The 144,179-nt window shown below is 45.1% G+C and overlaps 1 protein-coding gene across 1 annotated transcript; it reads right to left on the reverse strand.

Annotated features, from left to right (window-relative positions):
• Nucleotides 1-9,361: 9,361 nt before the first annotated feature.
• On the reverse strand, nt 9,362-114,043 carry PGAP6 (post-GPI attachment to proteins 6). Its single transcript, XM_082260007.1, has 13 exons — nt 113,892-114,043; nt 62,859-63,036; nt 62,576-62,783; nt 52,903-53,036; nt 47,950-48,218; nt 42,820-43,130; nt 40,118-40,211; nt 34,466-34,589; nt 28,454-28,590; nt 22,614-22,792; nt 19,705-19,851; nt 14,476-14,592; nt 9,362-9,765 (listed from the first exon to the last, which is right to left on the reverse strand). The coding sequence occupies exons 1-13, from the start codon at nt 113,962-113,964 to the stop codon at nt 9,469-9,471; spliced, it is 2,268 nt and encodes a 755-aa protein (XP_082116133.1). The 5' UTR covers nt 113,965-114,043; the 3' UTR covers nt 9,362-9,468.
• Between the last annotated feature and the right edge of the window lie 30,136 nt (nt 114,044-144,179).

Genomic DNA, 144,179 nt, shown 5'->3' on the forward strand with positions numbered 1-144,179 from the left:
AAAGGACAAGGCAGGCTTGCCAGGAAATGAGGCAGGCTCTAACCTGCAGCAGCTTCTAATGCACATTGTGAGACGCTCGCAGTGTGCATTGAAGTCAGAGTAAGCTATTTCAGTACAGTAGAGGAACCTGGAAACTGTGCAAGACTGAAGGAAAGGCTGGAGGTCATATTTAATGGGAACCCACTTCCATGCATTCAACGCACTCACAAGGTACAGAGGAGAACGGCCCTTTATAACGGATCCATGTGACAGCACAACACAACAAAGACTCCATGTAGTACTTTCAAATCTTTATTCTTTGGTTGAATTTGAAAAATCACTTGCAAAGTTTCAAGTAAAAAAAAAAAAAAAGACATCATAGAACTTGCTTTACGTATTACTCCCATACCGCTCATTAAAGGTCCATGGTTCAGAGTTGAAAAAGATGCAATCCACACCCATTGCAACCAGATTTTATTATTCCGACTACAATTTGCAGTAGAACTAAAGGCAAAACTTTTGCATGTTGTATAAAATAAGGGAAGGTTAGAACCCTGTCAGCTTTTCTGCCATCTATGTCTCATTGGGGAGATTTTCCTTTATTTCCTGTCCCATAGCCAAAAAAGGAAGTGGGGGGAAATCCCTTCAAAGTGAGGCAATCCCCAATTGTTCTGTAGAAAAAAAAAAAAAACAAAGGGGGTGCACCAACCTTGCGCATTACCCATGTGGTGTTAAAAGGTGTAAAAAAAATATATATATATATATATATATATATATATATATATATATATAAAATAAATAATTGTAATATATATATATATATTTACAAACAAGTTAATCCTAAAAAACGCAGCTCAAGTCCGCAATGGACACAAAACAACCAGGTCACCGGGCCCCTGTCCAGGGGGCTCTAAGGAAGAGGGGATCTCCCCTCGAAACGCGTCAGCCATCTGGAAGGTCCTCCGGCATGATGGACACGGTCCCAGTGACTTGGTCGCTTTGTGTCCATTGTGTACTTAAAATGCTTTTATGATCAACTTGTTTGTGAGTATATATATTTTTCTTTTTACACCAATAAACACCACTTGGGTAATGTACAAGGTTGTTACACCCGCTTTTCGTTTTTTTCTAGTGTGTTTCCATTGGGTATTCCCTAACCCTAGGAGGGCAAAAAGGACTGTGCATTTACCTGAAGCCATAGAGAGTCACCGCCGTCACATTACTTTTGCGCGCAAGAGAATTTGTTTGTTTTTATCCTTATCCCTGGTTGTTCCCAGAACTAGTGTCCCCACTGTAAGGTTTCCCCTCTTTTCCTGTTCTGGGGACAACCCAAAATTTGGGATTTTCTTTCACATTCACCAATAACAGTCACCAGAACAAATAGAGAGGATGAATCTCTCTAACTGATGCACAAGACAGTAATAAAAGCCTGACAGATCCAAAACCGATAAAAAAAAGTTTTGCCTTTAGTTTTACTTTAAATGTAACTTTTCTGACTGGCTGCTACCGGACATTTCAATGAGGAAACTCTGAATAAAACAACATTTAGAAGGGCTGTTCCAGCAAATAATGATATTTCAGTGGTTGGTAGTTTAGGCTCCAGTGTCTGCTCACTTGTGACCATTACGGTGTGGCTTTAGAGTATCTAAGCCCAGGAACAGAACTCATTTATTTGTAGCTTCCCAGTCTAGAGATGTGGTGGCTGCATTTGTTCTCTTTTTTTCAGACTAAGCACATTTTCAGCAAATACAGAATGCCGACTGTTGATCCTGCCTGAAATGTAGTGTTCTTGTCACTTCCTGTGAGCTTAAAGTATTGTAAAACCTCAGACATGAAACATGAACAAAGCATATCCCTCTATAGTGTTTACTTGTCTCAATCCAGAGCACCAAGTGTAATTTCTGTCTGGTGCTTCCTTCCTCTGCTATCAGCATAAATCACTTCTGACACTTGGAGAAAGATGGTGACAGGAGAGGGGCCTCCAGCTGATTACCAGCCTCAGCTCTGTTCCTAGGTAGGTGGATGTGTCCCTTCTGTCCAATCAGCTCTCAGAGCTCTCCCCACTGAGTTCTGCAGAGGGTAACTTCAGCTCTCCGCCCCCTTTTTTCTGCAGATTTAAACTTCTGCACTTCAAAGGGCTGTAGATAAACTGCAGATAAACAGGTACAACGTATGTAGGAGGATTTGTTTCATGTCTGTGTATCACCTGAGGATAATCCCTTTCACTGGGTATATGGAAGGATTTACAAGCATTTACAGAAAGTACATAGAATCTTTTATTTATTGTATAAACTACTAGTCCCATCAACCCACCATGACATGGAGATGAACCAAGGCAGACATGCTTGAAGTCTAAAGTAAAGAAGCCAATGGCATGTTTTGAAATTCTTCATAAGTAAAACTTTGGCCAAGTAACACAAGAGCGCCATTTAAGACCACCTTCTCCTCTAACGCGTTTCACCCAAAAACTGTTCAAGACTTTGATTAACCCCTGGCGTCCCTTTAAAAAGTTCTGAATGCCTGGGGTGACAGAAAGGATCAGCGGTGATGTGACCACTGTGAGTGGAGATCACATGATCGGGAGCCGGTTATCTAGTCCAGTGTTTCTCAACTCCGATCCTCAGGGCACACTAACAGGCCAGATTTTAATTATTACCTTGTGGAGATACAGACTAGAATACTGCAATCCCTGAGCAGCAAATGAGATCACCTGTGATGTATTTCAGTTTTCTTGCAAACCTGGCCTGTTAAGCTGGATACACACTATCCAACTTTTGTGGTTAGATTTCCTTCAGATTTACCTTTTCTATGTAGTGCAAGGGCCTGCCAGATTGCATACAAATTGAAAGTGTTTAGGTGTGACCTCATATTATATGGTTTTGGTAAGTCTAAAGGAAAAAGTCTTCAGAAAATCTTATAGTGTGTATGGCCCATTAGTGTGCTCTGGGGACCAGAGTTGAGAAACGCGGATCTAGTCCCTTTCACAGCTCAGTCTTCGTGCTGAAAGCACGCTCTCAATACAGAAACATTGGCCGCGCAGCATCACATATGTGCTGTGTGTGGACATTAAAATCCCCCTTTTGCTTCTACACATATGTGTCATGAGGGAAACAAGGAGGTGAAGCCCAGTTTTGGGTGAAAAGCATTAGAGGAGGTCCCAGGTGGGTAATCTTATGTTACTTGGCCAGAACAAAAATTCTTCACTTCATTTGGGACGAGGACAGACCACTGTCTGGCTTCTGCATCTAGCCAACCATTGGGTGACCCAATATGCGGGACTTATGTAGACAATTTTCCTGCATATTAGAAGTCCAGTCTGGGTCAGAATCTGGGCACCCTTCCTGGATACAGTGGAGAAATGAGCGTAGCCATGAAGTGAAAAGTGTGTTATTTGCAGGTTTGTTAGGTGAAAATAAGGCCAGGCTGGGGGGACCATAAGGATCTAGATGATCCAATGCGAAGCCCCAGCTGGCAACGTTGCTTGTAGATCACCAGGGAATTCTTCCCTGAACATCAGCTAGCAAGTGAGTAAAGAGAAATGAAATAAAATATTCTGAATAGAATACAAAAAATCTGAGACCGGAGTCCCAGCAGGAAACCTAGGCCCTACTCCTTCTCTAGGCAGAAACAAACTGAAGTGCTGGGCTGTGGCTGTGAGGGTTATGTCTGGAGGGACAGCCCCGTGGGCATGTATATGCTAAAACTTTGTACTAACGTACTGCCTAGACTACTCCTGCAGGTGGCAGCATAACCCCACACAGCTCATGAAGATGAAGCTGCGTCTGTCAATGGACGATAGAGAAAGTGTGTTATTTTCAGGTTTGTCAGGTGAAAATAAAGGCAAAAAAGCCTAAAAAAGAAAACAAATGCAGTTGCCACACATCTAAGGACTGGTAAGCCGCATTACATTACATTTTTGAGATCTAATACCCTTTAATTCACTTTGGATGAAAAAGAAAGCAGCAGGGTAGGGGAAGCTATTCTTCGTTCTACTAAACCGGCAAGAAAACTAAAAACTCCCCCTATGCAAACATTATGTGTAAACAACCGCAGTCAGATTTGCACCATGTACTAATCAATAGCCTGTCCTGCTTTAAGGATTGGGGTCCTAGATAATGGTTTGTGCCCGGGGCCGGTGATTCTGGCCACATACAGACTGGACGCAACCACGATCCGGTTCACACTGATGCGACAAATGGCTCTGACTTTGGAGCGCTTGTCCCATCAGAAATCGGACCCCATTCTGTGCAATGGAACCGCTCTTATTGGCACGACTTGAGCCGCTCCCACTTGGCAAAGGGTTCCTGCACTACTTTTGGTCTGACTTGCATTGACTTCTGTTAAAGAAGTCGCATGCAAGTTATGCCGAAGTTGCGCCTTTGAAGTCACGGGTAGTGTGAACCTCCAATTTGCATATGGCCATTGCAGCTGCATCAAGATGTCGAGTTTAGCCTTACCTGAATGCAGCAGCTTTACCATCTGTTTTAATGAAGCCTCACATAAAGAGCTCACTTCTGGAGCCCCCGAGAGAGACAAGGTGGCAGTGGTTGACCAAACTCCATAACTGAAATATAATTTGGAAGCCGATGGACCCTTTAAAGTGAACCTGTGTCTATACAAACCATGTAAAACAGGTGACCATTTGGCTAAACAGCTACCAACAGCGGTTTGCACATCATGTTCTGTGGAACGTGCAGAAAACAAGTAAACGATAATGGAATGCCGCACACCAACAGCTTAGAGTGAGTAAATGTAAAAACAGCCTCAGCTCACGCTCCTCCTGAAAACTAAGCCTTCGATGCGTTTCACCCTAGGCGAAACATGTTGGTGGAGTGGCTATCGGAAGAAAATGGAGCGGAGGCTGTTTTTACATCTCTTTACATCTTCTACACTCTGAGCTGTCAGTGTGCGGCATTCCTTTATTGGAATTACAGCACTTTCTGGATGAGCATACACACGCCAGCAGCCAATTTACCCGTGGATCACTTGATCAATGACATCAGCACTAGGAGTGGCGCTCCATGAAGCTTTTGTGAGTTTACAGTACAGAAAACTAGGGAGCTCATGCAAAGGGGCACAAGCTCCTGCAATCCCTGCCTGGAAACTTTCACCTTCCATCCATTGCTATTGGCTCACTGCTATGGATGGGAGGCCTCACTAAAAAGTGAGGGGGGGGGCAAGCATCATAGCTTGGTGTATAGGGAAATTAAAGTGCCCCGGTGATGACCCCTGAAAGCACCTACTCTGCAAAGGTAGCACCAGCTTTAGATCTTCAGCATAGCCACAAATTAGCTCCAGTGTAATTAAAATACAGGATGCTGCTAAATACCAGAAACATAACTGACCCACGGGTTCGCTCACCTTCTCTGCAATACTAGAGGAGCTCATAATATAATCCAAGGCCAAAATACACCAAGGGACTCTTGCACATGGATGCCACGTTTTTTTAGGCATTTAGGCTTTTTTTTTTTTTTTTTTACTGACCTAAATGTAGACCATTGTTCCTAAAAAATATATGTCACCCCAACAGTTCACAAATATTCCTGATATGTGCCTGCTGTACCATGTACTTGTATGAAAAACTATCCTGTTCTCTTTGTATTTCCTCCTTTGTGTGAAATATCAGATGATCCTGCCAGTCCCCCGGATCTCCTATTTTAAACTTACCATGCTAGGCATTAGAGCACATCCATCTTAGCGTGCTCATTTTTCTGGCTGTGCTGGGAGAATAGCCTGCCTGTCCTCCAATGATCAGACTTGTGCTGACGTGCCCTCCCTGCTCAGCCATTTACTGGAAAGATTAGTGCCCTGCGGTTTCTGCTCCCCCAGCTCTGTAAGATCTTTATGCAGCTGAGAACAGAGATTTTGTAAGTGCAGTTTGCAGTGTGATTATGCTAATTTATTTTGTATTGACGGAAATTGCACCGCAAAGTATCGGTACTCAGCACTAGTATACTGATGTGAATGTACGAGATATATATATATATATATATATATATATATATATATATATATATATATATATATATATATATATATATATATATATATATATATATATATATATATATATATATATATATATATATGTGTGTGTGTGTGTGTGTGTGTGTGTGTGTGTGTGTGTGTGTGTGTGTGTGTGTGTGTGTGTGTGTGTACAGCTCTGCATACATTGATGGCGCTATACAAGTACTTGCCATATACATGTGTAAAGTACTGTCCAGCAATTTTGATTTTTGTATTTTTTTAACCTGATCTATAGGCAGTGCAAGTTTACTCGCCTGTGTGTACAGGCCTATTAAAGACAATGGGCCGCTTTTGGATCAGTAAATAAAAGACACCTGCATGCCTAAAAACATGGCGTCTGCGTGCAACAGGTCATCATGGGACCTTCATTTTTTATTCTGGTTCAGACCAGTTCAGCTATGAAATGAGCGTCCAATGAAAAGCGAAGATTCAAATCTGCACTCCTGGAGCCCAAGGGCTTTTTCTTGAAGTCTCCATTTAGGATATTTTATTTAGATGTAAACAGTTCTCAGAGTTCTTCTTTAGTCTTCTCCCCCGTCACCCAACCTGAGTGTTTCCCGGATCTTATTGCATTGTTTCTGGATTTGAAAAAATAAAATTATTGCTTCCCACCTCCAATCATTTGGATCACCTGGATTTTGCTCATGCATATCGGTTTCGATTTCTGCACATTCAGTGGTCACTGAATCTAATTCATCTAATTAAGGCATCAAGACATGCAGCCAAAAATCTATTTTTTTTTTCTCCTAAAGCTGAACTCCAAGCCGGTGTAAAAACCACCAATGATTGTAGTTAAATATGAAATAAAAGAAATGAAACTTGCTGAAGTACTGGAATCTGTCCTTATAATACCTCCTTGTAACACCCTGACTCTCTGACTGGCGAAGAGGGGGGGCCCCTTGGTCCGCCTTGGTGCCGATCCGGTGATCATATGACAAGCGATATGCTTAAAGCACACATTCACTTTTTTAATTGTGCCAGCCTCCTTCCATAGTCCCCTCAGTACACAAAACAGAGTTGTCTCTTGCTCCCCCCCCCTTCCCTCTTAGAATTACCTCCTCCAACAACTGGCAGCCAGGGAATAGGCTGCAGACAATGCAGGGGGGATAGCAATGGGCTGGCATGGGGAAGGGGGAGGTCTGCGTATTGAGGGGGCTAGGGAGAAGTGCTGCGGGGGATATTTAATTACCAATTGGATTTGTACTTTAAAAGGAAGAGAAAGCAGAGAGATGGCCTCATCCATCTTCCGCTGTTCTTCCACTACCCAATCACAAGTGTCAAGCGGCATGTTGGTGAAGTACTGGATCCGATGATAGGTGCAGATTAGTTTGATGAATAAAACTGTGGGTGGAAGGGTGACCAGGCTACGTCACTAAACTGCGGCGGGGAAAGTTAGGTCACCAGCAAAGTCTGGATTGACTGAGTTAATCTCAATACTTGGGGGGTAAAAAATTCCCAGACGGGATTTCAAGCAGCCTAGAAGATTACAGTCTTCTTCATATAGCACCTGAGACCGGCAACTGGCGCGCATAGGTGACAGTGACAGCAAACTTACCGCGGCAGCAGCATGGAGTACCTGTACACCCCTTCTACGAGTGGTCTGGTATATGAGGGACTCCTAATTCCTCCCCCCATTTCCTATGAGCCTGGAGCAACATCTATGGTCATTATAAGGAGGATTGCTGGATTGTATCTTAAAGCCTGGCTGGTCTGTATGTCATATGACAGTACAGACCCACAGTATCTGGTGAGCGTCCATTTTATTTGTTCATCTGGTGACGGGATCCTGTGTTTCCTTTATTTATCCTTGAAATGGATCTTTTTCTTGAACTGGACCAATTTTATCAACTATTGGGACTTTTCCTTTATATGGGACTTTATTGTTGTCACTATCAGTTACATGTCACATATCTTATGGACACCAATTTATCACTTATTCTTTTTTGTGAATATGTTATATGGTCATATCACATTATGTAGCGCTGCACATATTATTTATTTAATCTCAATACTTGCTGAACAGAATCACAAAGTGTGGGCATAGAGGTGACCAGGCTACGTCACTAAATTGCAGCAGGAAAAATTTAGGTCACCAGCAATGTTTGGATTGGCTGAGTTAATCTCAATATTTGCTGGACAGAATCACCTAGAGGTGACCAGGCTATGTCACTAAATTGCAGCAGGGAAAAGTTAGGTCACCAGCAAAGTCTGGATTGACCGAGTTAATCTCAATACTTGCTGGACAGAATCACAAAGTGTGGGCATAGAGGTGACCAGGCTATGTCACTAAATTGCAGCAGAGAAAAGTTAGGTCACCAGCAATGTTTGGATTGGCTGAGTTAATCTCAATATTTGCTGGACAGAATCACATAGAGGTGACCAGGCTAAGTCACTAAATTGCAGCAGGAAAAAGTTAGGTCACCAGCAAAGTCACAGCCCCTGCTGCTCTATATGGGGAATCGGATGAGAGCGGACCGCCTGTCTGCTCTCATCCTATCCCATCCGATCCGATCCCCAGGACGGATGGAAAATAGGGTTTCCATCCGTCCGGATTTCACGGACAGGATCGGATGCGGGTGTCAGTGGACATGTCACCGCTGACATCCGCTGCTCCATAGGGCTGAATGGGGCATCCGATCAGATCCGCCTAAAAAACTGACAGGCGGATCTGATCGAACCGCCCGTGTGAAAGAGCCCTTAATCTCAATATTTGCTGGACAGAATCACATAGAGGTGACCAGGCTATGTCACTAAATTTCAGCAGAGAAAAGTTAGGTCACCCGCAATGTCTTGATTGACTGAGGGAATCTCAATATTTGCTGGACAGAATTACACAAAGTGTGGGCATAGAGGTGACCAGGCTACATCACTAAATTGCAGCAGAGAAAAGTTAGGTCACCAGCAATGCTGTCTGGCTTGGCTGAGATAATCTCAAGATTTGCTGGACAGAATCACAAATCCTTTGGCAGGAAAACCAGCTCCTATATAATAATTTAATGTTGAATTTAACGGTCTCACTGGAATTCAGCTTTAGGTCCTTAAAATATATAATTGCATGAAAGTACAAGAAAGACATAATGCAAAAATAAAAAAAAAAACAATGTAAAAATAAATAACAGTGTTCTGTTTGGAGGTGTATGCGATTCACAGAAGGTTCTCCAGCACCGATCTCCATAACCCAGAGAAGAAAATTCTCAGTTGATCTGGAAAATCAGAACTTTGCAGTCTCTATTCCCTCACGGAGGGTTAAGAATAAAACTGGATAGTGGCCTTCTTCCAACAGAGTTTGTATTAAATAGAAAGCACGTCAATTCCCTGTGTTGTTTTTTTTCCCCTTTAAATATTTTTGCACCGCTCTACTATAAAATACAAAAAGAAAAAAAAACAGTGATTAAAGTGCAAAAGCACTAGTTTAAAGTGACTGGCGTCAATGTTTGGAATTTAGCAGAAAGATAAAAAGGGTCATGTGACCACATACAACTCCTCCCGGTCATCTTTACAGATCTTGTATCGGCAGTCCAGCATTTGCGACCACTTCCATGATTTTGAGTTTCTCTCCCGGGGTGGCAGCAGGAAGGCCACACTAGCGGCCACCATGACATGCCACAGGCTGTGGGTGTAGTAGTAGTTGGCGTTGGTCTCGGCAAAGACGTAAACTGAAATGGCCGTCAAGGCCAGGGCTACTCCGGGTAATAGGAAGAAGACCCATCGCTGCCAGCTCGGAGGGTAACAGTGACGACGTTTGACTCCTCTCCAGGTCTGAAATGAAAAAAACAGAGAAAGGATTTCAGCGGAGAGTTGGCGGTAGGGGGGTCATTTTGTTATCTCTTTTGTTTTACACTATTATTGCTTAGAACAGTGATGATCACTGTTTTAACCACTTAAGCCCCGGAAGATTTTACCCCCCCTTTCTGACCAGGGGGTATTTTGCGAATTCGGCACTGCGTGACTTTAACGGACATTTGCGCGGTCGTGCGACGCTGTACCTAAACGAATTTGACGTCCTTTTTTTCTCACAAATAGAGCTTTCTTTTGGTGGTATTTGATCACCTGTGTGATTTTTTGATCATGCGCTATAAACAAAAAAGAGCGACAATTTTGCAAAAATAACAATATTTTTCACATTTTTTTATATGAAATTCCCAAAGAAAAAAAAATGTAAAAATCAACATTTTTTTACATTTTTGGCCAATTTGTTTACTGCTCCTATGTTTGGTAAAAAAAAAAAATCACAATAAGGGTATTTTGATTGGTTTGCGCAAAAGTTATTGCGTTTACTAACTAAGGGAGAGATTTCTGTAATTTTTGGTGTTTTTTTTTTTTAACGAGTAATGGCGGCGATCTGCGATTTTTTTTGCGGGACTGCAACATTGGGGCCGACAGATCGGACCCTTGACTGACATTAGTGACACTTTTGGGGGTACCAGTGACATTACTACAGTGATCAGTGCTATACATATGCACTGTTACTGTAAAAATGACACTGGCAGGGAAGGGGTTAACTTTATTAGAGATGCAGTGACTATGTGTGTCCCTAGGGGCGTGATTCTAACTGTGATTGGATGTGGCTGTGTGTGTGTAACAGCACAGATCAACGGTCCTACATAGCAGGACCGTTAGATCAATGCTTTTACACAGGGGAGAATGATAGGCGGCTTTGTTTACATTAGCCGCCTGCCTTTCTCCCTTCACAGCGGACGATCGCGAGTGACCGGGGGACATCAGGTCCGCCGGTCACACGCACGGAGGTGTCCGTGAACGAGCCGAGGCGGACGCGCGCTCGCCCGCTATTGGCTACCAGGCTAGTGACGTACCGGTACGTCACTTTGCCTGGCCGGGGCTGACCGCCGCAGTATATGTACTTGCGGCGGTCAGCAACCGGTTAAGCAATAGTTGGCTTTTATTCATGACAGCTTGCTTACTATTGTGATCTGTGATTGGCTACAGCAATCACGTCACAGGGTACTGTGATTGGCCCAGGTATCATCTGATAGCTGTGAGCCAATCACAGGATCACAATACCAAGCAAAACAGTCATGAATCGATGCCATTCATGCCTGTTTTGTTCGCATTGTAATCATGTGATTGCTATGACCAATCATAGTGATGACATGATACCCCGTCTACTGGTAGGTCGCGATACCTGCAACTGACGCCTTCTCGCAGTAACAGTACGGTGGGTGGGTGGCAAATGTTTACATAATACTAATGCCCGTTCCAAATTATGACACAGTAAGACCCCGTTCACACTGGGGCGACGCTACTTGCCGGGGCGACCTCACCGGTCGCGGTGCGCAGCTCGCACCGCGACCTCGGAGCGGCCGGCACGGACTTCATAACATTGAAGTCAATGCAGGTCGCCCCCAAAGAAGCTCCGGACCCTTTTTCTAAGTCGGAGCGACTTGTGTCGCTCCTATTAGAATGGGTCCACAGCTACTCTATGGCAGGCGACCTACGGCGACCTGTCAGGTGACCAGGTCGCCTGACAGGTCGCCCCAGTGTGAACGGGATCTTACTGTCTGATGGAAAGTGGAGTGGCCAAGGCAGAGTCACCACATACTGAACTGAAAAATTCCTAAATACAAGTTCCTTTTTTTTCCAGTTTGTTCATTAGGGAAAAGACTTGGACTGTCAGAGCAGATGGAAAATCAGACAGCCTGTACTTCCATATCCCTCTAATAGAGGTCACCTCCACACAGATGTTTATGGCAAAAGCTTCAGCTATAAGAGATAGTGAGGAACATAGTTTCTTGAATTGTATCGAGATAATAGGAGTGGAGAAGCGAACAATATACACTATCTCACAAAAGTGAGTACACCCCTCACATTTTTGTGAATATTTTATTATAACTTTTCATGTGACAACACTGAAGAAATGACACTTTGCTACAATGTAAAGTAGTGAGTGTACAGCTTGTATAACAGTGTAAATTTGCTGTCCCCTCAAAATAACTCAGAGAACTGAGCAATCAAAGACTGCTGATCGCTCAGTTCTCGGTCTTCAGTGAGTCAGGAGCCAGTGAATGTCAGTTACTGGCTACCAGCTCTATCCCTCCAGCACTTAATGGAGCGCAGGTCTGTGGAGGGGCAGGAACGGCTGGCTCAGGCTCCCAGCGGCTCGCTGAGAGGGTGAGCCTGCTGCTGGTCAGGCATTTGGGTAGATGTGGACAATAAAGTCAGAATCTTTCCAGAGCAAGGACTGGCTGAACGACGTCAACTGACAGCAGACTTTAGTCCACTGTTGACTGAATATGGGTCACAGGAGTGCAGAACAAAGTGCGCTCCTGTGATTCATAGGAAAAGTAGGCAGTAGCTTTGACCATACTTCTCTTTAAAAGGTGGAGTGTCTGAGGCTGTCAGCTCGGTCTTTATTTTATTAACTGAATGACTGGCCTGGAAAAGGCATGCAGCCAGCAAATCCTGAGACCAGATTTCCTTTTTGCATATGCACTATATTGTCAAAAGTATTGCCTGCCTTTACATGCACATGAACTTTAATGGCATCCCAGTCTTAGCCCTTAATGAGTTAGCCCACCCTTTGCAGCTAGAACAGCTTCAACTGTTCTGGGAAGGCTGTCCACAAGGTTTGGAGGTGTGTATGGGAATGTTTGACCATTCTACCAGAAGCACATTTGTGAGGTCAGGCACTGATGTTGGATGAGAAGACCTGGCTCGCAGTCTCCGCTCTTATTCACCCCAAAGCAAGGTCCATAAAGACATGGATGAGCGAGTTTGGGGTGGAGGAACTTGACTGGCCTGCACAGAGTCCTGACCTCTACACAATAGAACACCTTTGGGGTGAATTAGAGCAGAGACTGCGAGCCAGGCTTTCTCTTCAATATCAGTGCCTGACCTCCCAAATGCACTTTTGGAAGAATGGTCCAACATTCCCATAGATACACTCCTAAACCTTGTGGACAGCCTTCCCAGAAGAGTTGAAGTTGTTATAGCTGCAAAGGTTGGGCCAACTCAATATTGAACCCTACGGACTAAGACTGGGATGCCATTAAAGATTATGTGCGTGTAAAGGCAGGCGTCCCAATACTTTTGACAATATAGTGTATATTCAAGGTTGAGGATTATACAGGTAGTGAGACCAGGTGCTGGATAAGACCTACAAAGCCTATATCTGTTAAAAAAAAAAAAAGTCAGCTGCCATATTTCTTAAAAAAAGACAAACCCCCCCCCCCCCCCCCCAAAAAAAAGACACTGGACACAGATCTTCGATCAATGGAAGAAACGTCATTACTTTGGCATGATGCTTTGGATTTGGCAGCTCTTCTGCATTGTTTTGTTGCGCTTATTGGTTCTATTACACAGATGACAAATTTCTATCTATCCCTATGCAGATGAAAAAAAAAAAAACACCACACAAAAGCAAAAAGTTGAGGAATTCAAAAATCAATCTATGGCAAAGAAAAGAGAAAGGAAGAAAAGTCAACAAGAACAAAAAAGAAAAAAAAAAAAAGGAAAAAAAGGAAAAGAAAAAAAATAATAAATAAAATAGAAAAAATAAATAAATAAAAAGAAGCATGAAAGAGAAGTCTATAAGGCTGCATTCACATGTCAGCGTTTGGATCGCGGGCAGAACCGCCGCGGTTCCGCCCGCCATCCGGAGATTATTGCAAATCGCGGGACGCCTAGCGTTGCCCGTTGATTTGCAATAGCCCCCCAAACGCTGAGCGATGTTGCCGCGATTTCCGCCTGCCGAATCGCGGTAACATCGCGCAAACAAAATCGCGGGACGCAATACGCTCCAAAAAAGTACAAGAGCTTCTTTGGAGCGTATTGCATCCCGCGATTTTGTTTGCGCGATGTTACCGCGATTCGGCAGGTGGAAATCGCGGCAACATCGCTCAGCGTTTGGGGGGCTATTGCAAATCAACGGGCAACGCTAGGCGTCCCGCGATTTGCAATAATCTCCGGATCGCGGGCGGAACTGCGGCGGTTCTGCCCGCGATCTAAACGCTGACATGTAAATGCAGCCTAAAAGAAAGCTTACAGCCACTGCTGAACTTGGCTCATTACTGTTGCCAAAGACTTTTCTACTTTGGACAAGTTTCCTCTTACGTCGGAGAGCTGTTCCCCCACTGTGCCCTATGGTTCCTCCCTCTAACCCCCAACATCGTTCTTCTGTCCTGCAGCTATATAGTGGTCAGCAAGAGGAACCACAACATAGCATAGAAGGGGGCCAGGTATCCGACACACCCAGAAGTGTCGAATGCAGAAGCTTCTTTAGGCAGTGTTGGGTCTGCAATACTGATAGGATCAAAGATGCAGACAGGGAGAAAGTAAGTATTCATTTTTCTTTTACAGGCTTAAAGAAATCACAGAGGCACTTTAAAAAAGCAATACAAAAATAAATAAAAAAGGAGGAGAAACGAGAGAAAATACAAAAAAAAAAAACTAAAAGGAAAGCAAAAAAAAAAAAAAAAATACATATAAAACCCTTTCAGTTGGTTTAGTTACCCAAGCGATGATCAGGATTATCAGAGCAAACAGACACGGCCCCAGCATGTTCCAAATTCCTCGCCGATCAAGCTGCATAGACATTGCGATCACCAGGGATCCCAGCATGAAGAGCACCTGAAACAGGAAGAATGAAGAGCATTATTCAATACAGATGAATATTTCTGAAGACAAGCTACCATAAGCAAAATATTGGGGCTGACGCTGACTCCCTTGTGAAAATGCTTAGTGACCCATCCCTTGGGCCCCATTCACACCTCAGCGTTTTGTAGCTTGAAGCTCCAAAACGCTGGAGGAGAAAATCACTTCTTCTTTATGGAGATGGTTCACATCTCTACTTCAAGCCCCCTGAAGCTCAAATAAGTTCTGGAGCTCTTTTTGTATTAAATTGTATTTTGAATTGGATGTGAATGTGCAATGTATATGTAAAGCGCTGCGTAAATTGACAGCGCTATATAACCACTTCAATACCGGCCCATAGTAAATTGACGTCCTGAGTTTAAAGCTAAATACCGGTGTTATGGCAGCAGATAGCTGCCATAACCCTGGTATTTTTTTAAACTGCAGGCGATGGGCTTTCCGATAAGGGTGGTCCCAGCGGCGGATTCGCCGCGAGATCACCCTCCGGGATGGCGGAAGGGGTGCCCCCTCCCCTCCCGCCGCGTCCTGGTCCTTTTCCCCGCTTACCGGACCCGCCGGCAGCGGGGAAAACGATCGGGTCCCGGATCCTCACAGACAGGATGTCGAGTGAGGGCAAGCTTGCCCTCACTCGACTCTATTGTCTTGGAGGACCGGAGCGACGGCAAACATCGTTGCGGAGCAACCGGCTTAAAGGTCCCTTTTTTGTCATTTTTTTTTTTTTTTTCTCCTTTCCATCTTTATTAGTGTACTTGTGAGATCTGAGGACTTTTTGACCCCAGATCTCACAAAAAAGAGGTCCTGTCATGCCTATTTCTATTACAAGGAATGTTTACATTCCTTGTATTAGAAATAAAAATGATCAATTTTTTTTTTTTTAAAACGGTGTAAAAATAAAAAATAATAAATAAAATAAATAGTAAAAAAAAAAAAAAAAAAAGCATCCTGTCCCCGTTAGCTCGCGTGCAGAAGCGAACGCACACGGAAACCCCGCCCACATATGTAAACGGTGTTCAAACCACACATGTGAGGTATCGCCGCGATCGTTAGAGCGAGAGCAATAATTTGAGCCCTAGACCTCCTCTGTAACTCTAAGATGGCAACCTGTAGAAATTTTTAAAGTGTCGCCTATGGGGATTTTGAAGTACCAAAGTTCGTCGCCATTCCGTGAGCGTGCGCAATTTTGAAGCATGACATGTTGGGTATCTATTTACTCAGCGTAACATTATCTTTCACATTATGGAAAAAAATTGGGCTAACTTTACTGGATTCTTATTTTTTAATTCAAAAAAGTGATTTTTTTTCCAAAAAAATTGCGTTTGGAAGACCGCTGCGCAAATACGGTGTGATAAAAAATATTACAATAATCTCCATTTTATTCTCTAGGGTCTCTGCTAAAAAAAATATATAATGTTTGGGGAATCTAAGTAGTTTTCTAGCAAAAACAACTGATTTTAACTTATTAACACCAAATGTCAAAAATAGGCCTAGTAGGCAAGTGGATAAGAACCTGAAATAATAAAAATAAAATACATTTTGTATTAACTTGATTCAGGCAGTTCGGTGTGTTTTAGAAGCGTTTTTTTTTTCTTCCTTTCATAGGAATGAACGGAAACACTTGATTCAAGCATTTTTGAGCATTTTGAGGTGTGTTTTTAAACGTTTTTCTGTTCAAATGCACGAATTAAATGAAAATAAAGCAAAATTAAAAATAAATAAAAAACCCTAACCCTAATATTAACCACTAACTCTAATAATATACCCTAAGCCGACTAAATAAATAATCAATAAAGATATTTAGAAAAAAAATAAATAAATAATAATTTACCCAACCCTTAACCCCAACATTAACCCCTAACCCGAATCCTAACCTAACAAAATAAATAAAAACTAAGTTAACCAATAAGTATAACATAGGTGCGAAATTAACTCAATAGTCCAAATATACGAGCGAAAATCACACTAGCAGCGCTATGGATTAAATAAAATCAAATGAATAAATAGGTGAGTCCATGAATAGACACAGTCCTAAAGGAAAGGATGATAGTTCACCACGGAGTGTAGTCAGCTCATGCGCCTTCACCGCACCCTGTGCCCAAACCCTTAGGTATTGCTCACTCCCGGCATGCTCAGCGCCGCCAGTGCCATCTTAAGACCATTAAAGGGCCCCCGGGCAATGCAGTGCACTGGGGCCCCGCCTACACAATCACCCAGGAGAATAAAAATGCAAATTACCGATAAGGCGATATTTATTGGTACAGCAGTGCCAGGCTAATGACAGCTTCCAAGTTTGGCAGCTGGATCCGGTGACACACACAGACGGGAGTCAGACTCGACTGTCCTGTGTGTGCCTGTTCCCGTGGAGGTGGACAGGCATTCCTGCAGTTGTGGACTCCCCATCCATAGCCCAAGTGGCCTGACAGCAGCGCAGGGCCGACAGGCCCTTGCCACCTGCTAAGTTAAGTTCAGCGGTGGGATGCACACAGGAATCGGGACTGATGCTTGGCTGGGGCTGGGTAGGTGGGGCCCCCGGGGCAAGTGGGGCCCCTGGGCAACTGCCCAGCGTGCCCATTCGGTAAGATGGCCCTGAGCGCCGCTCTGCCCTCATCAGCTGCAGCCCTGCTTTGGCTTCCCCAGGTCAGCTGACTGGTGACTTGTGTGCTCTTCAGAGTGGTGTGCTCAGGGTGGTCCGGACACCAAGCCCTGGCGCATAAGCATCTGCATGGTCGCCTCTGCTTGGATAGCATGCTGCGCGTCTACAGCGTTCGCATGCGGGAAACTCCACATTTAAATATAGGCGTTTCTGGCTGATTCGGAGGATTTAGAGGCACAGTATTTTTTATATTTAGTGAGCGAGCAATACCTAAGGGTTTGGGCGCAGGGTGCGGTGAAGGCGCATGAGCTGACTACACTCCATGGTGAACTATCACCCTTTCCTTTAGGACTGTGTCTATTCATGGACTCACCTATTTATTCATTTGATTTTATTTAATTTATAGCGCTGCTAGTGTCAATTTTGGCTCTTATATTTGGACTATTGAGTTAATTTCGCACCTATGTGATATTTATACTTTGATTTCAAAGCAGAAGCTGGGTTTTCCCTCAGGGGAATTATTACATTTTATATGAATAATTTATTGTCTGTATATATATTGGTTATAGCGCTGGGTGAGCGGGAAGTAGTATTTATTTGCACCTACTCCCTTTTCCAAGTTAACCCATACCCTAATATTTAAACCCTAACCCTTTACAAAAAAAAAAAAAAAAAAAAAGAATAAATAACAAAATGAGACAAATGATGATGATGATTTTTTCCATTGGCTATAATAAAAAAAAAAAAAAAAAACGCAGAAACACGACTACAAACGCTCAAAAACTCCTGAAATTATGCTAAAAAATGCCACGCTTTGGTGTAAATGCTGCCTTGGTGACCCAGAACAAGCTTGCAGCAAGAAGGCGTGATCTGCATCCTTTGGTTGGGCCAATGACTCAGAAATCAGATGGATTAACTTTACAACCAAGCAAACGGCATTTTCAAAAGGAGAGGTCAGCATGGACACCAAAAAACGTACAGAAAGCCTTTCCCCAAAAGCAATTAAAGTAGACCTCTAATGATTTTTTTTTTTTATTAAGCCCCCCAATTTCCAGTGTATGAAAATGTAACACTGTCCTCGACTTCCTCCTTGAGTCCTCTGAGTAAAAAGGACAGACGTCATTCTTCCCGTTTCCTGTGAGCCCAGCCTGACGTTTACACAACCCCAAGGGGGCAGATAATCATGGAGACTGGCCTCACAGTACTCGGGGACTAAGCTGAGCTCACACCTCATTATGTGAGTGCCGCTCAGTCCTGGAAGAAGGTCCCTCTTAAGAGGAAACTGCCATGATGTCACTGGACTGGCCAAAGGACTTTAAAAAAAAAAAAAAAAAAAAAAAAAGATGTATATTATTTTTTTAAATTAAAAAAAAAAAAAAACACTGGGGAGGGAGCTTCAGGGGGTGGACAGAGACCGGTTGTGGGGTAAATGGTGGAGTTCTGCCTTAAAATGTAACTCCACTTTTGTTGAGAAAAAAAAAAACATTCCCCCCTCTGGGTGATCTCTGTACATTGCAAGTATTTTACCAAACTTTGTTGCAGATTCCTTCCTTTCGTTATTCTGAAGAAATCATTGTTTGCACCTCTGTGCTAAGTGGGTCTAATGGGAGTGGTTTCATAATTATATATCAGCTGTGCAGCTGCAGAGCTCCAATGAGGAAAGCTGCTGGGTCTGCATTCTTTTACACGTGTTCCTATTGGGAGTATCCCACCAAAAATGACATTTGTGCTGCAGGGGATGCCAAAAATCTGACTTGTATCTTAAGCTGGATACACACTATACAATTTTCTTTAGATTTTTTCCTTTAGCTTTACCAAAACTTTTTAATATGAGGTCAAATCTAAACACTTTCAATTTGTATGCAATCAGGCTGGCCCTTGCACTACATAGGTGAAGGTAAATCTAAAGGAAATCTAACAACAAAAGTTGTATAGTGTGTATCCAGCTTTAGGCAGACTTCTGGGAAAATTGGTGAGCCAATCGCACAAGCAGGAAATGATGTTTCTGGGGGTGTGGTTAGTATACATTCTGTGTACAGAACAGCTCCAGGCGGCCATATTGTATTGCATTTTCAGAAAGTGACAGCGGCTGCATATTGAAAAGGAAAGCTAATTTTTAATAACATTCAATTATAATATGATTTGTGTCGCAATTGTTTATTTTTTCTTCATTTGCAACTTTTTCCCCCCACAAAAGTGGAGTCACCCTTTAAGGCTTATTGATCGCTGCAGTGAGTGGGTTTGTGAATCGGAACTTTCAGTGCAGGTTCTGGTAAAGCTGAATTATGGATTGAGTCTCTTCAGACTGCTGCCAGCAGAGGGCAGCACAACACCATTAAAAACACTCAAACATCGAATACTGTATAGAACTGCATTGCAGGGATAAAAAAATGAAAGCTTTAATTGGGCTTCAAAAAGCAAAAAATAAAATGAAACCCAAAACGGTTATCTTACATCTCATGAGCCGTACACACAAAGACCATTCATTTACTACTTACATATTTAACTGGCTTTTTTAGCCTAGACATACACAGGATTGTCACCCAGATGGCGACCACAGAGCCAAAGAAGTCGCAGAACTGCAGCGTGTCGTAGTCCATGATACACATGACAGTCACTCCGGGCTGATCGCAGGCGTGATAGAACTGAAAGAGCAAAGCGGAACGTTGCATAACCACAGATGGAATTAGGTGAGGCGGGAAGGGCAGTTGCCTAGGGCGTACACAGGGCAGGGGCGCAATATCGCACAAGAACAAAATGTGAAAAATGTCTTGTGAGGTCATTATAGCATTGACAATTACATTTACAATATACAATGAACCATACGGTTGTATTGTGTAATTTTTTTTTTTAAATTAAGGAGAAAGAAAAACTAACTACAAGGAACTAAACGCAGGGATGTCCAAACTACGGCCCTCCAGCTGTTGCGGAACTACAAGTCCCATGAGGCATTGTAAAAGTCTGACATTCACAGACATGACTAGGCATGATGGGAATTGTAGTTCCTGAACAACTGGAGGGCCATACTTTGAAGACCCCTGCACTAAAGGAATGGTAACTGCTTACTGAAATATCAGTGTTGAATGGATTGGTCATTACTTAAAAAAATAGAATTTAGGCAAACATAAATACACAGATGAAATACATACAAGAGAACATTTTTACTAGAGAACATATTTGCTTTTCTGTTCATCCAGTCCTGAGATTTACACAGCTCTGTCACACAGCACATGTAGGTTTGTTGATTACACTTGCAGTGAAATGGTTCACAAAAAAATGAAAAGATGAACTCCAAGTATCTTGCCCACTCCTCCAGGACCCTGTTGCTAATGGTGGCCATGATGTCCTGTGCTGCTGGTACAGCACCACAATACGCAGCCTCAAAATGAGTATCCATCATAATGCTTGCACAGGAAAGTAGGGACCGACTGATTATCGGCAAAGCCAATATATCGAGGACCGATCTGCACTTTCCCCGATATATCGGAATCGGCCCCTGAGGTTACCGATATTTCGGGAAAGTGCTTGTACCGGAGGCATCACCCCGGTACCGGCGTCCATAGCCGATGGTCGGCTGTCTTGAAATGACAACCGATGCGGCTGAGCGGGAGGGGACGCCCCCCCGCCACCTTCCGCGGCTTGCCTGAGTCTCCCGTCCCACCTGGAGACCCGGGCAACCAGCCTGCGCGGCCGCCGAAGACCTGATCAAAGCCACATTCAGCTCTGATCAGGTCTCCATGCAAAAACCCGGAAGTGATGTCATGAGTGACATCACTTCCAAGTACTGTCTGGCGCCAGATTAAAAAAAATGACAGCATTCAAAATAGCCAAACTTGGTCGCCGCCACAACTAATAAAAACAAAAAAATAAAAAAAAAGTCCAAAAATCTATCCTGTAGTTTGTAAACGGTAAAACTTTTGCACAAACCAATTAAAATACGCTTTTTGGGATTTTTTTTTTTTTACCATAAATATGTAGCAGAATACAAATTGGCCTAAACTGATAAAAAAAATATATATTTTTTTAAATTTATTGGGAATATTTTATAGTAGAAAATAAAAATTATTGTGCTTTTTTTTTTCAAAAATTGTCGCCCTTTTTTGTTTATAGCGCAAAATCTAAAAACTGCAGACATGATCAAATGCCGCCAAAAGAAAGCTCTATTTGTGGGGAGAAAAAAGGACATCGATTGTATTTGGGTACAGCAACGCACGACCGCGTAATTGTTAAAGTAACGCAGTGCCGAATGGGCTGGTCATTAAGGGGGTAAAACCTTCCGGAGCTGAAGTGGTTAAAGTGGAGTTCCACCCATTTTAGTGACTTTAGATGTATGTAATCCCCTTTAGAACGACTTTTACCAATGGAAAGTTTTTTTTTTTTTTTTTTTGTTGCTAGTAAATACCTTATTTTCTGCTTTATTTATCCTCTTCTCACTTCCGGGTCCAGTCGGCGATTACGTCATTCAGGGATTCGCAGTGTGTGCTGGGATGTATATCAGGCCATGAAATCTCACATTATTACACAGGAGATGAGCTGTACTGCGTGCTCTGCCCCGCCTCCGCCCCGCCTCCTCTCAGTGAGCTGTATGTATGTAGTGTATTGAGGCCGTGCTCCGTGCCGCCTCCGCCCCGCCTCCTCTCAGTGAGCGAGGACTGAAAGCATTATATCCTCACTGAGAGGAGGCGGGGCGGAGCACGGCCTCAATACAATACATACTTAGAGCTCACTGAGAGGAGGCGGGGCGGAGGCGGGGCGGAGCACGGCCTCAATACAATACATACTTAGAGCTCACTGAGAGGAGGCGGGGCGGAGGCGGGGTGGAGCACGGCCTCAATACAATACATACTTAGAGCTCACTGAGAGGAGGCGGGGCGGAGCACGGCCTCAATACAATACATACTTAGAGCTCACTGAGAGGAGGCGGGGCGGAGGCGGGGCGGAGCACGGCCTCAATACAATACATACTAAAAGTCGTTTTAAAGGGGATTACATACATCTATGTAATCCAATTTATTAAAAATGGGTGGAACTCCACTTTAAGGGATACAATGATGCCCTCGCTCCAAAACCAGCCACCTGACTGGGCTGTAAAGGGCAGTAGCAGACTGATGAGGTCTTTTTCTACTTATTCTGCTAGCTCCTCCAATCAGCATGTTCCTAGTCTACACATTTGCATGTAGCACACCTGATTGGTTCATAGCCCTTCTCTGACCTCTGCTGTACATGGGATTGCAAAGACTGATAAGAAGTTAAAATCTGGTACTTACAGTGTTTTATTAAAAAAAAATGTATTAATGGCTACAGAGCTGAATTAATTAGTGTATTAGATCTTCATGGAGCTCAGTTTGAAAAAAACAATATAACATATTATTACTATGTAAGGGGCAGGAACAGGGAAATGACATACCGTAGAGAAAAACATGGTGTAGGCGTAGACCGCGGCCTCCACAAAATACAGGTGGTAAACGGCGACTGCAATAGTGGGGATAAATATCAGATTACTGAGCGTCAGCAGCATTGTGGCGGTTAACTGCTGTGCTACGGACAGCGCATTCCGGTCATCTGTACAACTCCAGCCACCCCAGCCTGGAAGATAAAAAATAAATAAATCACAGTTTGAGGAAATCACTGCATAGCGCCATCTTATTCCAATGCTCCTACATAACACATAGGAGACCTTATCATTACAATTTACAGTTTGATAGGGAACTGGAGGTATGAGACCCTCCCAATTAGAGCTTATAATCCAACGGTGAACACAAGGGTATGAGACCCTCCTAATTAGAGCTTATTATCCAACGGTGAACACAAGGGTATGAGACCCTCCTAATTAGAGCTTATAATCCAACGGGGAACACAAGGGTATGAGACCCTCCTAATTAGAGCTTATTATCCAACGGTGAACACAAGGGTATGAGACCCTCCTAATTAGAGCTTATTATCTAACGGTGAACACAAGGGTATGAGACCCTCCCAATTAGAGCTTATTATCTAACGGTGAACACAAGGGTGTGAGGCCCTCCTAATTACAGCTTATCGAACAGTGAACACAAGGGTATGAGACCCTCCTAATTAAAGCTTATTGTCTAACAGTGAACACAAGGGTATGAGACCCTCCTAATTAGAGCTTATTATCTTACAGTGATCACAAGGGTATGAGACCCTCCCAATTAGAGCTTATTATCTAACGGTGAACACAAGGGTATGATACTCTCCTAATTAGAGCTTATTATTTAATGGTGAGCACAAGGGTATGAGACCCACATAATTAAAGCTTATTATCTAGCAGTGATCACAAGGGTATGAGACCCTCCTAATTAGAGCTTATTATCCAACAGTGAACACAAGGGTATGAGACCCTCCCAATTAGAGGTTATTATCCAACGGTGAACACAAGGGTATGAGACCCTCCTAATTAGAGCTTATTATCTAACGGTGAACACAAGGGTATGAGACCCTCCTAATTAGAGCTTATTATCGAACGGTGAACACAAGGGTATGAGACCCTTGTAATTAGAGCTTATTATCTAACGGTGAACACATGGGTATGAGACCCTCCTAATTAGAGCTTATTATCCAACGTTGAACACAAGGGTATGAGACCCTCCTAATTAGAGCTTATTATGTAACAGTGAACACAAGGGTAGGAGACCCTCCCAATTAGAGCTTATTATCCAACGGTGAACACAAGGGTATGAGACCCTCCCAATTAGAGCTTATTATCTAACGGTGAACACAAGGGTGTGAGACCCTCCTAATTAGAGCTTATTATGTAACGGTGAACACAAGGGTATAAGACCCTCCTAATTAGAGCTTATTATCCAACGGTGAACACAAGGGTATGAGACCCTCCTAATTAGAGCTTATTATCCAACGGTGAACACAAGGGTATGAGACCCTCCTAATTAAAGCTTATTATCTAACAGTGAACACAAGGGTATGAGACCCTCCTAATTACAGCTTATCGAACAGTGAACACAAGGGTATGAGACCCTCCTAATTAGAGCTTATTATCTTACAGTGAACACAAGGGTATGAGACCCTCCTAATAAGAGCTTATTATCCAACGGTGAACACAAGGGTATGAGACCCTCCTAATTAGAGCTTATTATCTAGCAGTGAACACAAGGGTATGATACTCTCCTAATTAGAGCTTAATATTTAATGGTGAGCACAAAGGTATGAGACCCACCTAATTAAAGCTTATTATCTAGCAGTGATCACAAGGGTATGAGACCCTCCTAATTAGAGCTTATTATCTAACGGTGAACACAAGGGTATGAGACTCTCCTAATTAGAGCTTATCTAACGGTGAACACATGGGTATGAGACCCTCCAAATTAGAGCTTATTATCCAACGTTGAACACAAGGGTATGAGACCCTCCTAATTAGGGCTTATTATCGAATGGTGAACACAAGGGGATGAGACCCTCCTAATTAGAGCTTATTATCAAACGGTGAACACAAGGATATGAGACCCTCCTAATTAGAGCTTATTATCCAATGGTGAACACAAGGGTATGAGACCCTCCTAATTAGAGCTTATTATCTAACAGTAAACACAAGGGTATGAGACCCTCCTAATTAGAGCTTATTACTTAATAGTGAACACAGGGGTATGAGACCCTCCTAATTAGAGCTTATCTAACGGTGAACACAAGGGTATGAGACCCTCCTAATTAGAGCTTATTATCTAACGGTGAACACAAGGGTATGAGACTCTCCTTATTAGAGCTTATCTAACGGTGAACACATGGGTATGAGACCCTCCAAATTAGAGCTTATTATCCAACGGTGAACACAAGGGTATGAGACCCTCCTAATTAAAGCTTATTATCTAGCAGTGATCACAAGGGTATGAGACTCTCCTAATTAGGGCTTATTATCGAACAAACACAAGGGTATGACACCCTCCTAATTAGAGCTTATTATCTAACAGTGAACACAAGGGTATGAGATCCTCCTAATTAGAGCTTATTATCGAACGGTGAACACAAGGGTATGAAACCCTCCTAATTAGAGCTTATTATCGAACGTCGAACACAAGGGTATGAGACCCTCCTAATTAGAGCTTATTATCGAACGGTGAACACAAGGGTATGAAACCCTCCTAATTAGAGCTTATTATCGAACGTCGAACACAAGGGTATGAGACCCTCCTAATTAGAGCTTATTATCGAACGGTGAACACAAGGGTATGAAACCCTCCTAATTAGAGCTTATTGTCGAACACAAGGGTATGAGACCCTCCTAATTAGAGCTTATTATCGAACGGTGAACACAAGGGTATGAGACCCACCTAATTACAGCTTATCTAACAGTGAACACAAGGGTATGAGACCCTCCTAATTAGAGCTTATTATCGAACAAACACAAGGGTATGACACCCTCCTAATTAGAGCTTATTATCTAACAGTGAACACAAGGGTATGAGATCCTCCTAATTAAAGCTTATTATCTAGCAGTGATCACAAGGGTATGAGACTCTCCTAATTAGGGCTTATTATCGAACGTCGAACACAAGGGTATGAAACCCTCCTAATTAGAGCTTATTATCGAACGTCGAACACAAGGGTATGAGACCCTCCTTATTAGAGCTTATTATCTAATGGTGAACACAAGGGTATGAGACCCTCCTAATTAGGGCTTATTATCGAACGTTGAACGGAAGGGTATGAGACCCCCCTAATTAGAGCTTATTATCCAACGGTGAACACAAGGGTATGAGACCCTCCTAATTACAGCTTATCTAACAGTGAACACAAGGGTGTGAGACCCTCCTAATTAGAGCTTACTCCCGAACACAGAATAGATAGATATGAGGGTTAGACTCATAACAGCTTGCCAAAAAGGAACAGAAGATATGAGGACTCCTTTCACTTAGAACTTACTTTCTAACAGAGAACATGAGGTATGAGGGTTCTCCTCATTGGAACTTACTCTCTAATACAGAATAGGGCATTTGAGGTTTATAACCATTTGGGATTGCAGAGAGGAAACAGAAGGTATGGATGCTCTTCCAATTGGAACTTACTCTAACAAAGAAAAAGATAGGCGGGTTCTCCTCATTAGAACATACATTCTAACACAGAATAGGAGATACGAGGTTTAAGGCTTGCTGACAAGGGACAGGAGGCATGAGGGCTCTCCCAATTTGAACTAATGCCGGCTATGGCTGGGTTTACTATCTAACATAGAGCAGGAGGTGCGAGTCCTCCTTGTTAGAGCTTACTGTCTAAAAGGAACAGAATGTATAAGGCAGGCCATAGATGATGCCCCAATCAACACTGGCTCCCTCCCGCCGAGCTATTGTGTTCTCCCAGTGGGGGAAGCCATCCCTGCCGGGAAACCCCAGTGATTACTGCTAGCGGCTATAGCCGCTGGACCTGCGTCTGCCCTTCCAGTGCTCCTCACCATTAAGACCAGTTATAGGTGGAGGTGGTTACCACTTTTTGCATTATCGCTAGAAATCCAACATGCTGGTTTTACCCTAGTCGATCGATTGATCGACTTAGGTACAATCAGCCTGCCCGTACATGGATTGAATCTTGGCTGGACCCTGCTAAACCAGCCAAGATTTGAACCATCTACGATCGGCTTTAGTGTCCTGCTCATTAGAGTTTGCTCTTTATCACAGAACAGGACAGGAGATATGAGGGTTTTCCTCATAGGAGCTTACTCTCTAACACAGAACAGAAGGTATGGAGGTCTTGCTCATTACAGTTTTCTATTAAACAAGGAGCAGAGAACTTAATATGTAATAAGTAAAATAAAAAAAGCTTATACAATTTCAAGTAGGACAATCCATATATCAGTAGTTTACACAATCCAAAACAACCATCTACCTATCAAAGCACAGTCCATGACCTAAGTAGAGCAGATATCAATAATGGATCCTGAAGAATACTAAGGGGAAGATTTACTAAAACTGGAGCACTCAGAATCTGGTGCAACTCTGCATGGTAGCCAATCAGTTGCTATCATCAGCTTGTTCAATTATGCCCCTTTCACACAAGCGGACCGTTCAGATCCGCCTGTCCATTTTTAAGGCGGATCTGAACGGATGCCCCATGCATCTCTATGGGGCATCGGATGTCAGCGGAGACATGTCCGCTGACATCCGATCCGATCCATGAAATCCAGATGGAAACCCTATTTTCCAGAACCGTTCCAGTAGACGTCCAATGACGAAACGCATAGGGCGGTACCTTGCGTCAACGTCGCTTCCGGTCTGCAGTCTGCCGTGGTTGGAATGTGGAAGCTCCCCGGAGTTGATAAGCTAACTCTTGACTGTGAGTCACTAAATTTTTTTGAAGCTTTTAAAATTATATACTGCACATATTATGCTTGAATACCCAGATGGGATCCGCCTATCCGTAAGGATTCTCAGGAGCCAGATCTGGGAGTTTTCAGACTTGAATATCAACCCCCCTGTGGATATCCTCACAGCCACTATTGGTACCTTGTTGTCTAAGGGTGAGTGCGACCTCTAGTGGAGATTTGGACTACAAGCACTTGAAGTCCACCACCATCACTTTCACCTATTTTTTAAACACAATTGTTTCGGAGCTATTTTTATTTATCATTTTTAATCATCCTTTATTGGTTATATTTATTATTATATTTTGTCACTTCACATTAAATACTTTCACCAACGCTTTGTGTTTTTTTAAACTATCCAACCATATATATTTTACTCACACGGTATTCCTGGATTATACACACCTCCGCACTGGCACTTTACTCCGCATATAATTTTTAAAGTGATACTCTATGGTTTGGACACACCACTGTTTTTACTAAATATTTAATAGGTAGCGCCGGCTCCAACTACTCTTCCTTTTTTACTATACTTGACCCCTAATTTTTAGGGGTTGGTTGGTGGCTGCTTCCTACTTGCAAAAAGAGTCTCTGTGAATAATCCATAGCGCTGGTCCCCCCCCCCCATTTTTACTTTATTACATAAATTGATCTATGAAGACTATGAAGATATATCCCAAGAATTGAATGCTGTACGGAGTGGATAAAATGTGAAATAACAATAATTCATGGTAGGCATTGTAATTGGCTACCCAGAACAGTCATAGAATCAGGAAGCCTATGAAGCTAGGAGTTTTGGACCAAAGGTGCAGCACAGGAGAAGTCCTGCTTCCAAGGACAGGAGGCGTTAACAAAGGAAGATGAAAGATGTCGATAACCTGAGATCTCATTCATAGATGCTTCCATACCACTCACTCTCTCCTTACCAGCTTTGCAGCTGCAGGCGGCAAACAGATACCCGTTCCTCCGCAGCAGGCGGCACTCGCCGTATGGGCCGCAGTCATCCAGGCAGGGGCTGAGGTAGGCAGACACCATTACTGTGCCCACCTGTTGCTGACATGCACTGAAAAAAAGGTTAAGCAAACAAAAAATTAAGATTCTATTATTGATTTTCTATGAAAAACTCAACCTTTTATTGGATGTTTAACTGGTTGCGTGTAGACTATGACACCTTATAACTGCATTGCGTTATTAAAGGGTCAGCCCACTGGACTCCAATACTACCTGAAACATCATTTTCAAATGGACTGCACCTTTAAAATACATTTCTTATCCCCCTGCTCATGTAAGAGTTTTACTCCCTATCCGAGAACTCTTCAAACCGCGGGGCGGCACAGTGGTGTAGCGGTTAGCACTTTCACCTAGCAGCAAGAGGGTCGCTGGTTTGAATCCCAACCATGACACTACCTGCCTGGAGTTTGCATGTTCTCCCTGTGCCTGCGTGGGTTTCCTCCGTGTACTCCGGTTTCCTCCCACACTCCAAAGACATGCTGGTAGGTTAATTGGATCCTGTATAAAATTGTCCCTACTATGTATGAATGTGAGTTAGGGACCTTAGATTGTAAGCTCTTTGAGGGCAGGGACTGATGTGAATGTGCAATGTATATGTAAAGCGCTGCGTAAATTGAGAGCGCTATATAAGTACCTAAAATAAATAAAAATAAATAAATGCAGCTTGTTGCAGAGAATTTCCAGCATTGTTTATTGTACTGGGAGTTTCAAAGTGGTTCTGTGGCTTGCAATGCTTCTTATTACAACACTGGGGCTGATCATATGATTATAGTAAAGGTCCTCTCACCTAGGAAAAGCCTCTGTCAGTACCTACAGCAAAAAGCAGGCAAGGAACTGCGATAAAGTCTACCAAATCTAAGCAAAGCACACATATTACCCAGACTGGATCATTTCCCAGCAGCTTGCTGGTAAGCACTCTTGCTTTGCAGCACTGGGGTCCTCAGATCGAATCCCGACCAGGACACTATCTGCATGTTCTCCATATGCCTCCATTGGGGTTCTTCAGATTCTTCCCATACGTTAATGACATGGTTGTAGGTGAATTGGTCCTAGTATGCATGCATTTGACGAAGGCTATAAAGTGTAAGTTCACCAACATATTAAATGGGCAGCACAGTATGGAAAAAGGGGTTTGCGGCTATGTACTGTATACTGAAATTTACACGGGCACCTTCATCCCAATGAAATTGTATAAAATATTTTCAAAGATGTTTCGCAAGGCATTGAGCAGAAAAAACGGGCCAGCTGGAGGTGGGTGACGCTAAGCCACCATCCAAGCTGTGTGGTAACCACGCATGCGTTGTCCAAACATCCAGAAAAAGAGGGAAGGGGCCATAAAGGATTTTTATGGTGCCATACAAGAAATGGTTATAAACTCACGCACTTCCACATAGCAGCACTAGGGTTGCTATTACGCATCCCAACCATGGCACTACCTGTCTGCGCGGGTTTCCGCTGGGTGCTCAGTTTTCCTCCCACACTCCAAAGACATGCTGGTAGGTTATATGGCTCTTGTCTAAATTGACCCTAGTAAGTGTATGAACTTTAATGGCATCCCAGTCTTAGTCCATAGGGTTCAATATGGAGTTGGCCCACCCTTTGCAGCTATAACAGCTTCAACTCTTCTGGGAAGGCTGTCCGCAAGGTTTAGGAGTGTCTATGGGAATGTTTGACCGTTCTTCCACAAGCGCATTTGTGAGGTCAGGCACTGATGTTGGACGAGAAGGACTGGCTTGCAGTCTCAAACTCACTCATCCACGTCTTTATGGACCTTGGTTTGTGCACTGGTCCAAATCATTTGGTGGAGGGGGGATTATGGTGTGGGGTTGTTTTTCAGGGGTTGAGCTTGGCCCCTAAGCTCCAGTGAAGGGAATTCTCTAGGCATCAGCATACCAAGACATTTTGGACAATTTAATGCTCCCAACTTTGTGGGAACAGTTTGGGGATGGCCCCTTCCTGTTCCAACATGACTGCACACCACTGCACAAAGCAAGGTCCATAAAGACATGGATGAGCGAGTTTGGAGTGGAGGAACTTGACTGGCCTGCACAAAGTCCTGACCTCAATCCGATAGAACACTTTTGGAATGAATTATAGCGGAGACTGCGTGCCAGGGCTTCTCTCCAACATCAGTGTCTGACCTCACAAATGCGCTTCTTGAAGAATGGTCAAACATTCCCATAGACACACTCCTAAACCTTGTGGACAGCCTTCCCAGAAGAGTTGAAGCTGTTATGGCTGCAAAGGGTGGGTCAACTCAATATTGAACCCTACAGACTAAGACTGGGATGCCATTAAAGTTCATGTGCGAGTAAAGGCAGGCGTCCCAATACTTTTAACAATATAGTGTACATACTGGTAAGAATACATGAATACGTTCAACAAAAAGAAGAGTTTCCCTTTAAATCAGCAGCTAAGCCTTGCATATATAAAGCGTGTTTACATTTCATTAAAGAATTGGCACGCAGAACGGCTTTTAATCTCATCAGTTGGGAAGCGTCCAACATTTCTACCGTCCGCGGAGTCTAGATATAGCCATTAGCAGGCAGGCAAACACGGGAGCACAGTGCCGCAACACGTTCTGATATTGACACGATGGAAAATTATGTTTGCTCAGGGACAAGTGACACCAGGTGTCACCGATCAGTAGGAAGCATTGAATACTTCATAATGGATAGTCCCTTTATGTAATGAGCACGTTGTGTCTGAGTTTGCAGCTTCATCATTTAATTCTTGGCTGTGTTCCAGTTTAAGCCAGAGCCATGATCACTGGCCCGGGTCTCCGGTTTCCTCTCTCTTCCTATGGAGCCACCCTTGCATGCAAGTTGTGTCTTCCTGCACTGTGTGAATCAATAGAAACTAGGGTGGATTAAAAAAAAAAAAAAAAGCAGAAGGAAGGATGAGCGGTTGCGGTCATAGGAAGTCCCGTCTAGCATAGGTGTCGTGCCTGGGACTTCAGATGACAGCGGCCACTTGTCCTCCCTTCTCCTCAGCCCGGCCCGCCCCCGTTTTGTGCAATGGCGCTGGCGAGGCAGCAATAATGGACACGGCGCTGGTGAGGCTGCAATACAGGACACTGCGCTGGCGAGGCTGCACTGCTGGACACTAAGCTGGCGAGGCTGCATTCATGGGCACTGTGCTGATGAGGCTGCATTCATGGGCACTGGTGAGGCTGCATTCATGGGCACTGGTGAGACTGCATTTATGGACACTGCGCTGATGAGGCTGCATTCATGGGCACTGGTGAGGCTGCATTTATGGGCACTACTGAGGCTGCATTCATGGACACTGGTGAGGCTGCATTAATGGACACTGGTGAGGCTGCATTCATGGACACTTGCGAGGCTGCATTCATGGACACTTGCGAGGCTGCATTCATGGACACTTGCGAGGCTGCATTCATGGACACTGCGCAGATGAGGCTGCATTCATGGGCACTGGTGAGGCTGCATTTATGGACACTGCGCTGATGAGGCTGCATTTATGGGCACTGGTGAGGCTGCATTCATGGGCACTGGTGAGGCTGCATTCATGGGCACTGGTGAGGCTGCATTCATGGGCACTGGTGAGGCTGCATTCATGGGCACTGGTGAGGCTGCATTCATGGGCACTGGTGAGGCTGCATTCATGGGCACTGGTGAGGCTGCATTTATGGGTGAGGCTGCATTCATGGGCACTGGTGAGGCTGCATTCATGGGCACTGATGAGGCTACATTTGATTAAAAAAAAAAGTTGAGTTCAAAGCTGTTTATTTCAAATTTAAGCTTTTTTCCTAAAATTCTCCTCCTAAAATTGAGGTGCGTGTTATACGCCGATAAATATGGTATGTAGCATGAGGTTGTATATTCTGCAATATTTACATTTTTGGTAAACTCATTCAATGAATCCAAGCTCTGAAAGCTGAGATAACATGCACTGCATTTCACACTACCAGCAAAAATGATTCCTTACATCTTAAGAGCACCTGTCATTTCTGATCCATCATGGCAGCGCCGGTTAGCGGGCATCTTCTCACCTGCTGCCGCCACGTCCCTCACCTTGTTATGTCACTGCCGCATCACCAGCCGTCCCATTAAAGCGAATAGGACTGTCAGTGAGTCAACAGAGGAGACGCTGCTGCGGGACAGAGATGACAGGTGCTCTTTAAAAATTATGATTTAAATCGAGCCCTTTTTACTAGTGATTTAAATCGACTTGATTTAAATTAAATTCACCCTGATGGAAACACACAGCCCCATAGACTAGGATGGCAAGTGTGAAACAACGGGCCTCTTGTGAACCAGTTGCAATGAAAAGCGCTCTATGAATGGAGGACAAGTAGATGAATGGAAGGTCCTCCTCCAGTCACAAAGCGCGTTTGATTGCGGGAAGTGATAGTACACCTTCTATGAATAGGTAGCAGTTTAACAAGTGCCTATGAAAGTTAGAGCCGCTGTATTAACCCATTCAACACCTAATGATCAAAGCCGCCAGGTTATCTGAGGAGGTAGAGGACATTAAAGTTCAACGCACAGAGCAGCCACCAGCACACAGGACTCGTCTCATTCTTGTATCGTCCCTGGTGCGGATTTAAATAAAAAATTGTAATAAATCACCAAATGTCAGCTTTAAATGCTGGATCAGTTTAATTACTTTTGAGCAAACTAACCGAAGAACTCGCCAATATTTTTAGATAGTCTGCCATAATCAGCCCTAATTAACTCCTCCTTCCCCTTCTTCCCTTAACTATTACAATTTCAATAAACGTTTGTTGTAATTATATTTTTCTAATATTTAATATTTTTAATTATTTTACATGTTTTTATATATTCAAAAAAGATTATTTATATACTATTTATTATATTTTTTTAAAAAAACAAAAAAACGTATTTTATTTTCATTTGTAAATAACTTTGCAATGGTATGAATAAGAAACGCAATTTTAGTGTCAAAAAAAGGACAAATTAGGGAATAAATAGGTCTTTTCATCCATGTCTTTATGGACCTTGCTGGTTCAAATCATTTGGCGGAGGGGGGATTTTGGTGTGGGGTTGTTTTTCAAGGGTTGGGCTTGGACCCTTAGTTCCAATGAAGGGGACTCTTAAGGCGTCAGCATACCAAGACATTTTGGACAATTTCATGCTCCCAACTCTGTGGGAACAGTTTGGGGATGGCCCCTTCCTGTTCCAACATGACTGCGCACCAGTGCACAAAGCAAGGTCCATAAAGACATGGATGAGAGATTTTGGGGTGGAGGAACTTGACTGGCCAGCACAAAGTCCTGACCTCAACCCGATAGAACACCTTTGGGATGAGTTAGAGTGGAGACTGCGGGCCAGGCCTTGTAAAACATCAGTGCGTGACCTAACAAATGGATAAAATTCCCATAGACACACTCCTAAACCTTGTAGACAGCCTTCCCAGAAGAGTTGAAGCTGGTATAGCTGTAAAGGGTGGGGCAACTCCATATTGAACCCTACGGACTAAAACTGGGACACCATTAAAGTTCATGTGCGTGTAAAGGCAGGCGTCCCAATACTTTTGACAATATAGTGTATGTACATATGACCAAAAGACGCGGCACACACATTGAATGCAAACCATTCTCTGATTGAACTAGGTGGAGAGGCAGGATGGTGACTTCACACTCATCACCTCATCCAATCAGAGAACACTTGCATTCATTCAGAAGATGCAAAGCATTCTATGAATGGTGCCTGTGCGAAGTGGGCGACCTCTTGTGTTCACAATGCAGAAGGGCAGCTGCTCAGCATGGCACCCAGAAGCAAGGGAAGATCACCGGAGTAGCGGTGTCTATACAGGGATTTCCAGGGGCATCAGTCAGGTATGGTATGTACAGTTACATTGGACCAAGCTGGATGTATTAAATATCTATAATTGGGATTCCTCTTTAAGTTAAATGTTTGCCAAAAAAAATAGTGTTTTACCTGTCATTGTCTGAACACAGGAGCTGCATGGAGAGGTACCATCTGTCTGACTCGGGGTACGGTATGTTGTAGGTGCCACTGTAGGCAGCTGCATTCAATCTATAGGAGTATCCCTGGGAAAAAGCTACAAGAGAGAGGGGAAAAAGGGTCAGAAATGTGCAAGATCAGCACACACATACAAAACACGCTCCAAATACAACCGCAATGTCAAGTCATATAAAGTTTCCTTCATAAATAAATAACGCGCACATTCCCAACACGCAACTGGATGATCCTGAACTCGCAATCCTACTCTTCTCTCCTGGTGTCTGATCAGAGCCGCAGGGTAATGGGAGGAAGGTGACATATGTGCAGCTGGGAATGGGGATCATTAGATGTGCGTGTAAACCCAAAACACAAAAATCTCATAGAAACATTAACAAGTTCTCATTTCAAAATATCATTTGCAATCTCTAAAAGTCCGCGCCTTTCATTAAAAACAATACTAGGTGACCCCGCCATACAGGTCCCTTGCTCAGGCATTTCCGGTCATAGGGTGACAATGCGCTGTCCAACATATATTACAAGTAGGATCCAACATTTTCACTATCTAGACACCGCCATGCCTTGCAGCAATCACAAGACATATATATATATATATATATATACATATATATATATATATATATATATATTATATATATACACACACACATATATTATATATATATATATATATATATATATACACACACATACACACATACACACACAGTATCTCACAAAAGTGAGCACACCCCTCAAATTTCTGTAAATATTTTATTATATCTTTTCATGTGACAACACTGAAGAAATGACACTTTGCTACAACGTAAAGTAGTGAGTGTACAGCTTGTATAACAGTGTAAATTTGCTGTCCCCTCAAAATAACTCAACACACAGCCATTAATGTCCAAACCACCGACAACTCAAGTGAGTAAACCCCTAAGTGAAAATGTCCAAATTGGGCCCAATTAGCAATTTTCCATCCCCAGTGTCATGTGACTCATTAGTGTTACAAAGTCTCAGGTGTGAATGGGGAGCAGATGTGTTACATTTGGTGTTATCGCTCTCACTCTTTCATTCTGGTCACTGGAAGTTCAACATGGCACCTCATGGCAAAGAACTCTTTGAGGATCTGAAAAAAAGAATTGTTGCTCTACATAAAGATGGCCTAGGCTATATGAAGATTAAAAAGTCCCTGAAACTGAGCTGCAGCATGGTGGCCAAGACCATACAGCGGTTTAAAAGGACAGGTTCCACTCAGAAGAGGCCTCGCCATGGGTTGACCAAAGAAGTTGTGTGCACATGCTCAGCGTCATATCCAGAGGTTGTCTTTGGGAAATAGACATATGAGTGCTGCCAGCATTGCTGCAGATTAAAGGGGTGGGAGGTCAGCCTGTCAGTGCTCAGACCATATGCATCAAATTGGTCTGCATGGCTGTAGTCCCAGAAGGAAGCCTCTTCTAAAGATCATGTACAAGAAAGCCCGCAAACAGTTTGCTGAAGACAAGCAGACTAAGGACATGGAGTACTGGAACCATGTCCTGTGGTCTGATGAGACCAAGATAAACTTAGTCGTTCAGATGGTGTCAAGCGTGTGTAGCAGCAACCAGGTGAGGAGTACAAAGACAAGTGTGTCTTACCTACAGTCAAGCATGGTGTTGGGAGTGTCATTGTCTGTGGCTGCATGAGTGCACCGAGGAGCTACAGTTCATTGAGGGAACCATGAATTCCAACATGTACTGTGACATACTAAAGCAGAGCATGATCCCCTCCCAACATATCAACGACCCCAAACCCACCTCCAAGATGACCACTGCCTTGCTAAAGAAGCTGAGGGTAAAGGTGATGGACTGGCCAAGCATGTCTCCAGACCTAAACCCTATCGAGCATCTGTGGGGCATCCTCAAAATGAAGGTGGAGGAGCGCAAGGTCTCTAACATCCACCAGCTCTGTGATGTCATCATGAAGGAGTGGAAGAGGACTCCAGTGGCAACCTGTGAAGCTCTGCTGAACTCCATGCCCAAGAGGGTTAAGGCAGTGCTGGAAAATAATGGTGGCCACACAAAATATTAAAACCCTGGGGCCAATTTGGACATTTTCACTTAGGGGTGTACTCAGTTTTGTTGGCATCGGTTTAGACATTAATGGCTGTGTGTTGAGTTATTTCGAGGGGACAGCAAATTTACACTGTTATACAAGCTGTACACTCACTACTTTACATTGTAGCAAAGTGTCATTTCTTCAGTGTTGTCACATGAAAAGATGTAATAAAATATTTACAAAAATGTGAGGGGGTCTTCAAAAGGTTTCTGCACTTTTTTATTTTTAATAATGGAGTTAAAAAAAAAAAAAAGTGCTGAAACTCTTTGAAGGACCCTTGTGTATATATATATATATATATATATATATATATATATATATATATATATATATATATATATATATATATATATATATATATATATATATTATATATTATATATTATATATACACACACACATACACAGTCAGGTCCATAAATATTGGGACATCGACACAATTATAATCTTTTTGGCTCTATACACCACCACAATGAATTTGAAAGGAAACAAACAAGATGTGCTTGAACTGCAGACTTTCAGCTTTAATTTGAGGGTATTTACATCCAAATCAGGTGAACGGTGTAGGAATTACAACAGTTTTTATATGTGCCTCCCACTTTTTAAGGGACCAAAAGTAATGGGACAGATTAACAATCATAAATCAAACTTTCACTTTTTAATACTTGGTTGCAAATCCTTTGCAGTCAATTACAGCCTGAAGTCTGGAACTCATAGACATCACCAGACGCTGGGTTTCATCCCTGGTGATGCTCTGCCAGGCTTCTACTGCAACTGTCTTCAGTTCCTGCTTGTTCTTGGGGCATTTTCCCTTCAGTTTTGTCTTCAGCAAGTGAAATGCATGCTCAATCGGATTCAGGTCAGGTGATTGACTTGGCCATTGCATAACATTCCACTTCTTTCTCTTAAAAAACTCTTTGGTTGCTTTCACAGTATGCTTCGGGTCATTGTCCATCTAAACTGCGAAGAACCGTCCAATGAGTTTTGAAGCATTTGGCTGAATATGAGCATTGTGTCGTTGTCCCAATATTTATGGACCTGACTGTATATATATATATATATATAAAAAATATTTAGGTGGATGAATTACAGTTCTGGTCAAGTTGACTGGACACTGACAAATTTGCCAGCAATGACCTCTAGACAACAAAGGATTAAAGCCAAGAGGCTGCTGGGAAAGTATCATCCAAGAAGGAGGTCAACAATTGAAGTCTCCATGTATCCCTTTACTGGTATGCTTGATCCATAAGCATCTATCACCATTGTCATCGGAAACTGTAACCCGGGCTTTTATGATGAACTGGCATACATCTGTCAAGCTTCCCACAATATTTTCTTTCAGAAAACAACAAATCTGATCTCATATCAAAGTTCTACCCACAGGCAAAATACCTGATAAATATCACCTGACACATGGGAACAGGAGTGACATAGTCTGTCCCACCTGTTGGTCTGGTATATTAGTACTTGCTTGAGGCTGCCAGTCATGTTCATACATGCTCGGTAAGTCAGGTGCATCATGTGCTAAATTCTTCTAAGGGGCCGGACCTGCCATCATCATGACACAACCTCTATCAAGCCAGAAGGAACTAATGCTGATACCTCCGCTGTCTTCAGTTGATGCTTAAAAAGAAATACACACAAGGGAGTTGTTTAACCTGCCAAAGGATTTGTATTTCTGTTCATCCCTGTCTGATTGGACACTGAAAGCAGACATCAGTGAGCATATTATCATCAACCAATATTGGGGGGACCACAAAGGACCCCTTTCTGAAAGCACTTTTTTACAGTTAGGCCCTGTTCACACCGGAGTGTTTTTCAGCTCAAAAAATGCTAATTTCTGAAGTTCCAAAATGCCCAACAAGCATAAATCCCATTAATTTCAATGGCCCCTGTTCACATATCATCATTTTGTTGCCTAAAGCTCAAAAAAAGTACATGAACTTCTTTTTTGGCAGATTACAAGTGTTTTTAGGCAGAGGTCAATGCCTGCCTCCAAACACCTGCAAAAAACGTCTGAAAAACGCCCCAAAACGATACGCTCGGGTGTGAATGGAGCCTCAAGGGGCCCCGAGCAGACTTAAACGGTTGGGGATATTCTGCTCACTGATGTGTGAATAAACACAGATATTATTTACTAGACCAGAAATAGAATTTTGGCAGGCAGAAGTCAACAAATTAATACATTTTTTATTAGAGCCGGTTCACACTGGGGAAACTCAAAGTCGCCCCAACTTTGAAGACGCCCCGCACAGCGCAACTTCAATAGAAGTCAATGCAAGCTGCTCCGAAGTCGCCCCCAGTAGTGCAGGAACCTATTTCTAAGTTGGAGCGACTTGAGTCGCTCTGATTAGAACGGTTCTATTGCACAGAATGATCAAGTCGCCTGACAAGTCGTGGCAGTGTGATCCGGAACATTTTGTTTATTTCTAGCCCTGATGAAGAGTGCACATACCCTCGAAACGTGTTGGAATCTTGTTTTTTTGCTAGCGAGAAGACCTCTTTTATGACCCTTTCCCTACACGTGCCTTCCACTTCTTTTAGCAACCACTTGTTCCTCTGAAATTAGAGCTTTGAGCAACTATTCCCCTCATGTTCCATAAGGGCTGGTTCACATCGGGGGTTTACATCCCCCCAATCCCCCCCCCCCCCTCGGGCTCACGTGTGGACGAGGCCTAACAGTGTTTTCATAACAGGGACATTTTCTGCCCCCCAAGTCAAGATCGGAAAATGGATAGTGCCATCCTTCCAGTTAAAAGAGAAGTATGGGGTTTCCTTTTTTTCCCCAGTTATGCTTACCTAGGTGGATGCTGCATCTGTCCTCCAGCGCCTCTGCGCTGAGAACTGAGCGATCGAACACCACCGATCACTTGGTTCTGACACCTCCCCGGGCAGAGAGCTGCTGACTGTCAGTCAGCAGCTCTCTGCTTTGCCCCCTCCTCCCTCATTGGAGCGCTGAGCTGTGGAAGGGCAGGGAGCAGCCAGCTCAGGCTCTCAGCGACTCGCTGAGAGCCTAAGCCGGGTGTCGGTCCCGACTCTGTGGTAGCGATGACGCAGTGCCTGGACAGACATCTGTGATGTCAGCTGAGAGCAGTCACAGGAAAACAGGTCACAGGAGTGCAGAATGAATTGCACTACTGTGATCCATAGGAGATGTCCAGCCAAATGAGCTTTGGCTGTACATCTCCTTTAACTGCAGTATCGAGAAGATATTGAGCACCTACCTGTATGGTGTGCAGATAATATAATTTGCCACATCTACAACCTTACCTCACAGTATTACAGTAAGAGACAAACATCCTAAAGAGCAACACACTATAAAAGACAACAAAGCCTTTATCGGAAGGAGGGGTAAACCCAACGGCTCCTTTACCTACTCTTCCGGTTTCACAGAATGATTAACATGATATAAAAGGGCGCTCCTAAAAATGTAATGGTAGATGTGTCACACAATAAAAATAAGCACAGCTGAGCAGGTGGAGTCGTGCATTTCTCTGCTAACAATCCCCTAGGGAAGTGAAATGTTACCTGTTGTGCAATTCTCTGTGGTATTCAGTGTGAGTACAGGAGCAGCCGTGCTCAGGCATGCAACCACAGTGACGTTGGAGCTGCTTTTCCCCGTCTGAAACCAAAAAAAAGAACAAGATATAAATAGACGTATGAGGGGCCCAGGAGTGTTATCAGCTTTCATCAACCTCTTTATCGTGGAGGAACCCTTGAAATTAATTTCAGGTCTCCAGGAACCCCTGCTAAAAATGATTAGACCTACAGCTCATGATAAATAGCACAATACTGGTCAATGAGGGAAGGTCTCTCTTATGTTGGTGGTTATTGGAAATCATACCCTATTACACTAGTGGTTAGTGAGCAAAAGGCCTACTACAATGTTGGTCAGTGAGAAGGCGGCCTACTACGGTGGTGGTCAGTGAGAAGGCGACCTACTACAGAGGTGGTCAGTGAGAAGGCAACCTACTATGGTCGTGGTCAGTGAGAAGACGACCTACTACAGTGGTGGTCATTGAGAAGGCAACCTACTACAGTGGTGGTCATTGAGAAGGCGACCTACTACAGTGGTGGTCATTGAGAAGGCGACCTACTACAGTGGTGGTCATTGAGAAGGCGACCTACTACAGTGGTGGTCATTGAGAAGGTGACCTACTACAGTGGTGGTCAGGGAAAGGAAGGTCTATTACAATGGCGGTCAGTGAGAGGAAGGCCTACTACAATAGTGGTCAGTGAGAGGAAGGCGTACTACAATGCTGGTCAGTGAAAGAAAGGCCTACTACAAATGGTCAGAGATGTATAGTAACTAAGTAGAACTACTTCACTACTGTACTTAAGTACCGAAAGGCGGTATCTGTACTTTCCTGGAGTAGAATTTTTTTCTCCCACTTCCACTTTTACTTCACTACATTTTTTCAATAATATCAATACTTCTACTCCGATATTTTTTTTTTGTGCTGCATAGTTACTCGTTACTATTATAAAAATTACCACTGCTAGAACAGTAGATGGCAGGTTTCATGAAGCTCAAAACATGTGTATTATCAGCGCATACGAAAATAAATGCTACTGTATGTATAAATAAAAGCTGCATTTGAAATAAAAAAAAATAATATGATGTTCAAACTTTTGACTTTTTTCTTTAATAACTACATAACACAGTACTTGTACTTTTACTTTCAGTACTTGAGTAGCAATTTTGTTTTCAAAACTACTGGTACTTTTACTTTCAGTACTTGAGTAGCAAAATTTTTAAAAAAACTACTTGCAATACTTAAGTACAAAAAATGTTGAATACTTTAGTACTTCTACTCAAGTCACTTTTTGATTGAGCACTTGTACTTTTACTCAAGTATGGGTTTTGAGTACTTTATACAACTCTGCAAATGGTGGTCAGTGAGAGGAAGGCCTACTATAATGGTGGTCAGTGAGAGGAAGGCCTACTACAAATGGTGGTCAGTAAGAAAAAGGTCTACTATAACGGTGGTCAGTGAGAAGAAGGCCTACTACAACGGTAGTCAGTAAGAGGAAGGCCTAGTACAATGGTAGTCAGTGAGAGGAAGGCCTACTACAATTGTGGTCAGTGAGAGGAAGGCCTACTACAATTGTGGTCAGTGAGAGGAAGGCCTACTACAATGGTGGTCAGTGAGAGGAAGGCCTACTACAATGGTGGTCAGTGCGAGGAAGGCCTTTTACAATGGCGGTCAGTGAGAGGAAGGCCTACTACAAATAGTGGTCAGTAAGAAAAAGGTCTGCTATAATGGTGGTCAGTGAAAAGAAGGCCTACTTTAACAGTAGTCAGTGAGAGGAAGGCCTACTACAATGGTGGTCAGTGAGAGGAAGGCCCACTACAATGGTGGTCAGTGAGAGGAAGGCCCACTACAATGGTGGTCAGTGAGAGGAAGGCCTATTACAATGGTGGTCAGTGAGAGGAAGGCCTTATACAATGGTGGGCAGTGAGAGGAAGGCCTACTACAATGGTGGTCAGTGAAAGGAAGGCCTACTACAATGGTGGTCAGTGAAAGGAAGGCCTACTACAATGGTGGTCAGTGTAGTTCCCCCATACTTTGGTGGACAGTTGGAATAATGCTACTTGCATTGGTGGTCCCTTACAGAGAGCCAACATGGTCATTTGTGCCAGTGGTTAACTACTTGAGGAACAAGGAGAAGCTGCATTGATTCTATGCTGCTGGCTCTTCTGAGTGGCAGTGGTGCCGGACACATTTAGGAAAGAGACCTTTACTACTCAGTAAACCCCTAGCAAATTCTGGAGGAACCCTGGTTAAGAAAGGCTGCTGTATGCATTATCGGCACTTTAAATATGGAGCCTAAACGCAGCTGCCACTTTTTTAGCTCAGGTCATAGAAAATTAAAGAGGACCTGTATTGTGGAAGCTGTGTCCGAACAAAGGCAACCAGAGTGCAAAAGATTAAACATCAGTGGTGCCTGTTGATCTTTTCCACACAAATGACTTGCCAGGCTGCGTTTGTGTGTAGGGAGCCACCATCTTGATAGAACCAGGACTTTACTTACTCATGTCAGAGCCTGGACAACTGGGTCATAGACAGAAGTCAAACATGGCCCCATGCATTTGTCAAGGTGCATGTGTTGTATGGCAGTTTAAAGTTCATTGAATAATTCTAGAACCTCCGCGATTACTACCACTCATAAGTAGGCAGCCTATTAATTCTACAAATTAATACTTTGTTAAAATACAAAACACTCACCCGGTTTAGTTGCAGACTGACCACTAGCATCCCTCCATTGTCCATTTCAGAATCAATACTCAGCATGACCACACTTGGTAGCTGAGCCACAACTGGCAATGAGGGGCCGTTAATGATATGGAACCTCACTGACACCACATCCAGGTCCTCCCGGATCACAGGGTATTTCTTCAGGCAGGAGCTGCCCCCAATAGGCAGGACAGTGGCATTGCTAGGAGGCAGCTGACCATCTTGAATCAAAGTGTTGTTGGATGACAGCGAGTTCAGGAAAGCCATGATTGACCTGGATCCTATCACTCCTGGTTTACAGACTATAAAACAGATGTGAAGCTTTAATTTCTAAAGAAAAATACCAGTATTATTAAACTATATCTAAGTCCCCATTCACACTAGCGCGACTTGTCAGGCGACTTGGTCGCCTGACAAGTCGTGGTGGGTCGCCTGCCATAGATTAGCACAGGACCCGTTCTAATAGGAGCGACACAAGTCGCTCCGACTTAGAAAAAGGGTCCTGTACTACTTTGGGGCGACCTGGAGGCGACCTGCATTGACTTCAATTATATGAAGTCCGTGCATGTCGCGCCGAGGTCGCGGTGCACGTGCACTGCGACTTCACAGGTCGCCCCAGCAAGTCGGGTCGCCCCTGTGTGAACGGGGTCTAAACCCAATAAGTTTAAAGCCCAACTCTGAAGATTTGTGCAAATGGATAAAAAGAAGCTAAGCTCCAGGCAGGAAACAAGCAATCAATGAGCAATTACACCCTAATAAGAGTGTATTTTAGCAACCGATCAGCAGATAACACAGCTAAAACCTGCAGCGCTCAGTGGCAAGCAGAAGGAAGCATGCACATCTAAGGTGATGCCGGGAACCTGTCTCGTCATATAGTGCTTGGGAAAAGCAGTACAGTGGTTGATATCAGCCCTTAAAATTATGTCCACACATGACAAAGAGCAGAGGAAGCTGGTAACAGTTAGTGGCGAGCCAACGAGAGTAGAGATTAGAGGACCTGACTGGGCTGGCAGCAGTGCTGGTTGCACAAGGTTGGCTGCAAAGCAGGTAAACAATTTAACTTTGTGTTATCAGCAATAAGTCACTACTGCAGTGATCTGTTGCTGAGGGGTAGGAACAGTCATTTAGATTAGAGATGCACTGAAATTTCGGCAGCCGAAACATATCGGCCGGAAATGGTGTTATCAGCATTTTGCCAAAGGTGCCGATAATGGCACCGAAAATGAGATTTTGCCACGATTTTATGGTGCTTATAGTGTGTTTTTTCATAGGTCATGTGACTCAAAGGCCGCATCAGAAACCTAACACAGGTGTGTTATTGCTGCGTTCTTACTGTGTTTTTAATGCATTTCAATGAGGAGGTGCGTTTTTGGTAAAAAAACATTTTTTAAACTGACTACGAATGCAGCAAGCAAGATTTGTAACACTACAACAGAAGCGCAATAGACCAATGAAAGGGATACATTTTTCTTGCGCTAAAGGTGACAATAATGGCCAAAAATAAATTAAAATTCATTTAAATTGATGATATTTCTGAAAAACTCAAATATAATACAGTTCTATATTAAAAAAAAAAAAAAAATTATATATATATATATATACACAGTGGGTACGGAAAGTATTCAGACCCCCTTAAATTTTTCACTCTTTGTTATATTGCAGCCATTTGCTAAAATCATTTAAGTTCATTCTTCTTCCTCATGACATTGTTGCAGATTTATTAAAAAAGAAAAACTGAAATATCACATGGTCCTAAGTATTCAGACCCTTTGCTGTGACACTCATATATTTAACTCAGAAGCTTTCCATTTCTTCTGATCATCCTTGAGATGGTTCTACACCTTCATTTGAGTCCAGCTGTGTTTGATTATACTGATTGGACTTGATTAGGAAAGCCACACACCTGTCTATATAAGACCTTCCAGATCACAATGCATGTCAGAGCAAATGAGAATCATGAGGTCAAAAGGAACTGCCTGAAGAGCTCAGAGACAGAATTGTGGCAAGGCACAGATCTGGCCAAGGTTACAAAAAGATTTCTGCTGCACTTAAGGTTCCTAAGAGCACAGTGGCCTCCATAATCCTCAAATGGAAGACGTTTGGGATGACCAGAACCCTTCCTAGAGCTGGCCGTCCGGCCAAACTGAGCTAAAAAAAAAAACTTAAGGCATTTTATGCATGCATTACACTTTACATTTTCATATTTTATTAACATTATACCTGGTAATCCTGCTATGAAAATCCTTGTTCAGGCACTGACTGTTATAGGGTGACTACGCTCTGACCCCCATCTCCAAATTTCGGTCATGCGTTGTCACCCTTTTGCGTTGTCACACAGTCTGCGCTGTGCTCTTGCAGTCATCTTTACAGGACGACCACTCCTAGGGAGAGTAGCAGCAGTGCTGAACTTTCTCCATTTATAGACAATTTGTCTTACCGTGGACTGATGGAACAGCAAGGCATTTGGAGATACTTTTATAACCCTTTCCAGCTTTATGCACGTTAACAATTCTTAATCGTAGGTCTTCTGAGAGCTCTTTTGTGCGAGGCATCATTCACAACAGGCAATGCTTCTTGTGAAAAGCAAACCCAGAACTGGTGTGTGTTTTTTAAAGGGCAGGGCAGCTGTAACCAACACCTCCAATCTCATCTCATTGATTGGACTCCAGTTGGCTGACATCTCACTCCAATTAGCTCTTGGAGATGTCATTAGTCTAGGGCACGCGTGTCCAACACAAGGCCTGCGGGCCGACTGCGGCCCTCCAGGCCATTTCATGTGGCCCTCGCACCTCTCCTACAGCTACTCCCTCATTTCTGTCCCTACCTTGGTTTAGCAGTCGGTGGCAGAGAGGAGGACAGAACTCCTCATACAGATTCTGTACCTCTCTGTTTAGCTGCAGCACCCCCTCCTCTCTGCCTCCCCTGGTCTCAGCATTCAGAAAACTCCAGCCCCCTTCTGGCCATCCTCCAGACCCTGCACTTTCTGCTTCCCAGCTCCATCCACAGCTTCTTCCAGGAAGCAGCACAAGGTAAAGAGAGGGCTCTGTGATGTAAGGGAGGGTGGGGGACTTTTCACTTCTGATAGTGGGGTGCTCTTGACATCTCATGTAAGGGGGAGTGGGATGCTCTGGACATCTAGTCTTACAGATACAACCGGCCCTTTGATGGCAACCATAATGCTGATGTGGCCCGCAATGAAATTGGGTTTGACACCCTGGTCTAAGGGTTCACATACTTTTTCCACCTGCACTGTGAATGTTTACATGGTGTGTGTTCAATAAAAACATGACAACATTTCATTCTTTGTGTGTTATTAGTTTAAGCAGACTGTGATTGTCTATTGTTGTGACTTAGATGATGATCAGATCACATTTTATGACCAATTTGTGCAGAAATCCCTATCATTCCAAAGGGTTCACATACTTTTTCTTGCAGCTGTATTTAGGGAAACATTGGAGCGCCATATATCGTCTTCAGCACACAAACCGTCAATGGCCTGCTGGCCTCAGTGTTTATCGCTTTACGATGCTGAGAGCTTCTCTGCGGTTTTCTATCCTGCCGGGAAGTTAAGTGCTCCAGAACGAGCCGTCGCTGTGATTAACGCTTGGCGGTCACAGCAGAGCAGATTGATCGTCAGGGATCACAGACCGCTCCCATAAACTAAGATTATGAATGTGCGGCTGATGCAAACCCGCGGGGTCACCGGTATTTTATTACCGTATAAAAAACACAAGGCAGCAAAGACGAAACAAACAGGCACTGGAAAATACTATTCCAGAAACATCACAAGGGAACTAAAAGGAGAACGCCGCCACTGTTCACCCTCAGAGACCCCCTGTCACCAACCTAAAAAATTGCACAGAAAATCTAATATTTGAACGGCTTACTTGTATTTCCTATCTCTAAATTATTTATATGAACTTCCACTGTGCTTTTGAGCTTGCTAGAAAATGTGATCACTCCTAGCACAACCTTCCTCTTCTGGGAGTGTCCAATTACTGTCTGTGCTGGCCCAGCTCCTCTGACCCCCCCCCCCCCAAATCCCTATAAAACATTATATGCATCTGCTGGAGGAGGAGGGAAGGGGAATACTATAGAACCGACTCCTGCATCCTGTCGGCAGTCTCTGACCATCTCCTGTATCATGTCCACAGTCCCTAACCATCTCCTGTATCATGTCGGCAGTCTCTGACCGACTCTTGCATCCTGTCGGCAATCTCTGACCGACTCCTGCATCCTGTCGGCAATCTCTGACCGACTCCTGCATCCTGTCGGCAATCTCTGACCGACTCCTGCATCCTGTCGGCAATCTCTGACCGACTCCTGCATCCTGTCGGCAATCTCTGACCGACTCCTGCATCCTGTTGGCAGTCTCTGACCGACTCCTGTATCCTGTCGGCAGTCTCTGACCGTCTCCTGCATCCTGTCGGCAGTTTCTGACCGTCTCCTGTATCATGTCCGCAGTCTCTGACCGTCGTCTGTATCCTGTCTGCAGTCTCTGACCGACTCTTGTATCCTGTCTGCAGTCTCTGACCGACTCTTGTATCCTGTCTGCAGTCTCTACCCATCTCCTCTATCCTGTTCGCAGTCCCAGACCGACTCCTGCATCTCGTCGGCAGTTTCTGACCATCTCCTGTATCATGTCCGCAGTCTCTGACCATCTCCTGTATCCTGTCCGCAGTCTCTGACCATCTCCTGTATCCTGTCCGCAGTCTCTGACCATCTCCTGTATCCTGTCCGCAGTCTCTGACCATCTCCTGTATCCTGTCCGCAGTCTCTGACCATCTCCTGTATCCTGTCCGCAGTCTCTAACCATCTCCTCTATCCTCACTAAAATTAATTTTATTATATTGTTCTTGAAAATTAGCATTTAACAGTTGCACAAATATGTGACCTAAAAATTTGCATTTTTTATTTTTCATGGCCTCTGCTTTCAGAAAATATAGAACCTTTCTGGGGGGGGGGGGGGGGGAGGTTGAGTAATTTTATAGCCAAAAATTACGATTTTTTTTTACATGCATGCAAAAAACTGAAAAAAAAAAAAAAAACAACATTTCTCTAAAGTTGAACTGGATAAACAAATATATAATTCCTTTACCGGATTTATTTTTTTTTGCTTACCTGAAATGTTGTAAAGAAGCTGGAAGGACACGTTGGCTTTCAGCCCCTGGGGCAACTCCACCATGACATTCAGCCACTTCTCCCAGGGAGGGGATAGAAGCAGTAGGCTGCACTCCGAGCTGCTGCTGCAGTTCATTTGCTGGGGGGAGGCATCGGGCTGGGTGACTGACCCGATAGTGACCTTCAGCGGGCACCCGCTCTGACTCACATTGGGGGTGCATTGAAGCAGCTGTAGCTGCAGCTCTCGGGTGTATTCCGGGACATAAAGCCTGTGAACAGACAAGTCAAATACCGCGATCAATGAGGAGTTTACTGACCTACTTCTCACCAAGCTGACCTCCAGCCTTCCCTTCAGTATTACACAGTTGTACCGGCTCCTCTCCTGGACTGAAAATGCTTACTCTGATTTCACTGCACACTGTGAGCTTCTCTCAATGTGCATTAGAAGATGCACCAAGTCAGAGAGAGCTCACCTCTTTTCCTGGCTGGAAGGCGTTCATCATCGACTAGCGCTTTCCTCCCAAGGATGAATGATCCTGGCCCTCCCTTTTTATTTATTGCATTTCAGTTCTATCGATCATGGAGGCTCAGCATCACATGTCAGCATTGCCAGGGGTGACCTGCATGCAAATACAGCCTGCCTAGGAATGCCATGCCCATTCCTCCAGATGGATATATGCCCATCAAGCCATTCGGATATTTGGACTGCTCGTCATAGGGCTCTAGAAAGAAGTGCTAAGGCTGGGTGCTGTGATGTCTCCAGGAAGCTATGGACAGCACCCTACTGGCCGCTCCCACCCACCATGATCTGGCTGATTTTCATAGAGAAGCACAGACATCTAGTTGTGATGTCACTGGGTATATAATATAAGGTATGCAATGTAAATGGAAAGAGTATTTATCCACTTTACGACCGCCCACCGCAGCAGGCAGCCACTCCTGGGCAAAGTGACGTAGGTATATGTCACTCGCTCTCAGGAGGCTAGGGGGCGAGCACGCGCCGCCGACGGCGCGCTCCCGCCCCAGCTCGTCAACGGGGAAGCTGATGCGTGTGTCAGGCGGCTCTGATTGCCGCCTGACACCTGCGATCGTTCCCCCCCCTGAGAGAGAACGATGGTCAGCTGTTGTAAACACAGCTGACCGTTCTTCTCCTTGGAATTATCATAGAGCCCATGTGATCCTTCTACATAGGATTACATATGATATGTTCAGTTGCTCTTCTTCCCGGTTTGCGGCATCCGGCCATCTGATTGCCTGGAGCCGCGATGACGTCACTCTCGCTCATGCGCGCGGGAGCCGACTGTCACGGCACGGGGTTCTGAAGGAACGGCACGAGCGGCCGTTCCTTCAGAGCGCATGCACTAGTAATGACAATGGCTGCATGTAAAGTAAATATCTCCTAAACAGTGCATGTTTAGGAGATATTTACAGTACCTATAGGTAAGCCTTATCATAGGCTTACCTATAGGTACAAGTTGCAGTGGAGGGTTTACTTCCTTTTTAATGTTGCTTGGGAGAGTGATGTTTCACTTTAAAGTAGAAGTAAAGTCTTCGTTTTTACTTGTACCTACCTGTAAGCCTATAATTAGAAGGGTTGCCACTTTTTCTTTAAGCCAAACCCGAACACTTTTTTTTTTGTATACACTGTAGCAGGCTTTTTCAACCAGGGTGCCCAGGCACCCTGGGGTGCCTTGAGGTTTCTTCAGCTGTGCTGTTCAGCTTTCCCAAAAAGTTGTATACAAGCTGGCGTGTGGATGAAGGCTGCCCTTTAGTTACCCAAAGTCACAGAATTTCATTGTGCACCATTATGACCTTCTAGCTGCAGGCGTCCTAGCGATCAATGGCATCAACAGTTGATAGGGAGAATGTCAGTCGCCTGCTGAGCATTCTTGTTTGACCTTTCCTCTGCCAATCTCCATCAGTGTTGGGTTCTCACTAGCTGAGTGATGGAGGAAATACGGAGGGAGAATAGAAATATTGGACTACTAGTCAGTACCAGTTTGCAATAGTAGATTTGCTTTGAAAGAATAAATCACCTCGGACGTTGGGTGTCCTACTTGGACTTGTGGATGTTGCTGCATTATGTAAAACCATTAGAATAGCTTTTACATTTTAGAATGGGGTGCCTCGAGACTGTCCATAATTTTTAAAGGGTGCCTTGGCTGAAAAAATGTTGAGAAACACTGCGATATCGGATTGTAAGAGACCTGGGAAACCTTTGGGCAGGCCAAAGAGAATAGTAATGTGGTGCACATAGTGCCCCCTCACCCTCTTGTCAGGCGCTGTTCCAAGCCACATTCCTGGCTTTAATGTAAAGACAGCAACCATTTCAACTATAACCACTCTAAAAATACCAATGCCTTCCCTTTACCGCCGTAATGTTGTCTTGTTTCCCAACCCTATGTATTATTCTACATTGTATGCCATAAACATATGAGCCTTCATTGTGGTGCCCCACGGCTCAGAAGGTCATCAGACACTGCTGGTCTAACGAGACGTGATCTGTCTGCAAACTGAGCCACGCTCCAGCTGTCAATATTTATTTACATCTCTCTAATAGAAGTATTGATCTCTATGGTGGTGTATGCAGAGGAAAGTTGATTAAAGCTGAACTCCGGGCACAAACACTTCAAATTAAATACATTCCTCACTAGCTATATCCACTTTGTGTACATCAAATGGCTTTGCAAACCTAGATATTGGTTTGTATTGTTTGTAACTGTGCTGTACAGAGAGTAGAGCTGTGGGAGGGATCCAGCAGGCTCCACCCACTCCAAGCTGCCCGCAGAAAACGACAGGAGGGGGCGGAAACCAAACCAGTTACCCTGCACATGGAAAGAGAGCAGCAGTGATAGGTCTTGATTTGGATTCCACAATAGCCACCATGGAATTAAATCAATGTACAGCCTGATATGGAGGGGGACTCATTGTATGACCACATGCAGTGGGAGAGAGCCATTGCGTGGCCACACATGGGGGGGGGGGGGCGAGGAAGTCATTGTACAGTCACACATGGAGAGGGAGCCATTGTATGGTCACATACAGAGGGAGAGAGCCATGTTTTGGCCACACATGGAGTAGTAAGCAAGTCATTGTACATATCCACACATAGAGGGAAAGAGTCACTGTATAGAGTCATTATACAGTCATATATGTAGGGGGAGAGTCATTCTACAGTCATACATGTAGGGGGAGAGTCATTATACAGTCATACATGTAGGGAGAGAGTCATTCTACAGTCATACATGTAGGGAGAGAGTCATTCTAAAGTCATACATGTAGGGGGAGAGTCATTCTACAGTCATACATGTAGAGAGTTATTCTACAGTCATACATGTAGGGGGAGAGTCATTTTAAGGTCACGCATTCCGGGGGGGGGGGGGGTGAGTTGTCACTATACAGGCACACATGAAGGGGGAAGAGTCATTGGGGATGATTTACTAGAAATAAAAAGTGAAAAAAACCTGGTGCAGCTGTGCATGGTAGCCAAATCAGCTTTTAACTTCCATCTAGTTCAATTAAAGCTTTGACAAAAAAAACCTGGAAGCTGGTTGGTTTCTATGCAGAGCTGCATCAGATTTTGCACTCTCCAGTTTTAGTAAATCAACCCCATTGTACAGTGATGATGTCACTGCACACATGAAGGGAGAGAGTCATTTCATGGCCACACATGGAGGGAGAGAGTCATTGTATGGCCACGGATAGAGGGAGAGAGTCCTTGTACGACCACACATGGAGGGAAAATGTCTTTGTATGACTACATAGGGAGGGAGAGAGTCATTGTACGCCACACACAGAGGGAAAATGTCATTGTACAGCCACACACAGAGGGGAAAGGTCATTGTATGGCCACACACAGAGGGAGAGAGTCATTGCACGGCCACACACAGAGGGAGAGAGTCATTGCACGGCCACACACGGAGGGAGAGAGTCATTGCACGGCCACACACGGAGGGAGAGAGTCATTGTACGGCCACACACGGAGGGAGAGAGTCATTGTACGGCCACACACGGAGGGAGAGAGTCATTGTACGGCCACACACAGAGGGAGAGAGTCATTGCACGGCCACACACGGAGGGAGAGAGTCATTGCACGGCCACACACGGAGGGAGAGAGTCATTGCACGGCCACACACGGAGGGAGAGAGTCATTGCACGGCCACACACGGAGGGAGAGAGTCATTGTACGGCCACACACGGAGGGAGAGAGTCATTGTACGGCCACACACGGAGGGAGAGAGTCATTATACGGCCACACACGGAGGGAGAGAGTCATTGTACGGCCACACACGGAGGGAGAGAGTCATTGTACGGCCACACACGGAGGGAGAGAGTCATTATACGGCCACACACGGAGGGGGAGAGTCATTGTACGGCCACTCACGGAGGGAGAGAGTCATTGTACGACCACTCACGGAGGGAGAGAGTCATTATACGGCCACACACAGAGGGAAAATGTCATTGTACGGCCACACAGGGAGGGAAAAAGTCATTGTAGGACCACACACGGAGGGAGAGAGTCATTGTATGGACACATGGAGGAAGAGAGTCACTGTGTGGCCACAGATAGAGGGAGAGAATCATTGTATGGCCACACATGGAGGGAGAGAGTAATTGTACGGCCACACATGGAGGGAGAGAGTCATTGTATGGCCTCGGAGGGAGAGGGTCATTGTATGGCCACGGAGGGAGAGGGTCATTGTATGGCCACGGAGGGAGAGGGTCATTGTATGACTATACATGGAGGGAGAGGGTGATTGTATGACTATACATGGAGGGAGAGGGTGATTGTACGACCACACATTGAGGAAGAGAGTCATTGTACGGCCACAGATGGAGGGGGAATGTCATTGTACGGCCACACAAAGGGAGAGAATAATTGTACTACCACACATGGAGGGGACAGTCATTGTGTGGCCACGCAGCTTTTAAAAATAGTAAAAATTGAATTACTTGAAGCTAGATGAGGTTCTTGTAGGGTCCAGGACTTGCTGCGTGGGGGTATCAGCATTTAAAATTGGCACGTCGACTTCCCGGAGGACGAACAATTCGGCTTGGAAGATGTAGGTGCAGGATTTTGTGAGGCCCTGCAAGGAAACAAAACATAATACTTGTAACTCTCAAGAGCACACCTCAGTCAGTGCCTGGTACAAAGATTAAACCTCTTTTGGCAAATTAGAGGGTCCTCAAACATTTAAAAAGTATTCCACATCCACAACCAGGTCAATAAAAAAAAATTTTACTTTTTAAAATTTATTTTATTAAGGTAGTAGTACAAAACATGGCAGCTCCTGTTCATTTTCAAGCCATGTCCGGCTCTTTATCAGACTGGAAGTAGTTCATAAAGATCTAGGCTTGGCAGAGATCTCTCCGATGTGTCCTCAAAGGATAAAAGAAATGATTGGGTTGTTTGGCTGTCCAGCATTTACCAAACTCTGAAATATAAGTTCTGGGTGGACTGACCTTTTAAATAAGAACTTTCTCTATTCTTCACATCTACCAAAAAGAACCCATTACTTTTGGAATCCACTGTTGGCCACTATCTCCAAACAGAGAGAACTTGGCATCAACCTGGCTGACATTAAACTAATATCTTCCCCTGACAGTCAGCATTAAAGGAGAAGTACAGCCAAAGCTTGTTTGGCTGTACTTCTGTGGATCACAGGAGTGCAGTTCGTTCTGCACTCCTGTGTCCTGTTTTCAACAGACCGCGGGATGAAGCCCGCTGTCGGCTAAAGTCACAGAGCCTGTCCAGGCTCGGAAAAGATGGCAACCATATGGTCGAGATCTGCCACATGCCTTAAACATGACCGTGAACATGACTGTGCTGATACCATGTTTGAGAAAAGACACGTGCACAAGACAGCGCTGGATTTACTGGCAGGATCCGCAGGTATTTTTTTTTTTAACTTCTTGAACAGTTATAACAAAACACTTTCAATGGTATATTTAACATATTAACAAAGGAGCAAATAAGATAAGTTAATTGCAATTGCTTACATACAGTATAAGTGAATTGAACAAAACACATAACACACATCCAGCGTATAGAGTTCTGCCTCAGAGTTGACTTGTGCAGTGGATCATCAAAAGCAATAGAATAACATCCTTCAGGTATGCTTCCCCGACCCAGCCCTTCTCAGATCGGGAAATCTAGTAGACAACTGTAAGTCCCGGTTCACACGTATGCGATGGGGGAACCCTGCGAAACCACTGCAGGTTCCCGCATCGCATTCAACTCACAGAGAGTTCAGACTGCCATAAGTGAATTGCTGGGGGTGTCAATACAAAGTTAACGACACCCCCAGATCAGTTTGCATATCGCAGTGCGAACTGTCAGTTGGGACATGAATCGGACAACATAGGTGTGAACACCCATGCAACCAGACTTTGGTGCGGACCCAAAAAAAGGGTCCTGTGCAAGATGTGTCCGAATGCGATGCAAATTCACCCATATAATCTGCATGGCTGAATTTACATCCCACAGACATCACATGATTTGCAGAGCAGTGCGCTGCGAATCACATGCGATGTCTGACATTGCATATGTGTGAATCGGCTCCAAAAGAGCACACAGGAGGGTGCACAAGTCTAGTCCATTACCGAAGGTTTATTGTATAAAAGACAAGACATACAGCCAAATGGATACTGACAAAAATAAATGTATACAGGTGTCGTAAGACACTAAATCTCAATCCAGTGCAGGAATAGCATAGCCAACCACACCAAAACACTGCGCTGGCAAGCTGATGTGTTTTAGGGGATGCACGCCCTTCTTTAGAGCTCATGAAGAAGGGGTGCATCCTCGAAACGCATCACCTTGTCAGCACAGCATTACGGTGTGTTTATTTTTGTGGGTATCCATTTGGCTTTTTTGTCTTGTCTTTTAATACAATAAATCTTCGGTAATGCACTCGGCGTGTGCGCCCTCTTGTATGCTCTTTTACATACACTACAAGTGACACAAAGGACAAAGCAACAGGTTTACTTTCATGCTTAACTCCCCAGCATCTCAACTTCTTTTCACACCCATCTGTTTGTGTTCACGAGCAAAGACCCAGAACTTCTCAGTTACATAGTTAGTCAGGTTGAAAAAAGACCATCTAGTTCAACCAAGAGGAAAAAAAATAAATAAATCATACAATCCCATATACCTAATCTTATACACACAGTTGATCCAGAGGAAGGCGAAAAACCCCAGCAAAGCATGATCCAATTTGCTCCAGCAGGGGAAATAATTCCTTCCTGATCCCCGAGAGGCAAACGGATATTCCCTGGATCAACTTTACCTATAAATATTACTACCCAGTTATATTATGTGAATGGTATGGGGGTCATGTGACTCCCTTCCCTTCCACCCACAACGCAGCCAATTAATTAGCATGCTGTTATGTAGGGAAGGCAGAGAGCCCTTAGTCCTGTGCAGAGAGACTTGGAACATGCAATTGAAGGGGAACGGACAAGGAGAAAGGCAATATATAAACTGGGTAGGGTCCCAGGGGGCAATGACGGGCCCATTTTTATATTAACACTGTGGTGCTGCTACTAATGAAAAACCAAACTGACCTTTGTATTCGGTTTTACAGTTGGTTTAGGATCTACTAATTATTAGCCCTGAGCAATAACCTGTATAATCCTACCCCCCCCCCCCCCACCCTATTGCACACGCTGCTTACTGTGTTAGTAAAGGCAACATTCTTTAATAAAGATTATAAACATGTTATACTCAGCTGCAATTGGGGGGGGGGGGGGGGGGGGGTTATAGCAATGCAATGACATTCCACTGAGCAGCCCCAAACCTCCTCTTCTGTAGTCCCCCGATGGCGTTCTCGGCTCCTAATCTTCTATGTATGCCCCCATAACCAGGGGACACTTGTGTGCGCTCACTCACCAGCTGGGCTTTGTGTGTCAATAGACACACGGAGCCTGGCTTGGACCCACTCCCTGCTTACAGGATTTGATTGACAGCCGCAGGAGCCAATGATTCCTGCTGCTGCCTTTGTGTCCTGTGAGGACAAAGAGCGGCATTGCTGCTCTCGGGCACAGCGGTGAATCGAAAGAGGAGCCAGGTAAGTATTTAGAGGGGGCTAGGGGTGGAGATACTGGAAGGTTTGTTACCTTAAAGCATAACTCCATTATTGTTAAGATATTGTTAAGAGAAAAAAAAAAACACAACATTCCCCTCTGGGTGATCTCTGTACATTGCAAGGATTTTAACAACCTTTGTTGCAGATCCCTACCTTTTGTTATTCCGAGGAAAACCCTGTTTGTTCCTCTGTGCCCCTGTTCTCAGTGGGTCTAATGGGAGTTGTTTCATAATTCATAGTGTTGGAGTTGTTTCATAATTATCAATCAGCTGTGCAGCTGCATAGCACTAATGAGGAAATCTGCTGGGTCTGCATCCCTTTAGAAGTGTTCCTATTGGGAGTATCCCACCAAAAATTTTATTTTTGTTGCAGCGGATGCCTGAAATCTGACTTAGGCAGATATCTTAGGCAGACTTCTGGGGAAATTGGTGAGCCAATCACACAAGCAGGAAATGTGTGTGGGGGTGTGGTCAGTATACATTCTGTGTACAGAACACCTCCAGGTAGCTATATTGCATTTTCAGAAAATTACAGCGGCTGCAGATATAAAAGGAAAGGTCATTTTTAATAACATTTTTAATAACATTTAATTATGCCATACTTTTTCAGTAAAGTTATATTAACTGCTCTATGCCTATTCAAAAGGAGTGCATGTTAGGTTTGGGGGAATCTAAAGAATCTTGCTAAAGAAGGGTTAACTCGGCAAGACAAGGAAGAGGAGTATAGTTGCTATGGGTAACCAAATGAACGACCAAGCTACAAGCAACCAGTCGTTAGGCATGGTACCTGGTAGGGTGAAAGGTCCTGTGGTAGCGAGAGTGTTTGTCTCTGTCTCTAGCGGTCGGTATCCAAAAGCAACTGGATTCGAACTTGCCTTATGGGGATATATGGCCTGGTCAGGAGGTACGAGAAGTGAAGTAGTTAAAGTTCACACATGAGGTCCGCGCTAGGTGCAAGGTGGGACCCTATTCTGTTACTGGGAGCAAGGTAACAGAGGTACGCTGGACTGGTTGGGTGGGCGCAAGCTCGGCACGTCCCTCCTCATGCAACATACATTAGGTTACAGTGTGTGGTGACATGGGACAAAGCTTTTCAAAGGAACTCTGTATTTGATTACTGCACACAATGAAGGCTCATCTCCAAGTCAGGGAACTACCTTAATGTTAGATTTTTCACATAACCGCAGTCTCCACCTGGTCCCAGGCATTGATGAGGTACCCGTGTGCAGGTTTGATGTAGGCCCCGCAGGTTCGTGTAGGGGTATGTTGCTGGCACTCAATAAAAGTAAAGAACTGACTTGGATAGGCTAAGAAAAGGCAGTACAAAACATTATATACATAAAAGTATATATTTTGTATTGCATTTTTATGTAATTTCTGTTTGTAAGTCCCCGTTCACACTAAGGCGACCTGTGAGGCGACCTGGTCGCCTCACAGGTCGCTTCCATAGGGAAGCTGCGGACCCGTTCTAATAGGAGCGACACAAGTCGCTCCGACTTAGAAAAAGGGTCCGGAGCTTCTCTGGGGCGACCCGGAGGCGACCGCCATAGACTTCAATGTTATGAAGTCCGTGGCGGCCACTCCGAGGTCGCGGCGCGCTGCTCGCACCGCGACCTCGGAGGTCGCCCCCCCAAGTCGGATCGCCCCTATGTGAACGGGGCCTTAAAGAAGTCAGGAATAGATATTTGTGCACAGGCTTTAATTAATAATATTATGGGTGGGGTTGTTATCCTCAGATGATTGTCAATCAAGAGGATTGCTATTTACAGATAACAGGCGTGTTGGCCAGGTAGCCCTGAGGAAGAGGGCTTGCCCTTGAAATGCGTCAGCAAGATGCATACCTTAGGCAGTGACTACTTGCTGATTAACAGTTAAAGGAGTTGTAAAGTTAGAACGTTTTTTATCTTAAGGCCCCTTTCACACAGGCAGACCATTCAGATCCGCCTGTCCGTTTTTTTGGTGGATCTGATAGGATGCCCCATGCATCTCTATGGGGCATCGGATGTCAGTGGAGACATGTCCGCTGACATTCGATCCGTCAAATCTGGACGGATGGAAACCCTATTTTCCATCCATCCAGCGGATCGGATGGAATCGGATGAGAACGGACAGGCGTCCATTCTCATCCGATTCCCCCATAGAGAACAGCGGGGACCTGATAGCTCTGTCTCCGCACGTGGCGCTGAGACAGAGCTGCCATACGCTTGCTCGGCGGGTGATCGGCGGATCGATCACCTGCTGAGAAAAACTGAGTCTGCCGACGGACTCTACAGTGTGAAAGGGGCCTAAGGCATTCTATGCATTAAGATAAAAAAACCTTCTGGGTGTAGCAGCCTCCCCAGCACCCCCTAATACTTAGACAAGTAGAAATGAAGAGAGGAGCCGCTCAGGTGAGGCTGTTTATCCTGGTGCAGGTCAAATCGCCATCCAAAATTGTTGAAACCAAAAAAGTGAGACCGCACTTGAAGATGAAAATGAAATCAATGATATCCTTTATTCCTCATGAACAAATTGACTTAGACAGTGCATCAAAAGGACATGCCAGGTTGACGCGTTCCACGATACAGAGGATCATTTACTCATAACTCAAAAATGTCAGTTAGGGGTCTTATCTGTCCGCCGCAATGTAGCAGTCCCGCAAAAAAAAAAAACAAAAAAAAAAAAAAAACCGCAGATCGCCGCCATTACTAGTTAAAAATAAATAAATAAAAATGACATAAATTAAATCTTTCCCGTAGTTAGTAAACACAATAACTTTTGTGCAAACCAATCAAAATACGCTTATTGTGATTTTTTTTTTACCAAAAATGTAGCAGAAAACAAATTGGCCTAAAATGTTAAACAATTTTGATTTTTACATTTTTTTTGAGAATTTCATATAAAAAAAAAAATGTGAAAAATATTCTATTTCTTCAAAATTGTTGCTCTTTTTTTGTTTATAGCGCAAAAAAAGAAAAAACCGCACAGGTGATCAAATACCACCAAAAGAAAGCTCTGTTGTGGGAAAAAAAGGACGTCAATTTTGTTTAGGTACAGCTTCGCACGACCGCGCAATTGTCCGTTAAAGTTACGCATTGCCGAATCGCAAAATGGGGCCTGGTCATTGAGCAGCCAAATCCTCCGGGGCTAAAGTGGTTAAAAAATAAAGAAAAGGAAAATTGATTTTCATCCCCTTTAACTTTAAAGTTTAAGCCTAGTTCTTCCGTGCTTCAATTTTTAATCAAAATCAATAGATTTCTCTATGCACACTACACAGCGTGGATGGAGGAATCTGCAGTGCCAGCTATTTCATTCTGACAGCCGCCAACACTTTTTTTTTTTCACCCAGCAACTTGGATTTTTCAATCAAAGTCTGTTGAGCCGGGTGGTGCCGACGAGGGGAAGATTTGTGCAATTTAGGAGGGATTAGTGGAAATTAGAGTCGTATTTGGCTAGCCGAAGTAAATCTTAACAATGAACTTCTTATTTTCTCCCTTTTGATCTCCAGGCAGGATTTGATATGCATCGGATTTCCTTCTCAGCAGCTTTTGCATTAACTTTGTCTTCAACGGGGAAAAAAAAAAAGCAAACAAATGCCTGTGTATACAAGCCCTAGGTTTACCTAGGAGATCTGTCCTTGTGATGTCTCTCATTTAATGCAAAATTCGGACAGATTACTCTGGACTCTGGTTTCCTTTTGCCCACGTTTATAAATCAGAAATTTAACCACTTTAGCCCTGGAGGATTTGGCTGCATAGTGTCAATACCTTGACAGGCCCTTCAGCCAGGGGTAAAAAATTCCTCTGGTCCCAGCCAAAAGGCCTGGCCCTAGAAGAAGGAGCGAAAAAAGTGTGTAGGTGCAGTGACCAAAGTGCCAAAAAACTCAAGATGAGCTTCCCCACCTGTGAGAATTAAAGCAAAGGTCGGCCTCAAAAAGTTTTATTCGATAAAAATGCCCCCGGGACAGTCAGGGCTAGTGCATTCCAGCAATGATAGCCTCTGAACTGTCCCCGGGTTCACTTACCTGTAAAAAGAAATACTTACCTTGAAAAATGTCTTGTCCAGTGCTGCCATCTCAGGTGTGAGCAGCTGACGCCAGAGCGTCCTCTTCAGTGACGTTGGAGTCCCAGAATGCCCTGCACCGGCCCCACTTGTGACTTCCGGTGCAGGCGCGTCATTCCTGCACAGCTTCTGGGCATGCCCGGAAGCTGTTTAGCAGGGAATGACGCGCCTGCACATGAAGTGATGAGCGGGGCCGGTGCAGGGCATTGATTCCTGGGTGCGATGACGTTCAGCTCCCAGGAGTCAATGCAAGCAGGAAGAGACGGCGCGGACTGGGAGGAAGTGGAAGGAAGGTGAGTATATTTTCTTCAAAAACAAGGTAAGTAAAGCAAAAAAATAAATCGTGATTATCCAATTCTTTTTCAGGTTACTTAGAGCAAGCGGAAGTCAAATTTTCATTTTGAGGCTGGAACTCCACTTTAAGGCATCCCTAGGCTGCCACCCCAGGGGCACTTACACCATGGGCTTTTTCCGGGTCCCGGTCTTCGGCCAGACCAGTGCAGCCCCATCCCTACAAGGAAGTATCAGAATTTAGACAGCTTAAAACAGCCAAGTACCTGGAGCAGCAAATATTTGCTCATTGCATTTTGCAGGCTCTGCTTCCTGCTTAGAAGTACTGGGCTGTGACTGTGCATTAAGGTTCGTATCGCTAAGCCCATAGATGAGTCATTTTTATTTAACAAGCAAGTTGAAAAAAAAAAAACGAAATTGGATTCCCCCATCCACACACTTGCTGTAGCTGGGGGAATCTTCCTCGCTCAGCTATTGTATTTGACAGCGTGGAGAGTTCCTATAGCCAGCAATGCTGAGCAAGCAGGAAAAATCCAACCAAAACACATCAAAAATAAGCATGCAGGAACACATCCGGACTGCGTTTTTGTGGTGTTTACCTGCCCTGAGAATATATTTATACCAGAAGCGGTGGGACTGCATTGGGTGACTATTCTATTCCAGCACAGTGCCACAGCATTGACCCGGCTAAATGCCTTGTCTCCTATGTGCCTGGTCCCATCCCGGGTGCAGGCTGGGTTAAGAGTCAGTCTTTTCTTTCCCCCTTTGCCTTTCATCGGGTGCCGCTTGTTTCTCTAATTATAATAGCGGCTCATGATGCTAGATATTGCGCCTGCCACAGGGAGTCTCTGCCTCTATTAAAAAAGCCCTGTGTGGGGGCGAAACATGTTGGGAGAGTGTGGCCGGGATGGAGATAGACTTATGGGCCATACACACTATAAGATCTTCTGGCGGCATTTGAACTTTAAAGAGGAAGTAAACCCAGTGTGTTTTTTTTTTTTCGCCTAAAAAGTAAAAGCATCACATACTAGCACATTATGCAACACTTACCTCCAAACAAAGCCCTCATCGTCCATTTTAAGCTGTCTTCCTTCCTGGTCTGTGGACTCCAGCTATGCTACTGGCCGGGAGCCGCGTGACGTCGCTCCCACACATGCGCACTGGAGCCGCCGTCACGGCACAGGGCTCTGAAGAAACGGCATGGGCATGCGCCAATGACGTCATCGGCTGCATGCAATGTAAATATCTCCTATCTCCGGTGCAAGCGTAGGAGATATTTACAGTACTTTATTAAAGCGGAGTTCCACCCAGTTTAAGTTTTTTTTAATAAAAATTCCCCCGGGACAGTCAGGGCTAGTACATTCCACAATGGCTAGCCTCTGATCTGTCCCGGGGTGGAATTTACCTTTTAGGACAAATACATACCTTGAAAAAGTATTGTCCAGCGCAGCCATCTCAGGTGTGGGCAGCTTGAAGCCAGCGCGATCCTCTTCTGTGTCCTCTTCCGTCTTCTTCGGTCCCACGATGCACTGCACCGGCCCCGCCGTCACTTCCGATGCGCGCGCGTCATCCCTCCACAGCTTCTGGGCATGCCCAGAAGCTGTTTAGAAGGGAATGACGCGCGCGCCCCGGAACTGACGTCGGGGCCGGTGCAGGCGCAATGATTCCTGGGAGCGATGACGTTCAGCTCCCAGGAATCATTGCAAAACCAGGAAGTGACGATGGGTCGTGGCCGCCGAGGGGAGGAAGAAGGAAGTAAGGTAAGTATATTTTCTTCTATACGAGGTAAGTAAAAAAAAAAAAAAAATGCGATTATCCATTTGTTTTTTAGGTGACCCGGAGCGAGAAGATGGAGGTAAGTATCATTTTAGGGTGGAACTCCACTTTAAAGGCTTACTTATAGGTAAAAGTTAAAAAGGTGGGTTTACAACCAATTTAAGTGATGTCTTTGTGGCAAAAAAAAAAAAACGTGTGATCTGCCAACCTCAGCGCATCATCACTATGTTAATCCACTCAGCCGGCTCAGCTCTTAGTCTTAAATAGCAACAACCAGATCAAAATTTGAACATTACATTTCTCACAACTGCAGTATGGCGATGCCACAATTCCAACTTTTATGTTATAGGAGGCTCTGACACATAGGACAATGTAAACATTTAGGGTCCTGGCCCTTTGCCCATCCTTTATTCACTGTACATTCAGACTGACCTGAATTTCGATCTTCTCTGAGTCCTTGGGCAGATGGGCAGCGATGAACCAGTCCCCAGGGGTTGGGTTGGTAACATTCAAGTAGATGCTACTTTGCAGGGCATTCTGGAAACTCAACGTCCGGTTATAGGAGAACGGCACTGAGGTGTTGGCCGCAAAGCTGTAGCCCAAAGGGTTAATCACTGGTGGGGCCCCATATCGGAAATGCCTGGAAGATGGAACAAAATTGCTTATTGCGTCCACTGAACAAACACTGAAAAGGATTACAAACAGAGAGACTTACGCCGTGATCTCCACGTTCTCACACCCATGTCCTTTTCCCCGAGTGGCCATCAGGGTCCACCTGAGTAGGACCGTATCGGAGGGAACTTGGAATCGGAACAGCCGTACACTGCCATACCAGTTGTAGAAAGACAATCGCTGAGGACCTTGGGAGTAGATCTCCGACACGTATGAAAGATCTGGGAACAAAGAAAAACAAAAGTGATATACAGGCCTCTTTCTACAGGTGAAAATAAATGGAACCACCCAAAAGTGATTGCTCACAACAGTGAGGGCCTTTTACCGCACATGTATGGTGCGAACAAGGACCATAGAAAACAATCGTTTTCTACAATTCTGTTCAAACCATACATGTATGGCGGGCGTGTTGAGTTCGAGTGTGCATGAAACCTCTTAATCCAAATTGATGTGGTTTGTGTTGATGGATTCACAACAACGAACAATAAAAACACAACCAGGCAGCCCAGATGAGGGTGCGACTCCTTTTTTAAGGCTTTTATATTTTTTTGTATCACAGAAGCTTCTGAAGACGCCCAGTGGGAGGAGCGAAACATGTCAAGCGCGGCTGGTCACTGACTAGTATCTGCCACATGAGAACACACCGAGACACCTTTTGGATTTAGTCCTGCTTTTATTGATCATTTTTATGTACGTGCAATTACGTTTTGTTCTTTAACCACTTGCCGCTCTCACGCCGCATATATACTGCGGCAGGCTGCCTCGGCTGCGCGAATCAACGTACTGGTACAGCGGTCCGCAGGAGTGGTGCTGGGGGGCACTAGGCCACTAGGCAGCGGGGATGCCGCGATTGCCGCCGGGCACCCGCGATCGCTCCCTGCTGAGCGAGAAGGATGGTCTGCGGTTGTAAACACAGCAGACCGTTGTTCCCTTCTATATAGGATCACAGGTCTCTGTGGTCATTTCACAAGCCCATCCCCCATACAGTTAGTAAATACTCCCCTAGGCTCACAATTAACCCTTTGATCACCCCTAGGTTAACCCCCTCCCCTGTCAGTGTCATTATTACAGTAACAGTGCATATTTTTAAAAAAGGGACAAAAATGTCGGTTAGGGGTCCGATCTGTCAGCAGCAATTTTGCAGTCCTGCTAAAAATTGCAGATCGCCGCCATTTCTAGATAAAAAAAAAATATATATATATATATATATATATATATATATATATATATATATATATAAATAAATTACATAAATCTTTCCCCTAGTTTGTAGACGTGATAACTTTTGTGCAAACCAATCAAAATAAGTTTATTGCGTTTTTTGTTTTTTTTTTTTTACCAAAAATATGTAGAATACAAATTAGCCTAAAAAGATGGAAAAATCTAGATTTTTAAACATTTTTTTGGGGGGGAATGTTATATAACGGAATGTGAATTTTTTTTTTCTTTTCAGAATTGGCGGTCTTTTTTGTTTATAGCGCAAAAAAAATAAAAATACGCACAGGTGATCAAATACCACCAAAAGAAAGCTCTATTTGTGGGGGGGGGGAAAAAAAGACATCAATTTTATTTCAGTACAGTGTTGCATGACTGCGCAATGGCCAGTTAAAATAACGCAATGCCGAATCGCAAAAAATGGCCTGGTCATTAAGGGGGCAAATCCTTCCGGTCCAGAAGTGGTTAATAAAAGTCAACAGTTTTATACTACGAATGTTCTCCCATCCTTTTCATGGTGATACCTACACTGGTTCACATTTTGAGAGTGAAATGAAGGTGAGGAGTGATTATACGGTCATATGCCTGATTTGGATACCACTAACCACCAATCCCCAATATGTGGAAGGAGAGGAGGAAGGAGCGTCTATAATGAAAGCCTGTTTTATACCTACAGCTGGTGAGTGGGAGCACATAGGAGGGGAGCACACCATTTTGGATTCACATTGCAGCGAGACTCACCTAAAGTTTATGGAATTTTTTCATATTCATGGACTATTTGATTTGATACTGCACTTTTATCACTAGCACTTTTTAACACCGTTAGCACTTTTATCTTTAGCACTTTACTAAATGTTTATTTTGTATTAGAATAGACCAATGTTTTTCTCATTATTTGAATGCACTTTATTAGGGCAGCGCTGTAGGTCACTACACACTAGGGATAGACCGATATGGTTTTTTCAGGGTCGATACCGATATATTGGTCACAACGTATCGGTATCAGCTAATGTTTTGTACATCTATGTCAGGGTCCGAGTCTAGTCTTCTCCTCCTCCAACCATTAGGTGGTGATGCTCATGTAAGGGGAAAATGATGTTACATAGCATAATTCTGTTTAGAAATGTTGTTAAATATGCCACTCACATAATGTACAAAAGATATAAGCAATTCCACATTAGCAGATCTGCATCTCTCACCCACTTGCCGTAAATGATACCCGGGTGATACCGCTCCGTTCGACATCCACTCAATACCACTCCGTCCCTCACCCACTCCATCTCCCACCCATCCGATACGGCAAGTGGGTGAGAGACAGAGCGGTATCGGGTGGGTGGGAGATTGAGCGGTATTGAGTGGATGCCGAACGGAGTGGTATCACCCGGGTATCATTTACGGCAAGTGGGTGAGAGACAGAGCGGTATCGGGTGGGTGGGAGATGGAGCGGTATTGAGTGGATGCTGAACGGTGTGGTATCACCCGGGTATCATTTATGGCAAGTGGGTGAGAGACAGAGCGGTATCGGATGGGTGGGAGATTGAGCGGTATTGAGTAGATGCCGGAGTGGTATCACCCGGGTATCACTTACGGCAAGTGGGTGAGAGACGGAGCGGTATCGGGTGGGTGGGAGATGGAGCGTGTAAGGGATGGAGCGGTATTGAGTGGATGCCGAACGGAGTGGTATCACCCGGGTATCACTTACGGCAGTGGGTGAGAGACAAAGCGGTATCGGGTGGGTGGGAGATGGAGCGGGTAAGGGATGGAGCGGTATTGAGTGGATGCCGAACGGCGTGGTATCACCCGGGTATCACTTCCGGCAAGTGGGTGAGAGATGCAGATCTGCTAATGTGGAATTGCTTATATATTTTTTGTACATTATGTGAGTGGCATATTCAATAACATTTCTAAATGGAATTATGCTAGGTGACATCATTTTACCCTTCATGAGCAATATTTGAAATATTGGTAATATCGGCCATTCCGGGGCCGATACCTATATATTGGCAAAAAAAAAAGTGAATATCGCCTTTGCCGATACTCGGTTGATCCCTACTACACACTACTAACAAATACAACCGGCTCTTTGAGGGCAACCATTATGCCGCTGAGGCTCACAATGAAATGGAGTTTGACACCCCTTCTCTAGCTACATAAAATGTTAGGTAGGAAGGTGGAGGGGGAAGAGGAATAGCTGGCCCAACACAGACAGCTAGACAGTCCCAGAAGAGGAAACTTCAAGGATATACAAGTAGGAGGGGGGGGGGGGGGGATATGCTAGGGAATATAGGAAAAATCTTCTATTCGAAATTGAGCCAGTCCCTGCAGAACCATGTATTGCCAGTTTTAGTTTATCTATGCAACATTTCTTGGAACTTCGATAACATTTAATAACACCTAAAATAGCGAAGGCGTGTTATAAACGTCACACGCAATCAAGAGAGAGTCAGAAGACAAAAGGTGCTAAGAAAAGTAATGGAAAACAGAAATCACAGCGCGTTATCAGTATAAAGGCTGAAGGATACAATAAAACCACCCTTGTTAAACATACCATTTGAGCAAGTGGGATAAAGGTTACAAAACAATAGGCCAAGACAAACAGCCCAGGGTGCTATATCCAACATAACAATTGTCAGGAAAGACTTTGAGTCACCAATATACAAACAGCTGTTACCCAACTCAGAATTTATCAACCTTTTTATCTCAGAGGAACCCATGAAATAATTTTCAGGACTTGGTCAACCCGTTTAAACAAATATATTGGTGGTCAATGGGAGGAACGGCCCTTACCTTGGTGATCAATGAGAAGAATGCCCCATACATTGGTGGTCAGTGGGAAGAATGCCACTTACATTGGTGGTCAGTTGGCAGAAGGCTCCTTACATTGGTGCCCAGTGGGAAGAATGCTCCCTACATTGCTGATCAGTGGGAAGAATGCCCCATACATTGGTTATCAGTGAGAAGAAGGCTCCTTACATTGGTGGTCGGTGAGAGGAATGTTCCTTACATCTGTGGGAAGAATGCTCCTTTCATTGGTGACCAGCGTGAGGAATGCCCCTTGCGTTGGTGGTCACTGGGAAGAATGCCCTTTATATTTGTGGCCAGTGGAAGGAATGAAACCTTTATAATGCCCCTTTCATTGGTGACCAGTGTGAGGAATGCCTTTTGCATTGGTGGTCATTGGGAAGAATGCTCTTTACATTTGTGGCCAGTGGAAGGAATGGAACCTTTACAATGCCCCATTCATTGGTGACCAGTGTGAGGAATGCCCTTTGCATTGGTGGTCATTGGGAAGAATGATCTTTACATTTGTGGCCAGTGGAAGGAATGAAACCTTTACAATGCCCCATTCATTGGTGACCAGTGTGAGGAATGCCTTTTGCATTGGTGGTCATTGGGAAGAATGCTCTTTACATTTGTGGCTAGTGGAAGGAATGAAACCTTTACAATGCCCCTTGCATTGGTGGACATTGGGAAGAATGCTCTTTACATTTGTGGCCAGTGGAAGGAATGGAACCTTTACAATTCCCCGTTCATTGGTGACCAGTGTGAGGAATGCCCTTTGCATTGGTGGTCATTGGGAAGAATGCTCTTTACACTTGTGGCCAGTGGAAGGAATGGAACCTTTACAATGGTGGTTGACATGCTACCCTTACAAACCACAAAAAAATATAATTGGTCTAAGGCCTGCAAGTGACATTGGTCCCAGAACCATATGGGTACCATCCAATGGGAGGTCAGTCAGCGCCTACTCAAGGGACCCTTGGCAACCTCTGGAGGAACCCTAGGGTTTCATGGAACCCTGGTTGAGAAGGGCTAACCTAATTCAATTGAAAATGATTTTAGGGGATAGACTAGATGTAATATACTGAAAGAATATTAGTGATCTTAGTTGAAATGGAAAGAAAAATAGGAAACCCATCAAGCAATCCAATCTAAATACTAGATTTTCTGCCATTTTTATTAGCCGATTGTTCAACTCGATTTCACAGTGTTTGATTCAAAATAGTGGAATATCCATTCCATTCTTTTTTATGTAAAAATCAAATTAAAATGGAGATTGAATGATTACGTTGCTACATGTGTGGTACCAGCAAAAGCATGCCTCAAATCAGCTACATGTCATACCTGGTTACCACCAATTATTTCAGAGGAATAAAAAAAAAAATAATAATAATAATAATAATAATAATAAGACATTTTCTAACCAGTCCAACAAATCCTACCTCCAAAATATGGTGAGCTGTGGATCTGGCTGGAAACGTTTGGAGCAAACAGTAAGGCCCCTTTCACACAGGCGGACCGTTCAGATGCGCCTGTCCGTTTTTTTGGCGGATCTGAACGGTCACCCGATGTATCCCTATGGGGCATCGGATGTCAGCGGAAACATCCGATCCGTCAAATCTGGATGGATGGAAACCCTATTTTCCATCCGTCCAGCAATCGGATCGGATGAGATGAGAACGGCCCGACGGTGCGTTCCCATCCGATTCCCCCATAGGGATGTATGGGGAACTGACAACTGTGTCTCCGCACACAGCGCGGAGACACAGCTGTCCTCCTGCTCAGCGCGGGATCGGCGGCTCGATCCCCCGCTGAGATAAACGCAGTCCGTCCGACGGACGGACTGTGTGAAAGGGGCCTAAATGAGTGTTTTACAAAAATTGAATTCCCAATTCTTCTAGGTCTAACATTCAGGTTTTATGACAAAGGACTGAAAGTGCCCCCAATGGCCCAACCTGACCCTCTGGGGCAGTGCACTTTTTTCATTTTTATAATTCAATAGCACAATACAGACTATTTATAACCTATTTATGTTGTAGAAAACAAATGTTCCCAATATTAGATTTGTAGTCTAGTTACAGCCCTTCCTCTCCGCTAACAATGTTTCTGCATTCCATGCTAAAAGAAGAGATAAGGAAGATTAAGGAGCAACGTCACGATTTTTAAAAATAAATATTCTACAGTGCATCCGGAAAGTATTCAGAGCGCTTCACTGTTTCCACATTTTGTTAGGTTACAGCTTTATTCCAAAATTGATTAAGGCTACATTCACACCGGAGCGTAGCATTTTCGCGTTTTTTTTACCGCGATTTTTACCGCGATTTAGAGGCGTTTTTACAGGCGTTTTTTGTGCAAGGGTTTTTAGACTGAATAGAGACCAATGAAAAAAAACGCCTGTAATCTGCCCAAAAAGAAGCTCATGTACTTTTTTGAGCGTTGGGCGTTTTGCTCACGGCGTCAAAATGCTAAGATGTGAACAGGGGCCATTGAAATGAATAGGATTTGTCTTGTTGGGCGTTTTCAGAGCTGATCCTAGAGCAGAAAAACTCCCCAAAACGCCTACATGTGAACGGAGCCTTAATTAATTATTTTCCTCAAAATTCTACAAACAATACCCCATAAAGACAACATGAAAGCCGTTTGTTTGAAAAAACAAAAAAATCCCATCTACATAAGTATTCACAACCTTTGCAACGACACTCAAAATTGATCTTATTGACCGGGCCATTTGTTGCGATACGACACTGCGTTACTTTAACGGAAAACTGAGCGGTCGTGCGACGCTGTAGCCAAACAAAATGAATGTCCTTTTTTCCCCCCCACAAATAGAGCTTTCATTTGGTGGTATTTAATCACCTTTGCAATTTTATTTTTTTGCGCTAGAAACAAAAAAAAAAAAAGCGCCAATTCTGGTAAAAGAAAATAAATAAAAAAATTGTCCAATTCGTATTCTGCTACATATTTTTGTTAAAAAAATCCCAATAATTTAATATTGATTGGTTTACGCAAAAGTTATCGCATCTATAAACTAGGGGAAAGATTTGTCATTTTTATTTATTTTTACTAGCAATGGCGGCGATCTGCAATTTTTAGCGACACTGCAACATTGCGCGGACAGATCGGATCCCTAACTGACACTTTTGGGGGGGGGGGGGGACCAATGACGTTACTACAGTAATCAGTGCTAAAAATATGCACTGTTACTGTAATAATGACACTGGCAGGGAAGGGCTTAACCACAGGGGCAATCAAAGGGTTAAGTGTGTCCCTAGGGGGTGCTTTCTAACTGTGTGGGGGGGGGGGGTGGGCTTGCTGAATGAACACAGAGACCTGTGTTCCTAAATAAGAGGAACACAGGATCCCTGTGTTCATTTAAAAAATTCCAAATTCCCATGATAAAAAAAATTCAGAAATGCAGCGCATCTAAAAAGTCCCAAGAGAGTGAAAGCGCACAAATGCGATTACTTCAGGTGCACCGGTGTAACTGGACAACAGTTCATCCAAATATCCTTTGCGACAGTCCTTAGAGGATATTGCATGCATGAGCCGACCACCATACCGCGTGAAGGGAAGGGTATTGACCCCCCCAAAGTGTGTACACTTAACAGATGCCTGGAAAAAACGCAAGCGTATCAAGCCAACTCTCAGCAGGCTGTATATGTTGGCAATCCTCAACGACCGCAAAGGAAATAGGGGTCCATATAATAAAAAAGTAGAGGGACCATAGTATAAAACCATACAAAAACAGGACTTTATTTAACTAAATAAGAATTGCACTCAAATATTCCTTGAAGAAACAAAGCATAACAAGCTCCTCAGTACATCATAAGATCCATCAGGACAGCGGAGGACTCGTAGAGGGCCGTCTCATCAACATATATCAGCTGTGCCCTGCAGCGTTCCCACACAGACACAGCCGCGACGTCACTTCCGGGTCACCGGACGAGCGTAGTGTGTCATTCGTCTAGCATTGCCGTACAGCCAAACAACCCGACATGTTTCGTCACACGGACTTACTCATGGATTCCTGTGTTCATTACTGACAGAACAGCGGTCTGCTGTGTTTACGACAGACCACCGCTCTGTCTCCACGGAGAGCGATCGCGTGTGCCCGGAAGACATCGGGGCCGCCGGACCCGCTGATTGGCTTCCTCTGTAGCAAATCGGCACGTGCCCTTACTAAGGGTCCCGCGAAACGATGTACAGGTACGTCGTTTTGCGGGATAGAGCCAACCTGCCGCAGTATAAGTATAGCGGCTGGTCAGCAAGTGCTTAACTGGCAATTGTGCAGTCATGCAACACTGTACACAAATGAAATTCATATGTTTTTAATTGTACACAAATAGAGCTCTTTTTTGGTGGTATTTTTTTATGATTATATAAATGAAAGAAAATTTAAATTTTGAAAAAAAAATCCAATATTTTCTGTACTTGCATATTCAATAAAATCAAACAGCTTCATAAATTTAGGCTACGTTCACATGTTGGCATAGTGGATCGCGGGCAGAATCACTGCAATTCTGCCCGCGATCCGGAAATCATTGCAAATTGCGGGACGCCTGTGCGTTGCCGTTGGTACAAGAGCTTCTTAGGGGCGTCATGCATCCCGCAATTTTGTTTGCGTGATGTTACCGCGATTCGGCAGGCGGAAATCGAGGCAACATCGCACAGCGTTTGGGGTGCCATTGCAAACCAACGGCAACGCACAGGCGTCCCGCGATTTGCAATGATTTTCGGATCGCGGGCAGAATCGCGGTGATTCTGCCCGCAATCCGCTACGCCAACATGTGAACGTAGCCTAAGGTCAAAATGTATTCTGCTACATGTCTTCTTGGGTAACGAAAAATCCCAATAACTGTACAGTAATTGGTGTGAAAAATAATCTACAAACCATGGTGCATCCTGGAATTTACGCAGCCTTTAAGCAGCTCTGACTTTGACTGCTTCATCACATTAAGAGTCCTTTCACACGTGCTTTCCGCCCGGCGGACCCCGTTTTGCTCAGCGGGGATCAATCCGCTTATCCCCGCTGAGCAGGCGGATGACAGGTCGGTCTCTGCTTACTGTGCAGAGACAAAGCTGTCAGATCCCCGCTCTGCTCTATGGGAGATTAGATGAAAACGAACCATCTGTCCGTTTTCATCCGATCCTCCAGACGGATGGAAAATAGGGTTTTCCATCCATCTGGATTTCACGGACCACATCGGATAGCAGTGGATGTCAGCGGACATGTCTCCGCTGGCATCCGCTGCTCCATAGAGGTACATGGAGCATCCGATCAGGTCCAACTGAAAAACTGACAGATGGACCTGATCGGAAAGCCCGTGTGAAAGGGGCCTTATAGTGTGACTCTGATAGTGTGGCGGGGAATCAGGGACTGATGCCGACACTGGCTGGGACTGATACGGACACTATCTGATATCCCGAATGACATTAAAACAGTGATTAGTGATAACACTGTACAGTTACTGCACTATTGACACCGGCTGGGTGACACGGGTGATCAGGAGGGCAATTAAAAAGGGTTAACTGTGTGCCTAACAAGTGTGTGTGCTGAATTTACTTCCCAGACTGCCCGTATTTCCTTCCTGGTCCCAGCTCTGAACGGTAAGTGAGATCAAGAAGCAGAACCAGCCAGATCTGGATTGTGTGTTTACTAGCACACACAGATCTCTGTGCTGCGGTTGGCCAGAGCCATCAGCAGGTTCACAGCCAAAATCATTGGCTGCGAGCCTGCTGACAAACTTGTGCTGTGTCCAACCACAACACAAGCAGCAGGGGGCGCACGTGCCTGTAAACCAGGAAGTTCCCCCGCGATGTACCCGTACGTTGTGGGGAACAACAAAGCTGCCAGCCAGCAGGAAATGTAAAACTGCTGGTCGCCAAGTGGGTAAAAATGTAAATGCAATTCTAAAAGTAATTTTCAATATTTGTAAATCTGCAGCTTTAATTAATAAAACCAGGGGATCCTACCATGACAAGGCACTTCCTGTTATGGGGTGACATGGTTCTCTCCTTGTCCCCCCCAATAAAGAGGGAAACTTGAAAGTAACCAATGCTTACGTCTTTTTCTGAAAGTTCTAGTTGCTTGGCCAGCAAGCCGACTCTTCTTTTTCACTTTCTTGGGTCGCTATCCCAGAACAAGCAGGATGAGAACTTCTGACTTTTCTCTTGATTTGTATCCGAAAAAATTGAAACCCAAGCATCAGCCCAATCCTTCAAGAGGGAAATCATGCAAATATTTTTGTGCGTCTTCTCCAGCCTAGCTCTAGCAAACAATACCAGTCTATTAAAATAACCAAACCAGCTCTTGCGTCAGTATCCACCTTCAATCCAGAGATATATCCACCACAGTATTCCTTTTGACACTAGATATCCTCAATCTGATGGACATCATCCTTCAACCCACGTCCTCTGAACCATGTCCTTCTGGACATACCCCCAAGCCTGTGACTGGACAGTGAAAGGAGAAGCAGCAAAGTGATGAGATAATCTCTTCCGCTCAGCTCTCTCCTCCAATCAGATTGCTTTTGTCAGCAAATGTACTGATTAGTTCCTTGCACTGCTTCTTCCTCTCCCAGCCTGGGCTCTGCTGTACAAGGAGATACCAGGTCAAATTCAGGAACTTTCTTGGGTCGTTATTCCAGAACAAGCAGGAGGAGAACTTTTGACTTTTCACTTGCTTTGTATCCGCAAACATTGAAACCTGAGGATCAGCCTGATCCCCCAAGAGGGAAATCATGCAAATATTTTTGTACGTCTCCAAAATATTTCATTAAAAAATACATTTAATAAATCTGCGGCCAAACATTCCCCGCCCCGCACCTGTATGTATACCCACCCATTGTATATGAGCGGCAATGGGAAATAACCCAACACAGGCTACAGCTCCATGGTTGGCTCGTCCATGAGGATCTGGACCAGGAATCTGAACACGCCTGAGCTCATCACTAATGCCAAAACACAATTTGCCCCTATGTAAAAGAAGCAAAAAACGGCCCTCACACGCTCTTCCGGCCAGTGAGGACAACTAGGACACTCCAGTCCATCCGTGTGCCATATCTAGTCAAAGGTTTCAGGTTTCCCATCTTACGTGTTCTATAGACACAAGGCCTCTATTGTCCACTGCTTTGCATGTTTAATGATTGGAGTTTACAGTACAAGATAACACAACGTTCCTCTGCCAGGAGTCAATACACCGACGTCCCGTACCGGATGTGGGTAAAAAGGGATTAATTCGAGTTTCTTTATTCTTCTAAGTCTGTTGATAGACCGCGTTCTGTGACGAGATTACATGTGGCAAGCTTTCAGATGAAAGATCAATCCATAAACCATAGAACAGTGAAAACATGATGATATCAGAGGCTTTAGAGTACAGGAAATGCTTTATGTATATGTAGCACTACTCCCTTGGGAGCTGCTGGTGACGGGTTCCCCTGGGTTACCCATAGCAACAACACAATAGTTTAGCAACTTTTAAGTGCTTGGCTCAGTCAAGAAACAGTCTAGGGGTTTGGTTTTTTTGTAGTTTATTTGAGAACTTGGATAGGAGAAGGGATGAGTGGGATACTCCAACTGTATAAAACTATACACAATTTGCTGGGACGTCTAGAGAGAACTGAGTGTGGCAAGGCCACTTCTTCACCTTGTTACTAGCAGTGTAGAAGAACTTAATGGACTTGTATTACTCTGTGAATCGCTCTTCGGGGCCCAACTAGGCACCTCCTTTCCCCTTATTCTTCAGGGTTCTACACGGCACCCCCTTTACTGTAATTCTCTCCATGTGAGCTAGCTCCTTGATCCTCTGACTTCACTGGAGTGGTCCCCTTCCTGGGCCGACCCTTTGGCAAGTCCCCGAGTACTCACGGACACTGTTTTTCCCAAAAGACTCTGCCAGCAGCTCCGCCGTCAGTTACACCGGATCCTCTGCAGCTCAGCTCTACACCTGGTTCACAGGCCGACTGCCTAAGACCACTTCCCTCATACACAGCAGGAGGAGAGACAAGACGTCAGCCTCCTCCTGGGACTCTGCTTTCCAACAAAGACGCCCTGTCACATGTCCCCTCCGCTTTTATGAGCAATCCCAGGATGCATTGCAAGAATGCCCTCCCACTGGGACTCCCATAAAAGATAATGTGTCACTCCCTCAGACCCAGTGAATCACACCTGGAGACATGCAACAGGCAACCTAATAGATCAGGCTCCCCTGATAAGCAGAAGGAGCAATAGATGCTTTTTCCTAGCACCTACCTAGGAGGGTGCTACATATACAATTGTTTGATTATCTTAGTGTGGCTATACACACTACAAATTTGATTGCACAATCCCTATACAATCTCATTTCACTTTACCAAAAATTTGTAATTTGACTACAAACACATGCAATCCAATCAATTTCTGCCCACGTCCCCTGAACCCAGGTCATCCTGGACGTACCCCCAACCTGACTGCACCGACTTTTAGGGCTATTTCACACAGGCGGCCAGGGGGTGGTAATATCAGGAGGCTGAGGTTCTACTGTTCCCCCAGCCACCCTCCTGAATCCTTACATTACAGTCTGACAGGGTTGTACACATGCTGTGGCGGCAGCATTTTTAACCGCTTTTGCCGACTGCCCGCCGCAGTATAACTGCGGCATGCTGGCTCAACTGCGCGAAACAAGGTAGGGGTATGTCGGTCGTGGGAGTGGTGCTGGGGGCAAACGCGCGCCGCCACTGGCGCGCTCCTGCACTAGGCAACTACACTAGGGCACTAGGCAGCGGGGATGCGGATCCTCTGGACCAGCGGCCGCGATTGCCACCTGGCACCCGCGGTCGCTCCCCACTGACAGAGGGTGGTCAGCTGTAAAACATAGCTGACTGTTGTTCTCTCTGAAATGATCACAGAGTACCTGTGATTCTTCTATATAGGATCACAGGTCTCTATGGTCATTCCATAAGCCCCGCCCACACCACAGTTAGAAACACGCCCCTAGGTACATATTTAACACCTTGATCACCCACTGTGTTAACCCCTTCCCTACCAGTGTCATTATTAAAGTAACAGTTTCATATTTTTAGCACTGATTACTGTAGTAATGTCACTGGTTCCCACAAAAGTGTAAAAAATGTCAGTTAAGGGCCTGATCTGTCCGCCGCACCAAAAGAAAGCTCTATTTGTGGGAAAAAAAGGACATCAATTTTATTTCGGTACAGTGTTGCAAGACCGTGCAATTTTCTGTTAAAATAACGCAGTGCCGAATTGCAAAAAATGGCCTGAGCATTAAGGGGGCAAATCCTTCTGGTCTAGGAGTGGTTTATTTGCACTGCGGAGTATGCCTGTTGAGATGATTGGGGTAGCACCACAGTGCTTGGCACACAGTTGCGTGCCGGCACGGTTCCATGATGTAAAACTGCCATTTGGCAAATTTAAAAAAATCCCTATAATAATGTGGAATACGGTACACAGGCCTGAAGAAGTGGCATAAAAGATGTACTGCTGGGGACATCTTGGGATTGAAGGCATGTAATACAGTAAAAACTGTTTTTTAATATATATTTTTAGGTAAGGAACCCTTGAGTTCCACTTTTAGGCCCCTTTCACACAGGCAGAAGTCTTTACTATCCTTGAAAAGCCGATTCCGGGTGTTCAGGAGGTAATGCTGCCACCTCCTGAATGTGTATTATTTCACATGTATACATCCATACTAGGATTAGCTATGGCGAGTGGGGGTTTCCAGGTAAAATGTTCACCTGTCACTGGATACGTTTTTCTTACGCTGGCATTTCTATTATCCTGAGTGCCAATTGGGCTCTACACCTCAGACTGGAGCGGCACCACCAAGTACTTATGGCCTTATTGTGAATACATTGCAGCTAACCAGATGTGGTGGCCACTGGGTTATGACGCCATCTTAAATGGCAAGAGATGAAGATGCGTCCTTCAATGAACATAAGAGAAATAAGGAACCTGCAGGCAGGCCATGGGCCATCCGAGAAGCAAGTTATTCTTGTTATCCGTATCACTGAGCCTTTGTCAGCCCTGGCCTTTACCCTGGCCATCAGGGAACCAGCAATTACCTATACAGAAAAGACGCGGAGGTGATTCCTATCAGAGATCCGGGACAGGATGACCGAAATACCGACATTTTACAGGTCTTTATAAAACACAACTTTCCTTTCCTATGGACGAGGCCATTCATGCATATACGGAAAACAGGTTACCTGCCAAATGACCTGCAAGCTAACACGTAAGATGTCGATAAAATTCACAAACTCGTCCAGCAGGATGTCAGATGTTTATTGTTTTTCCAACAATCTGGCTCATTCCAAGGTCTGCGTCTGATGAAAGCAGCGGACAGCATTTACATATCCCAATTCGCTTTGATGGGGACTCTATTCTGATATCAGACATGCAAAGTTATAACATGTCTAAAGAGAACAACAAGAGGATATGGAGCGGACTAGGGATGATCGAACTTTTCAAAAGTTCGGTTCGGCCAGAACATCCGAACTTCCCGAAAGTTCGGCCCGGATTTCAGAACCCCATTGAAATCAATGGGACCCGAACTTCGGTAATCAAAAAACACCATTTTGAAGCCCTAAAACCCAATAAATGCCCCTAAAAAGTGCCTAGGGTTCTGGGTCGTGCCCCAGGGACTATTAATCACACAAAAAAAAGTTCTTAAAAATTGTCATTTTTGATAGAGAGCCAATTATTGAAAAAATGAAAAAAAAAAAAAAATTCTTTGGATTTAGTATCTGGGGGGTCTAAAAAGTGTACCTGTGAAGTTTCAGCTCTGTAGCATGTCCAGAACCAGAAAAAAAAAAAAAAAAAGATTGTTTGTATTATTTCACTTATAGAACAGGGATATGGCTTCGCTATTTTCACACCTATATATGTGTAAGTGTATAATACATATAAGTGTGTGTGTATATATACCACTATACACAAGTTCAGATGTTTTGCCTGCCTCCAAAAACCCCAAAAATATGCCTGCAACAACACACCTGGACGTTTTTTTTTTTTGGCGCTAGCGTTTTTTTTGGGCATTTTTTTGGGCGTCTTTGGAAGCAGGCAAAACATCTGAACTTGTGCATAGGGGTATATATACACACATACTTATATGTATATATACACCTAGACATATATAGGTGTGATAGTAGCAGAAATATATGCTTGCGCTAATTAAATAATTAACACTACTATGGCTCTGCTTCTATAACATCTATATATGTGTAAGTGTAAAAATACATACAAGTATGTGTGTATATATACACACCACTATACACAAGTTCAGATGTTTTGCCTGCCTCCAAAACCCCCCAAAAAATGCCTGCAACAACACACCTGGGCGTTTTTTTTTTGGCGCTAGCGTTTTTTTGGGCATTTTTTTGGGTTCTTTGGAGGCAGGCAAAACATCTGAACTTCTGTATAGGGGTATATATGTACACACACACTTATATGTATTTTACACTTACACATATATAGGCGTTATAGGAGCGGAGCCATATTGGTGTTAATTATTTAATTAGCGCAAGTATAGTGTTCTGCTCCTTTCACACCTATATATGTGCAGGTGTATATATACATACATGGGTGTATAATATATACCCCCTATACACATGTTCAGATGTCATGCCTGACTCCAAACATGTCCTCAAAAAATCCCTATAAACGCCTGCAGCCAAAAAGCAAGCTGACCGGTGAGAAGCCATATCAGTGCTCTGAATGTGACATAAGAGAAACAATGTTTTCTCTATAGCGGTCACCCTGATATGGAAGGGTTTGGTCACCCAGCCATAGCAGTCAGAGTCAGTTCACCCTACACTACATTACGGTCACCCTGGCACTTAACACTTTCCCTACAGAAACTAATTTTTTGCATCTAACTAAAGTGTAAAAGAGCACTCTAACTACACTAGATATCCCTTTCCTCACTAATAATTGCTAAATGACACTTCTGAAGCAAATTTAACAGAACTGCTTCCACTCTCTTCCATGTCCCTGTATTACAATGCTAGGAATTTGCCGGGGCTATCTTATATACTGGGGGGGGGGGGGGGGTGTATTCACTTATGATTGGCCTAGGGACCCCCTAGTCACTCCAATCACATTCCTAGCATTCTCCTGCCCCCTCAATTGGCTTTTACTAATGGTTCTGGTCCAATCACTGGCTTTTAAAGCCCACGTCCTGACCCATTGCATTTTGGTCGGTTCTGGTTGCCGAATTCCGAACTTTTTCAGCAAAAAGTTCTAAATTCGGCCGAACCTCGAACAGCCAATGTTCGGGTCGAACCGATGGTCGACCCGAACCATTCGATCATCCCTACTGCTGACCTCCTTGTGAAATTGCCAAATACTTGACTGTCATGCTGATCCAAGTACATGGAGTCTCTGACCTGGAACAGCCATGGAGAACAGCAATTAATGGGCCATACACACTATAAGATTTTCTGAAGACTTTCCTTTAGATTTACCAAAACCATACAATATGAGGTCAAACCTAAACACTTTCAATTTGTATGCAATCTGGCAGGCCCCTGCACTACATAGAAAAGGTAAATCTGAAGGAAATCTAACCACAAAAGTTGGATAGTGTGTATCCAGCTTAAGTCCTACGCGTGTGCTTGTTCCAGGTAAGTGGCTCAAAGTACTGAAGCCAACGCAGCAGGCAAATAACCTTTTTCTCTCCCTTTCTTACGCTCTCTCCCACTTTTTTGCTTTTCCTCACTTTCTGGTCCTTTCTCCCACCCTTTCTTTCTCTTATGCTCTCTCCCTGTGCTGGCTCCCGCTCACTCTACCCCCCTCCTCTCTTCCTTTTCACTCTACCTGCTTGCTCGCTGTCTCCTAGTCTTGTTTTATCTCTCTCCCTCCCTTTCTTGCTCTTTCCCCTTTAGCTATTTACTCACTCTCTTCCCCTTTCTTGCTCAATGCTCACTCCCCTTCCCCTGCTCGCCTTGCTCTCTCCCCCTCTTTCCTTCTCACTCGCCTTCTTCTCTCTTCTTGTTCTCGTACTCTTTCCCCGTTCCTGCTTTTGCTCGCTCTACCCCTTTTCTGCTCACTCTTGTCCCCACCACCCCACCCCTTTCCTGCTTGCTCGCCATCTCCTCCTTTCATTTTTTCTCTCACTCCCTTGCTTGCTCTCTCTCCCCCCCTTAACTGTTTACTCATTCCCTCCCCCTTTACTGCTCGCTCGCTCCCCCCCCCTCTTGCTCTTTCCCCTTTTCCTGTTTACTCACTCTCTTCCACTTTATTGCTCATTGCTCACTCCCCTTCCCCTGCTCGCCTCGCTCTCTCCCCCTCTTTCCTTTTCACTCGCCTTCTTCCCCCTTCTTGTTCTCGTGCTCTTTTCCCGTTCCTGCTCACTCTTGTCCCCCCCCCCCCCACCTTTTCCTGCTTGCTTGCCATCTCCCCCTTTCATTTTTGCCCTCACTCCCTTTCTTGCTCTCTCCCCCCTTACCTGTTTACGCATTCCCCCCCCCCTTTCCTGCTCGCTCTTCCCCCCCCTTTCTTGTTTTCTCTCTCTCCCTTTCTTACTTTCTCCCCCTTTCCTGCTTACTCACTCCCCATTTCCAGCATGCTCGCTCGCCCTTTCCAGCTCGCTCTCCCTCTCCCCCTTTCCTGCCTGCTTGCCCCCCACTTGCCTACTCATTCACTCCCTCTTTTCTGCCTGCTCTCTCCTCCCTTTCTTGCTCACTAGCTCTTTCCTGCACGATCACCCCCCCCCCACCTTCTCCCTAAATTGCTCTCTACCTCTATCCCATGCACACTACCTCCCTTTTTTTCTTGGTTTCTTAGTCTCTCCTTCCCCCTTGTTTGCTCTCGTCTTCTCCCTTTCCCTCCTTTAAAGGAGGAGAAGAAGTACAGGCAAAACTTGTTTGGCTGTACTTCTTCCTTGGATCACAAGAAAGCAGTTCGCTCTTCAGTCCTGTGACCCGTTTTCAGCAGACAGGGGGGCGAAGCTCGCTGTCGGCTGAAGTCACAGAGCCAGTCCAGATTGGGGAATGATCGTGACAATATGGTCGGATTTGCCCACAACCCTGGACTGGCACCTGGCTCAGCTTCTCAGCAAGCTGCCGAGAGTCTGAGATAGCTGCACCCACCCCCCTCCACAGCCCAGCGCTCCAGTAAACGTGGGGCGGGGGGGGGGGGGCAGAGAAGACAGCAGTGACTGACAGTCACCAGCTCTCTGTTCATGAAACTCTGAGAACTGAGCGATCAGTGGTGTTTGATCACTCGGTTCTCAGTCTTAGAGCTGGTGAGCTGGTGGGGGGCCGATGCTGCATCCACCCAGGTAAGTGTGATTCTTAAAAAAACAAATAAAAAAAATAAATAAATAAATAAAAAAACAATAAATAAATAATAATAATAATAATAATAATAAAATCCTGAACTTCTCTTTTAAGCATTTTACAATCGTCCATACAATGTGTGAAATGTTCATGCTTTTTCTATAGCTCTGTATTGTATTGGCAACTTCTATATATGAACATTTATACCACTATAAAACATTCTTCCCGTATTTTTATTGTACAATAAGTTTTGGACGTTAAATGCTGCTCTTCAAATCCTCCAATTTTTAGATTTACTAAAAAAAAAAAAAAAAAAATTTATTTTTCTTACTATTATGTCCCCAATAAAGGTGTATTTCTTCAGTGACATGGCCAGGGATTTTTAAAAACTGTCAATGTGTTCGCTGTTATAGAGGGTCGATTAACCTTATCAAATATTACGAAAAAAATTGTTTTTGTCTATGGATTACAACAAAGCTAATTATAAAGATTACTAAGTAGGGCAACCTTTCTATGGCCCTATTGGAGAGATCCTCAACACCAGATAGGAAGCAAGCAGAAATATCCTCTAAGCAGACAAGAACAGCAATAAGATTTAAATCATCCATATTCAGTAGCGGTGAGGAGGCTAAAGCCGGCCATACACCAACAGATTTCTTTGTTTTAGCCTGAGAGTCGTGAGTGCCAGTCGTCAGAATACCCACACAGTGCCTACATCTGTCTGGCTGCAGGCACTGTTCGGCTCAAAATTTTTAGCCTGGCTTCTTCAACAAATGTTGAGAGTGTTCATTTAGTTGAGCTGGCAGGACCATCCACTGTTAAAAAAAGTTCACCTTTTATAAGGTGTTTTTTTTTTTTTTTTACACTGCAGCCTGTAAAGCATTTCACCCATGATCAGCAGATATCCCTCCCCCATTCCAGTTTGCGCTCTCTCTCCCCGTTTCATGCTCCCGCTCCCTCTCTCCCCTTTCTTTCTCCCGCTCCCTCTCCCCCCCTTTCTTGCTCCTGCTCCCTCTCTCCCCCCTTTCTTGCTCCTGCTGCCTCTCTCCCCCCCTTTCTTGCTCCTGCTCTCCCCGCCCCTTTCTTGCTCCCTCTTTCCCCCCCTTCTTGCTCCATCTCTCCCCCCCTTTCTTGCTCCATCTCTCCCCCCCCTTTCTTGCTTCTGCTCTCTCCCCCCTTTCTTGCTCCCCTTTCTTGCTTCCGCTCTCTCTCCCCCCCCTTCTTGCTTCCGCTCTCTCTCCCCCCTTTCTTGCTCACACTCTGTTCCCCCCTTTCTTGCTCACACTCTGTTCCCCCCTTTCTTGCTCACACTCTGTTCCCCCCTTTCTTGCTCACACTCTGTTCCCCCCTTTCTTGCTCACACTCTGTTCCCCCCCTCGCTCACACTCTCCCTTTCCTGTTCACCTTCTCCCCACTTTCCTGCTCGCCCTTTCCCCTTCTTGCTCATATTCTTCCCCTTTTCTGCTTGCTCTTTCCTTTCATGCTCCCCCCCCCCCTTTTCCTGCTTGTCCTCTCTCCCTCTCTTGTGCTTTCCCTTTCTTGCTCACACTGTTCCCCCCCTTTCTTGCTCACACTCTGTTCCCCCCCTCGCTCACACTCTGTTCCCCCCCTCGCTCACACTCTGTTCCCCCCCCTCGCTCACACTCTGTTCCCCCCCCTCGCTCACACTCTGTTCCCCCCCCTCGCTCACACTCTGTTCCCCCCCCTCGCTCACACTCTGTTCCCCCCCTTTCTTGCTCACACTCTGTTCCCCCCCTTTCTTGCTCACACTCTGTTCCCCCCCTTTCTTGCTCACACTCTGTTCCCCCCCTTTCTTGCTCACACTCTGTTCCCCCCCCTCGCTCACACTCTGTTCCCCCCCCTCGCTCACACTCTGTTCCCCCCCCTCGCTCACACTCTGTTCCCCCCCCCTCGCTCACACTCTGTTCCCCCCCCCTCGCTCACACTCTGTTCCCCCCCCCTCGCTCACACTCTCCCTTTCCTGTTCACCTTCTCCCCACTTTCCTGCTCGCTCTTTCCCCTTCTTGCTCATATTCTTCCCCTTTTCTGCTTGCTCTTTCCTTTCATGCTCCCCCCCCCACTTTTCCTGCTTGTCCTCTCTCCCTCTCTTGTGCTTTCCCTTTCTTGCGGTCTCTCTTTCTCTTCATTGCTCCCGCTTCCCCTTTTTTCACTACCTCTCTTTATTGTTCCCTTTCTTACTTACTCCCCCCATCCTCGACCTTCTTGCATTCTCTCTCTTCCTGTGCTTGCTCTCTCGCTCCTCCCTTACCTGCTCGCTCTCTCTCTCTCTCTCTTACGCTTTCTCTCCTCTCTTCTCAATCTCCATTTTTTCACCGAAGAGCAGACAGCGGTGACCGACAGTCACCAGCTCTCTGCTCAGGTAACTCTGAGAACTGAGCGATGAGTGTGGTCTTACAGCTGGTAGGAGAACCGAGGGAAGTATGATTCTTAAAAAAAAATAAAAAAAATCCTGAACTTCTCTTTTAGGCATTTTACAATCATCCATACAATGTGTGAAATGTTCATGCTTTTTATATAGCTCTGTATTGTATTGGTAACTTGAACACATAGCATTCATTTGGAGAAAGCAAAGCATTTTCTGGATGGCACCCATGCCAAACGGCCAACCTCCTGTATTCAGGATGCAGCAGCTCAGCACGGGACCTGAAAGCAAGTGGGGATCACTGGAATAGCAGTGTCTACTTAGGTAGCTTCCAGGGGCATCAGTCAGGTATGGTATTTAAATTGGTCCAGCTTGGACCAATGTAACTTTGTAATTATATAAAATATCCATACCTGGAATTCTTCTTTAAAGTGGTTTTAAACCCTTACATACACCCAGCGAAGTGAATAGCCTAAAGTGATACACAGAGATTAAACAAATCCTCCTGCATAAGTTGTACCTGTTTATCAGCAGTCACCTCTACTTCTGTTCAAAGCCCAGAATTATTAAAGCTTGTCTGAGCAGAAAAAAGGGGACTAGCATATGAAGTTACACTCTGCAAAGCTCAGTGAGGAGAGCTCTGAGAGCAAATTGGAGGGAAGGGGATACGGCGGCTGAGGCCAGGGGGGGAAGAAAGCTCCTGCGGGTTCGGATGGGACAGTGGCGTGACCTGCCATTTAGTTATGCCTGCACTATACGATCAGTGAAACTCTGATGGACTTATAACAAGTGTAAGCATTTATACACCATAATATACACTATGTATATCGTATGAAAAGAATCAGCCAGGCTCTCCCAAAATGCAGTCAAAGGATGAAATATCTGTAATGTTATTTTCTGCTGGGTTTTTCTGAAATAATCCGGTCTCTCACATCAGGTCAATTTATGCAAATACACAGAACTCTCTTCATCCTGTATAGTTTTCAATTTGCATCCTGGTTCACAAAAATAGCAAGGCTTTTGTGCAGTTTCACCTACAGCAGCCACCTATGCCTTGAGGCTAGATTGCCTACCAGTACTTTAATGCTCCTAGGACAAAAGGCTCAGAGCTATATATGGAGTACTGGGGTGCTCATCATCGATCCCAGGGGTAGAGATCCACTAACTCCTAGAAGTCCAGGATACATTTATAAATTCTATGCGATACAGGAAAAATCCCACTGCTCTGTTTACGCGTTTCACTCCATTAGGCGCTTAGTCATTACTCTATGACCAAGCACCTGATGGAGCGAAACGCATAAAGGGGAAAGGTGGACTCTCTCTCTCTCTCTCTATCTGAAAATATCAATTGGTTTATTCTGGACTTCGAAAGTTGATTGGATCCATCCTTGATCTGCTTCAATTGTTAGCAGATCACAGAATTTTTTGGAGCCTGCACCCTTTGGTCAGTGAAGTGGTGGTGCGAAGATTGTAGCGAAGCAGCTGGGATGATTCCGAGGGGTAAGGAGTTCAGGTACTGTGTGAGATGGCCACAAGGTGCTGAAAAGGTTTTAGGCAGGTTCAGAATACGGACTAGTGGCTTGCTGGACACCAAGCATGCAGAGGTCAGAGGTGACTAGTAGCAAGCAAAGGCAGGATTGATTATCCGGGCACCAGTCAGGGCAGGTGACATTCAGTAGTTTATCTGTTCTTCAGGTGTAGCACCCTCTTAGGTAGGTGCTAGAGAGAGAGAGTATAGTTTTGGATTTTTTCTGCTTACCAGAAGGATTGCCAGTTAAATCTATGCTGTTCTCTGTCTACCAGAGAGCAGTATCTACTAGTGTCGTCTGCTCATTGTGCCCAGGTGCAGCTCAGTTTGTCTGAAGGGTTTCACACTGGTCCAATAGGGAGGCATATTAGACAGTGGGAGGTTGCCGCCACCTCTGTAGAAGTTGCCATGCGGCCTCAGGTGGTCAACCTGAGGGCCTAAAAGAGTAGAGAGCAACTGAACCCGGAGCTCCTTTAGAGCGGACTGGAAGGGAGACACTGAAAAGGATCGGATTCTGCATACAGTGGGTGTAAAGGGGCCTTTCCTGAGGGAGGACATCCTTTTCATGGAGGAGTTAGTGGATGGGTATCAGAAAAGGGGATGTTAGAGAGTGTCCTGAAGATAATGTAGTTCAATGGGTCTGTTGCTGGAGAGCAAGGAGACATGACCCTTTCCATACCCTTGGCAGTATGGTTGAAGCAGTGTGACTGCTTCCACAAGTATCCTGGTGAGGCCAAGTGAGAGTTGTCCTTATCAACTGTAAATAGTTAAAGTTAGAATGTCCCACTATTCCCTTCTCCCATTCAAGTTCCACAATAAATACCAAAAACCAAAACCCCTGGACTGTTTCTTGATTAACGAGCCATTGGAAGTAAGGATGAATGTGTGAACTGTCCCTAAGTGGCTGTCTGCAGGTAATCAGAGGAGGCCCAAGAAGTCATCATACAGCAAACTCTATGGGGACAGTGCCACACAGGCAAGGGTCAGGGCAGGCAGCGATTAATCCATATCCAGGTAAGGGGTAAAGTCAGGTTACAACCAGAATAGAATAATCTATTTCAAAGAAGGATCAGGCATGGGTTAGGGCAGGGGACAATTAGCAATGTATCTGTAATCCATGACAGGGTCAGGGCAGGCAGCAATCATCAGAGTAATCCATATCAAGGCAAGGGGTTAGGTCAGGTGGCAATCAGTAGAAAAATCCATGTACAAGAAGGATCAGGCAAGGGGTGAAGCAACAGTAGATATACAAGTTAAGGCAAAAGTGTGGAGCCAGAAAGAGAAGGCGCGATTCTGCCTATCGCCTGGAAATCATTCCAAATCGTGGGACGCCTGTGCGTTGCCATTGATTTGCAATGGCACCCCAAACGCTGTGCGATGTTGCCGCGATTTCCGCCTGCCAAATCGCGGTAACATTGCGCAAACAAAATCGCGGGTCGCATGACGCCCAAAAAAGGTACAAGAGCTTCTTTGGGGCGTCATGCGACCCGCGATTTTATTTGCGCGATGTTACCGCGATTCGGCAGGCGGAAATCCCGGCAACATCGCACAGCGTTTGGGGTGCCATTGCAAATTAACGGCAAAGCACAGGCGTCCCGCGATTTGCAATGATTTCCGGATCGCGGTGATTCTGCCCGCGGTCCGCTACGCTAACATGTGAACGTAGCCTAAAGGCTATCACAAGTCCAGAGCCCTAGTCTTATATAGGTTTGAGAAGAGAAAATATATATTTCAGGGCTTTATAGCTGTACATGCATATGAGGCACAAGATCTTCTTAAGATAATATTCCGTGATGTCCAGCCAATGGTCAAAAATCATATTTTATAAGATAATCAGTAGAAGAGCATCTATGTGTTTCAAGGGTTCAGATACTCCCAGTCTAGCCATATTAGAGGTTTCATAATAATTAAGCCATGATGGAGTATCTAAAAAGCTAAAAAGAGCATTGGCTTTCCTCTTCTACTAGAGACAGAACTCAATAGGTTGTGGCTCCACATCCATTATGTACTATTGGTAAAAGAAACACGAAGAAAGAAATGGGGCTTTAAAAAGGTAGCCACTTATAACCCTGTGGAGAAAAAGAACTTAAGTATTAGATAAAAAAAAAAAATTACATTTTATTGGAACATCATTAAAAGATTACATAAAACATATATAACGTCTTCCCATTGTAGAGCAGGCTCTCTCTTAAATAAGAGAGATCTATAGAAATACCCATAATATGAACATATAACATGTATTGATTGGTCACAATATCTGAATTTCACGGGTATCTCTGAAAATCACAGGATCGCTACACGTTTCGCTTGTAGCTTCTTCAGGGGATCCTGTCAATACCAGCTTCCAAAAGGAGGGAGATAAATATGGAGCACCTGGAGCCGTGACATGGAAGAAACAGAAAGAGGGGGGGGGGGGACCTGGACAAACCTGTCCCAGCCAGAGGGAGAGCAGAGAGCCCACACACCACAAATATTGCTCTGGTATTTCCAAATTCAGGGGTATCTATCACAAGCCAATAACACTTGTGGGTAAGGATATCACATAGGTCTGCGAGTCCAATTTTCTCATATATGGGTTTGTCTGGTTATTACTCTCTGTTTCGCAAGTGCTGATCCCTCATGTAGCCCCCCTACAAAGAAAGGGATCCAGATGATATTTCTATAGATCTCTCTCGTATTTTTTTTAGGAGAGAGCCTGCTCTCCATAGGAAGACATTATATAGGTTTTATGTATTGATTTTATGTAATCTTTTAATGATGTTCCAATAAAATGTAATTTTTTTATCTAACACTTGAGTTCTTTTTCTCCACGGGGGTTATAAGTGGCTACCTTTTTAAAGTCCCATTTCTTTCTTCGTGTTTGTCTTCTACTAATTATCTGAAAATAACGGAATTTTTGTAAAATCTTACCTGTAAAATTCCTTTCTCTGAGTCCTCCGACAGTCGCCGCCCACTTCATATTCATCACCAATGGGGTTATGTCCTCTATTCCGTAGGAGTAGCTAGGCAATAGAATATGTTAGTACAAAGACTTAACATATCCCACCCCCAGGGGGTGGTCCCCTCAGTACATAACCCTCCACTTCCTGTATCCAACTCAGTTTCAGTGGAATAGCAGTAGAGAGTACATCAAAACCCCAAAAGAGGGGCGGGGGCGGCGACTGTCGGAGGACTCAGAGAAAGGAATTTTACAGGTAAGATTTTACAAAAATTCCGTTTTCTCTTACGTCCTCCGACAGTCGCCGCCCACTTCATATTCATCACCAATGGGGATGTCCCAAAGCAGTGTAAACATGAGGGGTGGGAAGAACGCAGCCGCGCCCAAGGCAACGCCGTCTCCCCATCAGAGAAAGGAACCTTACCAAAGGAAGGAAACCAGTTGGGCATAAGAACAAAACACTCGCTCAACAGGAGCAAGAAAACCCAGGGAAAAAACAAATATCCCAAAAAGCCAAAAGAACCCGTAACAAGGGCTCTAGGGAACTGCCGCACTAAGAACCTTGCGGCCAAAGGAAGCATCAGCCGATGCCTGAACATCTACTCTGTAGAATATCGTGAAAGTGTGTACGGTCGACCAAGTCGCCGCCTTACACACCTGGGCCACAGAGGCCCCATGACGACAGGCCCAAGACGTACTCAGAGATCTGGTAGAGTGCGCCTTTACAGGTACAGGGGGAACTTTCCCCTTCAAAGCATAGGCCTGATCAATGGTCTGTCTGATCCATTTGGCGATCGTAGAAGCCGACGCCGCCATGCCCTTCCGAGGACCTTCCGGAAGGACAAACAAGGCATCCGACTTGCGAAAAGACTCAGTCGATTTGAGATAGACTCTAATCGCCCGGACAACATCCAAGGAGTGAAGCAACACCTCCGTCGGATGCTTCGGCTTCGCGCAAAGCGAAGGCAGGACAATGTCCTCATTGAGATGAAAGTCCGAAACCCTTTTTGGAAGAAAAGAAGGGTTAGGTCGCAAGACCACCTTGTCCAAATGCACAACCAGATACGGAGACTTGCAGGACAAGGCTGCCAGCCCCGACACTCGACGAGCCGAGGTGATAGCCACCAAAAAGGCGACCTTCTTGGACAACAAAGACAGCGAGATCTCCCTGATCCTTTCAAAAGGAGCACGCTGCAATACTGATAGAACTAGATTCAAGTCCCAAGGGGGAAGAGGGTCCCTCCTAGGAGGGATCAGATGACGTACCCCCTGCACAAAAGTGCTAACCAAAGAATCAGATGCCACAGGCCGTTGAAAAAAAACGGCCAAAGCAGACACCTGACCCTTGATCGTGGCCAGCGCCAGACGCTGGTCAACACCCGTCTGAAGGAAGGGCAACACCCTAGACACCGAATAAGTGTCAGGAGAGAAACCCCTGGAATCGCACCAGGCAAAATACGCCTTCCAAGTACGGTAATAAACCTTCCCCGAGGAAGACTTCCTCGCATTTATTAAGGTGTGAATGACCTCAGGGGAAAGACCCCTGTTCTTCAGGACCTCGGTTTCAACAGCCAGGCCGTCAAAGCCAGCGACTGTAAAGCAGGATGGAAGATCGGTCCTTGCGACAGAAGATCTTCTCGAAGAGGCAGACGCCACGGGGCGTCGATTGCCAGATTTACGAGGTCTGCGTACCAGGACCAGCGAGGCCAGTCCGGTGCCACAAGAATCACCGTGGTCGGTTCCGCGAAGGAACCTGGACAGCAATTGAATCGGTGGGAACGCATACATCAGTTGGTACTGATGCCACGGGGCAACCAACGCGTCCGACGCGTCTGCCCGAGGATCGCGCGTCCTTGCCACGAACCGTGGTACTTTGTTGTTCAGACGAGACGCGAACAGGTCTACCTCCGGAAGACCCCACCTCGCGCACAACATCTGGAAGACAGCCGGGTGAAGGGACCAGTCCCCCTGGTCCAGGGTCTGGCGGCTCAGATAATCCGCCTGCCAAATTTCCACCCCCGGAATGTGAACTGCCGACATTGCCGGGACATGCGTCTCGGCCCAAGACAGAATCGCGGCCACTGCTCGAGCCGCCCGGGCACTCCTGGTGCCCCCTTGGTGATTGATGTAAGCCACCGCCGTGGCATTGTCCGTCTGCACCCGAACCGGGTAGCCGTGAAGATTGTCCGTCCAACGACGAAGACAGAGGAGTATCGCTCGCAGTTCCAGAACGTTGATCGGAAGGGAGGATTCCTCCGTCGACCAAACACCCTGGGCGGACAGAACGCCCAGAACACCACCCCAGCCCGACAGGCTGGTGTCCGTGGTGATCACCGTCCACGAAAGGGGACGAAAAGACTTGCCCCCCGATATTGAGGGGGATTGAAGCCACCACAGAAGATCCCTTCTGGTCTGAGAACTCAATGACATCTGGAGATCCAGAGACTGCGGACGCCCGTCCCACTTGGACAATATCTCCGCTTGGAGATCCCGTGTGTGAAACTGGGCGAAGGGAATCGCCTCGAAAGCCGAGACCATCAATCCCAGACACCGCATGCACGTCCGAATGGACGAAGATGGAACGTCCCTGAGGGACCTGACTGCCTCCTGAAGAGCTGCGAGTTTTTCTTCCGGCAGGAAGACCTTCGCCTGGACAGAGTCCAGAATCATACCCAGGTAAGAAATCCGAACCGATGGGCACAATGTCGACTTTGGAAAATTGATCGTCCAACCAAACTCCTGCAGAGTCTGCAACGTGACGGACAGATCCTTCTCCAGACTCTGGCTGGTCGCAGACCGAACCAGAATATCGTCCAGATACCCCAGAGCTGAAATGCCCTGGGCCCTCAACAAAGCCAGAACCGGTGCCAGCACTTTGGTGAACACCCTCGGAGCCGAGGCGAGACCAAAAGGCAACGCCACAAATTGGTAATGATCTTCCGCTATGGCGAATCGAAGGTACCTCTGGTGACCCTCGAAAATCGGGATGTGAAGATACGCATCCTTCAAGTCGATGGAAGCCATGAACTCCCCCGGAACCAGGGCAGCCACCACCGACCGCAGGGATTCCATGCGGAACTTGCGCACCCGCACAAGGCGGTTCAGCGCCTTCAAGTCCAGAATCGGACGCACCTTGCCCTCCTTCCTGGGCACGGTGAGCAGATTGGAATAGAACCCTCGAAATCTGTCCCGATGAGGCACCGGGACCACCACTCCCTGAGCCCTCAGGTCCTGCACCGCTAGATGCAGGTCCCGCAAACGCTCCGGGGATAACAGAAGACTTGAGGGAAAAAATCTGCTCTCCGGCCGAGAGAGAAACTCGATCTAGTAGCCAGATCGAACGATTTCCTGTGAATTGGGTGAGGGCGCCCCTTCAGGCCGCACTGTTGTGGGCCGCAGAACCGGATTGGCCGGACTTTTGCTTACCTGCCCACGGCTTCTTGCGGGAGCCTTGACCCTTGGACGGCTTGCCCCAAAGTGTGACCGAAAGGCACGAAAGGACCCCTGAGGGGGCCGAAAGAAAGCATTCTTTTTTCCAGGAGCCGTCTTAGTCTTGTGGGATTGAGGTAAGAGCGTGCTCTTACCCCCCGTGACCCCTTTAATTAGGGCATCCAGGGATTCGCCAAAAAGGCGAGAACCATCAAAAGGCAGATTGGCCAAGGTCTTACGTGAAGATTGATCCACAGACCAACACTTCAACCAAACCAGGCGGCGAGATAACACCGCCACACTGTGTACACGTGCAGCCAACGGAACCATATCCAGGTCCGCATCACACAAATACATGACACCCTGGTGGATTTGATCCACCATATCCAAAGTCGCCTGGGGGGCAGAATCAGCCACCAGGACACGCCTAAGCACCTGCGTCCAGCTCGTGACCGCCTGGGCCGCCATAAGTGAAGCAAATAAAGCTTTCAACATAGAACCCATAATAGAATAGGTACGACGGGCAAGGGACTCCATCCTCTTGTCCGTGGCATCCCGGAACACCGGGGTGTCTTCAGCAGGAATCGCAGTGGACTTGTTCAAAACTGCTAACGCATGGTCCACCGGAGGTGGGACACACCAACGCCCATCAGTAGCGGGCGTAAAAGGATAGCGCAGCTTAAACCTACTTGGTACAGCAAAAGGTTTGCGTATATTACGCCATCGTTCTTTCACAGCGCGCTGAAAATCATCAGTGCATGGAAACATCTGCGATGATTTGCGCCTTTTCTGCGTCCCATAAGCCGCCAAGGCAGCTGGAGGACATGTTTCCTCCTCCAAACGCAGAGTTTGCTTGATAGAAGCAACCAATTCATCCATGAGTGCAAGCTCTTCAGACGAGCCAGGGGGAGAATTATCAACCCCCTCTACCTCAGCCTCCATTTCTGACCCTATAAGGTCCAGGGAGGAACGAGACCCCGATAAGGAGATCTCTGCCACAGCAGCCCCAGTACCATCACCCTCTGAATCAGAGGAAATTGAAACTCTGGGCCTTTTAGAGGATTGAGCAGCCACCAGCATTTGCACCGGAGTCGCAAGGCTAGCCACAATCGCAGCCAAATCCCCCCCCGGGGGGGGGGGAAACCGCAGTCCCCTGGCTTCCCACTAAATTGGCAGGAAACTAGCATTCCTGAGAATCCATGCCCCTGTAGTAGCAAAAATAAATGGGTGACCGCCCCTTTAAGAGAGCGCTGCGATCGTAGCCCACTCACACTAAGCACCCCACACAAGGGACCCCCACAGGGACAAGTATACCAAGGCAGGATACAGGGAATAGAGAGAAATGAACCTGGAGAGATCGGTGCTGCTGCTGCTGCCTGCGGTGCTCCTGAAGGAAAGGAAGTGCTGGCATACAGGGCGCTCTATTAAAGCCTATGGAGGCTACAAGAAAATGGCCGCCATGCATGTAAAACATGCGGCCGGAGCGATCGCAGCCAAAATGGCGCCGTTTTGGCGCCGAAACCGCCGCTCCCACACCCCATGAGGGTGAAGTAAAACACACCATCTGCCCAAAAAAAGGAACATGGTAAACCGCCGCAGCGGCGCTGTAATGTGCCCCAAGCATGAGAAACTCAAGCCCCACAGCACACAGCCGTTCACACAGACAGAAAACTGACACAGAGTGCAGCCAGCCCCCCCTCCTGCAGCCCACAGCATGCAATGTGAGAGATAGGGAAAACGTAATAGTGTGAACACAGGGCAAGGTACACAGTCCCAGAATGACACCCCCCAGACAGACAGGTCCCCACATAAATGCACTTACCTCTTACATGGCGTGGGGGACCCGCACAGGCGAACAAACCGCTGCACATGAGGCAGGGAGAGTCGCATCCAGGACGCAGCAGAAGGTGGGTTGAGAAACCGCACAGCGTCCGGTGAGGTAGCCACCTCACCTAGCATCCCTGCACGGAACAGGGATGGGTCGTTCAGATAACTCAGGAGCGATACCTGACTGAACGCTCGATGGCGGGCTGAGAAACCACTGACCCACAGCCTGCCACCAGGGGGGTCAGCCCGAGACGCAGCCCGCATGATCCTCTTCTTCCGAAGAACTAACTAACGCTGGTAAAATAACAGCTAACAAGAAAGAGAGAAAAAACTCAAATAAAATCCAAAGAAAGGAAAGAGAGCTGAGACAAGGTGCCCCAGCACAGAAACTTCCAGCTACTCCTGACAGCTAGACAAATGAAACTGAGTTGGATACAGGAAGTGGAGGGTTATGTACTGAGGGGACCACCCCCTGGGGGTGGGATATGTTAAAAGTCTTTGTACTAACATATTCTATTGCCTAGCTACTCCTACGGAATAGAGGACATAACCCCATTGGTGATGAATATGAAGTGGGCGGCGACTGTCGGAGGACGTAAGAGAAACACTGTTTAGGATTATTTGACCATTGGTGTGGTGCCCTTACTGCTTCGAACACAGTTGGACTTTTATCAAGATCCCCTTACCCGGTTCCTTTGTAAGTTGCAAAGGCAAATCATGGGATACACACTGTGGATCACCCTTCAGAGGTCTAATAATAGTGAAAGTCAGCCATAAGAAGGAGTAAGGGCACCACACCAATAGTCAAAGAGCCAAAAATGGCGTTTTATCAGATAATCAGTAGCAGAACACCAATGCTATTTGGGGTTTCTTCAGGGCTTAAGTATTACGTAACCTTTTTGCTGCAAAACCTGCTGGTGGCAGGATCTTTCTAAATAAATGAATCACTGGTGTCTGTGGATGGCACGGCGCCACCATCACTGGTGTCTGTGGATGGCACGGCGCCACCATCACTGGTGTCTGTGGATGGCACGGCGCCACCATCACTGGTGTCTGTGGATGGCACGGCGCCCAAAGGCCCGGGTAAAGGCAAGTAAAGGGCCACAACCAGTCCGCGGGCCAGTTTGGACACCTCTGGTCTATGCAGCCCAATACAGCTCAACGTACGTGGCGTGAATGGGATAAAAGAAAAGAAAATATTCTAAAAGAAATATCCTATTCCATCCAAAACAAAAAAAAAGCCAATGAGATCATATTAATACCCTAAACACTTTGTGTCGGTGGTGTATCCGTATAAAAAAAAAATAAAGGGAGCGGTCCCTGTTTTTTTTTTTTTTTTGCTAGTCCTACTCGGGGGAAAAACGTTCTTTGTTAATAACATGCCCACATACTATAAATTTTAGACCAAATCTGAAAAGGAATGTGTAGCCAAAGACTGAATACATAAAAAAAATAAAATTACATTTTTCAGTATATTATACAAAAAGTAAACAAAAAAAAAAAAAAAAAAACAGACAAATAGAACTATGTCCATATGTTCAAACCCGAGGTTTATAGATACGCTCTACATAAAAGTTCTTATGACTTAGAGACGAACAGTCCACATGATCTTAACGCGTTTCAAATACCCATCATCTTCCTCAGGAGTACATGTGAACCGTATGTAACCCAAATGTTTGAACAACATCTTAAAAACAATCTGCGTGCATATCCATTAGAAGAGTAATGTATATAGTGAACCATATATTTCCACAGGGACAGAGTGGAGCATCAATGCATTTACAAGGCCATTTTTTTTGGGTAGCTCTTTGGCAGCCCTAGTGGATACTTAAGATGTGCCAGGATGTAGCTGTCCTGGCCGTTTACCACTATGATTGGTTCTGGTTAGGGCCGGTTCACACGACGACTGTAATGCAATTTTTATGTATTTGAGCCAGTTGCACCATCAACACACCAAAAAACAACTGCATTATTTTTGGCAACGCAGTGCACCACAACAGACCTAATAGTCATATTTCCGAGCGGCGCTAACAATGCAGGTGTGTTACTGTATATGTAGAAATGCCATTCAAAATTAAACACTCGTTACCACAATGTACATATGCCTAAGCATTTCCCGCATGCTTTACCATGTTATTTTGCAACCCACAGATGCGAATCCAGACTTAACAAACCCTTGACCTCATTAACCTTAGAAGACATGCATGACTGTATGACGGGATGATACATTGTTGTGTCAGAGGATTAACCGGCATTGCGACTAGATAAAAGATCCCAGCAACTCACTCTGGAGATACCATCATACAGCGAATGATCCCAGTATATAAAGTCACAGAACCAGTTTACAGTAGAGAAGGGGTGGAGGGGGCCCTATTTACAACAAAAGAAAGGCCTAGAATTTCATTGGAGTCATCCAGCAGGAGAGGAAAAGCAAGTCCTTGTGTACCGGCGGCACAATAATACCTGCAGGCTGGAAGCAAATGACGCATGCTTGAGTTCTTTAGGACGACATTCCGACCAATGTCCAACCCAGCTTGGCTCAGTGCCCAAAATTTATGCTTGAGCCTCTTTGGTGTACTTGTTGCATGAAAGGTAACCCATTAGAGTCAATGGGCTGTTGAACTAAAGCGTGCAACCCAAAACGCAGCGCAACATGTTGCTCAGGTGTAAATGCAGCCTAAGGCCTGAACTTTGCATTAGCATTCCGGCCCGACACGGCATCAGTTGCTATTTAAGCTCCGTTCTCCCTAGTGCGACTCCAAAGTTGAGCGATTATGAGTGGGACTTTCACACTCTATGGCACACAAGCTATAGAATTCGACCCCTCCATGATGAGCCTATTCCAAGGCATACTTCCCCCACCCTCGTGCAATGCCATAGGCTTCTTGTTGTAGAAGTGTTTGTGTTGGTCCAGCTCCTCCGCAACTCCCCCAACCTCCCTAGATAACCTTTTATATAGTATGGAGGGACACTTATTCTGGGGCTGTGACATCACACTCAAGATGGCGGCATCCAACAGCAACCTCAGGCTTTGTGATGTTTTTAGAAGGGAGGAATTTAAGTACATTGAATGCACATACAATCTTATGGGAAGATCGATGCTGAAATGGGGTCTGCAAATTTTTGGTGGGGGAGGAAGAAGTAGAAACACTTTCAGGTTTTATTGCTGTCCATGACTTCATGGGGAAGATTACCTCTCACTTCCTGTCCCAGCGACTGTTGCCATCAGGACAGGAAGTGGCGTGAATCTCCCCAGTGGGGAAACAGACACTAGTAAACACCTGAGAGAGCTTCCACCCCTTCCTTGCTTGAAGTATAAAAAGTGAATTAAAGAATAAGTGCACTCCTATTTTCCCCCTTCCCCTGACCTAACCTCACCTTCCCCAGGTGTATACTTACCTTGATTCGGTTGTGCAGTCTGTTTACATCCAGTGCCACAAGTCTACATTGTCCTGCCTGTGCACTAGTGCCTTACCTACTAGTGATCGACCAAGATCGCTTTTTTATTGCCGATACCAATATTTTGGTCTGCATATATCAGTATCGGCTGATATTTTCGGACATTACATTTTTTTTTTTTTTTTTTTATTACAGGTACTCTGGTGGAGGGATCTGGGGGTCTAAAAGACCCCAAACCGCTCCTCAGCACTTAAAAGCATTCAAAAAGCCAAGTTTGGCTGTTTTGAATACTCAAATTTTTTTGAATTTGCCGCCAAGTACCCGGAAGTGATGTCATGACATCACTTCTGGGTTTTTACATAGAGACCTGATCAGAGTCGAATTCGGCTTTGATCGGGTCTTCGGCGGTTGTGCAGGTAGGATGCCCGGGTCTCCCAGTGGGATGGGAGACCCGAGCGAGCCGCGGGAGGGGGGAGACGTCCCCTCCCGCTCCATGTAATGACAGCCGAGCGGCTTCTCAGCCGCATCGGTTGTCATTACAAGACAGCCGACCGTTGGCTATGGATGCTGGTAAAGGGGTGATGCTTCTAGCTGAAGCATTACTCCGGTACAAGCACTTTCCCGAAATATCGGCAATATCAGTAACCTAAGGGGCCGATTCCGATATATCGGGGAAAGTGCATATCGGCCCTCGATATATATACATTGCCGATAATCGGTCAATCACTATTACCTAAGGCCGGAGAAGATGGAAGGCCGTCCCGTAAAAGTGCAGGGAGCTATAATGTGCATGCACAGCGAGAACAATGAAGATTTGCACTGCTTGATGTAAACAATGAAACTGCAGCAGTAAGTAAGAATCCATGGAGGGAGGGGGGAGGTGGATTTGGCTAAGTTAGGGGAAGGGGGCAAAAAGAATAAGTGCTCTTTGTTTTAAAGTGTACATACCCTTTAAATGAATGTTTACTGATAAGATAGATGCTAAAAGTCAATTGCACAGCTGGGATTTAATAGGAAATATATTTGCCTGCTGTGTCCTGAGACAATAGGTGACCCAGTGGCATTTGCTGGAAATTGATGTTGTAAGCTGCTGTCTAGCAATTGTGAAATGTCTTGAGCTTCCTCCTGATGACAAATCCATAACCTACAGGACATGTACGCAATACACGACTAATGCAAAAACTGGTACAAAATTAATATGCCTCTAGGCATTGTCCACAGAGTGTATATATAATATATATATATATATATATATATATCAAACAATGGGTTAGGGGGCACACCCTAAACATGCATTTATAAAGCTGGTGCTGCTATAAAGACCAATACACATATATAACCACAGGGGATAGCGCGCACCTACAAAAGGAGTAACTTTCAAATATTAACCGCTTGCCGACCGCCGCAAGTAAATTTACTGCGGCGGTCAGCCCCTGCCAGGCAGAGTGACGTTAATTAACGTCACTAGCCTGGGAGGGTCTGGGGAGCAAGCGCGCCGCCGGAGGCGCGCTCCCGCTCCCGCGCGGTCACGGACCCCCCCCCCGCGCGTGTGACCGGCGGACCCGATGTCCGCCGCTCACTCGGCGATCGTCGGGGGAGAGGGAGAAAGTCAGGCAGCTTGTGTAAACAAGCTGCCTGTCATTCTCCTCGGTGTTAAAACACTGATCAGACAGATCTACTATGTAGATCCGTTGATCAGTGTCCTTTCACCTCAAGCCACAGCCAATCACAGTAGAAAGCACGCCCCTAGGGACACACACAGCCCCTCCCTCCCAAATAAAGTTAACCCCTTCACTACCAGTGTATTTTTACAGTAACAGTGCATATATATAGCACTGATTACTGTAGAAATGTCACTGGTACCCCCAAAAGTGTCAAAAATTTCAGTCAAGGGTCCGATCTGTCCGCCGCAATGTCGCAGTACCGCAAAAAAAAAAAAAAATCGCAGATCGCCGCCATTACGCGTTAAAAAAAAAAACAACAAAAATGACAAAAATCTTTCCCTTTGTTAGTAAACGCGATAACTTTTGCGCAAACCAATCAAAATACGCTTTTTGCGATTTTTTTTACCAAACATAGGTAGCATAAAACAAATTGGCCGAAAATGTTAAAAAAATTTAGATTTTTACATTTTTTTGGGGGGGAATTTCATATAAAAAAAATGTGAAAAATATTGCTATTTTTTGCAAAATTTACGCTCTTTTTTTGTTTATAGCGCATGATCAAAAAATCGCACAGGTGATCAAATACCACCAAAAGAAAGCGCTGTTTGTGGGAAAAAAAGGACGCCAAATTCGTTTAGATACAGCGTCGCACGACCGCGCAATTGTCCGTTAAAGTCACGCAGTGCCGAATCGCAAAATACCCCCTGGTCAGGAAGGGGGTAAAATCTTCCGGGGCTTAAGTGGTTAAGCCCCATCACTACGTCAAAGCAAATTACCCCATTATCAGTGGGTCCTACACTATCCATAAAATAAAGGATAAATCCAACTTCTCTTAACCATGGGAGAAATGTGCTAGCTGCAGAAAACACAGCTTAAAGTGGTTGTAAACCCACCTTGTACATATAGGTAAGCCTTTAATAAGGCTTACCTATAGGTACTGTAAATATCTCCTAAACTTGCACCATTTAGAAAATATATACAATGCATGCAGCCGATGATGTCATGGACGCATGCGCTCTGAAGAAACGGCCGCCTCTGCTGTTTCTTCTGAGCCCTGTGCGTGACATCACGCTGCTCCGGCCAGTAATACAGCCGGACTCCGCAGACTTGGAAGGAAGATGGGCGAAGATGGATGCGGCTGCCAGCAGGGACAACGCGGGCTTCATTTGCAGGTAAGTGTCACATAATGTGCTAGTATGCGATGCACACTAGCATCTTATCCATTACTTTGCAGGGAAAAAAAAAAAAAAAAAAAACGAAAAACAGGAAGAGTTTACTTCCTCTTTATACTACACTACAAAGGGACTCCTATATCTGCTTACTAGGGGGACACTGATAAAGTACTGGTGTGGGAGAGTGGGGTGCTCCACCCCAGGAGTCTGGTCAGGACTCAATGTGTAACAAACAAACGGGATGGATAGTATAGGACCCACTGATAATGGCCATATGGTGACCAAATCCGCATATTTACTCATTTAGATCAGGTCTCAATAGCCTTCTAATATTTGAAAGTTACTCCTTTTGTATGGGTACGCTATCCTCCGTGTTTATATATATATATACACATACATACACACATACATACATATATACATACATACATATACACACATACACACAGTGCCTTGCAAAAGTATTCACCCCCTTGACTTTTTACCTGTTTTTGTTACATTACAGCCTTATGTTCAATTTTTTGTTAATCTGAATTTTATGTGATGGTTTAGAACACAATAGTCTAAGTTGGTGAAGTGAAATGAAAAAAATATATATAATATATTAATATTTATATATAAAAAAAATATATATACATAAAACTATTTTTTAGAAACAGAAAATTGGCATGTGCGTATGTATTCACCCCCTTTGTTATGAAGCCCATAAAAAGCTCTGGTGCAACCAATTACCTTCAGAAGTCACATAATTAGTGAAAGGATGTCCACCTGTGTGCAATCTAAGTGTCACATGATCTGTCATTACATATACACACCTTTTTTGAAAGGCCCCAGAGGCTGCAACACCTAAGCAAGAGGCACCACTAACCAAACACTGCCATGAAGACCAAGGAACTCTCCAAACAAGTAAGGGACAATGTTGTTGAGAAGTACAAGTCAGGGTTAGGTTATAAAAAAATATCTAAATCTTTGATGATCGCCAGGAGCACAATCAAATCTATCATAACCAAATGGAAAGAACATGGCACAACAGCAAACCTGCCAAGAGACGGCCGCCCAACAAAACTCACGGACCGGACAAGGGGGGCATTAATCAGAGAGGCAGCACAGAGACCGAAGGTAACCCTGGAGGAACTGCAGAGTTCCACAGCAAAGACTGGAGTATCTGTACATAGGAGGACAATAAGCCGTACGCTCTATAGAGCTGGGCTTTATGGCAGAGTGGCCAGAAGAAACCATTACATTCAGCAAAAAACAAAGTGGCAAGTTTTGAGTTTAGGAAAAGGCATGTGGGAGACTCCCAAAATGTATGGAGGAAGGTGCTCTGGTCTGATGAAACGAAAATAGAAGTTTTCCGCCATCAAAGAAAACGCTATGCCTGGCGCAAACCCAACACATCACATCACCCAAAGAACACCATACCCACATGGAGGTGGCAGAATCATGCTGTGGGGATGTTTTTCAGAAGCCAGGACTGGGAAACTGATCAGAGTTGAGTAAAACATGGATGGTGCTAAATACAGGAATATTCTTTAGCAAAACCTGTACCACTCTGTGCATGATTTGAGGCTAGGATGGAGGTTCACCTTCCAGCAGGACAATGACCCCAAACACACTGCTAAAGCAACACTTGAGTGGTTTAAGAGGAAACATGTAAATGTGTTGGAATGGCCTAGTCAAAGCCCAGAACTCAATCCAATAGAAAATCTGTGGTCAGACTTAAAGATTGCTGTTCACAAGCGCAAACCATCCAATTTGAAAGAGCTGGAGCAGTTTTGCAAGAAAGAATGGGCAAAAATTCCAGTGGTAAGATGTGACAAGCTCATAAAGACTTATCCAAAGCGACTTGGAGCTGTGATTGCCACAAAAAGGTGGCTCTACAAAGTATTGACATTAGGAGGGTGAATAGTTATGCACATTGAATTTGTTCTGTTATTTTGTCCTATTTGTTGTTTGCTTCATAGTAAAAAAAAAAAAAAAAAAAAAAAAAAAAATCTTCAAAGTTGTGAGCATGTTCTGTAAATTAAATGATGCAAATCCTCAAAGAATCCATGTTAATTCCAGGTTGTGAGGCAACAAAACACGAAAAATGCCAAGGGGGTGAATACTTTTGAAAGGCACTGTATGTATATATTACATACAAATAAACTTTCACACACAGCTCAAAAAAAATTTAAAGAACACTTTCTAATCAGAGTATAGCATCAAGTCAATTAAACTCCTGGGATATTGATCTGGTCAGTTAAGTAGAAGAGGGGGTTGGTAATCAGTTTCAGCTGCTTTGGTGTTAATGAAATTAACAGGTGCACTAGATGGGCAACGAGAGGACATCCAAAACAGGAAAGGTTTTACAGGTGGAAGCCACTGACATTTTGTTTAGTGGCAGTAACTTTAGAAGCTGGACAGGGCTGTAGAAGGTCCTTAACCCATCAGCAGGACCGGTATTCTGCTCCTTTGTGCAAGGAGGATCAGGATGAGAACTGCCAGAGCCCTACAAAATGACCTCCAGCAGGCCACCGGTGTGAATGTCTCTGACCAAACAATCTTCATGAGTGTGGCCTGGGGGCCCGACATCCTCTAGTGGGCCCTGTGTGCACTGCCCGGCACCGTGGAGCTTGATTGGCATTTGCCATTGAACACCAGAATTGCCAGGTCCGCCACTGGCGCCCTGTTTTCACAGATGAGTGGCGAGAGTATGCAGCCATTTCCTGGAGGATAAAAGGAATCAATACCGTTTGAATGGCCCCCACACTCGCCTGACCTAAATCCAATAGAACACCTCTAGGACATTATGTTTCGGTCCAACTGGCACCACCAGGTTGCACCTCAATCTGTTCAGGAGCTCAGTGATGCCCTGATCCAGATCTGGGAGGAAATACCCCAGGACACTATCCATCTCCCTCTTTCCAAGGTACCCCTCTTCTCTGGCCCTACCCGCCTCTGAGCACCATTCCTTGGTTCCATCCCCTACCCACCTCCCAATACCTCCATTTTACAGAACCAAATATTTTGTGGTGCAAAGTTATTTGTATGCAATTCGGAAATGATAAAAAGAAAAGGCAGTAAGATAGATCCCCTGCAGTCAGCAACAATAGATCCCCCTAACAACAATGGGGACCACCCACAACAACCCCCCCCCCCCCAGCAATAACAGATCTCCCTACAGCTAGCATCAATAGGCCCCTCCCTCAACAGTATATCTCTCCCAGCAAAAACTGACCCCCTCCCCAGCAACACAGGACCCACTACCAGCAACAATAGACCCCCTTGCAAAAATATATCCCCTCCAATTAGAAAGTTAGAATAGATCCCCCACAGCAAGCATCAATAGACCCTGCAGCACACCCAGCACCCCTTGCCATTACATACAGTCAGTCCTGGAGGTGCCGGAAATGCGTTCCTGCTGAAAAAAAAAAAAAGTATGTGTGTATATATTATATACACACACACACACATATACATACATATATATATATATATATATATATATATATATATATATATATATATATATATATATATATATATATATATACACACACACTACTGTATAGTACTGAAAGTATTGGAACGCCTGCCTTTACATCAACATGAACTTTAATGTCATCCTGGTTCTAGTCAGCAGGGTTTATTAGTTCAATATTGAGTTGGCCCACCCTTTGCAGCTATAACAGCAGAACACCCAACAGAACGCCTTTGGGATGAATTAGTGTGGAGACTGCGAGCCAGGCCTTCTCATCCAACATCAGTGCCTAACCTCACAAATGAGCTTCTGGAAGAATGGTCAAACATTCCCATAGACACACTCCTAAACCTTGTGGACAGCCTTCCCAGAAGAGCTGAAGCTGTTATAGCTAATTGAACCCTACGGACTAAGACTGGGATGCCAATGAAGTTAATGTGCGTGTAAAGGCAGGGGTCCCAATACTTTTGGTAATAAAGAGACAGCACCAGCAGGTAAACATGGTTATGGAAGTAAATATGTGGACCCCCCCAAAAAAATAAATAAACAAACACCAATCTAATATATAATTTAAAAAGGGAGGTCTGTGCTAGAACCGGCTTGTGTCTAACAGGGTCTAAATAAAGTTTGTGTTACCCACAGCAATGAAGGCCCAAAGCTTGCTGGTAGTAAATTTAAAAAGGGACTTCTAACTGGTTGCCGGGAGCAACGGACCGTCCTGTCAGGTATTTCTAAGGCTTTGTTTCCACGTCGGCCTACATTTTTACTTTCAATGTATTTGTTTTGTGTTTCAAGTTACAAAAAACATGTCCTAGCGTCTCAGTTTCCTCAGATACACATCGAACGCCGGAGTTAATGCTTTCAAACATAAAACAGGCACCCATAACTTTGGGAAACAGCAGTTCACAGGGTCAGGCCAAGGAAAATGGCCAAAAGCTGGTCGTTTACCGTTTAGCCAGGACAACATAATGGAACCGCATGAAAGAAAAAAACAGAAAGGTGAGGGGAATGGGTTCCTGCTGTGAGTGGCACAGGGGGGGGGGTCTCCGAGTGATTACCACCCCAGGAGCGCCCGGGCCTTAGTTTTATTCTGTTACATTCATCCTTCAGTCACAGTTTACAGTTCCGCAAGGCGGTAATGCCTCTGCCACAACTGGCACGGCTTTTGAAGGCGAGGCACAGTGCCAGCTAATGTGTTACCGTCATACAGCGGACTTTCATAACCAGAAAATCCTTAATTCCTTCCTTCTGCTGCTGAACATGAAATGCCATCCTGGCAGAGACACAGAACATGACGTTAAAATATATTGAACGCCAAAACTATTTTTTCCTGTCTTGGGCAGGGAAATGTTGGGTTTTAATTGGGGATATATATTTTCACTTCCTGTCCTGGGGACACAACAAATTTCCCCAAAGCGAGGGAAAATCCTCTGTTGTCACCGAAACAAGTGTCACAATTCCATAGTATTTAAAGCGGTAGTATACGCCGCTTTTTTATTTTTACCTGCAAGGTTAGGAGATATTTACCCAGCATGCAGCCGCTGACACCAGCGGCACGTGCGCTCTGAAGGTCCGGCGCATCTTGCCGGACCTTCAGAGCTCCTTGCTGGAAAGAGAACTCCCGCGTGCATGCGCGGGGGTGATGTCATCGCAGCCAGAGCCGCCGAACCCAGAAGAGACGCTGATGGAACCTGTAAGCTCCCTCAGCGGTGTCTGGACGACCGGGTGGGGGGCTTCGGTCTAAGGCAGGCATGTCCAACCTGCGGCCCGGGGGCCACATGCGGCCCAGAATCCCAGGCAATGCGGCCCACTGCCCCCTGACAATTTTTTTTTTGCTGGGGAGGAAGGAAGTCGGGTCGGGGGCATGGCCACAGCGGCTTCCAACTAATGGTAGGCAGAGGCTGAGGGTGGTTCAAATCACTGAAGTGGTCATGGTGGATAGTGTTCCTTTAATATCTCTCAGAAGAAGTAAACCTCTGTATACTGATTCCATTTCATCATCTTCTAGTTGTGTTAAATTAGTCGGGGGGGGGGGGGGGGTGGCGGCGGCACGGGAAGGGCATGGCGGCATTTTATCACTTATATACCTTAACTATAGTATATATTTTATATGCGGCCCGAGAAAATTTCTCTACACTCAATGTGGCCCAGAGAAGCCAAAAGGTTGGACTCCCATTGTCTAAAGGTAAGTATTTCATAATGTGCTAGTATGCAATGCAAACTAGCACATTATGCCATTGTCCTGCAGATTTGTTTTTTACACAGGGAATACAACCGCTTTAACCGGTTGCCGACTGCGCACGGTATATTTACAGCGGCAGTCAGCCCCGGCCAGGCAGAGTGACGTAGGCCTACGTCGCTCGCCTGTCACCGGGTTTTGAGCCAATAGCCGCCTCGGCTCGTTCACGGAGGAGTGCGGGCGTGTGACCGGCCGACCCGATGTCCGCCGGTCACACTACGATCGTCGGTAGAGCGGGAGAAAGGCGGAGCGGCTTATGTAAACAAGCCGCCTGTCATTCTCCCCTGTGTAAAAATGGAGATCAGACGGTTCTACTATGTAGAACCGTTGATCTCTGTTTTTACACTAGTAGCCATGTCCCATCACAGTTAGAATCACGCCCCTAGGACACACTTAACCCCTTCCCTGCCAGTGTCATTTTTACAGTAACAGTGCATATGTATAGCACTGATTACTGCAGTAATGTCACTGGTACCCCCAAAAGTGTCAAAAATGTCAGTCAAGGGTCCGATCTGTCCGCCGCAATATCGCAAAAAAAAAAAAAAAAAAAAAACGCAGAACGCCGCCATTACTCGTTAAAAAAAAAAAACACCAAAAATGACAAAAATCTTTCCCTTTGTTAGTAAACGCGATAACTTTTGCGCAAACCAATCAAAATACGCTTTTTGCGATTTTTTTTACCAAACATATGTAGCATAAAACAAATTGGCCGAAAATGTTAAAAAAGTTTGATTTTTAAATTTTTTTGGGGGGGAATTTCATATAAAAAAAAAAAAAGTGAAAAATATTGTTATTTTTGCAAAATTTAGCTCTTTTTTTGTTTATAGCGCATGATAAAAAAAAAAAAAAAAAAAAAAAAAAAAAACACGCAAAAAACCCCCTGGTCAGGAAGGGGGTAAAATCTTCCGGGGCTTAAGTGGTTAAGGTTGAAGATATTAGTCCATCCAGTTTAACCTGTATGTGTACGTATCAGGTTACAACATTCATTTCCCATATCCCTGCATAGTGTTCTTTGCGATGCACGTCCAAGAGTCTTTATCAATACCCCCCCCGCGGATACCACCAATTGTGGAAGAGAGTTCCACATTCTTACAGTGAAAAACCTATACTCAGCTTAAGGTTAAACCGTTTCTCCTCCAATCTCATTGTGTGGCCCCGTGTCCACTTACGGTTTATCCACCCAGGTTTGACCTTGGCTCTTCTATATTTATTTCCCATTGGAATGCACTGTGTGATACCTTTGTTTAATATGTTCCCTAAAGCATTCCCATTCTTCCTCCGTGTTTAATGTTTCTAGGGTTAGGTTCCAATTGATGTCCTGTAGTATTGAGTAGAGTTTAGAAAAGTTTGCTCTTTTGAAATTTAGAGTTCTTGTGCTCCCCTCGTTCCTCTTTTTCCTACGATTTACGCTAAATGTGATCATCCTGTCATCGCTAGATCCTAAGTTGTCCCGTATTGCCACATCAGAGATCAGACTTGGATTATTCATAATTAATAAATCTAGCAATGTATTCTTTCTAGTAGGAGAATCCACCAATTGAGACATGAAGTTGTCCTGTAAGACATTCATGAAATGACGGGCCTTAAAGCGGAGTTCCACCCAAAAGTGGAACTTCCGCTTTAAATAGTCCTAACCCCCTGACATGCCACATTTGGCATGTCATTTTTTGGGGGGGGAGCGGGTACCTAGTTTTGATAGGTACCCGCTCCCACTTCCGCTCGGAGCGCTGCGGCGCCCTGAGCGGAAGTTCTCCTCTCTCCCTCCCTTTCTGCAATCTTCTGGGACATGTCAGAGGTCCCAGAAGATTGCCGGCCAATCACGACGCATAGCGCAACTCGCGCATGCGCGGTGCGTACTCGGCTGTGAAGCCGCAAACTGTCACAGCCGGGTGCCCACATCAGTGATGCCGGCGCCGCGGAGCAGAGAGGGAGAAGATGGCGCATCGCTGGACCGTGGGACAGGTGAGTGGGCGGTTAGGCTGGAACTCCGCTTTAATGAGTCCCAGTCAATATCGGGATAATTGAAGTCCCCCATTAGGACTACATTTCCCTGCTTCACCACCATTCCTAACCGTGATAGAAGGTCCAACTCCTCCTCCTTCAGGTTGGAGGGCCTATAACAAACCCCCACTATTATTTCCCGCTTACTTCTTTCCTGTGGAGTTCTACCCACACGGATTTCACCTTCTCCCTCGTACCATTCACAATGTCACCCCTCTCTACCACCCTTACATCATTTTCTATATAGAGACATACCCCTCCCCCTTTTTTACCTTCCTATATACCCTTCAGTATTTGCCATCCAGTCGTGTGAACTGTCAAACCAAGTTTCTTTTATTCCCACAAAGTCTAATGCCTCGTACACACGCAACGATTATCGGCCGACCGATCGGCCAACTTTTTTCCAGTGTTGTTGTGTTGGTTGAAATGTGCTCTAGACTGCACACAAATTTTCTCGGCCCCCTCCTCCCTACACCTACACCCGAACCCCTCCTCCCTACACCAGTTCCTCAGCCACTTGTACAGTTCCCTAAGCTCCCGCTGCCTGGTGTGGCTGGAGGCACAGGTCGTATTTCAGAGAAAACCACCTTGGAGGTCCTTCTCCTCAAATTTATTCCCTGAAATCGTTTTTAGGACTCTCACCTTCCTCTTACTTAGCCATTGGTGCCTACATGCACCATGACTGGTAGGTCCTCCCCAGCCCCGGCCAATAATCTGTCCACCCAATCCACGATGTGCCAAACCCGAACGCTCGGTAAACAACATACTGTTTGGACAGATTGCCCTCTCTGTCCTCCTAATAATTGAGTCCCCTACTACCAATACCGGTCTAACCTTTCCTGCATCTCTGCCCCCCTCCTTACCAGAGCCGTCACTCCCCAGTCCCCTGGCAGCCAGGGGAGGGCACCTGCTCCATCACTGCTATTCCTGAGCTTATATCCCCAATTTGGCATATTTGTTGGGGTGCACCAACACAGGACTGGTCTCCCTAGTGCTCTTCCCTCTACCCCTCCTGTCACCCAGCTGCCTACCTCTGGCCCCTGTGCCTCCATGTCTCCACTGGCCCCTGCCAGCACCTGCTGGGTAATGTCCAAGCTCCTTTCCAGGTTGTTGATGCTGCTCAGTGTTGCCATCTTGTTTTCTAGATCCAGGTTCTGGGCTTCCAGAGAAACAAGTCGCTCACATTTCACACAGCAGTTATTCGCTCTCGATTGGCTCATCGAGGAAAGCATACATGGAGCAAGATGTGCACTGAGTGGCATCACCAATCCTGTCGGACATTATTACCCACAATTCTAATTGGGATAATAAGGTAAAGACCTGCTATTTGTTATCTATACTACCCCAATCTCTCCTGGTGCTATAGCTATTCCAATTACTTCACAGTCACTTTCCGTACCCAGCGCCACTCTCACTCTCTTCCTGATGGTAGATCTCTCTTCCCTGTTGGTAGATCTCTCTTCCCTGTTGGTAGACCTCTCTCTTCCCTGTTGGTAGACCTCTCTCTTCCCTGTTGGTAGACCTCTCTCTTCCCTGTTGGTAGACCTCTCTCTTCCCTGTTGGTAGACCTCTCTCTTCCCTGTTGGTAGACCTCTCTCTTCCCTGTTGGTAGACCTCTCTCTTCCCTGTTGGTAGACCTCTCTCTTCCCTGTGGGTAGACCTCTCTCTTCCCTGTGGGTAGATCTCTCTCTTCCCTGTGGGTAGATCTCTCTCTTCCCTGTGGGTAGATCTCTCTCTTCCCTGTGGGTAGATCTCTCTCTTCCCTGTGGGTAGATCTCTCTCTTCCCTGTGGGTAGATCTCTCTCTTCCCTGTGGGTAGACCTCTCTTCCCTGTGGGTAGACCTCTCTTCCCTGTGGGTAGACCTCTCTTCCCTGTTGGTAGATCTCTCTTCCCTGTTGGTAGACCTCTCTTCCCTGTTGGTAGATCTCTCTGCCAGTGACAACTGTAAGATTTTGGTTTTTCTATTACTTTCTGTCCCAGTGGAGGCAAACACAGCCCTCACCTATGTTTGAGCGAGGACTTATTGCCATGTCCCCTCTGGGGAGATTTAGCCTCTGTATTACTCCTAGTGACCACTGGGACAGGAAGCAATGGAAAATCAAAAATCTTACAGTTGTCACTGGCAGAGGGGTAAGAGGAAATCTTCAAATGGGGACACTTGTACCGGTGACAACTAACATGGGACTTCCCCTCGCTTTAGAGAGATTTGTTGCATCCCTGGGGCAGGAAGTGAAGAGAAATATCCCCAACAAGGCCTAAAAACCTGACAACTCTTCACAATCAGTGGATAGCGGGTGCAATGTCAGGCTCCTGCAGACACTGCCTACAGCTCCCTGCCTGTATCACTCTATGGGCAGACACGTCAAGTCCATCTGCAGCGGTGGACAATGGGACTTGTAGTTTATTCATTCACGGATTCCTGTGAATGAATGTCTTGGATGTGAGAAGTGAAAGTTGGGTAATTGTCCCCAAAAAGAGTAAAAGAGAGGAAATCTTCCAATCGGGGACACAACAGAATTCGCTCACTTTAAAAAGGGGATTTCCTGTTTTGGCTACGGGACAGGAAGTGAAGAAAATCTCCCAAATGGGACACAAATGGCTGGAAAAAAGAACTGACAGGGTTTACCCTCCCTCAGGTCCGCTGCTAGACGATTTTGCACCCTAGGCAAGACCATCTACGTGCGCACACCCCCCCCCCCCTCCAAAATAAAAAAAAAAAACTGTACACATTGCCACCATTCTTGTACATAATGCCCCCTTTTAACACTACACTCTGCTACAACCCCTTCCTGCACACACTGCCCCCCTTTAACCCCACACACCCCTTTATATACAAAGTGCCCCCCTCTCTAGAGGTGACATCCACCGAGGATGAGGAGGTGACAGGAGAGGAATGTCTCACTGGCCATGGCTGCACCCTAGGTGGTAGTGCGCCCTAGGCGGCCGCCTAGTTTGCCTAGTGGTAGTACTGGCCCTGCCCTCTCTTACCCTATCCCGAATGAAAAACAAAAAGTTTTGGCTTTAGTTACAATTTAAAATGACTGTACAATATCAGTACTAGGAAGAACACAGCTTTGCTGCTACGACGGCACAATACAATACAGTGCAGGCCAGAGATCTTACTTCAATACACAACACATACAGTATGTCAGTCACTGGCCAATAATGGAGCCATGTGTTTTTTCAGCATGTCTTGGGCATTAGAAGGATTGAGCTCTTCACTCCATTCAGCAGAGGTAGTTATTGCAAGGAGGCACACTCTGCCTTCTTGGACTTAGAAAGACTGCAGCATGAGAACTGAGACTCCACTAATAAAGGCAGTGTCAAAATCCAAGAGCAAATCCATTCACTCCAGTCCTTGAAACATGGAAAAGCCAATAAGACAGACAAAGCCTATAAAGAGACCCGTTCACCCACTTGCAGGTAAGAGCACAAAAACAAGAATTTCAAATGCTTACTTGTGGTATTTTTCCTTTCCATAATATTTTTTTTTTTTTAATTCACTTACAATGCATTTTTTTGTGGCCACTGACAGCACCGCCAAGGGTTGGCACTGCCGTCACTGACAGCACCGCCGAGGGTTGGCACTGCCGTCACTGACAGCACCGCCGAGGGTTGGCACTGCCGTCACTGACAGCACCGCCGAGGGTTGGCACTGCCGTCACTGACAGCAAATTTGAGGGTTGGCACTGCCGTCACTGACAGCAAATTTGAGGGTTGGTATTGCGGTCACTGACAGCAAATCCGAGGGTTGGCACTGCCGTCACTGACAGCACCGCCGAGGGTTGGCATTGCGGTCACTGACAGCACCGCCGAGAGTTGGCATTGCGGTCACTGACAGCACCGCCGAGAGTTGGCATTGCGGTCACTGACAGCACCGCCGAGAGTTGGCATTGCGGTCACTGACAGCACCGCCGAGAGTTGGCATTGCGGTCACCGACAGCACCGCCCAGGATTGGCATTGCGGTCACTGACAGCACCGCCCAGGGTTGGCATTGCGGTCACTGACAGCACCGCCCAGGATTGGCATTGCGGTCACTGACAGCACCGCCCAGGGTTGGCCTTGCGGTCACTGACAGCACCGCCCAGGGTTGGCATTGCGGTCACTGACAGCACCGCCCAGGGTTTGGCATTGCGGTCACTGACAGCACCGCCCAGGGTTTGGCATTGTGGTCACTGACAGCACCGCCGAGGGTTGGCATTGCGGTCACTGACAGCAACGTTGGGGGTTATTATTGCAGTCAATAACAGTAGGCATCAAAGGTCCACAAACTGCCCCTGGGCTACAGACTGGGCACCAGGCAATTAGGACCTCACCATTTAGGAATCTCATTTAGGCTCACCACACACACACACGTTGCACTCTGATTGTACAATCGTCTTAAAATATACCAACAACTATATAGTGCAGGGCCCTTCCTGGGCAGATTAGTTAGGTCATCATATAACATCGGCAGATCTCAGATTGTATCATGTATGGTAACCCTTAGATTTACAAAAACTGTGTAATAGGAGGTCAAACACAACTTTGGTAAATCTAAAGCTGTTCATACATGGCTCAAAATTTGGAGGGTTCAGAAGGGATCGGAGAAATTTCAATCCATGTATGAGCTAGCTGGCTGTACACAAGTCAATGTAATAAACGGCTTGTTTACAAGCAGCCTGTCGGGTTTCTCCCAATTGATCAGTATTGCCGGCTATAGCCTTCACCAGACATCAATTTAGTAATTTCCCTTTGGGATTAATAAAGTATTCTGAATCACTAATCATTGCCTTCTACCGGCAGGCAAGGCTCTCCACTTTCAGAATACCACAGCACCATACATGTTACAGTCTGACCAGGGCTGGGACAAAGGGGGGCAGAAGGGGCAACCGGGCACTGTGGTATCAGGTGAGGTAGACGGGCACCACAAAAGGAAATTGTGGAGGAGGGGATTTGTGTTGTTGGGGGGGGGGGGTCATCAGGAGTTAGAATTGTTCTAGGGCAAATCTGGAGAGGTGTTGGGAGGGGGGAAGGGAGAAGAGGATTTGTGCTGTGGGGGGGGGGGGGGGGGGGAGTTGTGCTAAAAGAGGTAATATGGTAGAGGGGGTAGAAAATTTGTGCTAGAAAAGGGATTTTTTTTGTGGGGGGGGGGGGAGGGGGTGTATGCTAGTTGGGATGATTATGTGGTATTTTTGCTAGGAGGTGAAATTTGGGGAGGTGTGCTTAGGAGTGATTTGTGTAGGGGGGGGGGGTGGAAGAAGAAGATCTGTGCCGGGGGAGGGGGGGAGTTGTGCTAGAAGAGGTAATATGGTAGAGGGGGTAGGGAATTTGTGCTAGAAAATGAATTTTTTTGTGGGGGGGGGGGGGGGGGGGGAGGTGTATGCTAGTTAGGATGATTATGGGGTATTTTTGCTGGGAGGTGAAATTTGGGGAGGTGTGCTAGAGTGGTGATTGGGGGGGGGGGGGGGGGGTTGGGAGGAGGGATGGTAGAAGAGGATTTGTGCTAGAAGAGGTGATATGGCGGGGGGGCGGATCTGTGATAGAAGAGGGAACTGGGGGAGATTTGGGGAGGCGCAGCTAGGAGTGGTGATTGGGGGGGGGGGGGATTTGTGTTGGGAATGGGAGAAGAGGATTTGTGCTATAAGAGGTGATATGGTAAGGGGGGGGGGGGGGGGGGGAATTGTGCTAGTGGGGATAATTTTGGGGGCTGGGGGGGGGGGGGGGGGAGTATTTGTACTAGGAGGCAGGATTGGGAGTGGGCAGGGAGGGGAATCTGTGCTAGAAGAGAGAATTGGGGAAATTTGGGGAAGTGTGCTAGTAGGAGTGGTGATTTTTTTTTTTTTTTTTTTGGGGGGGGGGGGGGGAGGAATGGGAGAAAAGGATTTGTGCTAGAAGAGGTGATATGTTAGAGAGAGGAAAGGGACATTTTTTAAATTGGGGGGGGGGGGGAGGGAGAGAGAGAATTTATGCCAGTAGGGATGATTGTGGGGTATTTGTGCTAAGAGGGGACGTTGTGTTGGGGGGGGGGGGGGGGTTGTATTTGTACTAGGAGGCAGGTTAGGGAGAGTGTGTGTGTGTGTGTATGGGGGGCGGGGGGGGGGGGGAATTTGAGGTATAGAGGATTTGTGCTAGGAGGTCATTTTTATTTTTTTGGAGGGGGGGGGGGGGGGGTCTGAGATTTGGTGAGAGAGAGGATTTGAGCTGGGGGGGGGGGGGGGGGGGGAAATATTTGTGCTGTAATGGGGAATTTCAGTAGGGGGGGGGGTGATTTGAACTAGAAGGAAGAATTCATGCTTAGGGGGTAAAAATTCAGATTGGTGTTTGATTTTATTTTATTTTATTTTTTTTTGTGGGGGGGGGGGGGGTGCAGTTTGGTGTTTGCCCCAGGCTCTAGATGACCTTGTCCCAGCACATACAATCTCTGTACTATCAACTATAGAGCTACCAAATACAGTAATGTAATATGACGGTAGAGCTGAAGGTGATTGTACAGTCTGTGGTCACTATGAAGCCAATTGTATAATCAGATTGCACAGTGTGTGGTCACCATAAAGGTGATTGTCCAATCAGATTGCACAGTGTGTGGTCACCATAAAGGAGATTGTACAGTCTGTGGTCACTATGAAGCCAATTGTACAATCAGGTTGTAATGTGTCCATACACTGCAGTACAATGGAATTGATAGAATTTGGTAAACAGAAAAGAATATAAAAGTAATGAGGAAATAAAAAGTAAGTTTATGATGAGAGCTGGTTAACCCTTCCTGGTCGGAGTACTCACCCTGAGAAGAGCACAGTGCAGCCTGGCAGCAGAGGATGAGCCCCAGGGAGAGGATGACCATAGAGGGGCCCATGATGTGAGATCAGGAGTCCGGGCAGGTGAGGACAGGCACTGACATCACACTCATCATGTGCCCGATCACACGGAGAGCCGAACACACTCTGCGCTGAGCCTGCCAATCATCACACCCAGCTCATCACTTCCCAGGCCACCGCCCCGCCCACCCCGGGGAGACTGCTCCCATAACCACGCCCACCACAGCACTAAGCTCGCCGCTCTCCCCTCCAGTGACAGCTTGACACCCACGCCCACCTCCGGGATCCGGCCACTCCCTCTGCCCCTGGAGCTGCCTGCCTCCCATTGGCTGCTGGGTCTGCAGTGTCTCTCTCTAGGAGGAGGAAGTACAGAACAGCACAGAACTCTGGCAGACTGTGTGTGACATTTACCCAGCATTCACTGCGGGGGAAAACACCTGATCCATGGGCTTTCCATGACAAAGAATATTTGGTGAATGTCACATTCACTGATTTACAAATATTCCCCAATAAGGACTGTAGGAGAAGGGGGCAGATTAGGCGTTGAGTGCCCTGGAGGGGTTGCCAAAATAATAATAATACCATCAAAGTGTTAGTAAACCTGCAGTCACTACATCTGATCTCCCACAGCACACAGGATATGGAAATTAAATTATTTTAGTAAATATAAACGGATATAGTACTGCGGCAGGTTGGCTCTATTACGTTAAACGACGTTCCTGTACATTGTTTTCCTGTAATAGCCAGTGGGGGGCGCACGCTGATTGGCCAGAGGGGGAGGCAATTGGCGGGTCTGGCAGACGGTATATCCGCTGGCCAACCGCAATCACTCCACATAGAAATACGCAAAACAACGTTCCTGTACATTGTTTTTGTGTAATAGGCAGTGGGGGGGGCGGGGGGTGCATGCTGATTGGCCAGAGGGGGAGGCAATCGGCGGGTCCGGCAGACGCAATATCCGCTGTCTACCCGCAGTCGCTCCCCATAGAAATACGCGAAACGACGTACCTGTACATTGTTTTCCTGTAATAGCCAGTGGGGGGGGGGGGGGTGCACAATGATTTGCCAGAGGGGGAGGCAATCGGCGGGCCCGGCAGACGCAATATCCGCTGGCCACCCACGATCGCTCCCCATAGAAATACGCAAAACAACGTTCCTGTACATTATTTTCATGCAATAGCCAGTGGGGGGGGGGGGGCGCACGCTGATTGGCCAGAGGGGGAGGCAATCGGCGGGTCCGGCGGACGCAATATTCGCTGGCTACCCGCGATCGCTCCCCATAGAAATACGCAAAATGACGTACCGGTACATCGCTTAGTATAATAGATAGTGCGGGTGTGCGCCACTGAGGGTGCGCGCTGCAGAAGGCACGCATACGAGGCCGATTGGCCAGAAGGGGAGCCAATCAGTGGGTCCACCCGTGATCGCTCCCCATGGAGACAGAAGAGCAGTCTGCCTATGTAAACACAGCAGACCTCTGTTCTGTCAGAGATGAATACAGGGATCCTGTGTTCCTCCTATTTAGGAACACAGATCTGTATGTTCATCAAGTGATTACATCCCCCATACAGTTAGAAAGCACCCCCTAGGGACACATTTAACCCTTTGAGCGCCCCTTGTGTTAACCCCCTTCCCTGCCAGAGTCCTTAGTACAGTAACAGTGCATATTTTTAGTAATGATCACTGTAGTAATGTCATTGGTCCCCCCAAAAATGTCAATTAAGTGTCCGATCTGTCTGCCGCAATGTCGCAATCCTGCTAAAAAATCACAGATCGCCGCCATTACTAGTAAAAAAAAAAAAATGAATATAAAAAAACAAAGGACATAAATCTTTCCCCTAGTTTGTAGATGTGATAACTTTTGCGCAAACCAATCAATATGCCCTTTTTGGGATTTTTTTTAAGCAAAAATATGTAGCAGAATACATATTGATAAAAAAAAAAATTAAATTTTTTATTTTTTTTTATTGGCTGTGTTTTATAGCAGAAAGTCGCCCTAAAGTAGCTCATGTTCTTTTTTGAGAGACAAGCATCGCTCATTGCGATTGCAGCTCCTTTTTTCTGCACGGCAATCATGGCTAAATCGCGGCAACATTGGGGTGCCATTAAATATTAATGGAATCACAAACACATTCCGTTTTGCAGCGATTTGAAATCGCAGGCGGAATCGCAGTGATTCTGTCCGTGATCAGGGGTGCACAAAGTCTTAGATTGTAAGCTCTAAAAACCAGGGCCCTCTGATTCCTCCTGTTATGAACTGTATTCTAACTGTACTGTCTGCCCTCATGTGGTAAAATGCTGCGCAAACAGGAGGAATCAGAGGACCCTGCTTGTTAGCATTAAGGATAAATCCTGAACAACAACAACAAAATATTCTTATCATTTTTCATTTTTATATTATTTTTATCATTATTATAATGTTTATTTTATTATATTTATTATTATTTTTAAATATATATATGTATTAAATAGTTATTTTTTATTAATATTAGCCATTTAAAGTGATTGTAAAGTCTAATTTTTTTCCTAAAAAAAAAAGCAAACCTATAATACTTACCTCTTCTGTGCAGTTGGTTTTGCATAGAGCAGCCCCATTCCTCCTCTTCTCTGGTCCCTGGCTGGAGCCCCTGGCCCCTCCCTCCTGTTGAGTGCACCCACAGCAAGCAGATTGCTATGGGGGCACCCGTGCCGAGCTTCAGCTCCGTGTGTCCATTCAGACACCGAGCTGCTGTTTGGGTCGGCTCCCCTCTCTCTCCTGATTGCCTAACTGAGTTTGATTGACAGCAGCAGAAGCCAATGGCACCACTGCTGTGTCTCTGCCAATCAGGAAAGAGAGTCCTGGACAGCTGAAGCACTCATGGACATCGCTGGACAGAGATGGGGCTCAGGTAAGTATTAGGGGGCTGCTGCACACAGAAGGCTTAGAATGCATTAAGATAAAAAAAACCTTTTGATTTTTCAACTCCTTCAACCACTTCCCCCAAACCAAGAAGTGGTTGTACAGGGATGATCCTGCAGCTAGAAGCATCAGCCCGGTACCGTTTTTAGAGCCGGCGGTCGGCTTTCAGGAGATAACAACCGATGCAGCAGCTGCTTGGCCATTGTCCCAGGCCCAGCGAGCAGGATGGGACGCCCCCCCCCCCCCATCCTTCCACCTTCCTCGGCACTGTCTGAATTTCCCATCCCACTTTGAATTGCAGTGGAGGCGTGGGGTCTTTTAGACCCCCGATCTCTCCATATAGAGTACCTATCACTGCCCATTACTGTAACAAGGGATGTTTACATTCTTTGTGGCACCAATAAAAGGGCTCACATTTTTTTTTTTTTTTAAAAAACTGTTAAAAAAATAAAATAAAATAAATAGAAAAAAATAACATTTTTAAAGCACCTCCGTCTCCATGAGCTTGTGCATGAAAGAAAACACATACATAGGTCGTGCCCACAAATTAAAACGGTGTTCAAATTACATATGTGAAGTGTCGCCGTGATCATCAAAGCGAGAGCAGTAATTCTAGAAAAAGATTTCCTCTGTAACTCTAATCTGGTAACCATTAAAAAAATTTAAAGCGTTGCTTATATAGATATTTTAGTACCGTAGTTTGTCGCCATTCCACGAGTGTGCGCAATTTTAAACCGAAACACGTTAGGTATCTATGTACCCGGCGTGACATCATCTTTCACAGGATACCAAAAAAATTGGGCTAACTTTACTGTTTATTTTTTTTTTTTAATTCAGTGAAATATATTTTTTGGAAAAAAGATTTCGTGTTTGAAAGACCGCTGCGCAAAGATATTGCAACAACCGCCATTTTATTCTCCAGAGTCGTTGCTAAATAAATAAAAAAAATATATATATATATATATATATATATATATACACACACACAGTATCTCACAAAAGTGAGCACACCCCTCACATTTTTGTAAATATTTTATTATATGTTTTCATGTGACAATACTGAAGAAATGACACTTTGCTACAATGTAAAGTAGTGAGTGTACAGCTTGTATAACAGTGTCAATTTGCTGTCCCCTCAAAATAACTCAACACACAGCCATTAATGTCTAAACCACTGGCAACAAAAGTGAGTACACCCCTAAGTCAAAATGTCCAAATTGGGCCCTAAGTGTCAATATTTTGTGTGGTCACCATTTTTTTCCAGCACTGCCTTAACCCTTTTGGGCATGGAGTTCACCAGAGCTTCACAGGAGTCATCTTCCACTCCTCCATGATGACATCACAGAGCTGGTGGATGTTAGAGACCTTGCACTTCTCCACCTTCTGTTTGAGGATGCCCCACAGATGCTCAATAGGGTTCAAGTCTGGAGACATGCTTGGCCAGTCCATCACCTTTACCCTCAGCTTCTTTAGCAAGGCAGTGGTCGCCTTGGAGGTGTGTTTGGGGTCATTATCATGTTGGAATACTGCCCTTGTGGGTCTTTGGAGGCAGGCAAAACATCTGAACTTCTGTATAGGGGTATATATACACACACACACTTATATGTATTTATACACATACACACATATAGGTGTTATAGGAGCGGAGACATATTGGTGTTAATTATTTAATTAGCACAAGCATAGTGTTCTGCTACTTTCACACCTATATATGTGTATGTGTATATATACATATAAGTGTGTGTGTATATATACCCCTATACAGAAGTTCAGATGTTTTGCCTGCCTCCAAAGACCCACAAAAAATGCCGAAAAAAACGCCTGCAACAACACACCTGGGCATTTTTATTTGGCGCAGGCATTTTTTTGGGCATTTTTTGTGGATCTTTGGAGGCAGGCAAAACATCTGAACTTCTGTGTAGGGGTATATATATAGACACCCATGTCTGTATATATACACATATATAGGTGTGAAACTAGCAGAACACTATGCTTGCGCTAATGAAATAATTAACACCAATATGTCTCCGCTCCTATCACACCTATATGTGTGTATGTGTATAAATACATATAAGTGTGTGTGTATATATAACCCTATACAGAAGTTCAGATGTTTTGCCTGCCTCCAAAGACCCCAAAAAAATGCCCCAAAAAACGATAGCTACAAAAAACGCCAAGGTGTGTTTTTGACCGGATCTGGTTATCCAGAGACTTCAGACACTTGTCCCATTTGGCCAAGATCTCCCTTTTCAGGGACCTGGTATGGAACTGTTGAAATGGGACTGTCTCAAAGGTAGAAACCATCAGGTCCAGCACCCTCATGCAAGTTTGGAGGGACAACCACCTGCTTGACAGCAAGAGATAAATCGCAGCATGCAACTTCTGGAGTTTGTCCAGAGGAAGGAACACTCTGGCTAGAGCCAAGTCCAGAGTCAGACCCAGATAGTTTCATGGTAGGAACCAGAGCAGACTTCTAAAATTTCAGAAGCCAGCCAAACACTGCTCCCAAGAGAAGGTCGTCCAGGTAACCCAGCACTGCGATTCTTCGCTGACGTAACAACGCCAGCGCCGGAGCCAACACCTTTGTGAAGACCAGAGGAGCAGAGGCGAGACCAAAGGGTAATGCCACAAACTGATAATGCCCCTCTCCCACGGCAAAGCGGAGGAAGCGTTGGTAACAGACACATATTGGAATGTTTAAGTAAACGTCCTTGATGTCGATAGAGGCAAGGAAATCTGCTTGATGCAAGGATGCCACCACCGTGCGAACAGACTCCATTCTGAACTTCTGTACCCACACAAAGCAGTTCAGGGCCTTGAGATCCAGAATTGGAGGCACCTTGCCTTCTTTCTTCGGGACCGTAAACAGGTTTGAATAAAACCCCTGAAAACATTCCGGAGTTGAAACCGGAACAATTACCCCTTGAAGTAACAGGTCTTGCACCGCCCCAAAAAAGGCTTGCAATCGGTCCAGGGACAGATGCACATTGGAAGGAAAGAACCTCTCCGGAGGGTAAGAATGAAACTTGATCTTGTAGATGGACCATATCACTTAATCGACCCACTTGTCTTGCACCAAGGGTCCATGGGTCCGGAAACCAGCAGGACGTCCCCCCACCCCAGGCGTGAGGGCGCACCTTCATGCAGAAGGAACCTTGTCTGCGGGTCTGGAGAACTCCAGACCAAGTTTGCTTGGATCCTCCCGAAGAGGCCTTGAAAGGCTTTGAACCCTTGTCAGCTGACCCTGAGGGACGAAAAAACGTTGTGTGAGCCGAGAAGGACGGGCCACGTCTGCGATGAGGTTCCTTACTCTTACTAGCCTGCGGAAGAAAGGTGCTCTTTCCCCCCTGTGAGACTCTTAATGATGTCATCCAGGGTAGCTCCAAACAGGCGATCTCCTTCAAAAGGAAGATCAATTAAGGCTTTTTTAGAGGTTATAGGCGCGGCTACAGGAGTGGAGGAATCATCCTCACTAGCTGAAAACTCAGGACGCGAGGCCGCAGACCTCTCAGGGTGGGCTCCATGCACGGCGGCCAGATCAGATTCAGAATCTAAAGAGACAGATGAAGCAGGGGAAGGTGGGGGGCGCTTTTTACTACCCCGCTGCCCAAAAGCCAACTCCACCTGGGACACAAAGGACTCCAGGACCGCTGTCAGTGCATCAATGGATGGTTGGGAGTGGGACCCAGAGGGCCCTGCAGGCTCTGAGAGGGGGTCAGGTGGGGAAATGTGCCCCAAGGACTCCATGAGAAAAAAGGATACCCCAGAAAAGTGCAAAGCTAAGCTGAAACACTGATCTCTCTTTTCCTTTAGTGCATTCACTCCCCCAAGGTTAGAAATCACTCCTTAGGAGCACACTTAACCCCTTTATCGCCCTTGGTGTTAACCCCTTCCCTGCCAGTGTCATTTATACAGTAACAGTGCATTTTTTTTTTCACTGAACACTGTATTGGTGTCACTGGTCCAAAAAAAGTGTCACCAAGTGTCAGATCTGTCCGCCGCAATGTTGCAGTCCCGCTAAAAATCACTGATCGCCTTCATTACTAGTAAAAACAATAAAAAAATAATAAAAAGTCCATAAATTTATCCCATATTTTTTAGACGTGATAACTTTTACGCAAACCAATTAATATACACTTATTAGGATTTTCTGTTTTTTAACCACTTGCCGACCGCCGCATGACTATTTACTGCGGCGGTCAGCCCCTCACAGGCAAAGCGACGTAGGACTACTTCGCTAGCCTGTAAAGGGTTTTGGGAGCGAGCGCGCGCCCCCGGAGGTGTGCTCCCGCTCGGTCACGGACTCCCCCCGCGAGCGTGCCAGGCGGACCCGATGTCCGCCGGGCACTCGCGATCGTCCATTACACCAGAAGAAAGGCAGGCGGCTAATGTAAACAAAGCCGCCTGTCATTCTTCCCTGTGTAAGAATGGAGATCATACGGTTCTACTATGTAGGACCGTTGATCTCTGTTCTTACACTAGTAGCCACATCCAATCACAGTTAGAATCACACCCCTAGGGACACACTTAACCCCCTCCCTCTCAAAAAAAAAGTTAACCCCTTCACTGACAGTGTCATTTTTAACAGTAACAGTGCTTATGTATAGCACTGATTACTGTAGTAATGTCACTGGTAACCCCAAAAGTGTCAAAAATGTCAGTAAAGGGTCCGATCTGTCCGCCGCAATGTCGCAGTCCCACAAAAAAAATCGCAGATCGCCGCCATTACTCGTTAAAAAAAAAATGACAAAAATTACAAAAATCTTTCCCTTAGTTAGTAAACGCAATAAATTTTGCGCAGACCAATCAAAATACTCTTTTTGCGATTTTTTTTTTCCAAACATATGTAGCATAAACAAATTGGCCTAAAATGTTAAACAATTTTGATTTTTACATTTTTTTTTTTGGGGGGGGGGGGGGGGGAATTCATATAAAAAATGTGAAAAATATTGTTATTTTTGCAAAATTGACGCTCTTTTTTTGTTTATAGCGCATGATCAAAAAATCACACAGGTGATCAAATACCACCAAAAGAAAGCTCTGTTTGTGGGAAAAAAAGGACGTCAAATTCGTTTAGGTACAGCGTCGCACGACCACGCAATTGTCTGTTAAAATCACGCAGTGCCAAATCGCAAAATAGGCCCTGGTCAGGAAGGGGGTAAAATCTTCCAAGCCTTCTGACTTTACAACTTCTTTAAGCTCCAGGAGGTTTTTACCCATTCATGACCAGGGCATTTTTTGTTACTTTAACTGGCAAATGCACGGTCATGCAACATTGTAGGCAAATAAAGTTTATATGATTTTTTTCACACAAATAGAGATTTATTTTGGTGGTATTTACTCACCGCTGGGTTGCTTTTTATTTATTGCGGTATAAACCCAAAAACACATTTCAGCATTCAGGGCTGGTTCACTCAGTCCGCAGACCTGTGTGATTCCTAACTGTTTTAGTGCAGTGCCATTGATTTAAAATTTTGAATGGGCTGAAACCTCACTGGATCGCACAAAAAGAAAGGCATGCACTACTTTTAACCACTTTAAGACCGGAAGGATTTGCCCCCTTAATTACCAGGCCCTATTTTGCGATTCGGCTCTGCGTTACTTTAACTGACAATTGCGCGGTCGTAAACAAAATTTACGTCCTTTTTTTCCCACAAAATAGAGCTTTCTTTTGGTGGTATTAGATCACCTGTGCGATTTTTAATTTTTTTGCGCTATAAACAAAAAAACAGCGACAATTTTGAAAAAAAAAAAACAATATTTTTCACATTTTGCTAAATGACATTCTCAAAAAAAAAGTGTAAAAATCAAAATTTTTTAACATTTTAGGCCAATTTGTTTTCTGCTACATATTTTTGGTAAAAAAAAATCGCAATAAGTGTATTTTGATTGGTTTCGCAAAAGTTATCTACGGGAAAGATTGATGTCATTTTTATTTATTTTTTTACTAGTAATGGCGGCGACCTGTAATTTTTTTTTTCAAATTGCGACATTGCGGTGGACAGATCTGAAACTTTGGGGACACCAGTGACATTACTACAGTAATCAGTGCTAAAAATATGCACTGGTACTGTAATAATGTCTTTGGCAGGGATGGGGTTAATCCTGTGGGTGATCAAGGGGTTAAGTGTGACCCTAGGGGAGTGATTCTAACTGTGGGGGGGCGTGGCTTCTGAAATGATCACAGAGACATGCGATCCTATATATCAGGATCACATGAGCTCTGTGATCATCCCAGGGAGAAGGACAGTTGGCTGTGTTTACACAGCGAGGAACGATCACGGCTGTCAGGCGGCAATCGGAGTCGCCTGACACCTGCATCGGCTTCCCTGCTGATGATCGGGGGCGGGAGCGCGCTGCTGGCGGCGCGCGCTTGCCCCCTAGCTGCCCCCAGGAGTGCGACGTAGCTCTACGTCGTTTTGCCTGTACGAGCCAGCCTGCTGCAGTACTGCAGCACCATTCATCCATTCATCTGGTGCAGGCAAATGCATTGGCTTTGCGTGTAAGCAGGTAGAGTTGGCTAGTAAGCCACTAGATGGCTCTGTCCCAGAATAGTGTGTTGTAACAGATAACAGGGTAATCAGGTGCTAGGTCCCTTTTAGGTAGGTCCCTCCAGTAGTGATGTCCCGAGAGAGTCAGTGGGCATATATATACCAGGTTCAGGTGAGCCCAGGGCAGGCAGGGCATGGGAGCCAGAGACCCCACTAACATGCAGATGTAGACAGCTAATGTAGAGGCCCTAAATAGGGCAGAGGGGGACAGGGTGAGATAGTTCTGCACCCAGATGAGCAACCTGTAGCCTTTCTGTCCCTTATAGTGTTGGAGGTCAGAGCAGGTTGCAAAAGGCCAAGTGTTTCTCTCTGCAGTTCTATCCCCATGGAGGACCTGGGGGAGATGTACTGAAACTAGAGGTGCAGCTGCAGTGATCCAGTTTCTCGAATGATGAGCAGGGAGTAGTAAACTGGTTACATAGAGCCTATGGCAAGTTAGAACCCTCTGAGTGAGTACTAATTTCCTCTGGTAAGGAGAAAGACTGTGCAAAGGGAAGATGGCTTAAGTGTTTCCTGCTTTCACATAGTGACTGCTGCGGCTCGTCCAATATATGTGATTGACAAAGCAATGTCAAGTGACCCTGGATAATACGTCTATGTGATGTGACTGGTTACTGCCATCTTCTGAAGAAACATCAATAAAGTGCAGAAACTGTACCATTGTTTTGGACATTCCTTCCTTGAATATAAAGGCTAATGGCTGGGGATGTCGGGGGGGGGGCTATGGCATGGAGTTTGGCACAAAACGGCAGAGGTGGAGGGCTGCTGTTCTCTATAAGTGGATTGGGGAGTTTTATCTCTTAGCCCCCCCCCCCCCACTCCTTATCTACATAACATAGGGGTGTGTTCTGTAGTCTACAGAGAAAACTGGGAACAATGTAACTGATAAAAATGCAGCAGAGAGCATAGGAAGTTATCAGATCATTGGATTTCTGATATAACATCTTCAATGGAATCTTTTGCAGAATAAAAGGGAAAAAAATAAGAAAAGTCCATTGTATGGGTTTACAATCTTTACATAGACTTTAATCTCGGTCTTCATGTCCGGGTTTTCTCTTCATCTATTTCCTCCACTGTGATAAAAAATGTCCTTTAGCTGGAAGGATCACCTGATACACTTCCTGTGGTGTGTCAGCGGATGGAGGAAGACAGAGGCATAACTACTACCTTCAGGGCCCTGGTGAAAGAAACCATGAAGGGGCCCCCCGGACCCATGGCCAGGGCCCTTCCAATCAAGCCTGGGGCCCCTCCCACTGATCCTGGGGCCCTTTACTCTTGTTGCGGGGCCCCTTATTACCGTCCCACAGGGTGATCCTTTCACAAGTTCTACAGTGGGCCCCCTTCCTGCCATTGGGGCCTCCCCATGGTGGTAGAATGCCAGGGCCCAATCGCAAGTGTGACCTTTGCGATGCTGGAAGTTCACCCACTGGTGTCAGTAGTTTTTATTTTCTGGCTTTATAATTGTATTATTTTTTATAATTTTATTTTATTTTTTTTACAATGTCTTTGTACAATGACTTTATACAATGACTATGACTCTGTCCATTCAGAAAAGGAAGGAGCTGGCTGACCCCTTCCCGGTTCTCTATTGTGACACATCCCCTGCAGCAGCTAGTAGGAGAGGGGAGGGAGCAGCACAGTGGGGGGGGGGGGGGGGGGGTCGACGACCAGGGGATCACACAGGGGCCCAGAGACAGCAGAACACAAGTGAACTGGATAGGAGGAGTGGCGGGGGCAGCATACAGAGGAACCAATCTCCTCCATTTTCCTCCTGCAGCTACAGGAGGAAAAAGGAGGAGAGTGATTTCTCTACATGCTGCCCCCGCCACCCCTCCTATCCAGGTGTACAGGGGAGCCGCACAGGCCCCCTGGAGCATGGGGCCCGGTTGCAGTTGCTACCTCTGCAACCCCTGTAGTTATGCCCCTGGAGGAAGAGGAATATAAGAATTGCACCCACAACGCATGCCTGTGCCTTTCGCATACACTTGACATTTGCATTGTGAGAAATTGCACTTGGTGTGGGGGAAACGGAAATGAATCGTGTTCTTTAACCAGTTGCCAACCGCCCCCACGTACATACCATAGTTGCCAACATTTAAAAAAAATTTCCAGGGACACTTTGCAGCACAGCTATCAATTACCACACCCACTTCCTGGAAGCGCCGCCCACTCTGCATAATTAATCTTGCCTATTTATCAGATTATAGAGTCTACTCAACATAGAGGGAATTACAGGAAATTAAAAAAGGGAATTTCAAACTTAAGGCCACAGTAGCAGAGTTGGAATAATTCTCCCATTCAGCTGCACTACTTCTGCGTAACATTTATGGGCAGCCCGATTACCAGGCGCTTCCAGGGACAATATAAATTACCTGGGACAGGCTCCTATTTGCAGGGACTGTCCCTGGAAAAAAGGGACAGTTGGCAAGTATGACATACACGGCGGGGCGGTGGCTCCTACAGGGGAAATCACGTACTTGTACGTAGCCTGTTACTTCTGGGTTTGCGGCATGCATGTGCGCCACCGGTGACCGGCTCTCACTGTGATGTGACCCAGCAGGCAATCAGCGGGTCCGGTGGACCCAATGTCTGCTGGGACCTGCCGATCGCTCCCGTCAGAGACAGAATGAAGGTCTGCCTATGTAAACAAGGCAGATCACCATTCTGTCAGAGGGAAGACAGAGATCCTGTGTTTCTGCTGAGCAAGAACACAGATCTGTCTTCCCACATTGCAGCACCCCCACACAGTTAGAAAGCACTCCCTAGGGACACATTTAACCCTTTGATCACCCTTGATGTTAACCCCCTTCCCTGCCATTGTCATTAGTACAGTGACAGTGCATATTTGTAGTAATGATCACTGTATTAGTGTCACTGGTCCCCACAAAGTGCCACTTATAGTGTCTGATTTGTCCACCGCAATATCGCAGTCCTGCTATATAAGTTGCTGATCGCAACTTTAGTAGTAAAAAAAAAAATAAATCTATCCCCTGGTTTGTAGACGCTATAATCTATCCCCTGGTTTGTAGACGCTATAACTTTTGCGCAAACCAATCAATATACGTACACTTATTGGGATTTTTATTACCAAAATAATGTAGCAGAATACATATTGGCCTAAATTAATTTTTAAAAATTTTTATTGGCCGTGTTTTATAGCAGAAAGTAAAAAATATTGTTTTTTTTTTTTTTTTAAATGTTCAGTCTTTTTGTTTATAGCACAGAAAATAAAAACCACAGAGGTGATTAAATACCCCCAAAAGAAAGCTCTATTTGTGGGAAAAAGGACATCAATTTATTTTGGGTACAGCGTCGCACGACTGTGCAATTGTCCGTTAAAGTAACGCAGTGCTGTATGGCAAAAAATGGCCTGGTCATTAAGTTGGAGGGGGGTAATCCTTTCCGGGGGCTGAAGTGGGTAAATCTGACCTCCAGCCTTCCCCTCAGTCTTGCCCAGATGTACAGGCTCCTCTCCTGCACTGAGATGGCTTAGGCTAATTTCACTGCACGCTGTGGGCTTCTCATAGTATGCATTGGAAGCTGCAGCAAGTCATATAGAGTCCGTCTAGCATCAAATAGCGCTTTCTTTCACAACCAGACTGTCCCTGGCATGCCCCTTTCATTCACTGGATTTCAGTTCTTTCAGTAATGGAGGCTGAGCATTATATGTGGCCGCTACCTAGGGCAGTCTGTCTAGGAATGACACCCACCTTTCAAGGCATTTGCTGTGCTGCTTTGTGTATTCTGATGGTGGGGGGAAGTCTTCCCGCTGTCAGGATACAAAGACACAGAAGGGAGGGTTCCTCTATCCACCTTGAATGTGGATTGAATTGTATTATAACTGTACTGTCTTCCTTAATACCCTTTGTGCGCAACCTGGGGCCTGGGAGCTTGCATGTGACCCTTTGCCACTTTTAGTGTGGCCCTCTGGGCCCCTACAGGCACTAATCTGTGTTTCCCTAGTCCCCTGTTATAGCAGTAAACTCTAGAAGTCTCTTGTGATATGTCTTCAAAGTTCAGCCAATGAGTCTCTTGAAGCAGATCCCCAGTCTGCAACAATTTCTCTATTACGTTCACAGTCTCTGACAGCCTCCTCCAGCATGTCCACAGTCTCTAACCATCTCTTGTATTATTCCCATAGTCTCTGACCATCTCCTGTATATGCCCACAGTCTCTGACAATCTCTTGTATCATGTCTGCAGTCTCTGACCATCTCTTATATGATGTCTGAAGTCTCTGACCATCTATTGTATGATGTCAAATGTCTATGACCATCTCTTGTATCATGTCTACAGTCCCTGACCATCTCATGTCTGCAGTCTCTGACCATCTCTTGTATTCTTCCTATAGTTTCTGACCATCTCCTGTATATGCCCGAAGTCTCTGGCCATCTCCTGTATATGCCCGAAGTCTCTGGCCATCTCTTGTATCGTGTCTGTCGTCCCTGACCATCTCTATTATGATGTCAAATGTCTTTGACCATCTCTGGTATCTTGTCTGCAGTCTCTGACCATCTCTGGTATCTTGTCTGCAGTTTCTGACCATCTCTGGTATCTTGTCTGCAGTCTCTGACCATCTCATATATCATGTCTATAGCCTCTGACCATCTCTTGTATCATGTCAACAGTCTCTGACCATTTCTTGTTTTATGTCTATAGTCTCTGACCATATCTTGTATCATCTCCATAGTCTCTAATCATCCTTTGTATCATGACTTCAATCTCTGACCACCTCTTGTATCATGCACATAGTCTTTGACTATATCCTGTTGTACATCTGCTGTCTCTGAGGCTGAATGTTCACTTAATTTTATGTGTGGCCCTTTGGTGATGTTGGGGCCACATTTGAGACCCCCCTCCCCCCAATATGAGAAAAGTTGACTAACACTTTTATATATTGTAAAGCACTATGCAAACTGTTGGCACTATATAACTCCCATACAATAAAACAATTAAAATTCATGTGATCAAACCACAGCAAATTGTGATCAGCTACAAGTTGCTAATCACTGTTAATACATTAAGCTGTATTAGTATGCCATCTTGTGGTTTAAATAGAGAAGACAGGCTGAAAATGCAGAATGTATTTGTTTTTCTCATTTTATAGTACCCAGACATTTTTTTCCAGAGAGTATTATGGGTAACAATGAGGGAATCTCCCTATATTTTGAAACATTCCGCCTTTCTGTCTGTTTTTCAGGGTGGATTGATTGACTTGAATATCTTACTTATGGGTGGACCGTTTGACTTGGATCCTTTACTTAAGCCTAGTACACACGCAACGAATTTCCGCCGACCGGTCGTCCGTCTTTTGTCCAGAGTGGTGTTTTGTTGGTTGGAATGTGCCTACACTGCACAGGAATTTTACCGCACGACAAAATTCTACTTCAGAAGTGATGTCATGTGTTGGTTTGCTTTCTTTGTGTTCTTTCTTCTCTGAGCATGCCCAGTCTTGCTCATAAGATTTTTCCCTGTCGAAATCTGTACTGACTGCACGAAAATCGGATGTGTTTTGACGGAGGACAAAAATTTTATAACCTGCACACCAGAATTTTTTCGGCCGAAAAGTCAGAGTCGGTATTGGAAGCATCATACTAACAAGCCGAAAATCGAAAGATCGTTTGTCAGACGAAAATTCCCGGCCGAATTTCGACACGTGTGTACGAGGCTTTAGGGTTGGACTGTTTGACTTGGATCCTTTACTTAGGGGTGGACCGTTTGACTTGGATCCTTTACTTAGGGTTGGACCATTTGACTTGGATCCTTTACTTAGGGGTGGACCGTTTGACTTGGATGCTTTACTTAGGGGTGGACCGTTTGACTTGGACCCCTTAATTAAGGTGACCAGGTGTCCCTGGTTTCCAATGAAAGTCTCCTATATTAGGGGCTGTCATTGAGAAAAAAAAGTGCCCCCGATTTCTTCCCTGGTTAAAATGTGTCTCTGGTTTCTTTTCAATTTTAACCGCTTGCTGACTGCATAACTTACATATATAGCGGCTCTGCTGAAAGGCAGCTCTGCTGCCCAGGGTCATGTACCTAGTACCTAATTCTGCACTTCTGGGTCACCACCAGTAACCCAATTCCACTGTGATTATACACAGCAGGAGCTGATCTGCGGGTACTGTGGACTGGCTGTTGGCAGAGAGCCATGTAAACAAGGCATATCACCATTCTGTCAGTAGGGAAAGCATGGATCCTGTGTTGCTGCAAAGCAGGAACATGGATCAATGCCTTCCTCTAGTAAAAGTACCTTCCACACAGTACACAAGCACTGGCTAAGGACCCAGTTAACCCGCAATCAGGTCTGTATTGTTAGTAATCAGTAGGTCTAGTAACGCATTGTTACCCGTCACATGAGCATGTTGGGGATTGCCAGTGTGAGAGGCATGGGGCTGCCTCTCTTCCAAACCCAGGGGGTAATCTATATCCTGGATTGCCCTATGGGGACTTCTATATAGGGAAAACTAAAAGAGAATTCTGGCGAAGAATAAAAGAACATGTGACAGCAACTAATTCAGGGGATATCTAGTCAGCCATTGGGAGGCACATGATCAAAGTGCACAAGTATCAGGTTCCACCTCTCCTCTTCTGGGCTTTAGACTCCCATCCACCTGATCCCAGGGGAGGAGACTGGCACACATTTTTACTCCAAAAAGAAACCCGGTGGATACATAAACTGGAGGCTACCAAGCCCACAGGACTGAAAGAAATATTTAGGTATTGATCATTTCTAGAGGGTTTTTCCTCTCGTCGATCAGAACACATTATGTGATGTATGCCACCTTATGGTATTTTAACATCAGTAGAAAAAAATGGGCTCAGGATTTTTTCCCTTTCTGATTTTGTTTGTTTCTGCTTCATCTGGCTGTCCCTTAGATGCTTCATCTCTATTTTTGGGCTACTCTTTGTCCCCTGTCTCTTTTTTTTTTTTATTATTATTATTATAGTGCTTCAAATTTATAGTGATTGTTCGCTGTGTAATTTGTAAATGTTGGCAGTCTTATTGGAGTATGGATTCACACTTTTTTCGTCACCCCTATTGTGGTTTGCATCACTCCCCAATGCTTGTGGGGTCTACATCTTTGCCATTTTTTTGGCCACTGTGTGCTCCCTTACACCCGGGACATGAAGCCCCCTCTAGTTCCACCAGGAGGGCTTTTTGGGGGTTGTGGAGATGTCCTAAGTGTCTATCCCCCTCCCTCTGGCGGTAGCAGTCTTGCTATCCTGTCTTTTCACGTTTGGTGCCATCATCTGCCATACACGCTGTCCCTTTCCAGAATGGCCGCTGCCGTGTTTCCAGTTTGGGATGTGCTGTCCCTGCACTTCTGGCGAAGACACATGCTTCCAGCTGGGTCTGACGCCAGCTGATGACGGCGGGGGACATTGGAGACAGCTGTCTCCTGCCAACCCTTAGCTTCACAACTCCCCTGCACAGCTAACATTTGATTTTGGCGCTGCTTTGCCCTTTTTGGATTGGCCCTGCAGCATCACATGACAGGGCCAATTTCCCTATTTATAATGCCCAGGTTTAAGTGGTGTTCCATAGTTTTGGGATTACTGCTGTTGCATTGTTTGGCTGATTGCTGTGATATATGGAGACTGGTAAGGAAAAACTTTTTTTTTTCTATGATTCTCTTATATGTGTATATTTATATACAGTCTATATTAAATATCTCCATTTCCATATTTTAGGGTTTCTCTCTCTGTTTTATGCAGAGCCTGTTTGGGGGTTGACCTGAGTTGTGTCCTCCTGCTACTGCTGCAGATACTCTGTGTATTTTGGAGACCTTTAGCTTGGTTCTAAAAGATCCAGCTAAATTGGTGATAGTTTTCAGGTACCTTTGTACTTGGGTTGCCTGCAGGCACCCAAGAATTCCTAATTATTTAAACCTGATTACCTTTTTTCATACTCATATTATTGTTGTCTTTTCCTTTTTTCTGGTATTTTCACTTATCAGGAATACATACAGTACCTAAACTAACTGGGTTGACTCTTTATGTCCCTTGTGTTTGTGACACAGTGCTTTATATGCAGGGCATGTCCATCCTTTATGTGGACCTCCAGCATAATGCTTTCAGCCTGTATGATCTTGTAAATATTCACCTTTCAGTGCATGGCTTGCTATACTGAGCGTACACTGGACTGTATATACTTACATACTGTATGTACAGTATGTTTTCTAGAGATTCTAATGTGATGTCAATACTCACCATCCCCCTGAGGAAGACTGATTAAGTCAAAATGCGTCAGGGCTCTGGACGCATGCCATTAGGATCTCATCATTTTATGCTTGGCAATCCATTGAACAGTTTTCTGGGCATCACCAAAGTTCCCCTTTTCTCCCCTCTTTTGCCCACGTGGTATTTTTTCATGTTAATTTGGGACTAGTGATGAGCCGAACACCCCTCCCCCGGTTCAGTTCGCACCAGAACACCACGAACAGGGGAAAAGTTTGTTCGAACAAAGGAACTCCATTGAAGTCTATGGGACTCGAACATCAAAAATCAAATGGCCTTATTTTGAAGGCTTAAATGCAAGTTATTGCCCAAAAAAGTGTATGGAGGTCCGGGTACTGACCTGGGGAATTTTTTTTTTAAAAACGATAGTTTTTTAAGGAGCACTGATTTACTGATTTTAATGAGGCTTAAAGTGAAACTATAAAAATGAAAAATTCCTTCCAATATTGTGCCTGGGGGGTCCCCTTAATGTGCCTGTAAAGTAGCGCATCTGTATGATGTATGTAGCCTGCTGCAGCAATACTGACATTTCTTTTTTTTTACAAACAAGGAGTGCTTTATTGAGAAAAAACATAACAAAACAAATGAATATCATACAATGAGTCACAACACCATGAGAGTTGAAGAGAATGTAAACATACAGTAAGGTAACCAATGGCACACAATGATCTACAGTATATAAGAAGAAAATGAAGTAGGTATCCTGGAGGGAAGACAAGACAAAATGCAATTGGCAATAAAACCCAGAGGCAGCCAAGATCCAGCGGAGGGGGGGGGGGGGAGCAGGGACGGAGAGGAAGAAAAACAGGACCATTGGAGAGGAAGGGGGCAAGGGGTGGGGGAGGAGAGGGGGCGGGGGAGACAGAGAGGGAGAGAATAAATGAAAAAGGAGAAAGAAAGAAAAAAATAGGGGGGAAGAGGGGGGAGAGGGGGAGGGACCACAGACCTCTGGAATCAATCAGTAGTCCAAGGCGCCCAAGCCTTGTCATATTTCCAAGGGCAGCTACTATTCATATAGGTCAGTTTATACATAGGCAGGTCCACATCCCCCAATTTGAGCCAGGACAGCTGGAGGAGAAGGGGAGGACCACCTAAGTATATCCTTCTTGGCATAGTATAGCAGGTAGGAGATTAACAGCTTAGAGTGATGTGTGCGCTGGTCATCATCATGGACGCCCAATAATGCCAGCGCAGGGGAAACCTGGAGAGAGAGCCCTAGCCGAGTATTAATGACCCCAAAGACAGCAACCCAGTAGCTGGCTATCACCGGGCAGTCCCAGAACATATGGATATAAGTCCCTGGATGGGCATGACAGCGAGGACAAGTGGGGTCCCGCTCAGGGTATATGCGATGCAGCTTCATGGGGGTATAGTAGACTCTATGAAGAAATTTCACCTGTACTAGTTTATCCCGGGATGGAATAACCAGTTTGGGGCCCGATTCTAAACATTCCTCCCAGTCCTCCCGCTCCAGAAACGGGAGATCAGCCTGCCACATAGTCCAAATATATATATATATAGATAGATCAATGTATGCTCTATACTGACCGTGACCGATAGATAATCAATGGCATAATATATGTAATCAATTGTCCTATATATATATATATATATATATATATATATATAGAGAGAGAGAGAGAGAGATCAATGTATGCTCTATACTGAACTTACAGATTGATAGTCAGTCACGTGGCCTAATATATGCAATCAATTGTCCTATATATATAGAGAGATCAATGTATGGTCTATACTGACCGTGACTGATAGATACTCAATGGCCTAATATATAATCAATTGATAAACTGCAAATCACTTTCCTCTCCCTGCCTCAAACATGATCCTCTCCATGCCGAACTCACTGCTAGCAATGTCTCCAATTAGACTGTCAGAACTATTGGGGCTAAAAGGAATTATATGAGGCCCATACATATTATTTCACATATTGTTATATGGGCATCCTGGCAGCCAAATTTGTCATGAGGTGAATGTAAGTTCATTATCCTTGAGTGTATATTCTTACATTTGTATTCACTTTTATAATATTCAACTGATATTAATTATATATTGGGGGGATGTACTCCTTGAATTATATGTGTATTATTATGGATATAATAGGTATACGTTTTTTAAATATATAATGTTGGATAAACATGTATACCATTTTGTTTTATGTGTAAAGAACTAAGTGGTATATGGATCCTTTAAGTTACTTCACTTTCAAGGAATGTTAATTGCAGAGGTTTCAAACTTCTATTCAGGCAATATATATTTAAAGGTAGATGGTATTATGACAGTAAGTTGGCATGATAGATAACATCCCATAAGATTTAAGTTTTTCTCCAAGGCTTAGGTCAGAAGGTTATCTTTGAGAAAATAGTTGAATTAAATTAAATTTTCCAGGGGGGCGTGGCCGAGCAGGGCATGTGAGCGGACATGCTACACGGAGCTCCTGCACATCACCCTTTCGCCGATCCTTCCTCCGGTTACCGATCCGCCTGTAGCCACTGCAGCCGGCTTCCTTATCCTCCAGGGACCCAAATTTCCTGAACTTTTATACAGGCAAAGAGTGCCCCCTTTTTGGGTGATGGTCAGATGAGGTATTTATTTTATATACCCCTATCTGACGTTTTTTCACGTGGAAAACAAAATGCACGCCTTTATTCCCAAAGGATAAAAGTTTAATGTAAGTTAAAGATGGGGGAGAATTGAAAAGATCAGGAAGGAAGGAAGATGCTCTGATGAGGTTCTGACACACTGATGGGAGACATTTGAAGCTGAGGCAGGCTATTAAAAAGTGACATCCTAGGCAACAGACATAGAAGTCTTTGGTAAAGTATACATTTCTATATTTTCTATAGTCAATTTGCTTGCCATATACTAAAAGACAAATATAGGCAGCGCTAACAGGTAAAATCTATAAATAAGTGCTGGATGGTAAAAAAGATATAATGTGATAAAAATTATACTAAGAATTAAGTGCATATAATTCAATATATAAAATCATAAATGCATAAATACTACAGTGAATATGATTAAGTGTATACACAAATCAGAAAATTCATAAAGTGCAACAAAAAAAATAATACAATCCGGTATCCACAAATTTTAAATAAAGTGCAAGATGTGTTTAAGGTGCAGTCCAAACTTATATTCTTCCAAAGAAGTTTATAGTGCAAAAAAGTGCTCAAAGTCCAAATAAAGTGCCCAAGTGCTCTTCAAAGAAAGTCCCCCTATGGGGATGCACTCACCAGATTTGGGATGTAAATGAGCCTTAAATATATATAATATTCCGTTTAGAAAGTCAGAGCAGCCACACGGAGACTAAAGGTTTCCCTTGTCCAGATGGATGGATAGCTGCAATCCTTTACTATGGGCTCCTTATTAGCTCCTCTCCACTGTCTCCCAAATGGTGTAATCAGAAAGAAGGAAAGAAGCCAAACATCGTGAAGCCCGTAATATATTTATTATACGTTTTAAAAGTAATGGTACTCACAAAGGTAAGGTATAGTTAGGCATTAATCGGCATATACAGCGATGTCCTTCTCTTCCGTGTCCGCTGCCGGCGTGCGGTTCACGGTGGTTAACAGGAAATGACGCTGTAGCGTACCACTGCCCGGAAGTGCGTCGACGCGTTTCGCCCGCCTTGTGGGCGTTATCAAAGACATCACTTCCGGTAAAGCGGCTTGCATTTATACTTATCACACTCTGCTTGTAGCCAATCGGCCGGAAAGGGGGGGGTGGAGCAAATTCCGTGTTGACTTCCTGCCCGTGTTTATCCCAAGCGTGTCCCCACAGGGCTAAACTGGCCATTATGTCCGTGGATAATTTTCTATTCCGCAAAAATATATGTCTATAATATTAATTTATTTATGCCATCAGACCCATAAAGCAATCATTTAAGCCACCACCTCATTTCCTGTTACCGATTCAGTAACTAACATACACATTAGATTTATTTAAAAACATATTATACATTTAAAATTATCTTATGATAAAATAGCAATGGGATGTTAATACCACTAGATTTCCTAATTCATAGTATGTTTTATATCATTAGTCTATAGTATTTCTCCATTGCAATTCATCTTTGACATAAACAATTGATTTTAAAACATACAAATATTGCATAACCATTCCTCAGAATGCATTATTTATAAAAATCTTTAAAAATTGTTAAAAATTGTTAAAAATTATTATATCCTGTAAATATAAAATGGTCACTAAGAAAAAAATTATTTTTATTTTAAAGAAAATAATAATAAAAAATAATAAAAATAAAAATATCAAAAATAATAATAATAAAATAAAATAACATAAAAATAAAAATGAATAAAAAATAAAAATAAAAATAAAATTAAAAATAATAATAAAAATAAAAATAAATAAAAAATAAAAAATTTTTTATTTATTTTTATTTTTATTTTAATTTTATTTTTATTTTTATTTTCATTTATTCTTATTTTTATTTTTATTTTATTATTTTTTATTTTATTTTTATTTTTATATTTATTTTTATTTTTATTTTATTTTCATTTTTATTTTTTATTTATTTTTATTTTTATTATTATTTTTAATTTTATTTTTATTTTTATTTTTTATTCATTTTTATTTTTATGTTATTTTATTTTATTATTATTATTTTTGATATTTTTATTTTTATTTTTATTATTTTTTATTATTATTTTCTTTAAAATAAAAAGAATTTTTTTCTTAGTGACCATTTTATATTTACAGGATATAATAATTTTTAACAATTTTTAACAATTTTTAAAGATTTTTATAAATAATGCATTCTGAGGAACGGTTATGCAATATTTGTATGTTTTAAAATCAATTGTTTATGTCAAAGATGAATTGCAATGGAGAAATACTATAGACTAATGATATAAAACATACTATGAATTAGGAAATCTAGTGGTATTAACATCCCATTGCTATTTTATCATAAGATAATTTTAAATGTATAATATGTTTTTAAATAAATCTAATGTGTATGTTAGTTACTGAATCGGTAACAGGAAATGAGGTGGTGGCTTAAATGATTGCTTTATGGGTCTGATGGCATAAATAAATTAATATTATAGACATATATTTTTGCGGAATAGAAAATTATCCACGGACATAATGGCCAGTTTAGCCCTGTGGGGACACGCTTGGGATAAACACGGGCAGGAAGTCAACACGGAATTTGCTCCACCCCCCCTTTCCGGCCGATTGGCTACAAGCGGAGTGTGATAAGTATAAATGCAAGCCGCTTTACCGGAAGTGATGTCTTTGATAACGCCCACAAGGCGGGCGAAACGCGTCGACGCACTTCCGGGCAGTGGTACGCTACAGCGTCATTTCCTGTTAACCACCGTGAACCGCACGCCGGCAGCGGACACGGAAGAGAAGGACATCGCTGTATATGCCGATTAATGCCTAACTATACCTTACCTTTGTGAGTACCATTACTTTTAAAACTTATAATAAATATATTACGGGCTTCACGATGTTTGGCTTCTTTCCTTCTTTCTGATTACACCATTTGGGAGAGAGTGGAGAGGAGCTAATAAGGAGCCCATAGTAAAGGATTGCAGCTATCCATCCATCCGGACAAGGGAAACCTTTAGTCTCCGTGTGGCTGCTCTGACTTTCTAAACGGAATATTATATATATTTAAGGCTCATTTACATCCCAAATCTGGTGAGTGCATCCCCATAGGGGGACTTTCTTTGAAGAGCACTTGGGCACTTTATTTGGACTTTGAGCACTTTTTTGCACTATAAACTTCTTTGGAAGAATATAAGTTTGGACTGCACCTTAAACACATCTTGCACTTTATTTAAAATTTGTGGATACCGGATTGTATTATTTTTTTTGTTGTACTTTATGAATTTTCTGATTTGTGTATACACTTAATCATATTCACTGTAGTATTTATGCATTTATGATTTTATATATTGAATTATATGCACTTAATTCTTAGTATAATTTTTATCACATTATATCTTTTTTACCATCCAGCACTTATTTATAGATTTTACCTGTTAGCGCTGCCTATATTTGTCTTTTAGTTTTTCCCGGTTTTTTACTTGGTGAGCAGCAGCTTCAGGATAGATAGATATATATATAATTTTATAACTCACTAATATTTATTCATCACAGCGCGGGTATTAATTTATTGTTTTTCATGCTTGCCATATACATCTGACTGAACCATTATTATCTTTATAGCATCAAGATTTGAATTTAGATCATTCTAACTGCAGTATGACCGGTCTATTTTCTAATCTTGGGAATTTATACACATACAGTATGTATAAATCCCCTTGAGGCTGATTTCAGTCCATAGCAGTGGCGGCTGGTGCTCAAAATTTTTTGGGGGGCGCAAAAAGAAAAATGTAATAGGTATTGCTTCGCGTCAAAAAACGCAGTAAAAAATTGCGTGACTTTGAAGTCATGGTACAGGCATGGCACAGGTGATGGTATAGGCATGGCATAGGTGATGGTACAGGCATGGCACAGGTGATGGTATAGGCATGGCATAGGTGATGGTACAGGCATGGCACAGATATGGTATAGGCATGTCACAGGTCATGGTACAGGAGATGGTATATGCCCCCTTTCAATGCAGAGACCAGTGTACATGCCCCCTTCAATGCAGAGTTCAGCGTGCGTGCCCCCTTCAATGCAATGAACATTGTGCTATGCCCCCTTCAATGCAATAAACACTGTGCTATGCCCCCTTCAATGCAATAAACACTGTGCTGTGCCCCCACAATGCAGAGTTCAGCGTGCATGCCCCCTTCAATGCAACTGTGCTGTGCCCCCTTCAATGCAATAAACACTGTGCTGTGCCCCCTTCAATGCAATAAACACTGTGCTATGCCCCCTTCAATGCAATAAACACTGTGCTGTGCCCCCACAATGCAGAGTTCAGCGTGCATGCCCCCTTCAATGCAACTGTGCTGTGCCCCCTTCAATGCAATGAACAATGTGCTGTGCCCCCTTCAATGCAATAAACACTGTGCTGTGCCCCCTTCAATGCAATAAACACTGTGCTATGCCCCCTTCAATGCAATGAACACTGTGCTATGCCCCCTTCAATGCAATGAACACTGTGCTATGCCCCCTTCAATGCAATAAACACTGTGCTATGCCCCCTTCAATGCAATAAACACTGTGCTGTGCCCCCACAATGCAGAGTTCAGCGTGCATGCCCCCTTCAATGCAACTGTGCTGTGCCCCCTTCAATGCAATGAACAATGTGCTGTGCCCCCTTCAATGCAATAAACACTGTGCTGTGCCCCCTTCAATGCAATAAACACTGTGCTATGCCCCCTTCAATGCAATGAACACTGTGCTGTGCCCCAACAATGCAGAGTTCAGCGTGCATGCCCCCTTCAATGCAACACTGTGCTGTGCCCCCTTCAATGCAATAAACACTGTGCTGTGCCCCCTTCAATGCAATAAACACTGTGCTGTGCCCCCACAATGCAGAGTTCAGCGTGCATGCCCCCTTCAATGCAACTGTGCTGTGCCCCCTTCAATGCAATGAACAATGTGCTGTGCCCCCTTCAATGCAATAAACACTGTGCTGTGCCCCCTTCAATGCAATAAACACTGTGCTATGCCCCCTTCAATGCAATGAACACTGTGCTATGCCCCCTTCAATGCAATGAACACTGTGCTATGCCCCCTTCAATGCAATAAACACTGTGCTATGCCCCCTTCAATGCAATAAACACTGTGCTATGCCCCCTTCAATGCAATAAACACTGTGCTATGCCCCCTTCAATGCAATAAACACTGTGCTGTGCCCCCACAATGCAGAGTTCAGCGTGCATGCCCCCTTCAATGCAACTGTGCTGTGCCCCCTTCAATGCAATGAACAATGTGCTGTGCCCCCTTCAATGCAATAAACACTGTGCTGTGCCCCCTTCAATGCAATAAACACTGTGCTATGCCCCCTTCAATGCAATGAACACTGTGCTGTGCCCCAACAATGCAGAGTTCAGCGTGCATGCCCCCTTCAATGCAACACTGTGCTGTGCCCCCTTCAATGCAATAAACACTGTGCTGTGCCCCCTTCAATGCAATGAACACTGTGCTGTGCCCCCACAATGCAATGAACACTGTGCTGTGCCCCCTTCAATGCAATAAACACTGTGCTGTGCCCCCTTCAATGCAATAAACACTGTGCTGTGCCCCCTTCAATGCAATAAACACTATGCCCCCTTCAATGCAATGAACTCTGTGCTGTGCCCCAACAATGCAGAGTTCAGCGTGCATGCCCCCTTCAATGCAACTGTGCTGTGCCCCCTTCAATGCAATAAACACTGTGCAGAGTTCAGCGTGCGTGCCCCCTTCAATGCAACTGTTCCGTGCCCCCATCAATGCAGAGTTCAGCGTGCGAGCCCCTTTCAATGCAGAGCGCCACAGCATTGTCCCCAATCACTGCAGAGCGCCACAGCATTGTCCCCAATGATTGCAGAGCGCCACAGCATTGTCCCCCAATGATTGCAGAGCGCCACAGCATTGTCCCCCAATGATTGCAGAGCGCCACAGCATTGTCCCCCAATGATTGCAGAGCGCCACAGCATTGTCCCCCAATGATTGCAGAGCGCCACAGCTTTGTCCCCCAATGATTGCAGAGTGCCACAGCATTGTCCCCCAATGATTGCAGAGCGCCAGCATTGTCCCCCAATGATTGCAGAGCGCCACAGCTTTGTCCCCCAATGATTGCAGAGCGCCACAGCATTGTCCCCCAATGATTGCAGAGCGCCACAGCATTGTCCCCCAATGATTGCAGAGCGCCACAGCATTGTCCCCCAATGATTGCAGAGCGCCACAGCTTTGTCCCCCAATGATTGCAGAGTGCCACAGCTTTGTCCCCCAATGATTGCAGAGTGCCACAGCATTGTACCCCAATGATTGCAGAGTGCCAGCATTGCCCCCCAATGATTGCAGAGCGCCACAGCATTGTCCCCCAATGATTGCAGAGCGCCAGCATTGTCCCCCAATGATTGCAGAGCGCCAGCATTGTCCCCCAATGATTGCAGAGCGCCACAGCATTGTCCCCCAATGATTGCAGAGTGCCAGCATTGTCCCCCAATGATTGCAGAGCGCCAGCATTGTACCCCAATGATTGCAGAGTGCCAGCATTGTCCCCCAATGATTGCAGAGCGCCAGCATTGTCCCCCAATGATTGCAGAGCGCCAGCATTGTCCCCCAATGATTGCAGAGCGCCACAGCATTGTCCCCCAATGATTGCAGAGCGCCACAGCATTGTCCCCCAATGATTGCAGAGCGCCACAGCATTGTCCCCCAATGATTGCAGAGCGCCACAGCATTGTCCCCCAATGATTGCAGAGCGCCACAGCATTGTCCCCCAATGATTGCAGAGCGCCACAGCTTTGTCCCCCAATGATTGCAGAGTGCCACAGCATTGTCCCCCAATGATTGCAGAGCGCCAGCATTGTCCCCCAATGATTGCAGAGCGCCACAGCTTTGTCCCCCAATGATTGCAGAGCGCCACAGCATTGTCCCCCAATGATTGCAGAGCGCCACAGCATTGTCCCCCAATGATTGCAGAGCGCCACAGCTTTGTCCCCCAATGATTGCAGAGTGCCACAGCTTTGTCCCCCAATGATTGCAGAGTGCCACAGCTTTGTCCCCCGATGATTGCAGAGTGCCACAGCATTGTCCCCCAATGATTGCAGAGTGCCACAGCATTGTACCCCAATGATTGCAGAGCGCCACAGCATTGTCCCCCAATGATTGCAGAGTGCCAGCATTGTCCCCCAATGATTGCAGAGTGCCACAGCATTGTACCCCAATGATTGCAGAGTGCCAGCATTGTCACCCAATGATTGCAGAGCGCCACAGCTTTGTCCCCCAATGATTGCAGAGCGCCACAGCATTGTCCCCCAATGATTGCAGAGCGCCACAGCATTGTCCCCCAATGATTGCAGAGCGCCACAGCTTTGTCCCCCAATGATTGCAGAGTGCCACAGCTTTGTCCCCCAATGATTGCAGAGTGCCACAGCTTTGTCCCCCGATGATTGCAGAGTGCCACAGCATTGTCCCCCAATGATTGCAGAGTGCCACAGCATTGTCCCCCAATGATTGCAGAGTGCCACAGCATTGTACCCCAATGATTGCAGAGCGCCACAGCATTGTCCCCCAATGATTGCAGAGTGCCAGCATTGTCCCCCAATGATTGCAGAGTGCCACAGCATTGTACCCCAATGATTGCAGAGTGCCAGCATTGTCACCCAATGATTGCAGAGCGCCACAGCATTGTCCCCCAATGATTGCAGAGTGCCACAGCATTGTACCCCAATGATTGCAGAGCGCCACAGCATTGTCCCCCAATGATTGCAGAGTGCCAGCATTGTCCCCCAATGATTGCAGAGTGCCACAGCATTGTACCCCAATGATTGCAGAGTGCCAGCATTGTCCCCCAATGATTGCAGAGTGCCACAGCATTGTACCCCAATGATTGCAGAGCGCCACAGCATTGTCCCCCAATGATTGCAGAGCGCCAGCATTGTCCCCCAATGATTGCAGAGCGCCACAGCATTGTCCCCCAATGATTGCAGAGCGCCACAGCATTGTACCCCAATGATTGCAGAGTGCCACAGCATTGTCCCCCAATGATTGCAGAGTGCCAGCATTGTCCCCCAATGATTGCAGAGCGCCACAGCATTGCCCCCTAATGATTGCAGAGTGCCACAGCATTGTCCCCCAATGATTGCAGAGTGCCAGCATTGTCCCCCAATGATTGCAGAGCACCAGCATTGTCCCCCAATGATTGCAGAGTGCCAGCATTGTCCCCCAATGGTTGCAGAGCACCAGCATTGTCCCCCAATGATTGCAGAGTGCCAGCATTGTCCGCCCAATGATTGCAGAGCGGCAGCATTGTCCCCCAATGATTGCAGAGCGCCAGCATTGTCCCCCAATGATTGCAGAGCGCCAGCATTGTCCCCCAATGATTGCAGAGTGCCAGCGTGCGTGCTCCCTTCAAACTTACCTGGCGGCGGCGCGGCTCAGCTTCTTCCTCCTCTTCTGCGGCGGGTCCTTCTCCCTCGTCGTCTCGGCGGCGGGAACCGGCGGGCGGGCGGCCTCTCCTCTTCTCTGAGCGGCGGTGACGGTGAGTGACTGACGCACGCACCGGCACCGCCCCCATTGCGACGTCAGCGATATCCTGGATGATGATTGGTCCAGGCTGTAGACTGGACCAATCACAGCCAGGATATCAGAAAGTGGGGGTGTCCAACCGCAAAGACTTGCACCCAGGATACCCCCCTACCCCCCCAGAAGGCAGCCAATTGGCGCCTCTTCTGGGACGTAACCCCCCCCCCCCCCAGCCACCAGTTCCTTGGGTTCAGGCCGGCGAACCCAATTTTTTTTTTTTGAACAACTTTATTTGTTCGTTTTGTTTTTTTTTTTTCTTTTTTTTTTTCTTTTTTTTTAGGGGTAGGGGGGCGGCGCCCTGGCGCCCCCTGTGCACGGGCCGCCACTGGTCCATAGTAAATGGTGCAGCTGTGATGTATTCTTAAAAAAAATTAACTTTATAGAAGTTTATTTTACCAAAAACAATCTTGACTTCTAGCAAGTCTTGGTGCATGGTGTAACAAATTTTGTCCATGCATTTTTAAACATTGAGTTTTAAACATCTGTTGGCTGAGAGAGGTCACGTGTCAAATCTGTCAAATTTTGTTTTCATATTTTGTGAGCTCAGGAGAAGCTATCACATTCCAGAAGTTATGGGTTTTGGTTACATTGATGTTCTGTAATAATCTCCTTTGATTGCATTTCTCACATTACTTGTGTGATACATATTATTGAATTTTGTTCTGCATTTTGTGTTTATTACCAGTTATGTTTTTGACATTATTCTGCGCTGATTTTATTTAATAAATATATATATTTTTGCACAAAATTGTATTCCTCTTATCTTCAAGTTAGCGCCAATAAACGATCTCAAGTTTTTGTTGATTTATGGAAATAAGTTGAGAATCTCCTTACTTATAGATCCTTGCTTATTTGCATAAATAGACACTGTTTATCAGAGCAGTATAAACATTCTGACAAGACTAAACTGCACTGTCTGATAAACTGCAAATCACTCTCCTCTCCCAGCCTCAATCACGATCCTCTCCCTGCCTAACTCACTGCCAGCAATGTCTCCAATTAGACTACACTGCACTGTGTGATAAACTGCAAATCACTCTCCTCTCCTTGCCTCAAACACGATCCTCTCCCTGCCTCAACTACTTGCTATCTTGCCCCCACAGTCACACTACCCGTGGCTGCTGTGTGAGCAGCCTTTATATAGTGTGGGGCATGTACTTAGCCCCTGAGCCATGATTGGATAAAGGCAGCCTGCCTGTCAAGAAGGTTCTGCCAAAGGGCAAGTTGGTATCCGAAGGCAAGTCCCTGTTCCTCGAACCTCCCAAAGAAAGGGTGCGTTAGCGGGTGCACAGGCGAACCAATATGCACACAGGTGAACCAATATGCGCCGGTATGCGAATGGATGTGCGCATGTGTGCACAATTGTGCGCTGCTCATCTTGT

This window comes from Pelophylax lessonae (assembly GCF_965119305.1).
Source record: "Pelophylax lessonae genome assembly, chromosome: 6".
Lineage (NCBI taxonomy): Eukaryota > Metazoa > Chordata > Amphibia > Anura > Ranidae > Pelophylax > Pelophylax lessonae.

Excerpts from the sequence above, each read along its gene's own strand:
- PGAP6 (XM_082260007.1), bottom strand. The coding sequence starts at position 113,964 with ATGGGCCCCTCTATGGTCATCCTCTCCCTGGGGCTCATCCTCTGCTGC. Across the intron at positions 53,037-62,575 it reads CAGAGAAGATCGAAATTCAG|GGCCTCACAAAATCCTGCAC; the intron begins GTCAGTCTGAAT and ends GTTTCCTTGCAG. Across the intron at positions 28,591-34,465 it reads CTGTGTTCAGACAATGACAG|TGCATGTCAGCAACAGGTGG; the intron begins GTAAAACACTAT and ends CCTTTTTTTCAG.